This window comes from Rana temporaria, chromosome 1, assembly GCF_905171775.1.
Source record: "Rana temporaria chromosome 1, aRanTem1.1, whole genome shotgun sequence".
NCBI classification, from domain to species: Eukaryota; Metazoa; Chordata; class Amphibia; order Anura; family Ranidae; genus Rana; species Rana temporaria.
Window position 1 is genome coordinate 362,624,621 of NC_053489.1, and position 144,179 is coordinate 362,768,799.

General features: G+C 43.7%; 2 protein-coding genes across 2 annotated transcripts in view; one reads left to right on the forward strand and one right to left on the reverse strand.

Moving 5' to 3' along the window:
• The first annotated feature begins 8,200 nt into the window (after positions 1-8,200).
• Positions 8,201-120,775, forward strand: HCN2 (hyperpolarization activated cyclic nucleotide gated potassium and sodium channel 2). The gene is made up of 8 exons (XM_040322072.1): positions 8,201-8,907; positions 35,498-35,921; positions 70,710-70,871; positions 80,035-80,253; positions 81,242-81,388; positions 97,899-98,139; positions 114,476-114,640; positions 117,680-120,775. The coding sequence occupies exons 1-8, from the start codon at positions 8,459-8,461 to the stop codon at positions 118,576-118,578; spliced, it is 2,706 nt and encodes a 901-aa protein (XP_040178006.1). The 5' UTR covers positions 8,201-8,458; the 3' UTR covers positions 118,579-120,775.
• A 1,190-nt stretch (positions 120,776-121,965) lies between these two features.
• Positions 121,966-144,179, reverse strand: part of POLRMT (RNA polymerase mitochondrial) — a 271,113-nt gene continuing 248,899 nt past the window's right edge. Inside the window, exons 20-21 of the mRNA XM_040322078.1 lie at positions 123,366-123,430; positions 121,966-123,273 (exon numbers count right to left, since the gene is read on the reverse strand). Coding sequence (XP_040178012.1) covers positions 123,224-123,273; positions 123,366-123,430 — 115 coding nt within the window. The 3' untranslated portion in view covers positions 121,966-123,223. The remainder of the gene's footprint in view (positions 123,274-123,365; positions 123,431-144,179) is intronic.

The window sequence follows — 144,179 nt, forward strand, 5'->3', positions numbered from 1 at the left end:
GGGCCCAAACCATATTAAAGACGGCCCTGCCCATTTATGACACATTTCTCTGATATAATGCAAAAAAAAATAAAAAATATCTACTGTACATTGAGCTTTGGTATTTGTTCTAAATTGACATGTCATGTAGATAAAGTCGGCAACCAGATGAGGATGAATAAAATGTCTCTGTATTTCATCCAAGGAGTACACGTGTTCCAAACAGAGCCAACTCTAACTAACTTGGTTAGTGCTGATTCTGTTTGGAACATATGTACTCCTTGGACAAAATAAAGAGACATTTTATTAACCTTTATCTGGTCGCTGACTTAATCTACACGGAAGGACTCTTGTGTGGAGACCGCAAGTCAGGCACGGTGAGTGGAAACAGAGAGCTCTCACCGGCCCTGATTGCATGATTGAGTTGCAGTGCCATTACCTTGCATGTGTGCTAAAATTACATTCCTGATTGTTTGCCAGTATACCCAACTTTGCATGTGCCACTTCTTTATCCACTTGCCGACCGCCACACGCACTTATACGTCGACAGAATGGGCATCCTGGGCAAAAAGTGGCCCGGTCTTTGACCAGCAAAATGGTCCGGGCTTAAGTGGTTAAAACGGCTTACTCTGAGCACTGCCTGTTCCAGTGGCAGCTGGTGCTCAAAATTTTTGGGGGGGCGCAAATGAAAAAAAATAAAAAATAAATTGCAGCCTTACTGTGCCCATCAAATGCAGCCACTGTGCCATCAATTGTCACCACTGTGCCATGCCATCAAATGCAGCCACTGTTCCATGCCATCAAATGCAGCCACTGTGCCATCAATTTTCACCACTGTGCCATGCCATCAAACGCAGCCACTGTGCCATCAATTGTCACCACTGTGCCATGCCATCAAAAGCAGCCACTGTGCCATCAATTATCACCACTGTGCCATGCCATCAAATGCAGTCACTATGCCATCAATTCGCACCACTGTGCCATGCCATCAAACGCAGTCACTGTGCCATGCCATCAAATGCAGTCACTGTGCCATGCCATCAAACGCAGTCACTGTGCCATGCCATCAAACACAGCCACTGTGCCATCAATTGTCACCACTGTGCCATGTCATCAAACACAGCCACTGTGCCCCTCAATTGTCGCCACTGTGCCAATTGTCGCCACTGTGCCAATTGTCACCACTGTGCCCTTTAATTGTCAACACTGTGCCCATTGTTGCCACTGTGCATGTCACTGTGCCCTTTAATTGTTGCCACTGTGCCCATTGTCACCACTGTGCCCATTGTCACCACTGTGCCCATTGATGCCACTGTGCCCTTTGTCACCACTGTGCCCATTGATGCCACTGTGCCCTTTGTCGCCTCTGTGCCCATTGTCGCCGCTGTGCCCTGTAAAATGCACTTACCTTACTCCTTCCACGTCCCTCGATGTCTTCTCCCGCTGGCTCTGATAGGCACTTCCGCACAGCCAACCAGCTGCCATTATTCAGGTGTCTGGCGCTCAATTTCCGGCCATCTCTGAATAGACCAGCGGCAGCTTGTAACAATAACATACATTCATGCAATGCATGAATGTATGTTATTAGACTCAGTGGCGGGCGAGAGCCAGAGGGGGCGGCGCTCCAGCACCCTCTATGGACGAACTGCCACTGGCTTGTTCAGAGAATTGCAGTAGTACCTTAGTACTAGATACTCATTGAACTCTGCAGCAAGGGGGAAGTCTACACCTACTACTGCTGACAGAGGGTCTACTTTACACAAACTTATGACAGTTTATCCATACTACAAGCAGTGACTAAAGTGAGTGTCAACAAGAGAATATATTACTCAGAACAATAAAAAAAAACATTTCGTTTAGTTCTTACCCTCTGCATCCCTCTCCATACACTACCTAGGAATACCCACACAAGATCATTTTAACCTACTGTATAAGAGACGTGTTAGGAAATAATGAAGACCTTTGGGCCTTCTGCAGACACGGTCTGGCTGACTGATCTGGTGGAGTAAAGAAACAGCCCGAAACAAAAGCCAGCCATATGCGGTTCGAATCGCGGCTGATTCAACAGGAACCAACTGAGATTCGAACCATTAACGGGCAGGCTGAATGTACCAAGTTGATCGATCCAGCCGGACAGTGGGGAGCGATTACTATACCCATGGCAGTATAATATTGACCCCCATGAAGGCAGGGCTATTCACTTCTATCTTTCTCCTATCGGACTACTTCAAATCCTGGTGTACCCTACTTTGAAGCTTGTTCGTGTCTCCTTTACCGTTATGACCCTTGTATGATGTCTTCCTTGTTTATACATATTGAGGACCATCTATTTGGAAACCTCATTTTGAACAATAATTCTGGGAGGTTTCTTTAATACATCCATTGCTATCTGCGCCCCCATATCTACTCTTTTGACTTGCTTGGTTTCCTATTGTGCTTGTGTCTGCATGGCAATACTGCCTTACTGGCACTCCCACACCATGACTATTATTATTATACCTGATTTATATAGCGCCAACAGTTTACGCAGCGCTTTTCAATGTATAGGGGGGACAGCACAATTACAGTTCAATTCAGAAGGTACAGGAGGGCCCCGCTCGTAGAGATTCCATTCTAAAGGGAGGGGGTGGTGGTACAAAAGGTAACTACCAATGACTACAATTTTATATAATTATCTCATGAAGAAGTGCATCTGATGCACAAAACTAGTTGAGCAAGCATAGATCGAACCACCACTGAGCAGCTATTTCACACCTTGAGCTGACCATGCTGATCTCCATAGTGTGTTAGGATACATCCATTCAGGTTGTTTACTGTGTTATTGTACTGTACAGTACGATGCTAGTGGGGTATCAAGCATTCTCAAGGAGGTTATGAACTCTTGTTTATAGCTTAGCTCTTTGTGTATCCAGTATCCATTACCCTTATTGGCTAGTGGGATTTTTAATCCAGCATTTACGATGTATGTGTTTATTATTATTTATTACTGATTTCCCTGTAAACACTGTTTGTGTTAATGGAGAAATTGTGCAAATTTCTTTCCTGCAACCCATGGTTGCAGGAAAGAAATTTGCACCGTGTATGGCCAGCCTAAGTAGCAGACACCTGCTTAAATTCTTACCTGTAGCTCCACTCCTTGCTGCAGAAGCTTTGCAAAAAAGTCTTGGCCATGTCCACTTCCCACTGGAATTACTCTTTCAGTAAGGGCTTATTCACACTAGAAACTGCATGTGAATTGCATAGGAATGCTGTGTGGCTCCTGTGTGATTCACATTCAGTCCTGTGCAGTGCGGTTTCAGCCCCTTTCATTTAGAATGGGCAGAAACCTCACCTAAAGTAGTGCACTCCATTTAAAAAGCAATGAAATTAACTTGGTTCAAACTCAGGCAAAATCCAAGTAATTGCTTACACTTTAGAGTGGCAATATTGTCAGCAGTTGCTATTTTCTGCCTTTCTTGGATTAGTCAGCCATTGTAACACAGCTGGTGCCAGAGCTGAATGCCCAATTCACTGCCCAGGATTTATTATTTTATATAAATGTCAAAAGGAAAAATGAAGAACCACTTCATGAAAATTAATAACTTTGTTTGGGGTAAATAATTTTAAAATGAACAAACTGGAAAAATAAATCTTTATTTTCTGCTTTGCATATCTGCTGTGTTTGAAGTGTGAACACTCAGCTGTGCATTGTGCATAATAAAGGTATTTAAAGCATATCTAACCCCCCCAAAAAAAAAAAAAATAATAATAATATATTTCAGCTTTCCAGTGTCTATATGAGTCATTTGCAGTTTTTTCAGGCTTATTACTTTACTTTCACCTGGTAATCCCGAAAATAACATGATTCCTGTTTTGGGTGGCTATGCTTAGTCCACTGTATCTATAGAGGGAGTCATGGTTGTCACACAGGCTGGACTTCAAATGTCTGCCTTTGTTTATCTCATTATATGGGGGGATGGGTTTAAAAATTCACAGAAGAAAGATAACATTGTTTTGCTTTCATGTCAGCTCACAGGGACAGTGATGGACATTGCATTTAGCAAGACCAACATGTATTTTCTGTACTTAACCACTTAACCCCCGGACCATATTGCTGGTCAAAGACCAGGCCACTTTTTGTGATTTGGCACTGCGTCGCTTTAACTGACAATTGCGCGGTCGTGCCTCCGAAACAAAATTGTCGTCCTTTTTTTCCCACAAATAGAGCTTTCTTTTGGTGGTATTTGATCACCTCTGCGGTTTTCAGTTTTTGTGCTATAAACAAAAATAGAGTGACAATTTTTAAAAAAAATAATATTTTTTACTTTTTGCTATAATAAATATCCCCCAAAAATATATAAAAAAACATTTTTTTTCCCTCAGTTTAGGCCAATACGTATTCTTCTACATATTTAAAAAATCGCAATAAGCGTTTATTGATTGGTTTGCGCAAAAGTTATAGCGTTTACAAAATAGGGGATAGTTTTATGGCATTTTTATTAATATTTTTTTTTTACTAGTAATGGCGGCGATCAGCGATTTTTATCGGTACTGCGACATTAAGCCGGACACTTTTGACACATTTTTGGGACCATTGGCATTTTTATAGCGATCAGTGCTATAAAAATGCATTGATTACTATAAAAATGCCACTGGCAGGGAAGGGGTTAACACTAGGGGGCGAGGAAGAGGTTAAGTATGTTCCCTGGGTGTGTTCTAACTGAAGGGGGGGTGGGACTGACTTGGGGAAATGACTGATCGCTGTTCATACATTGTATGAACAGACAATCAGGCATTTCTCCCCCTGACAAGACCGGGAGCTGTGTGTTTACACACACAGCTCCCGGTTCTCACTCTGTAACGAGCGTTCGTGGGTGCCCGGTGGTGATCGCGCCCGCCGGGCACGCGCGTCGGCGTCTGGGGTGGGCGTGCGCGCCTCGGGCGGCGCGCGCACACGCCCCTATTGGCTGCTCGGCGAGATGACGTATAGCTACGTGATCTCGCCCAGCAGAGCCGACCTGCCGTGCATAACTGCGGCGGCTGGTCGGCAAGCAGTTAAAGAGGAACTTCCATAATTTTTTCATCTTTCCTTCTATCAAATCTTCTGCCCTTGCTGTTTTAACTTTGGATAGTAAAACATTTTTTATTGCCAGTAAATACCTTATAGAGCCCACTTCCTGTTTCTTGTCTGGTAAAAAGCCTAGGCCTATGACATCATGCACAGCTCTCTCTCTCTCACTCTCATGAGAGTTTGCCAAGAAGGGAGGGGTGGTAAGTCATGAGAGGGCCCATGAGTGCTGCAGAGCTGGAGGTGTGCCTCTGTGTAAATCCAGGAAGTGATCAGGCAGCAGCTTCAGCTGCCCACAGTTAAAATTGTTGCAGCCAGGCTCAGTGGAGGGAGATTTCCGCAGCATATTTGGCAAGTACAGAATCGCAGTACAGTGGTACCTTGGATCATGAGCATATATCGTTGTGAGAAGAATGCTTGTACCTAGAACCCCCCCCATGGTCCTTGATCCTGGGGGAATATGACGATAGCGCTCCAGGATGGGTGGAGAATTCCCCCATATGAATGAGGTGGTCAATGGCCTCTGTGCAACTGTAGTTCTTAGAGCTAGTGGCAAAGACCAGTAGGTGCATCTCCAGTAGATGAACTACCCGTTGTTGGGGTAGAGGATAGTAACGCTATGCCGCCGCAACTTTGAGAGGCAAATGCTGTATTCACAAAGCATTTGCCTCTAAAGTTACGGCCGCGTAGCGTAATTCTCCCGGCGTAAGGGTGCGCAATTCAAATCTATGTGATTGGGGCATGTTTTATGTTAATACGTCGTGACCCAGAACTAAATGACGTTTTTTTTGAACGGCGCATGCGCCGTCCATGGGGGTATCCCAGTGCGCATGCTCGAAATTAAACCGGAACAAGCCAATGCTTACGACGGTGACGTCATTCTACGCAAATCCCTATTCGCGAACGTCTTACGCAAACGATGTAACATTTTCAAAATTTGACGCGGGAACGACGGCCATACTTAACATAGGATACACCTCATATAGCAGGGGTAACTATACGCCGGAAAAAGGCGAATGCAAATGACGTAAAAAAAATGCGCCGGCCTGACGTACGTTCGTGGATCGCCGTATCTAGCTAATTTGCATACTCGACGCGGAATTCGACGGAAACGCCACCTAGCGGCCAGCGTAAATAAGACGTACGCCTGTCGAATCGAGCCCAGATTCCGTCGTATCTTGTTTTGTGGATACAAAACAGAGATACGACGCGGGAACTTTGAAATTACGCGGCGTTTGAGGATCTGGCCCTGTATCTTCTCCCAGGTAACACCTACCACCAGGATGGGTGGGTTGTTGGCCGCCTTAAGGCGAGCTCTGCTCAGTTTAGCAGGAGATCAGTGAACAGATCCTCTGCTGAATCCAAGCAGAATGGGATGAATGTCAATTTTGTGACATCTGTGCCTGTTCAGTTTTTTTTCTGCAGTCAGCCCGCCTGTATTGAATCTACAGGCTGCTGAAAGTAGACTGTCCATTCACGTCAGGCTACCTCCAATCCTTCACATTTAGGTCTGGAAAAACAGAAAAGGATGCAGTCCCCTTTCGTTTTTTCTCTGGCCCTGTACGGATTGGAGGTGGGTGGGTGTACACTTACATTAGTTTGCCTATGGAACTGCATGGAGCTTAAAAAACTTGTAGGCAGAGCTAATCAGAAAACCTGTGTGAAAGGGTCCTTACAGGCTGGATTTCCAGGTGAAAATAAAGAAAAAAAAAAAAAAACGAATAAAACTACAGTGGGGGGGAAAAGTATTTGACCCCCTACTGATTTTGTACGTTTGCCCTCTGACAAAGAAACGATCAGTCTATAATTTTAATGGTAGCTTTATTTTAACAGTGAGAGACAAAATAACTGAAAAATCCAGAAAAACACATTTATAAAAAGTTATAAATTGATTTGCATTTTAATGAGTGAAATAAGTATTTGACCCCTTTGCAAAACATGACTTAGTACTTGGTGGCAAAACCCTTGTTGGCAATCAGAGGTCAGACGGTTCTTGTAGTTGGCCACATCTCAGGAGGGATTTTGTCCCACTCCTCTTTGCAGATCCTCTCCAAGTCATTAGTAGTTTGGAGGCTGATGTTTGGTAACTCGAACCTTCAGCTCCCTCCACATATTTTCTATGGGATTAAGATCTGGAGACTGGCTAGGCCACTCCAGGATCTTTATGTGCTTCTTCTTGAGCCACTTCTTAGATGCTTTGCCCGTGTGTTTTGGGTCATTGTCCTGCTGGAAGCCCCCTCCATGACCCATTTTCAATGCCTTGTTTTTTTTCAATTTACATTTTATTTTTTTCAAATTACATTTTTTTTATTTTTTATTATTATTGCATTTTAGTGTAAATATGAACTCTAAGGACTTTTTGACCCCAGATGTCATATTTAAGAGGACCTGTCATGCTTTTTTCTATTACAAGAGATGTTTACATTCCATGCAATAGGAATAAAAGTGACCCCAATTTTTTTTCAAAATAACAAGTACAATAAATAAGAAAAAAAAATTTAAAGCACGCCGTCTTGCCGAGCTTGCGTGCAGATGCGAACGCATACGTGAGTAGCGCCTTTTTATTCTATTTATTATTTATTACTGCTATACCTACTTTTGAAATCGAACATTCTCATGATTGGAAAATAAATGGATGTATCTATTGGTGTATGTGCAGCCACCATAAAAGAGATTGTGATGTGTGGGACCAGCCATAATGGTGAGAAATGGGATAAAGTTGCCTAACTTTGGTGTAGACAGTAGATGTGACAGAATGGAACCTATGAGAGAAGCTGTTAGTATGTGTCACACCCCCGCACTCCCTAAGAAGTAACATTACTAATGCACCCACGGGATTAGTCTCAACGTAAAATCTAGGCCAGGCAAATCACTGCTGCTGATCGCCCCCCTCTCGGTCCTCCGTAAACAGCGAACACTGTCACCGCTAGCTCTCCAGACCGCCCCTTCAAGGCCCCGCCCTTACTTCTTCAAGGCCCCGCCCTCACTTCCACCACGCCCAAAACCTCTGGCATCGCCTGTGTAATTCGTGTTATCGAGCCCTTTCTCTTCCCCGCCCCTTGTAGTCCTTTCCATCAGCGTTCCGCCCATTTCTCTGTCCTCCAACTCCGGACTGCTTGACTCCCTTACGTCGCTCTTCATTTGCTCGCAGCGTTGTTACTCCGGATTTTTCTCCTATCAGCATATCTGTGTAATATGACAGTCGTGCTAGGTTCTTCCCGAATGGCTTCTTTGTGCTTTGCCCCACCCTAATGTCAGTGCAGTCAGAGGGAGCATCTTGGCAATGCGCTCCTCTCGCCTCCCTCAATTGGACGCGTACATCCACCGCCCACCTTGTTGACCATTGGTCCGCTGTGTCTCTAGCACCCCGCCCCCTGGAGTGGCCCCGCCCCGCGGTCGCTCCCTCTCATCACTCCGCAGGTCCCCGCTGCCATGGACGGGCGGGGAGGCGGCAGCGGTGGCTCTATCGCTGCGGGGATGAGAGGAGTGGAAGCAGCAGCCGCGACGCCTGAGGAGCAGCAACAGTCCCGGGCGGCGGGGAGGAGGGGTACCCGCAGCCCATGCAGCTCAGCGGGAACTCCGGGTACCGGCAAAGGCAGCCCGAACGGGGAATGCAGGCGGGAGCTATGTGAGGCGCCGCCCCGGGAGCACAAGGTGTCCTTCTCCACCGAACTTCCGCGGGGGAAAGAAACGGAAGATGGCGAGGCCGGAGAAGAAGAGCCCCGCTCAGGCTTCATGCAGCGCCAGCTGTCTGCCATGCTTCAGCCCGGGGTCAACAAGTTCTCCCTCCGGATGTTCGGCAGCCAGAAAGCGGTGGAGAGGGAGCAGGAGAGGGTGAAATCCGCGGGGGCCTGGATCATACACCCGTACAGTGACTTCAGGTAAGGTGCGGGGGTCACATGACTTGTTACTTGGAGCTCCCCTCTGCTTGTTGCATTGGGATCTCTGTGTGTAGTAAGGAGGAGGAGGAGGGATAGGTGCAGTGCGTATGAGACATAGAGGTCACCTCGATCGTCATACATCATGACAGCTCCTCTTCTACAGGTGACCACTACCGCCATCATCCTCTGTCTGGAATCTCACACCATCCCCCCCTGAGCATGGATGTGCTGGCCATGCCTTCTGCTTCTAGGTTGCCTTTTAAGGGACACTAGAAGGTCATTGGGCTGGGCATCTGTGTGGTGGTCGCCACGGTACGCTTTGAGGCCACGTTCATGCCAGCACGTCCCAAGAAAAACGCATGCCACGCTTGCAGTGCCACTTATTGTTATTGGCACGGGAAACGTGCAAAGCTCACCCTCCGCAAAGGAGCTTCTTTTGGGATGTAGGTCAACCCATTCAAGTGAATCGCTGACTTATACTGGTGTGCGAAAAAAAACAAAAAACATTGGTTCAAATGAGGCCTAAGAGGTCGTTCGCGCTTGCAGCAAGGGGGGAGTGGTAAAATGAGTTGAAACGCAAGATTCCCCACGCACGCGTTCAAGAAAATGGCTGTTGTGTGGGAATGCTTTGTGCGTTTTGAGTCTTGTTGTAAATTGGAAATAGAATACACACGACTGTTCCGTAATGCTGGGTGCTGTAATGACCATAGGTTGGAAACCATGGAATACACATGGCTGTTCCGTAATGCTGGGTGCTGTAATGACCATAGGCTGGAAACCATGGAATACACATGGCTGTTCCGTAATGCTGGGTGCTGTAACGACCATAGGTTGGAAACCATGGAATACACATGGCTGTTCCGTAATGCTGGGTGCTGTAACGACCATAGGTTGGAAACCATGGAATACACATGGCTGTTCCGTAATGCTGGGTGCTGTAACGACCATAGGTTGGAAACCATGGAATACACATGGCTGTTCCGTAATGCTGGGTGCTGTAACGACCATAGGTTGGAAACCATGGAATACACATGGCTGTTCCGTAATGCTGGGTGCTGTAACGACCATAGGTTGGAAACCATGGAATACACATGGCTGTTCCGTAATGCTGGGTGCTGTAACGACCATAGGTTGGAAACCATGGAATACACATGGCTGTTCCGTAATGCTGGGTGCTGTAATGACCATAGGTTGGAAACCATGGAATACACATGGCTGTTCCGTAATGCTGGGTGCTGTAATGACCATAGGTTGGAAACCATGGAATACACATGGCTGTTCCGTAATGCTGGGTGCTGTAATGACCATAGGTTGGAAACCATGGAATACACATGGCTGTTCCGTAATGCTGGGTGCTGTAATGACCATAGGTTGGAAACCATGGAATACACACATCTGTTCCGTAATGCAGGGTGCTGTAATGACCATAGGCTGGAAACCATGGAATACACATGACTGTTCCGTAATGACCATAGGTTGGAAACCATGAAATACACATGGCTGTTCCGTAATGCTGGGTGCTGTAATGACCATAGGTTGGAAACCATGGAATACACACGACTGTTACGTAATGACCATAGGTTGGAAACCATGGAATACACATGGCCTCAAAAAGATCCAAAGCTTTAGTGTGGTCACATAGGAAACATAGGGCAACGTTTCGGAGCTACGCAGGGCCCCTTCATCAGGCTAAATCACTTGCCTGACTCCAAAACGTTGCCCTATGTTTACCGCGTGTTCACAAAAGTAAAGCTTTGGATCTTTTCGAGGAATCCTTGGTGTACGGATGACATTTATTGACAGTAGAATGAGTTGAGGTGCAGTTTTAGGGCTGGGTTCCTGCATCCAATTTGCATGTCGGAAGACGGTGACTGGCTCTCAATAGAGCTGGTTCACACACCATTCAGCCAAAAATTTGAGCCTGATTCGTCCCTGAGAACAGGGACACAGTGGACCCCTGCTGTGAGCCATGTCCGAAGTCAGTGTGAACCCGGCCTTAGGCTGCATTCACACTATAACGCGGCGTATTTTGCCGCGATTTGTAAACTTTTTTTTTTTTTTAACGAAACATTTAACATTGATGTCTATGCCGAAAGCCGCCTGAAAAAAAGGGTCCGGGACTTGTTTTCAGGCGGCAGGCATACGGCGGTTCGGCGTGAGATGTGAACCATCTCATAGACATCAATGTAAATTCGCCCCTCCAGCGGCACGAGCGTCGCGCTTCAGGCGTATATACGCCTAGGTGTGAATGGGCTCTCAGCCTAGTTCAGTGGCTGGAGTAGGTTTTATACATGCAGAAAGTATACCATTTGTTGCTTTCGCTGTCAAACGTGACCCATTCACGAGAACATGGATGCGTTGCAAATGCCCACAGCTGGCGCAGTATTTACAGGGTTAAAACAGCCAGTGTGGAGGGGTCTAATCACCTCCTTACCATCTGTCAAATGCATGCAATACAGGGTTTGCAATAGATGTATCACCTGATTCACAGGCACGTGTAAATTATCCCCCCCCCCAAGAAGCATCACCCCTGAGAATGGTGCTTGACATTACATACATGTGCCTGCCTATTAACTTCATTGTCACTGCTGTCCTTGTGCGGTTACACCATCAGCGGACAGACACTGCTTGAGCCATGCAGGATACACCTTGACATCTTCCAGCAAAGTCATTCACAGCAGCATCCCAATGAGATGCAAGCGTCATAAGTGAAAGCAGATCCCTGAGTTTGGCATACGCTTTTAGCCGTATGAGTCACAACAAAAGAGCACATTTGGAGGTGTGTGCCTTTTACTAGGTCCTCTACTGCAGACAAGGCCTCCTCCAGCATGGAATGGGTTAGCCCTTCTCTCCTCCCCTCTCCTGCTGCTCTTCAAGGTTGCAATGTTCTTGATGTTTGTGTAGGCTTCAGCCACGGATCACCTGCTTTTCTGACTATTCAGGATCCATGTATTCTTATTAAATGTGTACGCCTCGGCTTTGCAGTGCACAAAAGGGACATTACAGGGGAGATTAGCAGAATCTTTAATTCAGAAATCCTTCTCAAGGTATGTTTGCAGATAATCAGCCAGACGCATCATGCTCTGTAAGTGGATGGGCTAATTCTCTGTAATCCTTATTAAAACCATCCAGTACCTTGCGCTGTTTCACCAGATGAAGTTCAAAAGTGTATGTGCAGTAAACGGTTTAGCATCCTGACAGCGATAGGAGCAGCTTTACACTTCTGTGTCCTCTGCTAGTTTTTATACAGTTGGCAGCTTGTATTTTTAAGCTGGACATGCAGAGATCCTTTTGCATAGATCATACAGATATCCTTCTGATAAAACATCAACAATCCTGTGAGTAGGAAGCAAATCCATATATATATTTTTGTATGAATTTAAGGTCTGCAAAAAACAAACAAAAAAAACGGAACACATATTTAAAGACCTAAATGCTTTCATGTTTTTTGGCTTAGATCTAGGATAGTCCATTAAAGCTGTCCTTATTTTAATTTTGTTATGGTTTTTAAAAATCAATATTGGGCCTATGCCAATTTTCACTGTTGGGAGTCCTTGGTAGTTTGAAGATAGAAGTCCATGTGCTACAGGTTAGTCTTTCAGTTCCAATAGTGCCAACATAAACAAATACACAGGTAAGGAGCTGTCTGTGGTGCTGACAGAAGTGATACTCAATATGTAAACAGCTGATAGTGCTGTGTGTTGTCTTCAATATTGAGCTATCCATGGTGCTGAAGTGACAGCTTAATTGAGACAACACTCAATGAATTCTTAAGCCTGCCTAGAGCAACACTGTTCTTTGTCACCATTTATAAGGATACCCTTCCTTATAAATACAACCCAGACCAGTATTTTTTCTTTAAAAGATTTCCTGTGCACAGTACATTATTGCTTAACATTTAGGGTCTTCTCACACCAGATTCACTGACACATGTCGATCAACGCATACCAGTACATAAACATTGTAAAGGGCGCAGTCCACACCAAAGTGTGGCGCTGATGTTTTCTGCCCTGCACTGAAAAATGCAAATGTAAGCGGGTATAAGTGCACCACAACACACACAAACAGGCAGTTAAAGTTTAAAAAATAAAGTATTGCAGTGCATTTTGAAATGCTGTGCAGCATGCAAATGTCATTGCATTCTATGTGCACTCAACACACATTGTAGTGTAAATGGACCCTAAAAGGGCATGAAGAACTCCAGCATCCCAATAAGTAAGTTTGTGTTTTTTTTTTTTTTTTGGTTTGTTTAAATATTTTGTGTGTTACTAGTTGTAGCCACAGATAAATGCTTGATGTTCACTTTAGCTTTGGGAACATGTTCCATGTTCCAACCAGGTTGTAACATCGGATCTTCTCCCTGAACTCGCTGTTACATTTTTAGTGACACTCGTTGACACATTTTTCGTGACACTTGTTGACACAAATATAGAATTTTGTGAATAGGAAAACTACAACTACCCTCAGCCTTTGCAGCTGATGTTTTGTAGTTTTCAATTAACTACCAGAGCACTGGGTAGTAATGGCTCCCGGCAGTGTTAAAGTATCTCCCGATTTTTCTATGCAGAAAATTCTCTCTGCTTTGCTGAAGCCGACAGCCTTCAAAAGAAATGAGAAAAAAAAAAACGGGCACTCGGGCAGTTTGTCAAAGTATCACAACATTCTTTAACAGTGGAACTAAGTATAAACATTGTAACGATTTGTCCTTTAGTTCAAAGGAATATACTTTGGTGTAGTAAATGAGGAAAGTTTAACCACTTATACACATGGAAGGAAAAACTTCTGTAGAATAGTTACTTTATTGTCAAGGTGCCAAAGGATGTTACAAGAGTATTTTACATGAATAACTTGTGCTAACGAGAACACTAAGGCCCCTTTCACATGGGGCAGTGGAGGTTCAGTGACGGTATATACCGTCGTATTTACCATGATATTCAGCCGCTAGTGGTGTGGTTTTAACCCCCGCTAACGGCCGAAAGGGTTAATACCGCCCGCAATGCGCCTCTCTAGAGGCGCATTGCGGGCGGTATTACCGCGGTTTCCCATTGATTTCAATGGGAAAGAGCGGTATAAACACCCTGCTTCTATGCCGCTCCAAAGATGCGGCTAGCAGGACTTTTGGAGCGGTCCTGCTAGCGCACCGCTTCAGTGTAAAAGCCTTCGGGCTTTCACATTGAAGCCTGCAGGGCACTTTTTTTCAGTCGGTATAGCAGCGCTATTTTTAGCAGCTCAGTAGTGATGTCTTTAAATGTCCTTAAAAGAGCATAAAAGTGCCTTAGATCACACACTGCAGATATATGTTGGTAGAGGAGTGCCAAGGCACATACTAGGAAGTTCACGGCTATTTTTTTGCAAGATGAATTCCAGACAAAATATACATGTTTCGGGGTACTACTTAGGCACCATTGACATTTCTAAATGTTTCTTATGACATAGCAGATCTTCAGTTTTTAGGTTTAGGTCCACTCTAGGCAAACATTTGTACTCTCACAAAGATCAAAAACTTGGGCAAACGTAGGAAATATAAATATCAAAATATAAAGATCAAAAAATTGGGCAAACGTATTTGAATTCAAATGTAACTATATTTACCGTATTTGCCGGCGTATAAGACGACCCCCTATTTTTCCAGCTAAAATGTTGGTTTTGGGATATACTCACCGTATAAGACGACCCCCTTCCTACTAGTCTGTCTGGAAGCTGATGGGTAGTCAGAACAACCGTTGACAGAAACAGGCTTTTTTCAGCTTTTCTCAAATCTCACTGTGCCCATTACATTACATGCCTCACTGTGCCCATTACATTACATGCCTCACTGTGCCATTACATTACATGCCTCACTGTGCCATTACACATGCCTCACTGTGCCATTACACATGCCTCACTGTGCCATTACACATGCCTCACTGTGCCATTACACATGCCTCACTGTGCCATTACACATGCCTCACTGTGCCATTACACATGCCTCACTGTGCCATTACACATGCCTCACTGTGCCATTACACATGCCTCACTGTGCCATTACACATGCCTCACTGTGCCATTACACATGCCTCACTGTGCCATTACACATGCCTCACTGTGCCATTACACATGCCTCACTGTGCCATTACACATGCCTAACTGTGCCATTACACATGCCTCACTGTGCCATTACACATGCCTCACTGTGCCATTACACATGCCTCACTGTGCCATTACACATGCCTCACTGTCACGATCTCCCTACCTTCTCCTGTTTGTACCGTTTGTCAGGCTGCGGGCATCCATTATTCAAAAGCCGCGCCTCCTCCTCCATGCTTTTCCGTGATAGGCGGAACACAACTTTTCCCAGCAGAGCCTCTGTTCAGTGTTCCGCCTATCACGGATGTCCTCTTGTCCGAGACCGAGGATGAGAAGGCATCCGTGATAGGCGGAACACTGAAACAGAGGCTCTGCTGGGAAAATGAGTGTTCCGCCTATCACCAAACGGCATGGAGGAGCGCGGCTTTTGAATAATTGGATGCCCGCAGCCTGAACACACAGGTACCCGGCGTATAAGTTGACTCCCAAGTTTTAAGGCATTTTTTTACATGCCAAAAGTCGTCTAATACGCCAGAAAATACGGTACCAACAGAGAAATAGGGCTACCAAAAAAGTATAATTAACCAGTAAAAATTATTGTGTTCGGTATTTTTTTTATTGATTTTTTTTGCCTTCACTGAATACAGCTTTGACAGTCTACTGAAGGCAGTTGTTGATCTTAGACAAACCAATAAAACGTTTATATAATTATAGCTTTATTGCTAAAATATTGGAAGAATGTGGCACAGTGTGCAAAGTAACATTTGACATTTTAATGTTTTTCAGATAACATTGGTAGAATAATTGTGGAAGTGATCCCAGATTTGTTTGTTTTTAAAGTGGTTGTAAACCCTTTACAACCACTTTTACCTGTAGGTAAGCCTAGATTATGGTTTACCGGTAGGTGCTTGAAATATCTCCTAAACATCCACGGTTTAGGAGATATTTACTAAAATCACGGGCGCCGATGTCTACTTTAGCAACGGCAATCGTGCCATTCCTAAAGGAGGCTGTGCTGTGACTGGCAGCTCCTGCGCGGGAGTGATGTCATCGCAGCTCCTGCCAAACACAGCGCCAGAGCCGCAATACCCGGAAGTAACCCCTGGGAAAGATGTTAGCCGCCCGAGTGGTGTACGAGGACGGCTGCGGGGGCTTCGATTGGAGGTGAGTATTACATGATGAGCTTTTTTTTTTTTATGCCTTTACTACCTGTTTAATGGGCCTAAAATGAATATATAGCTCATTCATGTAGGGACTAAAGTACAATGCCTATGGAAAGCATGAGTTGGGAGGATGCACTGATAGATGTAATAGAGCAGAGCACTGAATGCATTCATCTGAGTCCCAGGGACCACTCAATGTTATGAGCTCGACAAGCACTTTGTTATATATCGTCTATGCTGTTTGAACCCAAAGGCATATTGGTTTAATAATGAATGGTCCTGTTTTTTGCTTTTTGTAAGGAATTGGTATATTTTGGTCTATGATAGTGCGTGAAGGATATTTTCCATCTATGTGTGTGGGTTTGTTCATCCAATTAACAGTTTGTTTGCTTACGTCGTGGTATGTGATTCTTTCTATTTTTGTCCTGTGTGTGTGTGTGTGTGTGTGTGTGTGTGTGTGTGTGTGTAATGGTTTATAGCTGTATCCAGCCATCTGCTTTTGCGATCATGATTATTCTGTGTCATTATATCTGTCAGAGTTTTCTTTGTTGGGAGCGTCATCGTCTGCCTGTCTTGTCTGTCTAAAATCTCTGCTAGTTATGCCTGTCGGTTATAGGCTCAGCTGTATTGACTTGGTTCTTTGTGTTTTTTTCATTTTCACAACAATTTATGTTACAATATATGATGTGCTGGCTTTTTTCTCAAAGGACAGAGTGTGTGTGTGTGTGTGTGTGTGTGTGTGTGTTTTTTTGTTAACTATACATTGAATGACTTAGTACAGGCCATGTGTTGAACAAATAAAAAATAGTGACACTGCATATATAAGAGCTGCAGTTGTTGTCTTCGATTTCAAAGGTGCAAGCTCCAGGGCTAATTTTGGTTTCACTACTGAAGGAGTCATTGCCATTGAGAAAGAAGAATACAAACTTTTCAGACTTTAATGATTGCATTGTGATTCCAGTTCCAGGTTGATCAGGAAAACATTTGGAGATCATGCCCCATAAAGCTGAATGTAAACGGTAACTCCACTTTACTCCACTTTATGCTGAGGTCATCTTGAGTAAAGGCATATTATTCATATAGAATTTACTTCTTCGAATCAATCTGCCCCCTCGGGTATGCAGGCAGGATGGCATGCTTTGCAGACAAAAGCCCTCTGCTCCTACTCCAGATAAAAGGAAAGAAAAAGCCCAAGAGGACATAACATTATTTTGGTCTAGGGCAGAAACAAAGAAAAAACTGAAGAAATGTAAAAAACAAGGAAAGAAAAGTTAAACAAGTAAATCTAATTTGCCATCCTATCCATTTGCTAATTCTAGCAGTATAAGGCTTGAAAAAAAGGTTAAAGACTAGGTTTGGTGAAATAAAAATAATAAAAAATCCAAACAAGGGACATTACCGTATTTTCCGGCGTATAAGACGACTTTCTAACCCCTTAAAATCTTCTTAAAAGTCGGGGGTCGTCTTATAAGCCGGTAACCTAACATCCTTACCTTATCCTAAGACATGCAGAATCGCGGCTGTACGTTTTTTTCAAAAGCCGCGCCTCCTACGTCTTCTGTTCCGTGATAGGCGGAACACTCAGCTTCCCAGGAGGCACTGTGTCCAGTGTTCGCCTCTCACGGAGGCCCTCTCGTCCTGTGTTTAGTGTCCGCCTATCACGGAGGCCCTCTCGTCCTCGGACGAGAGGGCCTCCGTGATAGGCGAACACTGGACACCGTGCCTCCTGGGAAGCTGAGTGTTCCGCCTATCACGGAACAGAAGACGTAGGAGGCGCGGCTTTTGAAAAAACGTACAGCCGCGATTCTGCATGTCTTAGGATAAGGTAAGGGCACAGCGAGTCTGGCATGTAATGGGGCACAGTCTGGCATGTAATGGTGGCACCGTGAGGCGAGGCATGACTAGTAGGAAGGGGTTAGTCTTATACGGCGAGTATATCCCAAAACCAACATTTTGGCTGGAAAATTAGGGGGTCGTCTTATACGCCCAGTCGTCTTATACGCCGGCAAATACGGTACTTGCATTTAAAGTGATACTAAATACACAGGGCCAGATTCTCGTAGATCGGCGTATCTTTGCGCGGGCGTAACGTATCCGATTTACATTACGCCTCCGCAACTTAGACGGGCAAGTGCTGTATTCTCAAAGCACTTGCTCTGTAAGTTGCGGCGGCGTAGCGTAAATAGGCTGGCGTAAGCCCGCCTAATTCAAATTTGGAACAGGGGGGCGTGTTTTATGTAAATAACTTGTGTCCCGACGTGATTGACGTCTTTCACGAATGGCGCATGCGCCGTCCGTGGAATATCCCAGTGTGCATTGCTCCAAAGTACGCTGCAAGGACGTATTGGTTTCGACGTGAAACGTAAATGACGTCCAGCCCCATTCACGGACGACTTACGCAAACAACGTAAAATATTCAAAATTCGACGCGGGAATGACGTCCATACTTAACATTGGTACGCCACCATATAGCAGGGGTAACTTTACGCCGGGAAAAGCCTAACGTAAACGGCGTATCTGTACTGCGTCGGCTGGGCGTACATTCGTGAATTCGCGTATCTAGCTGATTTACATATTTCTAGGCATAGATACGACGGCGTATCTGGAGATACGCCGTCGTATCTCTTTTGATAATCTGGCCCACACCGTTTAATTTACATTCTCCCTTGTATTTCTGTATATGAATAATGGCTCTAATTATTTTCATAAAAAATAAATTCTAAGTACCTTTTTCCAAATCGATATACAGCTGTCGTCACATGACCCAGATCTTTCCCAGCCTGTCTGTAGGGAAACATAAGCAGGAGGAGCTTTTAGTCCTCTGCTGCTGGTCACATGTTAATAAAAAAAAAAAAAACAGCCTTTGGAATACATAGAAAAAATAATTAATCTACATGTAATATCCCACTCTCATTGTCTTTAGCTGGTTAGTGGGCAAGGGGAGGGAGGGAGGGAGCTGTTTTTTACCACTGTGTATATGCCCACATGTGTGACTCTATATAGTCACATGGGCTGCTCAGATGGGATAGAGAAGAATTGGCTAGTATAAAAACTGAGCATGTGCGGAGTTGCCACCACAGCTGCAAAATCCCTACCCGAATTGGGTACATGAACAGAAGGTGGAGATAGAACAGCAGGATCTTTTGCAGAAAACAAATTCCATAGAGCCTGAGTGAGCATGAACCGCATGCAATGCAGCATTTGATAGTGTTTTAATGTTGTGGATTTACTAATATTTTAATGCAGTATCCCATGTTCAGCTGTGGGCTGTTCTAGTGGGAATCTTCAGTTTTCTGCTCCTCTCCCATATCCTGCAATGTTCTGGTGATGCCGGGGGTTAATAGCAGCATTGGGCCTGTGACCGGCACTTATTAGGAGTGCCACCAATGCCTGCCCTTTTCGCCTCCCTCCTTCATTCATAGAAGCTGTATTATAGTTTCCAAAAATGAAAAATGCTCTATGACTGGAGGAAGCTATAGTACTGCTTCTATGAATAGAGGTGGGGGGCAGAATGAGTGGTCTTAGTGGGCACTCTTGATGAGTGCATGTCACAGATACAAGGCTGGTATTTACCTCCGCAGCACCGGGAGATTGTGGGTGCATGGTATGGGAGGGGGGGCAAAGGACTGAACATTTTCACTATGACAGCCAGTACAGCGGACAATTCGCATTAAGGACTGGTTCACACCACAATTTCTGCATTTAGAATGTGTTAGAGAGGTAAGCAACTAAATGGCAAACGAGTTTCAATGTGGGAAAGTGTAAATTCAGGAGCTAAAAACACAAATACAAGTTATTCACTAGGGAATGAACCTCTGGGTATATCGAGAATGGAAAAGGACCTGGGGCAATGTCAAGCTGCAGCAAACACGGCCACTGAACTGTTGGCATGAATTAAAAAGGGTATTTAGTAAAACTATAACTCTACCACTCATAACTGTAGTTCAGCCACATCCTGGGGTATGCTATCCAGTTCTGGTCACCAATCCTCAGGAACTGGAGAGAGTCCAGAGAAGGGCAAAAAATAAGGGGTCTGGAGAATCTCAATTTTGAGGAACGTCTGCAATCTTTTAGGCTGGGCTCACACCATCACCACATCTGTCTCGCAGTAGGGGTCCGGTGCATCCTAGTTCACAGTTTCAGGTCTGATTTTAGGCTGAATTCAGACCTGAAACGAACCAAAAGACTCAGTGTTTTTGTGCAAAACGCACCTGATCCGCTGCGGAGATATGTGAACCGGCTCCATAGAGAACCGGTCAAAATCTCCTGCTATTGCGAATTGGATGTGGAGAATTCGCAGTGGTGTGAACCCAGCCTCAAATGTATTTTCACTGGAGAAAGAGACGCAGAGGTGACATGATTGCAATATACAAATATCTTAATGGTGATGCTAGCATAGGGAAAAACAATTCGGTATCAGGTCATTTAACAAGACACAAGGCCATTCCATGAAGTTGGACAAAAGTTTTAACCTTATTTTTACCCCCTTTTTATTTCTACTGTTAGGATGTGTTCGTGGAAATTGTGAATAATTAAAAAAAAAAAATGTTTTTTAGATGAGCATCTTATTAATCACAATATACAGGTATATGGGAAATGGTAAAACATAATTTTCTGCACACATCCACACACATTGCACTGGATGGATGCAGAGATGCATTTTGCCACATTCCAGATAAGTTCCATACAGAAAAAATGCAGCATGTTCCACTTGTGTTGACTGCACTGGAATGCACTGCACTGGTGTAAACTAGAGCCATTGAAAAGCATGGAAAACGCTGAATGTGTTTTTTTTCCGATGCAGATGGAAAACGCACTGGACTGTATATGGTATGAAGCAGCTGTAAGGCTACCTTCGCATTTGCCATTTTTTGTGTCAGACAGAAACATTGAAATTCTGCCCACAATCTCAAATCGCACTGCAATTGAAAAGCACATGTTTGTCTTCTATTTATTTTCAATGGCACCTAAAACGCAGTGCAGTTTTTTTACCGCTGAATCTTTCTTTGGGTGTGAAGCTTTGTGGTTTGACTGGATTGCCGCACAATTTATGCGGTAATGGTGGCAAAACCGCACCGTGGTTAGGTGCCACTGAAAATGATTTGCACCGAACATGTGTGTTGTGGTTTGCACTGCGATTTGAGATTGCAGGCAGAATCGCTGCCAAATTTGAATGGAGTCTAAATGTAAGGAATGCTCCTTGTGCTGTTTAAAAATAAGACAAAAAAAACTGCAGGAGGTATTATTTTATTTGTTACTGTGGGCACACAATTTTCTTCACTTGCACTCTGCTGTAAAATAAAGATCAGTACATTTGAATTTAGAACAATGAGCAGTGCGTGGTGTCTGAATGCTGTACCATGCATGCACCAGTTGTCATGTCCCAATGCAGAATAATGAATGAGTTTGAGTATGAATACAAAGCAGTAAGGTCATGTGTTCTGTGTGAATGCAAAGCAGATTATCATTGTATTGGTCATGCTTGACACCTTGCTACAGCTATAAGATGGTAGGGCAATGGGTCAAGTATAATACGTGAGTACAGGATTAGAGAGTTTTTACATAGCTCCTAAATAGAATTAGGCTTGAGGAACTTAACAGGGTTTTTTCGGCTTACTAGAACCATGGTTCTGAGTACAAAGCTGTGCAACAAGTTTAAGCAGGAATGCAAGCTGGAAGTGTATAATGTGTATATTGGGGTGGGCTACGGTGACATATGCCATTGTACAAAATAATATCAGCAATATGTTATGACTGTGCTTTTCTTTGAAATCCGGCATCTTTCCTTACATTCCTTCTGAATCTCATGGGGAGATGTTTCCAATGAACGCGGATATCTAATTAATAAGAGGCTAATCCAAGCAAATGATTGTAAAATCCAGTTAGAGGAAAATAATGTCCATGAAAATTTACATCCTCCTCCTGCAATGTGTACTTCATTTTCCTTTGTGTATAAATATTCAACACTCTACGGGTAAAGGATGCTTAAAGGGCTCAGTTTGTAGGCCTTCATGCTTGTGAATTTAGGACTAATATTAAATTCCTATAGAAGTATCTAAGGCACTGATTTGTAATAATTGGTAGACCTCCATTTGACATACAACTCGTGTGCTAAAATGCTTTGCATGCTCCCTGACTTTACACACTGTGGCTGTCAGGTTTGCTGTGACTTGTAGAAACCAGGTGACTGAAACATGGCTTCCACATTTCTAAACTGGAAAAGGAGGGCAGCTTATAGCGTGTAGGCAAAAGACACCACCCCAGTTACAATAGCCATGAAGAATAAATATGCAAAATATTATTGGATAAACCCACAGAAGTCGTGATGCTGATAACAGAGAAACAAAACAGCAGAAACACACGGGACTGAGGGCTTTGGAGAGAGAGAAGTAAACACTACAGATATACAATGGGGTTTATTTATAAAAGGAAAATCCACTTTGCACTACAAGCGCAGTCGCTGTAGATCTGCGGGGGACATGCAAGGAAAATAAAAAACAGCATTTTAGCTTACACATGATTTAGATGATAAAATCAGCAGAGCTTCCCCTCATTTCAGATCTACCCCTCAGATTTACAGCGACTGCACTTCCAAGTGCCAAAAGTGGATTTGCCTTTAGTAAATAACCCTCAGTATCCCATAAAAGTGAGTATACCCCTCACATTTTTGTATATATTTTCATGTGACCACACTGAAGAAATTACACTTTGCTATAATATAAAGTAGTGAGTGTAAAGCTTGTAGAACAGTGTAAATTTGCTGTCCCCTCCAAAGTAACTCAACACACAGAGCTGCACAATTCTGGCTAAAATAAGAACCACTATTTTTTTTTTTGCTTAGAAGATAGATCACGATTCTCGTGGCATAACATCATCTTTCACATTAAAACTAAAAAATTGGGCTAACTTTACTGTTTTTTTTTATTTTTATTATTTATTCATTTGAAGTGTGTGGGTTTCCCCCCCCCCCCCCCCCAAAAATGCATTTGAAAGACCGCTGGGCAAATACAGTGTGACATAAAATATTGCAGCAATTGCCATTTTATTCCCTAGGGCAGGGGTGTGGGCCAAATCAGAATTATGATTGCCCTCAAAAGGGCCGGATGTATCTGTATGATTTAGATGTCCAGCGCATCCCCCTCCCCTTTACATTAGATGTCAAGAGCCACCCCACCATCAGAAGTTGAGTCCCCCCACTCTCCCTTACATCACAATGCACCCCCCTTTCCTTATGCTGCTGCTGGGAAGAAGCTGGATGCATTGCTTGAAAGCAGAAACTGAGGGTCTGGAGGAGGACCAGAGGAGGGCTGGAGCTCTTCTGCAACTGCAGGAGAGGTGCGAGGGCCACATGAAATGGCCTGGAGGGCCGGATTTGGCCTGCAGGCTTTGTGTTTGACACCTGTGCCCTAGCGTCTTTGCTAAATATATATATATTATACATTGGGGGTTCCAAGTAATTTTCTAGCAAAAAAAATATTGGTTTTAACTTTAAAGGGGTTGCAAAAGTTTGTTTTTTTATTTTCTAAATGGGTTCCTTTAAGCTAGTGCATTGTTGGTTCACTTACCTTTTCTCAGAGAAACAGGAAGTGAGAAATTTAGACAAAGGGAAAAAAAAAACATTTAGAAGGGAAATTTGAAGGAAAAGGTAAGTGAACCAACAGTGCACTAGCTTAAACGAACCTATTTAGAAAATAAAAAAACAAACCTTTACAACCTCTTTAAGAATCAAGTGTCAGAAAAAGATTTGGACTTTGAAGTGGAGTTCCACCCTGTTTTTTATTTATTTTTTTTCACCCAAAAAAATAGAAAATGTTTACTTTTTTTTTTTATACTCCTCAGAAAGGGCAGGTGCTATGCGGAAGTAGCTCTTCTGCCTCTTCCTCCACCGTGGTGGATCTTCTGCCTCGTCCTCCGTCGCGCTGCTTTCTGGGAATTGTGTGTATCCCAGGAGGCAGCCGCCCATTCACAAAGCGCCCCAGGAAACGGGCAGTGAAGCCGTAAGGCCTCTTTAACATGGGCGGCTGTTCTGCCGCAGTTAAAAGCATGTTTATGTTCTCCTGAAATTCAAGACTCCAGGCACAGCGATCAGCTGCATTTTGTACTGTGCGATTAGTTGTGTTTAGCCGTGGCACGATATTGCAGACTTGGATCCCTGCGAATACCAAGCACTGTGTATGGTATGAATCTTGAGGGGGAACTCCACGCCAAATTTCAAATAAACTGGCATAGGTTCCCCCTCCAAGAGCATATCAGGCCCTTGGGTTTGCTATGGATTTTAAGGGGAACCCCCGTATGCCGAAAAAACGGCGTGGGGTCCCCCCCAAAATCCATACCAGACCCTTATCCGAGCACGCAGGCCCCCCCACCCCAAGGCACCCTGTCGCCATGTTGACGAGGACAGGGCCTCTTCCCGACAACCCTGGCCGTTGGTTGCCGGGTTCTGCGGGCGGGGAGCTTATCGGAATTCGTGTTAGGGGGCCTTCAGATGAGGGGAAGAGGCCCTGTCCTCATCAACATGGGGACAGGGTGCTTTGGGGTGGGGGTGCCGCAGGGCGCCCCAAACCACCAACCCCCCATGTTGAGGGAATGTGGCCTGGTACCGTTAAGGAGGGGGGCGCTCGCTCGTCCCCACCCCCTTTCATGACCGGCCGGGCTGCGTGCTCGGATAAGGGTCTGGTATGGATTTTGGGGGGGACACCACGCCGTTTTTTTCGGCGTACGGGGGTTCCTCTTAAAATCCATAGCAGAGCCAAGGGCCTGGTATGCTCCTGGAGGGGGAATCCATGCCATTTTTTTATTTGAAATTTGGTGTGAAGTTCCCCCTCAAGATTCGTACCAAACGCAGCTGACAAAGTGCACTGCAATTACCTGCGGTTATGTGCCGATAGCTGCGCCAGATCACACCTGTACGCATTCAATTCTATTTTTTTCTATTCGCACAAAACCGCAGTGTGTGAATGGTGTCATAGGAAAGCATTGTGTGCTTCTAACTGCGGTAAAATCCGCAGCTAAAAGCACCAGTCTATCCATCCGTGTGAAAGGGGCCTAAGGATTCACTGCCTGTTTCCCTTAGTGAGGATGGAGGCGCCAGGACCGAGCGATCGCCGTCGGGGGGCCGACATCGCATGTGACTGGGACAGGTAAAAGTCAGCAGCAAATAATAAAAAAATCGCAGGTGGAATCCTGCTTTAAGTGGTTAAACTTTGTGCATTTACACACAGAAGTTTGCTCTGAGAAGGAAGTTAGTTACAATGAAAGAAGGGATTTGGGGGGTACAGGATTATTGCGGTGCCAACAAATAGAAACCAAACATATCGATTATTTATAAAAATAAGAAAAAAAATGTAATCGCAAAAGATAAAATTGATTCAAATATCAACAGAGCAAAACAGATCGTGGGAGCAATACATAGAGATACAGGTCACAGATCAAGTGTAGACTAGTTTCGCCAATCATTGGCTTCGTCAGGGGATTTAAGACTAGACCGTCTCAGTGAATGACTCTAAAGAAATGGAACAAAAGTTTAACAGTTTCATCAATTCCATAGAATACAGTATATTTTTTAAGCAATGATTCAAAACATATATAGTTTGGCTAGGACATGTGGCGTGGTCCCACAAAATTTGGTCCAAAAGGTTTACCCCTCCCCCCATGAAACCCCCATACAAAGCCACCACACATTGTGCGGGTAGGCAAAGATATCCCTCTGGGGTAGACTAGATGGAAAACCTACCCTTTTCTCCCCATGCAGCCCGGTAGGATGTCCCCTCAGTGGGTACGGATCCAATGACCCAAAGCAGCGGCTGAAGGTGGACAGTAAAACGGATCACAATGAGGATAGGCCCACATACCATATAATGTAGAAAGATTCAATGAATACAATATTAATATTAATCCTAATATAAAAAATATAGCACAACATAGCGAATGGGTGAGAACCTACCTCAGGGAGTTGGTAATTAAAAGAACGGAGAAAAATTGCAGGGACACTGAACTAACAACGGTCAGTTGTTGTGTCTAAAAGAAAAAAGGAAATATATTGAGATCACTAATGGAGTGAAATACACAGGGTAATAGCAGGACCTGTCTAAGGCCCCGTACACACGGTCGGACAAAACCGATGAGAATGGTCCGATAGACCTTTTTCATCGGTTCACTGCTGAAATGGTCTGATGTGTGTGTGCACACCATCAGTTCAAAATCCGATCGGGTCAGAACGCGGTGACGTAAAACACACGACGTGCTGAAAAAAACGAAGTTCAATGCTTCCAAGCATGCGTCGACTTGATTCTGAGCATGCGCGGGTTTTGAACCGATGCTTTTCTGTACTAACCATCGGTTTGGTCCGATGGGGCATTTTGGACCGAAGGAAAACAGACCGATAGCCTATACACACGGTCGGTTTGGTCCGATGAAAATGAACTTCGGTTCATTCTCATCGGACCAAACCGACCTTGTGTACGGGGCCATAGATGTTCAAGACAGAACTTACAAGTCAAATCCGGATGACCTGGTTGCAGGGCAGAGTCAAAATTGAAGTTATGCAGTAGGTAACAGCAATAGCACCAAAGCAGCCCAGTATGCAAAAATTAAAGAATATTCCTTGGGAAGAAAAAAAGAGGAAGGGAAAATAAGTAAGTCCAATGCTTTTAGTGAGATGTTAGAGATAGAGGTGTTCCAAAAGCGGGACGCTTTTACCCCCGCTAACATTTGAAAAGGTGTTAAAAGGGCCCGCAAAGTGCCGCTATAGCGGCGGTGCTGCCCATTGATTTCAATGGGCAGGGGAGCTTTATGAGTGGTGAGTTCACTGCTCCTAATGCGCTCCAAAGAATCTGCTGGCAAGACTTTTTCTCTATCCCTGACCTGCTGGCAGGGTTAAGTTCTAAAAAAAAAAAAATATCCCCAGCTTTGAATACCTCACGGAACACTGTTCAATCCATCATCTGAAAATGGAAAGAGTATGGCACAACTGCAAACCTACCAAGACATGGCCGTCCACTTAAACTGACAGGCCAGGCAAGAAGAGCATTAATCAGAGAAGCAACCAAGAGACGGTAACTCTGGAAGAGCTGTGAGATCCACAGCTCAGGTGAGAGCTCAGGTGAGAGAATGTGTCCACAGGACAACTACAGTATTAATCTGGCCTTTATGGAAGAGTGGCAAGAAGAAAGCCATTATTAAAAGAAAACCATAAGAACTCCTGTTTGCAATTTGCGAGAAGCCATTTGGGGGACACAGCAAACTTGGAAGATGGTGCTCAGGTCAGATGAGACCAAAATTTTACTTTGTGGCATAAAAGCAAAACGATATGTGTGGCAGAAAACTAACCCTGCAAATCACCCGGAATACACCATCCTCACCGAGAAAAGTGGTGACAGCATCATGTTGTGGGGATGCTTTTCTTCAGTAGGGACAGGGAAGCTGGTCAGAGTTGATGGGAAGATGGATGGAGCCAAATACAGGGCAATCTTAGAAGAAAACCTGTTAGGCCCCGTACACACGAGAGGATCGATCCGCTGAAATTTATCCGCGGACCTGTTTCAGCGGATAGATCCCCTGGTGTGTACGATCCAGCGGATATTTTTCCGCTGATTTTTTTCCCCCGGGGATGGATTTCCAGCGGATCAAGATTTCTTAGCATGCTAAGAAATCTATCCGCTGGAATCCAGTCCAGCGGATTGACCTGGTCTGTACAGACTCAGCGGATCAATCCGTCCGATTGCATCCCTCGCATGCGTCGTAATGATTTGACGCATGCGTGGAATTCCTTATATGACAGCGTCGCGCACGTCGCCGCGTCATTATCGCGGCGACGACACGTCACCGCGGAGGGAATTCCGCTGGGATTTTGATCTCATGGTTAGTACAACCATGAGATCAAAATCCGCCAGAGGACCGTTTCCGCGGATCGATCCTCTCGTGTGTACTAGGCCTTAGAGTCTGCAAAAGACTTGAGACTGGGGTGGAGGTTCACCTTCCAGCAGGACAACGACCCTAAACATACAGCTAAATCTACAATGGAATGGTTTAGATCAAAGCATATTCATGTGTTAGAATGGCCCAGTCAAAGCCCAGACCTAAATCCAATTGCGAATCTGTGGCAAGTCTTGAAAATTGCTGTTCGCAGATGCTCTCCATCCAATCTGACAGAGCTTGAGCTATTTTGCAAAGAAGAATGGGTAAAAATGTCACTCTAGATGTGCTAAGGCTAAGCTGGTAGAGACATCCCCAAAAAGACCTGCAGCTGTAATTGCAGGGAGAGGTGGTTCTTCTGCAGAAGAGCTTGAAAAGTACATCCAGAAAACACCATGTTAGAGTTTTTGCTTGGGAGAGACCTTGATGATGCAGGATAGCCAGCTTGTGCCTTGTCGATATGTCTCCTTTTACCACAGTTCAAGATCTGCCTTAAACATTTGTAGCAAGGTTGTATCTTGCCCAATTTTATTCCCTCTACACAACAGTTTTTTACCAATAATGACATTGAGTCAACCTACACATTGGCCCAGATTCAAGAAGCACTTGGGCGCAAGGGCTTACTTGCTCCGGTGTAACGAGTGCTCCTGATTCAGGAACCTCGTTACACCGACTGCAGCCTAGGATGTGACAGACATAAGCCTCCTTATGCCTTCACATCCCAGGCTGCATTCTTGCGTTGGCCGCTAGGGGGCGCGGCCATTGTGATCGGCGTATAGTATGCAAATTGCATACTACCACCGATTCACAAAAGTTGCGCTGGCCCTGCGCACGCAAGGTATGGAGTTTCCGTACGGCCACTTTAGCATAAGGCTGCTCCTGCTAATAGCAGGCGCAGCCAATGCTAAAGTATAGCTGCGCTTCCCGCTCGCGACGTTCAAATTTTACGTCGTTTACGTAAGTGAACCGTGAATGGCGCTGGACGCCATTCACGTTCACTTAGAAGCAAATGACGTCCTTGCGACGTCATTTGCCGCAATGCACGTCGGGAAAGTTTCCCGACGGAGCATGCGCTGTTCGCTCGGCGCGGGAGCGCGCCTAATTTAAATGATTCCCGCCCCCGGCGGGATCATTTACATTAGGCGCCCTTACGCAGGGCTATTTTGCATATCGCCCGCGCAATTTACGGAGCAACTGCTCCGTGAATCGCGGGCAAAGCGCAATATTTGCGTGGGCGCAGAGAAAAATGTTTGCTCTTTGCCCACGCAAATATTGCGCGATTCTACCTGAATCTGGGCCATTGTATTTTTTTTATTTTTTCACTAAAGCTAGAGAGGGCAAAATTAGTCACGATTCTGCAGAGAAACCAATCAGCTTCTAACCTCAGCTTGTTTGAGCTTTAGCAATAAAACCTGGAAGCTGACTTTCTAGTCCTCTCTAGTTTTAGTAAATAAACCCCATTATGTCATTGATGCCTATGTTTGCATAATGAAGCACTAGGCTATATACCTACAAAAATAGTTTTGATGGTAGTTTCTCTTAAAGCAGAGCACCACCCACAAAAAAAAAAACAAATACTGCAGCTGCTGACTTTTTTAATATTGGGACACTTACCTGTCCAGGGAGCCCGCAATGTCAGCACGGCAACCAGTCTTTGGATTGGCTGTCGGGTGCAGCCATTGCCTGTAAGGGAACCCTGGAATTGAAGCACGCTGCACTTTCTAATTGGCGGAGGAAGGAGGAGGGGCCGAACTTTCGAGAGACATTGCTGCGTCACTTTCTCTCGAAAGTGGGGAAGGGGACCTGTCAAAAACAGGTCCCCCCAAAAAAAGGTGCCAAATGTGGCAGCGGAGGGGAGGAGGAGACGAACAAGCAGAAGTTCCACTTTTGGGTGGAACTCCGCTTTAAAGGACATTCAAAAAAGGGCTTTGCAGCATACTCTTTTTCAATGACAAACTAATGATAGAGAATGTGTAAAATGGACATCATTTTTATTTTTTTTTTCATCCACCAGACTTCGCCTTTTTTTTTTTTTTAGTTAGTTAGTTAGTTAGACTGGTACCTGTATAAAGAGCAATGCCGCGTACACGCGGTCGTTTTTTGTGATGGGGAAAAAAACAACATTTTTAAAAACGTAATTTAAAATGATCGTGTGTGGGCAAAACGTTGTTTTATGTCTTCTGAAAAACGACAAAAAAAAATTCGAACATGCTTCAATTTTTTATGTCGTTTTTCAAAATGTCGTTTTTTGTGTCAGAAAAAATGATCGTGTGTGGGCTAAAACGACGTTTAAAACAACGTTTTTAAACCCGCGCATGCTCAGAAGCAAGTTATGACGCGAGCTTTAATGGAACAGAGTGCCGTCGTACGTGTTGTACGTAACCGCGCTTTGCTATAGCATTTGGAAAAAACGATGGTGTGTGTGGGCAACGTCGTTTTTTTAAAATGAAGTTTGAAAAACGTTGTTTTGTTTCATGAGAAAAAAACAACGTTTTTTTACAAGACAAAAAACGACCGTGTGTACGCGGCATAAAACTGGAGCAGAATTTTAACCGTTCCAGTACAAATGTTTGACTTGTTTGTTCTATGTCTGAACAGCAAATTATTGTATTTCAAATCTGGAAGCCTCAGTGGGAATTAAAGCCCAAATTACTTGCCTGTAGGGGAGCCTGACAGGTGGGAGGGGCAAGGTCAAATTTTAAAAGAAAAGGTCAACATTTATAAGTCCTGCATTAATTGCTGGAAAGCTATGCTTCTGCATTTAAGAAAAAAATCCTATTGTTTTGAGTTTCTAGTTTTGAGACAGGTGTACAAAAGGCTAAAACATTTTTTTGAAGATTTAATTATTCCTGAAAGAATCTGAAGCCCTCCATGTATAGCTTCCTTGAGGCATGAATAGATAGACTGCAGTGTAGCTCTCCATGGTTTGTCAGTCCACCTCAGGAGGCAGCAGGCACACGTTTAAGTAGACAAGGCACATGTGTACCCATTGACAGATGTAAAAAAGAAATCGGATGTCGGCCTACCCATCCAAATTGTCAATATAACTACACACCTCAGACTTTAAGCAGCAACACTGCATGCTGTCTCCATTTTACTTGCTCGAAATCTGTAACACTGGGTCTTATTTACACTCTTATTAACCAGTCAATGGAAATTGAGTTCTATAAGTAGTTTAAACAAATTGGCCTCCAAAATGTAGCTTAATATAGGCAGTTCCATTGTCAGTAGATGTAGGCGTTTTGAGTTTCCTAGTTGAAAACGATGGGAGTTTTGTGTATGCACAACTTATGTTATGCGATAAGTCTTATTGTATGAATGGGATCATTGTCTCACACTCAGTGGTATGCACCATTCACTAGGTGTGAATGACTGCGCAAATAACTATGGTTGCCGGTTTCTGGAAATCCCTTCCATTTGCCAGAACTAAATACTTCCTTTTGTATATAAATATGGGAAATATTCATGGATAAGTATGTTTTTGTATGTGGAATTCATAGCCGATTTACCTGGAACAGTTGCTGTAATTGGTACTATATGCCTTTCCTTTTAATGTGTAATGAATGCATGCTATTTGCTGTTAAGTGCTTATGTAGGAGTTTCAATATTATAACAAAATAAAAATACATGTAGCTTAAAATTCATACATAATTAGTACAAAAACAATATTTTATGCAGTGATTGCGTTAAACCCCTATCTATCAAATACTGTATATATACCCTTTAAATTCTGGAAAAAAGATTCCTCAAACTCACAAAATTTACTTTTAAATATAAATATTAAAGTGGTAGTAAACTCTTTACTACCACTTTTACCTACAGGTAAGCCTATAATAAGGCTTACCTGTAGGTATAAAGAATATCTCCTAAACCTGTACGGTTTAGGACATCCTCCCCTCGCAATGCGCCGCTGATTGCAGCGGCGCATGCGCAGCGGGGAGCCTCGGCTAAAGGGCCGGCAGCCGCCGGACCTTGCCGGATTGAAGTCTCCCGCGCGCATGGCAATCACAGCGCTGGAGCGGCGATACCCGGAAGACACGCCGACGCAAGATGACATCTCGCTCGGCATGGACCAGGTAAGTTCTCTACACCTCGTTCCGAGGTAAGTATTTCATAATGAGCTAGTATGCGGTGCATACTAGCTCATTATGGCTTTTGCCTTTTCAGGTGGAAAAATAAAAAATCATGGCGGGTATACAACCGCATTAAGTACAAACAAAAGAAATTAGTAGGGCATCCATTATGTAAAATTAAAGATATACCTGCAATAGTGTAAATTCCTTAATACTATTATTTACTGAAATGTCATTACACTCACATGTTAAAAGAATCAATTGGTGCCTTCAGAAAAAACAATCCCGGATGGTGTCTAGCATGCGGTCATAGCTCTGTCATACATGACGCCCCAGTGTTAGGCCACGCAGTAGGCTTACTACCGGGGCACTTGGAAGGGGGTAAGAATCGGGAGCACTAGCGGCAACCCAAGAAGAGGATCGGGCTGCCCTGTGCAAAACCTTTTGCACCAAACAGGTAAGTATGACATGTTTATTAAAAAAAAAAAAAAATGTGTGTGTATATATATAATATATTTTTTTTACTATTGCTTACATTTTTTTTCTTTTTGTACATTCGTTTGTGGTGGTTACACATTGTGAACTGCTTTTATGTTTTCATAGAAAACGTTGCATGAATGTAAAGATAAGTTCATTGTTGTTTTTTAAATTTTACCATACTACCTTTTCTAAAGCAAGGTGCCTAAATTCTCATTTAAGCTTCATGTCATATGGTTCAGAACTTTCACAGGGTTGACAAAATGTACTTCTGCTCACATGACAGTGTTTAGGCCTGAGCACTGCATCATGGGAGCAAGTAACTTGCTCCCCATATCTCGGAGTAGCAGTTTTTTGGCAGTGGCCCCAAAATAGCAATGCAATGGTAGGTAAGATAAGGCAGCGTGATCTTCTCTTTAAAAAAAAACATTGCTGAGAGAAATATTGAAGCAACCTTTACAGGCCCACCTCTTAAAATGCTATTTGCCTAGCTGTCATGCCAGTGAACACTTTGAGTGACGGACCTGGAAAAAATATGCATGCTAAGAATTCTGACTTTCTGGGCTCAAAGATCCAGATTGCAAAGATGCTATAGAGTGGTAGCTTCCATTTTTAAAGCGTATGTAAACCCTAACAATTTATTTTATTTGCCACATTTTTTTGTTTTCTAATTATAACATTAAAAGTGCTTTGTTATATCTGTTCAATAACTGCAAAAACATACCTGTCAGAAATTCAAAGTGGTCCTGTGCACATTTCCCATCTAATTAGCCCTCCTAGGCCTTCTCTGGGACTACAGCAGGGCCGATCCTAGGCAGGGTGCATTGCCCCCAGGCGCCTGCAGAGGTGGGGGCGCCGAACATCTAACAGACTAGCAGAAGCCCTCTCTGTGTCCATCAGAGAGGCCCCACTTCAGGTCCCAATAAAGTACTCTGCTTCTCTTCCTGTATTTTGTTTATTGTTAACAGATCATGTAAGGATCCCAGGTTAATGAAGACTTTGTGGGGGAGCATCTCTGTGGTTGAGTCATTGCCATAGAAACATTTGTAAAGGGGAGGAGTTGGTAAAATGACGACGCCCATGTGGGGGGGCCAGAAATATTTCTGCACCCAGGTGCCTGTGACCCTAGGATCGGCCCTGGACTACAGAACAATTTGTCCATGTGTTGTAGAGATAAGAAGGGGAGGAGGGATTCAGTCATGTAGCAAAAATTGACTTGTAGGGTTTTTTAAGGAATAAAACATGTGGAAATTTGTGGGTTTGTGCATATATTTTTATTTTGCCCTGATGTACAATTTAAGGCCTTATGTACACGAATGTATTAAAATTCTCCTATCGATGATGGATCTTTCTGCCAGGAGATGGCAGAAAAATCAAGCAAAATAATTGGCTTGTTTTGGTGCCTAATTGCGAGCGTTTATGCGTGCCTTTTACAGGTGTATAAGTTGAGCATATACCCATTCTACTGGCCAGAATATTAATCTGTTATGGCCACTGGAATACATTTAGACCCACACTGAAGCGTTTTTACAGCATTTTAACATTGAAAATAACTCTCGATGCATCACAATGGACCCTTTCACACTGAGTCCTGAAAGCAGCATCTTTGGAGCAGCTTTTGGGTGCTGAAAAAAACGCTCCAAAAACACCCCTTTCCATTTAAATGAATTGAAAGCGCTGTAAAAACACCTTATTTTTTCACACTGAGGCACTGCAAAAACACCCTAAAACGTTAGGGTCTTAGCGGTGCTTTACCAGCACATTGGGATTGCAGATGAGGCTTCGCTCGAATAACGCTCGAAAAACACCCCAGTGTGAAAGGGGCCTTACTTGTACTGTATATGCATGTCAATTTATGCTCATAAGCTGATCTCCAAATGCAGCTTTGTTCCTTTTTTCATGCCTCTAAATCAGTTTCCAAACCTTTTTAAATAAAGGTCCGATTTACAGTCCTTCAGACTTAACCAAACTAGGGCCAGTAGGGGTAGAAAATGTCCAAGCGTCCAGGTGGAGTAAACAATGCCAGTGGAAGCAATAGTGCCCCATCGTTGGTGCCAGTGGAATGAATTCCGCCCCATCGATGTCTATGGGAGGAATTGCGCCCTTTTTTTGTTAGTGGAAGGAATAGTGCCTCACTGTTGGTGTCAGTGGTAGGAATAGTGTCCCATCGCTGGTATAAGTGGCAGGAATTGTGCCACATCGTTGTTTTCAGTGGCAGGAATTGTGCCACATCGTTGTTTTCAGTGGCAGGAATTGTGCCACATCGTTGTTATCAGTGGAAGGAATTGTGCCACATCGTTGGTATCCGTGGAAGGAATTGTGCCACATCGTTGGTATCAGTGGAAAGAATTTCAGCCAAATTGTACCAGTGGAAGAAATCATGCCACATTATTGGTGTCAGTGGATGGACTAGTGTCCCAAGGGCCAGATAAAGGCAAGCAAAAGGCTGCATCCTGCCCCAGGGCCACAGTTTGGAGACCGCTGCTCTAAATGCTGCAATTAAAAAATACTGATCTAAACGATTAACATGTACAGCCACATAGGCTAACATAGAACTGCATATAAAGGCTTATTTACAGTTGCTTAGCAGCGTTTTGTATGCCCATGTGCATGAGGCTTAATGTAGTACAGATTTCCTTTTAAGCAGCTGTAGATGCTCAGGGAGAAGGTGGTGTCTAAGGAATGGGTGGTAGGAAAAAAGTCTGCTACTATTTTCACTATGCATGCTGCTTGTTCTGTATTAAAAAGTTGTATGTAACCCTATCTAATTTCTGATTCTACCAATATTGCCATTCTGTGTTTGACGTGATTGATCTCGCAAGTTGATGAATGTAAACCAGAAATAAAGGGGCCTTTTTTCATTTGCTCATTGATTCAATTTTTTTTTTTGTTCCATAGGTTTTACTGGGACTTCACAATGCTGCTCTTTATGGTTGGGAACCTAATTATCATTCCTGTGGGAATCACTTTCTTCAAGGATGAAACTACCACACCATGGATCGTATTTAATGTGGTGTCGGACACCTTCTTTCTCATGGATTTGGTTCTGAACTTCCGAACTGGTATTATTATTGAGGACAACACCGAGATTATCTTGGATCCACAAAAAATCAAGCGCAAATATCTGCGCACATGGTTCGTGGTGGACTTTGTGTCCTCCATCCCTGTGGATTATATATTTCTTATTGTAGAAAAGGGCATTGACTCTGAAGTGTACAAGACAGCCCGTGCTTTAAGAATTGTGAGGTTCACCAAGATCCTCAGCCTTCTGAGGTTACTTCGACTTTCCAGACTTATTCGGTACATTCATCAATGGGAAGAGGTTAGTATGGTTCACCAGATATCGCTAAGATCTATTATGAGAAAGGTAAATTGGAGAAGCCAATAGCCACTGTAGGGTTATTTTTTTAAAGTATTTTTAACCTCACTAACAATTTTTTTTATATATTGCAGCAACCAGCCCTTGGTGAATTTAAACATGCTTGGGACAAACATTGGTCTATTTACTCATCAAAATATAAAAAGGGGCATATTTAATAGATACATGGTCCTTTTTCTGCTGTCATTCTTTTATGTTTATATTGTGGTGGCTGAATTAGTTTTTTTTTTCACACTTCTTCCTTTGTTTATTTGGTGAACTTGCCTGTAACACTCTTCCTGTCCTAGAGTAACCATACTCATGCACAGTACTGTATCTATTGAGGAGAACACCTTAGGAATAGAAGTCAGGATACTGTACCCTTCTTCTCATCTTCATAACAGGGGAGAGGTGAACTGTAGTCAACAGTGGGAAATAGGAACCGTGCTGACTGAACTCGGTATAGGGGCAAAAGATTTGTGTCATAGGAGATATGAGAGATGCAGGTAGGAGAAAACTCCTTCAATGGTAAATTTAAAAGAAGTTTGGGTTTCAGTAAAAAAAAGACAGAGAACTGAGCGATCAAACACCACTGATCACTCAACTGTTAGTCTTTAGGCTGCAGAGAGCTGGTGACTAAGGATGAGCTCCGGCGTGTTCACAAAGCCCACATGCAGAGTCCGCCAGGAAGTCGGTGCGCTAATCACAGACAGTGAGACATTGTCCGGATGCGTGGCTGCAGAGATCGGGAAATGTCTCACTGTCGGTGAATGGCGCAGTGCCGGCTTCCTGGCGGGCTCTGCGTGGGGGCTTTGCGAACACACCGGAGGTCATTCTTACTGCAAATGTTTATCAAACCAATATATTCTCAAAAAATACACTAAAAGCATTATTAGCAGATAAAAACAGCTAATTTTACAAAATTCCTGCTAAATCCCTACCGAATATAAAAGCTTAACCTGTATGGAGTTAGTAACAAATTTTTTTTTTTTTTTTTACATTGCGCCTTTTTACAAAATGGTGAAAATGGAACGTACCCAAAAAGTTTTCACTTGCAGCTTTCAGAATTTGTAAAAGACCCCACCCAATGGCTGCACAGGCATAGCTGCGGTTTCCAATCTGACATCTGTGTGGGTGCATGACCCCAAACCAGACAGTGTGAGCTCAGGGACAAGCATGCAAACCTACATGGATGTAAAATTGGGAGCAATTGCTCTGCTCATGCAGGTGCTACATCCAAAATGATATTAATGGGACTGCCTGCACAGAACACCTGTGCGTCCCTGTAAAAGTACACTGTGTATGCCCTGTGTTAACAAGGCCTTAGGCCCCTTTCACACAAGCACACCCAATCGGCCCACTCATTGTTCTCTATGGAGAGGCTTTTGTAAATGAACATGTGTCTGTTTACACCCACCTGCATCTGATCCAGTCCAGTCGGCTAAAAACAGATGGATGGATGGATGGAGAGAGAGAGAGAGAGAGAGAGAGAGAGACTCGATATATAAAAAGAGAGTGAATGTGTGTATATCTATCTCATTAAATTTAAATCCTATCTTTTTATCAAATTTTATTTTAATAAAATGCCTATAATTTTTATTTTTTTAATTGTTGATTTTTATCTGAAGATCTTGCATATGACCTTCCTTCTAACGACATTCCGACAAGGCTCTTAGACTGCTTTGCAAATGGCTGATACCCCCCAGTGTTGTCGGAACCCAGAAGCTAAGCCTCTTAATTACCTATGTAAAGGGCCTGTGCATGTCTGTTTTTTTTTTTCTTCCCCTATGCGAGACGTTACTTGTCTCTAGTAGTGGTTGCATAGAATGCATGAAGTTAAAACATCTTCAGCCTTTACAACTACTTTTAATGTGGTTGTAAACCCTGTTACACCACTTGTACCTACAGCCTATCATCTTTCTTACTATTTTGCCCTCTTCCTCTTGTCTGCTGGTGACTTCCAACAGCAAGGAGAACTGACAGCTGCAGACTAAAGGAGCAGAGCTGTGGTAGTCATCAGGACCAAAAGAAGAGCCGAAGAGTGTGCAATGATTCTGCCTCCAGCTAGCTGATCAGAGGTGGCACAATTTTGCTGCCCTGGTGGGTTGTCATTATTTAAAATAGGGATATGCAATTAGCGGACCTCCAGATGTTGCAGAACTACAAATCCCATGAGGCATAGCAAGACTGACAGCCACATGCATAACACTCAGAGGCAGAAGCATGATGGGACTTGTAGTTTTGCAACAGCTGGAGGTCCGCTAATTGCATATCCCTGCAAGGAATGAGGCAGTCTGCAGGATATACTGCCTGCTGTTTATGCCATTCAAACTCTTCTCATGTACATACTGTCCACTCTGATACCCTCTGGCATGGTTCTAGAACAAGCAATACTTTTATAAGTCTAAAAAAAGCAATGGATGAAATATTAAATGGTTATCAACAAGCCTGTAGATATCACAATTTAATGTGAAATGTTTGTGGCTTTAAAAAACAGAAGCCTGCAGTAACCAAATGAATTAATGTACATACTAACTACTTTACATTAGACAGTGTAACTAATGAATTATTGAAAGGCAGACTGTTCTGTGTAGAACTATTAATAGCAACTTCAGTTGAATCGACCCTTATATGACCTGCTGCAAGGTACAAAATAGTCTGATCCTGAATTGCCACTACCTTTCTGGTTAAAGTCACCTAACCTTAATCCAATTCTTCACTAAAATAAGTTCATTGACTAAGACCCCATTCACACCTTCGCGTTTTGTCGCATGTAGCGCGACGCGAACAAACGCCAGAGGGACGAAAAGCAATGAAAGTCAATGGGGATGGTTCACATCTGCACGCTGATGCGCCTGACGCGCATCGCCTGTAGTCAAAAGAAGTTCCGGACCCTTTTTTGTCGCGCAATACGCGCGATATGTGCGTATTTGAGCGTTTTTGGTTTTCCATTGAAATCAATGTAAAACGCCAGATACGCGCGTATTGCGCGACAACAAGCGTTTGCTACAGGCGTTTCGTCAATAGAACTTGTCGCCCATGCAGAAGATTAAAAAAATCTACCAACATAGCAACAAGTGATGAAAAGATGATAGTTTTTCCTATTGGCTAAAAAAAAAAACGTCTAAGTACAAAAACGTCGGACAACGCTGTATGCAAACGCGCATATTAGCATGAATACGCGCGAAAAACCCGCTGGAAAACGCCGCTATTGCCTACGCCTAGGTGTGAATGCAGCCTAAACCTTGAGGATTTTAATTTGAGCTCAATAAATCTGAGCACTGAACCCATACAGTACTACGGTTATCGTTTATACAGCTGTTGAAGTCTTTTCACCAAATTGTTTTTTTTTTAAATACAAGTGCAACACGTAAGTAATGAAGACTGATTATAACAATTATAATCGAAAACCAAAGTGTATTTAATATGCTTATGACAAAAATAACGCAACAAAAACGTGACTTTAAACAGTGCATAAAAAGTCTCAAATAGTTGTCCATGTATAATATTCAGTCCAAATATATCTTCCGGGAATACTAGAGAAGACATACATGTGCACAATACGTGTTGGGGCAAGCTGTGTGCTTCCACTTTTGGGACTGGCTGGCATTTTAGTAAGTACATTTCCCCATATGGTAGATTTACTCTCTGCTTTACCTGTAAACTTTTGTGCATGGTTTTAATGAATGGATGGAATCTGATTTAATGAATAAATGACTACACTATATACATTTTCCAGTGGCTCCAGTGTAGTGAGCGTTACTGCTAGGCTTGATCTATTGGTGGTGCTGGCAGCCACCTGTGCAAGTGGAGGATCACAATAAGGATGGATTCCCATACTGTGATACCCTGTCTGTGCTAAAAACACTGTCTGCTGCCTTTCTGATACAGCTTAAAGGATAAGTCCAGCCTAAGCTTTTCCTCTGGGTCACAGGAGTGCCATTCGTTTGGCACTCCTGTGACCCGTTTTCAGTGGAGAGTGGTCTGAAGTCCGCTCTCCGCTGACGTCATTGCCATCAGTCGGGGCAGCGCGTCATCATGACTTCCAAGTCTGGATCCGCCAGCTGCCCTTATTGATGGCAGCCTCTCCCCACCCCTCCACTGCTCGGCGCTCCAATAAGCGTGGAGAAGCAGAGAGTAAAGAGGCTGACTGACAGTCAGCGACTTTCCTCTCGGGGATCTGTGAGAACTGAGCCATCGGCAATGTTCGGTGGCTTGGTTCTCAGTGCAGACACAGATCCCCATCTGTGTCTGCACTGAGAACTAAGCCACCGAACATTGCCGATGGCTCAGTTCTCACAGATCCCCGAGAGGAAAGTCGCTGACTGTCAGATGGAGCTTCGGTCTGATTCTCCATCCACCGGGGTAAGTACAACTCTAAAAAAAAAAAAAAAAAATGTAACCCATACTTCTCTTTTAATAGCTAGCTGGTGAGTGTGCAAAGGTAGTGGTTTGGAGCAACACGTGGTGATTATATTTGGACTGTTGGATGAAAACTACACATGGACTACTGTTGGAGTTATTATTTACCACTCAGAAGAATCACGTTTGCGGGATGTTTTATACACTTTTTAAAGTCACATTTTTGTTGGTTATTTTTGTCCTAAGTTTATAATTTACACTTTGGTTTTTGATTATAAGTTTATTATATTCATTCCTAAATCACTTAGGTGCTGCACTTTGGTTTTCACATTTTATTTTGGGGTTTGTACACTTATGTCACTTGCTAGCTGCATAAACATTCTCCTTTTCCCTAGCGCTGACTATTAGTTATGAGTATTCACAAAACAATGTCAGATCTCGTAACATGCCAGCAAGCTGATCACCTGCTGATTTTGTTTTGCTCCAGCATGTTCTAACATGTTCGAAAAACCACAGCTCATACACCATTATAATGGGCTCCTAACTTTTCTAAACCAGTTTAGATTTTAATTAATGTGGCTTTGTGTTCTGTTTTCCTTCATGGGAAACCATACAGTCGGATGACATTTCCTTGACTGCGTTCTGTCGTCCTCCCATTACAAGGATATTTCCCATTACAGGCCTTAGATCAAACAATCATGCTGTTCCCAAAGCTGTGAGTTACACCATGGCCACAGCTGGCATTTCACTTTCCCTGGAGCCTTGCCATACAGTACTGCTTGTGCACTGATTTTTTATTTATTTTTGTCCATGGTGTATAAGAGAGAACCCTTCTTGCAAGCCTGAAACAGACTGGTCATCTGCTCTGAGGTCTGTAATGGGGACTATATTCTTGTGAAGGGAGCACAATAAAGGACAGTCAAGGCAAAGTTATCTGAATGTGTATCATAGATACACATGGATAGTGAATTATTTAGCCTTGTTGCTTGAACCTTGAGGACCCCTGTGTGTTTTATTGAGGTAAAAATACCTCTGACACACCTGCAGAGATAATCTTAGAACATGATTATTGTTTATTGATATTGCTTAGAGACTCTGTAACTTGAGAGTTTGTATACAATATTGTATTGATGTTTAGAGACCCATTTGTTACACGGTTTGAGAGAAGGCCTTTTACTAAAATGTGTTTTTATAAAATTAAGACTGACCTGCCTTGTGTGTGTGTGTGTGTGTGTGTGTGTTTTTTTTTATGTATGTGAGACAGTCTAGCATTGTTTTACAAAAAGCTTTGCACAAGGTGTTCAGTGATAAAATGTTCCGTAACTGTCATATCATGGATGACCCCCTGCCCGATTTTGAAATTTGAGCAGAGGTTGGTTAACCCAAGCAGAAAGTTGTGCAGGCAGTGGGCAAGAAGATGTTTTATTGGAATGTGGTAATTAAAACGGCAGCTCATGAAGAAGCTACCTCTTCAGAAATCATACCTTGAGTGTTAAAGTCTAGACACAAAAATGTGTGGGAATGGTGTGGTGTGTATAATCCTGATTTGCTAATACCACAGTAGTTGGTATTTAATGAGGAGTAAGAAGACAAGATAGCTCAAGCAGATACTGTAATGAACCTACCGGAAGACCGTTTGTGTAGTCTGACCTGTATAAGTCACACATAATGCCCCATATATCACCCAGAACTGAAATAACAAAAAATATTTTGTAGCAAATGGATAAAAGATCCTGGGGGGGAAAAAAAAATATTATTTTATATGTTGCATTTTTTAGTTTGGATGGTGAATGATTACTTGTTATGGCTGTGAACTGTGACTGTATGCTGTGTTCATTGTCATTAGCAGTCTAATAACTGAATTTATGTATTATATTTTTTTATTTGATGGCAATTACTTTAGTAATTATAAACATAAGAAGATTATTTCTAATTTATATATACATATAGGGCAGGGTTGTCCATAACCCATTGACCTTCCTGGGCCACATTGGAAGAAGAAGAATTGTTTTGGGCTGGCTTCACATCCACATCCATTCTTACACTTGCACACAGTGAGGGATTTTGTAAAATTAGAGTCAGGTGATTAACCAATTATACCAAGCAGAGGTTAATGATCAACTTCATATATAGTTACATAGTAGGTGAGTCCAAGTCCAATCTATGTGTGTGATTATATATCAGTATTACATTGTATATCCCTGTATGTTGTGGTCGTTCAGGTGCTTATCTAATAGTTTTTTTAAACTATCAATGACCCCCTGCTGAGACCACCACCTGTGGAAGGGAATTCCACATCCTTGCCGCTCTACAGTAAAGAGACCACTACGTAGTATAAGGTTAAACCTCTTTTCTTCTAATTTTAATGAGTGGCCACGTGTCTTGTTAAACTCTCTTCCGCAAAAAAGTTTTATCCCTATTGTGGGCTAACCAGTATGGTATTTGTAAATTGAAATTGTATTCCCTCAAGTGTCTCTTCTCCAGAGAGAATAGGTTCAGTGCTCGCAGCCTTTCCTCATAACCAATACCCTCCAGACCCTTTATTAGCTTTGTTGCCCTTCTTTGCACTCTTTCCATTTCCAGTACATCCTTCCTGAGGACTGGTGCCTAGAACTGGACAGCATACTTTAGGTGCGGCCAGACCAGAGTCTTGTAGAGCGGAAGAATTATCGTTTTATCTCTGGAGTTAATCCCCTTTTTTAATGCATGCCAATATTCAGTTTGCTTTGTTAGCAGCAGCTTGGCATTGCATGCCATTGCTGAGCCTATCATCTACTAGGACCCCCAAGTCCTTTTCCATCCTAGATTCCCCAGGAGGTTCTCCCCCTAGTGTATAGATTGCATTCGTATTTCTTTCTCGTACATCACGGGACACAGAGCAGCATATTCATTACTATGTGGGTTATATGGAGTACCTTCAGGTGATGGACACTGGCAATCTCAAACAGGAAATGCCCCTCCCTATATAACCCCCTCCCATAGGAGGAGTACCTCAGTTTTTACGCCAGTGTCTTAGGTGTTGGTCATGGTTTAGCTTGCCTCCGCATCCTTGGGATTAGGTGAGCTAACCGGTTCTGTCCAAAGGCCTCAGCGCTAAAGTGGTCAGTAACCGGACCCCAAACCCTTGGGGTATAGCCCATAATGCTTCTCTTTTTAGAGAGCTGGACCCTGGGCCCAGAACTTAGAAACCTTTGGGGGCCTAATGTTTCTGTTGCCAGAGTGCTATATGGGCCCAGGACAGTGGATCCTTCATAGGAACCCAGGGCCTGAAGGTCTAGACAGCCCCACGGAGATGGGGGAAGATTGGGCCTCTTGCTTGGCAAAGTCCTGCGGCATGGAGCAGGTAAGTGAGGGGAAACTTGCGGAACTTGGTTCTTAGCAGGTTTTTCTGGGGGGTCACAGGGGACATGCCTAAAGTTATGCTCTGCATCTGGCAAAGTAAGTCACATATCTTAATGATAGGATGGCTTTATGTGTTATTTCCCCATAAGAGGTGACCTCCCTAGTAGTATTGAAGCATTGAGTGGCTGTGTGTGTGTGTTAAGAGAGCTGTGCTTACCTGCAAGCCTCCAGGCGATGCTGCATGGGTTTCTTCCTCCTAGCCTGGATGACAGGCAAACGCTGGCCTCCTCGTGGGCTCCCTTAGCCCCACCCCCCCCCCCGTCGGCGGGCGCGCGCGCGTCCCCGTTTTATGAGCGCAAATTCGCGCCGTTAGCTGAGGGGGGAAGGGCGGGTCAGTTGGTTTAAGGAAGGGGCGGCCCTTCCTTTCGTTCCATCAGCTCAGTTTATGCTGGAACTGAGGAGGAAGAGACCAGAGCGGCAGCACGGGGCGCCGAGGACACACAGTGGCCAAAAAAGATATTACAGTCTTCATAAGACTGTCTAGCCTAGAAATAGGCTGTTCTTTTCTATCTCAGCAGTTTTTTGGCAATACTACTAAGGGGGACAGAATGTTTTTTTCTTTCTTGGGTTTAAAAAAAAAAAAAAAAAAAAAGAGAAAATCCATCAAAGGGAGAGAAGGCATTTTTTCCCCCAAACGGGTTTTTGGACAATAATTGTTATAGTTCCAAACACCGACAAGTTAGCGGGCGTACCTCGGTATTGTACCATGGCATCCGGGTCAGAGGGTACAAGAGGTGGGGATTCCCCCAGAGAATCTGAGGTCTCGGAAAAAATTATGCCGCTGCTTTCCCGAGAGGGAGCCTTGGGGCCATCGGGATCTGGGGCTGGAGCTGGCTCGGGTCAGTCCAACCCTAGGATGGTCACGGACGAGGTATTGTCCACCTCATTAAAGGAGATGGAAAAAAGAATGGAAAAGATGATAACCATGGCTCTGCGGGGCAAGAAACGGAATAGATCTCCGTCGCCCGAGCATGGACCCTCTGAGGAGGAGGTCCTTTCCGCAGGAGAATTGGAAAACCTCTTGGACAAGGACCAAGCAGGTTCGGGGATCGAGGATTCGGATAGAGAGGAGTCTGGGGCAGTCTCCCAAAAGGAGAGCTGTTGGGTTCAAGCCTTAACGGACTTGGTCCATAGTGCTTTCAACTTGCCAACACCAGATCTCCAGGTATCGACTGTTTCAGCTTTGGGCTCACTAAGGGCGCCTCAAAACAACGCAGTTTTTCCGATCCATCCTCTGCTAGAGGAAGTTTTGTTCCAAGATTGGATCAAACCAGACAGAGTCTTTTTACCACCTAAAAGATTCTCTGCCTTGTATCCTATGGAAGATAAATGTTCCAAGAGATGGGCAACCCCTTCGGTGGACGCAGCCATCTCATGTGTTAACAAGTCTTTAACATGCCCTGTAGAAAACATACAGGTGTTCAAGGATCCGGTTGATAAACGCTTGGAAGCACTACTTAAAAACTCCTTCACTACTGCAGGGGCAGTAGTGCAGCCAGCTGTGGCTGCGATTGGGGTTGCACAAGCATTATCGGATCAAGCTAAGCAGATGCTTAAACTTATTCCTGCCCAGCAGGCAGAAGAATTTTCGGATGTCCCTAGGGCCATACGCTTTACGGTAGATGCGATTAAGGATTCTATCCAGCAAGCGTCACGTTTATCGTTATCCCTTATCCATATGAGAAGACTCTTATGGTTAAAGAGCTGGGAGGCAGAGCCCCCATGCAAGAAGCTCCTGGTAGGGTTTCCCTTCCATGGAGGACGACTCTTCGGAGAAGACCTGGATAAATACATTCAGACTATTTCAAGCGGCAAAAGTACTCTTTTGCCAACCAAGAAGAAGTTTCAGGGGCCTGCGTTTAAACGACAGCACTCCCCTGGGCAGGGGCCCTCTAATGCCAAACAGTATCGACGGCCTCCTGCAAGATCAAACTTTAACTTCAATAGCAGATCGCAGGGCCAGGCTGCTAGAGGCAAGAGGCAGTGGTTTCGCAAACCAGCAAAGCCAGCCCCCAAGCCGACCTTATGAAGGGGCGCCCCCACCCACGAAGGTGGGGGGAAGGCTGCGTCTCTTTTCAGAGATTTGGGAAGCCAGCATTCCCGACAAGTGGGTACGGTCTTCCGTGGCCACGGGCTACAAATTAGACTTCCTAAGGTTTCCTCCTCCTCATTTCCAGGAGTCAAGGATTCCAAACGATCCGGAGAAGGGAGCCGCATTAATGACGGCATTAAATCACCTACTCTCCCAGGAAGTAATAATAGAGGTCCCAGTCCTAGAGCAAGGGCTGGGTTTCTACTCCAACCTATTCATCGTCCCAAAGTCCAATGGAGATGTCAGGCCAATTTTGGACCTAAAGATGGTAAATGCATACCTAAAGGTCCGCTCATTTCGGATGGAATCCGTGCGGGCAGCAGCTGCCACACTCCAAAAGGACGACTTCATGGCTTCCATAGACATAAAGGATGCCTACCTTCATGTCCCAATTTATCAGCCACATCAAAGATATCTACGCTTTATGGTGGCTTCGCGTCATTTCCAGTTCGTGGCGCTTCCCTTCGGGTTGGCTACGGCCCCCCGGGTGTTCACGAAGGTCCTAGCCCCAATCCTAGCCAAGCTAAGGATCCAAGGGGTCACGATCCTAGCGTACTTGGACGACCTCCTAGTCATAGATCACTCGTCTCCTGGCTTGGAACGAGCAGTGGCCCTCACGGTCCAATACCTCGAGAGGTTCGGCTGGGTCCTAAATCAAGACAAGTCAGCATTCCAGCCCACAAGGCAGTTGGAATATCTCGGCATGAGGTTAGACACAGAACAACAAAGAGTGTTTCTACCTCTGATGAAGGTCAAAGCCATCAAGGAATTAATCCTACTGGTTCTAAGCAAAAGGGAACCAACTATTCGCCTATGTATGCGGTTACTAGGCAAGATGGTGGCCACATTCGAGGCGGTACCGTACGCCCAGAGCCACACTCGCATCCTGCAGGCAGCCATCCTGTCAGCATGGAGCAGGAGGCCACAGGCCTTGGATATCCCTTTGCCGCTCTCATCAAGAGTCCGACAAAGTCTGTGTTGGTGGTTAGACCCTCAGAATCTAGTGAAGGGGAAGTCTTTCAGCCCAGTGGCTTGGAAGATAGTAACCACAGACGCCAGCCTGACGGGCTGGGGAGCAATTTTGGATGGTTGCACTCGCCAAGGTACTTGGGCAAAGCCAGAGAGGCAGTTGCCCATCAACATCTTGGAGCTCAGTGCTGCTCGACTAGCCCTCAGGGCTTGGACGTCCAAATTGCAGGGGTTCCCGGTGAGAATTCAATCAGACAATGCCACGGCCGTGGCATACATAAATCACCAAGGGGGAACCAAGAGTCAAGCCGCTCAGAGAGAGGTGAGCTTGATTCTCCTATGGGCAGAGGCTCATGTGCCCTGCATATCGGCAATATTCATTCCAGGAGTGGACAATCTTCAGGCGGACTTCTTAAGTCGCCAGACTCTGTTGCCGGGGGAATGGTCTCTACATCCACAAATCTTTCAAGCACTCTGCCAAAGATGGGGAGTGCCGGACGTGGATGTCATGGCATCGAGACTCAACAAGAAGCTAGACAGGTTCATATCCCGCTCAAGGGATCCGATGGCCTGCGGAACCGATGCGCTGGTTTACCCTTGGCATCAGTTCAAACTTCTTTATGCTTTTCCCCCGATCCAGTTACTACCCCGCCTGCTGCGCAGGATCAGGGTGGAGCACATACCAGTCATCCTGGTAGCTCCAGCATGGCCCAGAAGGGCATGGTATTCACTAATCCTAAAGATGGTAGTGGGAGACCTGGACTCTTCCTCTACGGCCAGACCTGCTATCGCAAGGTCCGATCCTCCACCCTGCCTTACGGCATCTAAATTTGACGGCCTGGAAGCTGAATCCCTGATTCTCAGGGGTAGAGGTCTGTCTCAGAAAGTAATCTCTACCCTAATCAGAGCCAGGAAACCGGTCTCTAGGGTGATTTATTACAGGGTCTGGAAGGCCTATGTAGTCTGGTGTGAGTCCAAGCGATGGCTTTCTCGCAAATTTACCATCGATAGAGTATTAAGTTTTCTCCAGCTAGGAGTGGATAAAGGACTGGCATTAAGCACAATCAAAGGACAGATTTCGGCTTTGTCAGTGTGGTTTCAGCGGCCGCTGGCCACCCACTCGCTAGTTAAGACCTTCATTCAAGGGGTCTTACGTATTAATCCTCCAGTTAAATCCCCGCTTTGTCCGTGGGATTTAAATCTTGTTCTGTCAAGTTTACAGAAACAACCTTTTGAGCCGTTGGCTGAAATTCCTTTGGTTCTACTGACAAGGAAGTTAGTATTTTTGGTCGCCATGGTTTCCGCCAGAAGAGTGTCGGAACTGGCCTCCTTATCCTGTAAGGAACCATATCTTATTTTGCATAAGGACAAGGTCGTTCTCCGCCCTCATCCTTCCTTCCTACCAAAGGTTATATCCAGTTTTCATCTAAACCAGGATTTGGTATTACCATCCTTCTTTCCTAAACCTACTTCCAGAAAGGAAGGGTTGCTGCATACCTTGGATATTGTCAGGGCCATGAAGGCCTATCTTAAAGCTACAGAGAAGATCCGGAAAACAGATGTGTTGTTCATTTTACCGGATGGGCCCAAGAAGGGGCAGGCAGCTGCAAAGTCCACCATCTCAAGATGGATTAAGCAGTTAATCACTCAGGCTTACGGCTTGAAAGGGTTGCCTCCTCCGTTATCATTAAAGGCTCATTCTACTAGGGCCATGGGCGCTTCCTGGGCAGCACACCACCAGATCTCTATGGCTCAAGTTTGCAAGGCGGCAACCTGGTCTTCTGTCCACACGTTTACAAAATTTTACCAGTTGGATGTAAGAAGGAATACTGATACAGCCTTTGGGCAGGCAGTACTGCAGGCTGCAGTTTGAGACCCTCGGATTCCGGGGGCTCCCTTTTGAGTTAAATTTAATATTTAAAATTATTTTTCTCAACTAAGTTGGATTTATTATGATTTGAGTATATCTCTAAATTAAATCCTTTTGTCTTGGAGATGTTCTCCCTCCCCTCATTGTAAGCATTGCTTTGGGACATCCCACATAGTAATGAATATGCTGCTCTGTGTCCCGTGATGTACGAGAAAAGAAAAAGGGATTTTTAATACAGCTTACCTGTAAAATCCTTTTCTTGGAGTACATCACGGGACACAGAGCTCCCACCCCTCTTTTGGGGACCATTTTGGGAGGCATACTGCTTGCTACAAAACTGAGGTACTCCTCCTATGGGAGGGGGTTATATAGGGAGGGGCATTTCCTGTTTGAAATTGCCAGTGTCCATCACCTGAAGGTACTCCATATAACCCACATAGTAATGAATATGCTGCTCTGTGTCCCGTGATGTACTCCAAGAAAAGGATTTTTACAGGTAAGCTGTATTAAAAATCCCTTTTTTTGCCACCCAAAAACATTATTTCAAATTTTTCTACATTGAACCTCATTTTCCTTCTAGTTGCCCACCCCATTAATGTGTTCAGATCTTTTTGCAAGGTTTCCACATTCTGCGGATAAGTTATTGCCCTGCTTAGCTTAGTATCATCTGCAAATAGAGGTTGCACTGCTTTCCCCATCCTCCAGGTTGTTTATGAACAAATTAAACAGGATTGGTCCCAGCACAGAACCCTGGGGGACCCCACTACTCACCCCTGACCATTCCATGTATACCTCATTTATCGCCACCCTCTGAACTCACCCTTGTAGCCAGTTTTCAATCCATGTACTCACCCTATGGTCCATGCCAATGGAGCTTATTTTGTACAGTAAACGTTTATGGGGAACTGTCAAATGCTTTTGCAAAATCCAGACACACCATGTCTACGGGCCTTCCTTTATCTAGATGGCAACTCACCTCCTCATAGAAGGTTAATAGATTGGTTTGGCAAGAACGATTCTTCATGAATCCATGCTGATAACTGCTAATGATACTGTTTTCATTACTAAAATCTTGTGTATAGTCCTTTATCATGCCCTCCAAGAGCTTGCTTACCATTGATTATTAGGCCAACTGGTCTGTAATTCCTAGGGATGTATTTTGGGCCCTTTTTTAAATATTGGTGCTACATTGGCTTTTCTCCAATCAGATGGTACCATTCCAGTCAGTAGGTTGTCAGTAGAAATTAGGAACAATGGTCTAGCAATTACTTGACTGAGTTCCCTAAGTACCCTTGGGTGCAAGCCATCTGGTCCCGGGGATTTATTAATGTTAAGTTTGCAAAGTCTAATTTTAATGCTGTACTCTGTTAACCATGGAGGTGCTTCCTGTGATGTGTCACGAGGATAAATACTGCAGTTGTGGTTACTGAGTACCCCCGATTCCCTTGTAAAGACTGAGGAGAAGAATAAATTCAATACCTTCGCCATCTCCCCATCCTTTGTAACCAGATTCCCTTCATCATTCTTTATGGGGCCAATATGGTTTGTCCCTCCCTCATGCTATGAAAGTCTGCATCCGTTTCCTCTCGGAGCTCCTTTTGGGAGTGATCTGTGTGGATAGCTGCAGGACACACGCCCCTTTCTCTTATGCATAAGTGTCCTAATTAGTCTGTCAGTCACAGGAGAGGAGGTGGTGGCGACACAACATTTTTGTGTGTCAGGTTTCCTCACTGTAGGAAATCAGAGAGGATTGTAGAGGACTGGCTACTCTTTTCCTGACCATACTGGGGGCAGATGGCTTTCTATTGCTTTGCTGTATGAGGTAAGACTGGTTATTTTTAATTTTGATGTTTTATGTTTACATCCAATTTAATGTGCATGCACATTCTGACCCATTGATTCCTAATGATGGTCCATACTTCACTCAACACTGACACACATACAGCTTGTATAACTCTGCACTCTGTAGAATACATACACCTGACCCCTGCACTCTGTACAGTGCATATTCCTGACCTCTGCACATTACATACAGTACTCCTAAAACTCTTTACAGTGCATAATCCTGACCCCTGCACTCTGCACATTACATACAGTACTCCTAAAACTCTGTACCGTGCATACTCCTGACCCCTGCACTCTGCACATTTACATACCCAACATTTGGAGTGGCGTCCTATGTGCACCAGTATTATACCGACGCTCATAAAAAGTGGGTGTGGTCAGTAGTGTATTTAAGGATGAATTTTTTAAAACATCTTCTACTTATGTCAGGGGCCACACTTGAGGCCTCTTATATCAAGTAAGTTGACCACCTCTACATAACAGATTAGAAGGCTGGCAAGTCACTATTTTGAGGGGGTTCAAATACCAGTTACTGCGAGCAAAGCAAAAGAAAGTGAAAGTATTTTGTTCTGGGACATAAAGTAAGTTTCATACATACAGTTGTATTCAAAATTATTCAACCCCCTCTGAAATTGATTGTTTTGGCCAGTTTGACATTGATTTTGATCATTCAGTCATCCTGCTTACAATTAAATCAAAGAGGCACGTGTAGGTCAGAAAAATATAACATAACATTTATAATGAAATAACCACAAATGTCTTTTCTGAGCTCACATCATTATCAGTTTTATTCAACCCCCAAGTGACATTCAATCTTAGTACTTAGTACAACATCCTTTTACAGTTATAACCGCTTTTAAACGTGAAGCATAGCTTGACACAAGTGTCTTGCAGCGATCTACGGGTATCTTTGCCCATTCGTCATGGGCAAAAGCCTCCAGTTCAGTCACATTCTTAGGCTTGCGCACTGCAACTGCTTTCTTTAAGTCCCACCAGAGGTTCTCAATCAGATTTAAGTCTGGTGACTGCGATGGCCACTCCAAAATGTTCCAGCCTTTAATCTGCAACCATGCTCTAGTGGACTTGGAGGTATGTTTGGGATCATTGTCCTGTTGAAAGGTCCAACGTCTCCCAAGCCTCAGGTTTGTGACGGACTGCATCACATTGTCATCCACTATCTTCTGTTACTGAAGAGAATTCATGGTACCTTGCACACGCTGAAGCTTCCCTGTACCTGCAGAAGCAAAACAGCCCCAAAGCATGATTGACCCCCCGCCATGCTTCACAGTAGGCAAGGTGTTCTTTTCATCATAGGCCTTGTTCTTCCTCCTCCAAACATAGCGTTGATCCATGGGCCCAAACAGTTCTAATTTTGTTTCGTCAGTCCACAGAACACAATCCCAAAACTTCTGTGGTTTGTCCACATGACTTTTGGCATACTGCAGTCAACTCTTCTTATTCTTTGGAGACAGCAAGGGGGTGTTCTGGCATGGAGGCCTTCATTACGCAGTGTGCGCCGTATTGTCTGAGCAGAAACTTCAGTACCCACATCTGACAAATCTTTTCTCAGTTCCTCAGCAGTCACACGGGGACTTTTCTCCACTCTACGCTTCAGGTAGCGCACAGCAGTCGAAGTCAGCATCTTCTTTCTGACACGACCAGGTAGCGTTTCAACAGTGCCCTTTGCCTTGAATTTGCGAATGATGCTTCCTATGGTGTCTCTTGGTATGTTTAACATCTTTGCAATCTTCTTATAGCCATTGCCCTTCCTGTGAAGAGTAATCACCTCTTCTCTTGTCTTCCTGGACCATTTTCTTGACTTCCCCATGTTTGTAACCACACCAGTAAATGTCTAGAAGGAGCCGAGTATCAAAGTCATTTTAAAGCTGCCTAATTGGTGCTTATTAGGCTTTATTGCTGCTCCCTGACATCCACAGGTGTTTTCAATACCTGATTGAAAACACTTCAATGAACCTCTGTTCTTCAGAGTGGTAGTCTTTAAGGGGTTGAATAATTGTGTAAATGAAGAATTCACAAAAGAAACATTGACTACTGTATTACAAAACCAATTGATGTCTTTTTAGTTGCATATGGTTCTTTAAGAAGTCCTTGTAGGATTTCATTCTGAATACAATTACAAATGTACACTAAATTCCCTAAAACCCTTTACAGCATTGGGGGTTGAATAATTTTGAACACAACTGTAGCTCCTGTATGATAGTATAAGCAGGTAGCCAGTCCAGTTACTAAGTGATACACAAGCCTCATTAAAGTAGGACCAAAGCTAGTGTGGTCAGCAACAGTGGCAATGCTGTCAATTCAGAAAGCATTGGACAGGAATAGGTGTGGACAGGTGCTAATTGACAAGCTAAAGGATTATAAACACTGATAAAATAATGCTGATAGCCATGCCCCCTGCAACATGTTTTCATCCCACTGTGTGCAAGCAGGAACAGCCTACATGACAGTGGTAACTCTGCTCTGAATTCAGGAGCGGTGCAGCATTGTGGCCGCACCATCATAGAAAGTTGTATCGGGGAGACTTTACTGGATTTTTACAGGCAGGATCAAAAGGTGTATGTGGAAATATGCAGGAGGACTAAGGGAAAACAGTGCTTGAGACTATACCATAGTTTTTTTTTAACAAGAAAACTATAACATACTTTTACTTGCTAAACTGGAATAAAAATGCAGATCAGTAGTTCTAGCTTCCATACTTGCTGTAATTCAGAGACACTTTTTCAAATAGCAGTAGGTCGACAGGTGTCATTGAAAGTGTTCTCCCACATTGACATGTGATTTTACAAAGCTATGTAATGCCAATATAACATGTATATATTCATTACTACAGTTTTACAGGTGGAATAATCCCACTGGGGAATGTTCTGTTTTCTCTGTCTACAGTGATCTTTAGTTATTCGGGTGGCGATGGATTATTGTTTCTATAGAAGCATTTTATTAGCTAATCTGTAACTACTGCAAACGTGTGCAAAACCCTGCACTCTCTGTAAAACTGTGAAATAGTGGTTAGCTAGTTAATAGCTAATCAATAAGTGATTTTTACAAACTTTTTTATTGTCCTTCGTTTCTACTATTCCATATCAAATTTAGATGCTGTAGGGAAAAATGGCATTACTTCTAAGCATTATGAACTCAATCTTTGTGTATACAAATTATAATAATTTCACGTCCTTGTACTTCAATTCATGTAGTGTACTGTATGTATGGTCAGATAAAAAGAGCTGTCAGTTGCAGAGGGTTGCTATGGTTACAGGCAGATATGCCCATCATGTTGAAGGAAACCGACAAGCATAGGCAAGTTGTAGAGAGAACCAAGACAGAGAAAAGCTCATTTCAGTGCTGCCAATGACACCTCATGTTTTTGAACTGCTGCTTTGATCTAGAAGAAAAATAATGAAAATGATGCATATGGCCCGACAGAAAAGTCCTTTTAATTAGAAAAAGGAATATCACACACTGGATGTATGCACAACAATTTTTTTTTTTTAAAAACAACCTCACCCACTCCACTCATTCCTGCTTACTCCTGTCACTCTAGCACACAATTGATGTCCTCAGTACAGATGGCACTGGTTGGTGGCACTGGTTTGGAACTGACAGATGGCACTGGCACTGGCAGGTGGCACTGGTTTGGAACTGACAGATGGCACTGGCAGGTGGTACTGGTTGGCATTGGCAGATGGCACTGGTTTGGAACTGACAGATGGCACTAGTTTGGGACAGATGGCACTGGCAGGTGGCACTCATTGGCAGTGGCACTGGTTGGCACTGGCGGGTGGCACTGGTTGCACTGGCTGGCAGTGGTTGGCACTGGCGGGTGATTCTGGTTGGCGGTGGCACTGACAGATGGCACTGGCTGGTGGTTGCACTGGCAGGTTTCACACTAACCCGAGTGTAACTGTGTGAAACTAACAGAGAGAAAGGAGCTGTCGACTCAATGCCGGGGGTGGGTGGGACCTAGCAGCTAAATTACACCAGCCAATGATTGGGCTGCTTTAGAAAGGGGGTGGGGCCACATACACGCAGTGGCCCGCCCAGATACCATCCCATTGGCTGGTCTAATATAGCTGCTGGGACCCGCCCAGCCTGGCCGGGTCCTGCCCACCCCTGACATCGAGCTGACACCTCTCTGTTACTTGTCAGTGGAGAAGGGAGGAAGAACGGTGGTCAGTATAAAATATCGGCCTAATTTTTATAATAATCGGCCGATGCCGATTTATCAAAATTGGCCAAATATCGGCCGATATATCTGTCTACCTCTAATCGAGTTCAGGCTCAGGTAAGTATTTTGGGGGGGGGGAAGAATGTCCCACGATGTGCATGCTGCTGGATTCTGTATACATCCTCACCACAAGGCTGCCCTGTCTGCTTATTGCTCCGGAACTTTTGCCACTATGTGGGTTAACAGCTTTGGGTCTCTGGGTAGGATGTTTATTAACATGCAGTTCCTCTTAAGTTTTTTTATTTTTTTCTACGTTGCTGAATGCTGAGAACATTACGCTGTTGTCTGAATGGGCCCATAGCCTTCTGTAGGGGTGCATATTGGATGCACACAAAATACATTGCTGTAAGCAGCATTTTATTACACCTCTGTGATTGAGCCCCGACACATTTCACAGATCCATCATTTGTAATCATAGGTTTTCTGTGGGATGGGAAAGTTGCTTACAGAATTAACTGAGCAGGCAGATGTTTCCAGGGTTACCTTGAGTAGCATGTAAATGTAGCAAAGCAATTTATTGTCTTCTGGGATACATGATATCTTTTTTTTTATTTATTTTTTATTATTTTATTTTATATGCAAAACACACAAGTTTAGACATGGTACGCTTATGTGTAGTATTTGTTTGGCTGCCTGACCTGTTTTATAGCTCTGTGAAACTAGGCATAAGTCAAGATTATGATGGAGAGCAGTTTGTTTCTAAATGCAGTTGTAGGATTATCTTTGAATTAGGATAAACATGCATAATGTTCTGCTTTTAGTAGAGATATACAAGCCTCCCTGTTCTTTTACCATCTGGGGGCTACTTAATTCAGGATTCCACTATGAAAAAAAAGAAAGGATTTGCTTCTTCTCAATAAAGATGGCGAGAAGGCAGAAGAGGCTTTGTTTATTGCTACATTGTCTTTACAATTTTATAGAGCATAAAGTCAGAACATGGTGGCATTCTATAAAGCACATAATAATTTGTATGTATGTGTGTGTGTGTGTGTGTGTATGTGTGTATATATATATATATATATATATGTGCAGTGCCGATCATATAATGTATAGCACATTTAATGAAGCAAAGTAAACTACAGAATATATAGCGCAGCAGAGTATAATAATTAAAATAAAGCATAGGTATATAGTGAAACAAACAAAGAAGAATGATGTAATCTAGAGCCAAAACAAATAATCGATTACAATTTTCATACTCGATTAATCGGCCAGTAACATAATGGGGTTAAAAAAATTAGCCCTTTATAGTACGAAAAAAGCAAATCGCTACTGTAAACATTACTTTCACTGTCCCACAGTAAAACATGAACCCCTTACAGTAGCGATTATTTGCTCTTTTTGTACTAATTTTAGTTTGTTTAACCCAAGTTTTGTTTAACGCAAAATCAAATTTTTTGGGGTTTTTAAGGTTAACGCAGGCCTCGACAAAATCCGGGCGCCAGGTCGCAATTGCGACAAGAAATTGTGACCTGGCGCCTGGGGAAGCTTAGGGCTGCAGAAGGCCGCAAAGCCGCGGCCTCAATTGCCGGCGCAGGGCGCGATCGTGGCAGACCCGGCCGGTAATTGAGGCCGCGGCTTTGCGACCTTCACAGAAGGAAGCTGAGGCCTGCAGAAGGAATCTAGGAGTGGCCATCTTGTGGTGGCGTTGGCATTACAGGTTACATTACATTACAAGTAGCAAAAAACCGCAGTTCTAATGGGTTTTTCACTGCCATCTCCTTCCCTCCAATTAGAACCCCGAAACATTTATATATATTTTTTATTCGAACACCCTAGAGAATAAAATGGCGGTCGTTGCAATACTTTGTCACACCGTATTTGCGCAGCGGTCTTACAAGCGCACTTTTTTTGGGGAAAAAATACACTTTTTTTTAATTAAAAAAATAAGACAACAGTAAAGTTAGCCCAATTTTTTTTTATACTGTGAAAGATAATGTTACGCTGAGCAAATTGATACCCAACATATCACACTTCAAAATTGCGTCCGCTTGTGGAATGGCGAAACATATACCCTTTTTAAAATCTCCATAGGCAACGTTTAAAATATTCTACAGGTTGCATGTTTTGAGTTACAGAGGAGGTCTAGGGCTAGAATTATTGCTCTCACTCTACCAATCGCGGCGATACCTCACATGTGTGGTTTAAACACCGTTTACGTATGCGTTCGATTCTGTGCGCGAGTTTGGCGGGAGGGGGTGCGTTTTTTGGCTCCTAACTTTTTTAGCTGGCTCATAGATTCCAAGCAAATTTGTCAAACCCTATATTTACGTATTAATCAGAACAATGATCGGCCAACTAATCGATTATGAAAGGGGGGTTAAGGGGGTTAAAATAAAGTAAAGGGCTTGTTTTAGTGCACGTTGACAGCAGTGGGGTTAAACACCAAACATTAAAGTGGTTGTAAACCCCTTTAACCTACAGCCAAGCCTATATTAAGGCTTACCTGTAGGTGCAAAAAATATCTCCCAAACCTAAAAGGTTTAGGAAATATTTGCAGAAAAGACAGGCGCGGGTAGAAATCGGGCGCAGGCGCACTGAGCGTGCCGCTTCTAACGGCGATCATGCAAACATAAGGAGAACATACATACTTTTTGGAGATAGTGTCACTGGTGGAATTTTCAGACCTAGACAAATCGATGGAGTGATCCCTGCTGAGCCAAACGGAGCCTGTACATGGACACGTCCGTGTGAAAGGGCCCTTTTTTAGATCAGGGGTGTCCAAGATGGTTATGAATCGCACCTTATTCATGTCATCAATTTTCGGCAGCACCTATATTTATGAGCAACTATTTTCATAGATGAAACACACAAAGGACAAAAATTCAAACCAAAATTTCTAATGTCCACCTTGAGAATTCATTGAGAATTGCTACTACATCAAACCCAGATTATGATGTACTAGCTTATCAAAAACCATGTCAAATATTAAACTAGTTTTATGATGCCCTCTTACTTTTATAATAAAAAGTATTACAAAAAATAAAGTTTTATTACTCGGATGCATTATCTATATCTTTGATGGTTTACTTGTGATCTGGTCGACTTTCTGCTCATCAGCTATCCTTATTGCACACCGGTGCGACTTGTCATGTAATTTAACAGATCAAAGTTCGCATGACAAGTCGCACACTATTTCTGGAGATGGGAACCGTTCATATCGATGCGACTTCGACTTGCACCGATTTTGAAAAAGTTCCTGCACTATTTTGGGCGATTTGATGTGCCACTTGCATTGAGATCTGTGCATGAAGTTGCACAAATGTCTGCAAGCCGCACATGAAATTGCCCTGTCCAGCGGCTTTGAAATTGCGCAGATGTAGTGCAATTTCAAAGCCGTATTCGGTGTTAACAGGGGCTTAGTGTATTTTTCTGTTGCCCAAATACTCTTCTTCCAATGTGACCCGGGAAAGTCAATAGGTTGGACACGCAATGTTTACCCATATACACTCTACTGTAGAAATCGATACGGCTATGTTTCTTCTGAGCCGGTGCTTAAAGTGGATGTAAACCCACTCTCATCTTTTTTAAAGTAATAGCATAGTGCTCATCTATAAGGATATACATGCCTCCTGCATGTATTCTTACCTTTCAAATATCTCCCCCTTCTTTATTTGGAGCCCCGTAAAATTGTGGATTCAGTGGGCGGGCCTGATGTACGGCGCCTGGTGGGCGGAGTCATGACATCTCCAGACTCTCCGCCCACCTCTACACTCGCGCCTGGCCGGAGTGAAAAGTGCGCGCACAAGAGAAGAAGAGCGCGCTCATGGCTGCTGTCAATTCATGTGTCACTGTCCAGTGACAGTCGGGCATGATGGTGTGGCGAGGACAGCTCTGAGCACGGATCCCCCTGAAAGCCAGGGGAGGGAGAGAAGCAGAAGTGGCTGAGCTAAAGCCATGCAGAGAAATCGGTGCTCACGGCTGTCCCTCCGCTGTACCGATCACCTCCGTGTTCTCCTCCACCAACCAACTTCCCTCACCTTCTTCTATGTCCCCCCTTCTCTCCTCCTTATCCGCCCGCTGTGTCTTCCTCCTACATGCCCCGCCCCCTCGTCCCCCGCAGTCGGCTCCCCTCCTCTGCTCTCCCGCGGGCTGGGGGGGTTAATCTGTCAGGATGGAGAGCGGAGGAAAGGACCGTTATATATGTCATTTAATGGTCCTTTCCTTTTCTGAATGGGACATAGAGAGAGCGTTTGTTACCGAACGCTCCCTCTGTCTTGCGATAACTGAGCAGAGTAACCTGTGTGTTACTCTGCTTCAGTTTATATATGGAGGGGAGACGCTGTCCTCTCTCCATTAATTTTCAGTGTGAGAAAGGGAGTGGGGAATCTGTCACCTCATTCCCGTTCTCTGTCTCAAAGGGGAGATGTCAGAGGTCTGTTTTGACCCCTGACATCTCACCAAAGCCCCCCAACAGAGCTCATAAATAAAACTGCAATGAATATTAAAAAAAATAATTGTAGAAAAAAGATAAAAATAAATAAATACTGACATTGACACAATATGACTGTAAAAAATAAATAAAAATGACGCCGACCACTGACACCAACCATTGCCCCATCCCCCCACCCCCTTTCCCAAAAGCACTGTGAAAAAATGTAAAAATAAAACCCCACCCTCCCTTCAACAGTACAAAAATAAATTGTAAAAAAAATAAAATTGTAAAAATGTATAAAAATAAAAAAAATCCACTGGTCTCAAAAAACCTTTTGAAAAAATAAATAAAAAAAATGTAATTGTAAATTGTAATTGTAAAATAAAAAAAATATCTGACACAATCCTGACACCATCCTGCACGTACTACCCACCACTGTACACTCTGCATTCCTGTGATTCGCACCGCATTGCTGTTCAGATCAAATGCGATGTCTGTGTGATGCGATTTCAGCCATACAAACTGTATGGCTGAAATTGCATCACATTCGGACCAAACACGCACAGGCACCCTTTTTTTGGTCCACACCAGAATCACACATAGGTGTTCACACCCATGTGATCCTATTCATGTCCTAGCTGTCAGTTCGCAGTGCGATATATGAGCTGAAATGGGTGTGTCATTACCATTGTATGACACTCCCCAGCAGTTTTGCATATGGCAGTGTGAACTGCTCTGCGAGTTGGGAACCCGCAGTGGATTCGCAGGGTTCCCGAATCGCACCAGTGTGAACCAAGCCTCAAAGCATATAGCCTACTGCCATATGTGAACTGCTTAGGACATGAATCGGATCGCATGGGTGTGAACACCTATGCGATTCTGTTGTGGACCAAAAAAAGGGTCCTGTGCGTGTTTGGTCCAAATGAGATGCGATTTCAGCCATACAGTTTGTATGGCTAAAATTGCATCGCATGTGAGATGAAGAGCAGTGCGGTGCGAATCACTTGCAATCTCGCACAGCGTACTAATGTGAACCAGCCCTAAGTTCATTCAGCCTTACTGGGTGTAAGTATAAAAAGTGAGAAATCCACCCCTCCCCCACATAACGCATTCTGGTAAATGACTAAATGTTTTGAATTTTTTTGAGGTTTACATCCACTTTAAAGTTAAACTCTGGGCTACCTTTCGGATGCAGTAAATAAAGTTATCTTCTAAAATAGTTTTGAAATACTGTATACTTCATGTTGAAAAATTAGTGGATGCTTGTCCATCTCACCTATGTGAGCTTGTATGGCATCCTATTTAACAAATTGGCATATATTTGCCGCTCTACTGGGAAGTCTTTCCACCAGATGTCTATGGGAATTTTTGCCTATTCAGCCAAAAGAACATTGCGAAGTCGGGTACCGGTGTTAGTTGAGAGGACCTGACCTACAATCCATATTCCAAGTGAAGTAGAATTTTTTTTATTTATTTTAGATGGCGTAAGGGAGGGTTATAACCCCTGCAAGCTTTATTTTTGCCATCTGTGTGCTATTGGGCAGATGTTCCTTCCCTTCCTGCCCCACAGCCAAAACAGGAAGTGAGAGAAAATCCCTTTAAACTGAGGGAGTTCCGGTTTGTCACCAGAACTAGTGACCCAGTTGGATAATATCCCCACCATTCCTTGCATATTTCTGTTCTGGAGACAACCCAAAATGTTGTATTGTCCTTTTACTTTCACTTTCGATGATGATGGTAAATGGGACTAATAGAGAGGATAGATCTCCCCAACGGGGCACAGACAGCAATACATACTTGACAAGTGTTCAAATCCCTCACCACACAATCCAAATCTAAAAAAAAAAAAAAAAGTTTGCCTTTAATACAGCAATACAGTATCCCTCTCGTCCACTCACACAGTTTTACATTCTTTGAAAAGAATGCAAGTGTGAGTGTAGGAGAGGGGACAGAAGAGGAGGGTGTATTGGAAAGTCTGGACAGGATCTTTACACACAGGCAGCGACTGAATTTCAGCGCTGTGCAGAGCACTGGCATCAGTGAAGGGGGAGAGGGGGGTGGGGGCATTTCTACAGGAACCATTAGTTTGCAGAATGTTGGGAACACTTCTTTACAGATCAGGTATATCCAGCCCCAATTTTCCGCTTTAAGTGTTTTCACTCTTTGAATGACAATTGCGCGGTCATACAACACTGTTACCCACATTACATTTTTATAATTTTTTCCCACAAATAGAGCTTTCTTTTGGTGGTATTTGATCACCTCCTGCGGTTTTTATTTTTTTGTTAACATTTTTTAAAAAGACTGATAAAAAAAAAAAAGAATGCAATATTTTGTTATATTTTCCTCCTTCATTGATGTACGCTGATGAGGCTGCTCTGATGGGCACCGATAAGGCTGCTCTGGTGGGCACCAAGGTGGCACTGATGGGTGGCAGTGATGGGCAGGGCCGCTGATAGAAATCATGGGGCCCTGTAGAGCCTACCTGACGGGGCCCCCTTCAGCCCCGCCCCTGGCCCCTCCCCAGATCCCACCTTGAAACAAAGTGCAGGTTTGTCTACAAGTAATATTTATTTTTCATGGCATGGCACTGTCTCTGCAGCACATTACGGCATGGGTGTCTTTGCAGGCAGCACATGCTTTATGGGCCATAACGCATGTGCTACCTGCAGACAGTGCCGCCAATGCCATATTGTGCTGCAGACAGTGCCACCCATGTCATGCCACCAATGCCTTATTGTGCTGCAGACAGTGCCACCCATGCCGCCAATGGCATAATGTACTGCAGACAGTGCCTGCCATGCCGCCAATGCCATATTGTGCTGCAGACAGTGTCACCCATGCCGCCAATGGCATAATGGGTGACACACACCTGTGTTAGCCGAGTCCCAGGAGTCACTTTCTCCCTGCTGCTGCCTGGACTTGAGCGTCTACAAGCTATGCAGAGGGAGGGGAATTACTCCATGGCGCCAGGGCACGGGAAGGCAATACGCGCTGGCCGGGACGTGAGCCAGCATGAGGAGCGGGCATGAAAGAGGCATTCTTTCGCGCCCGAAATAGAAGAAATTGTCCTTCCCCCCCTGCCGCCACATAGATGAACACTGCAGTCTGGCTGGAGGATTTTTTTTTCTCTACATTAGTTATCTGTTCAGGTTGCTGGGCCCCCCTCCTGGCCAAGCCCGGTACAACAGGTCCAGTTATACTGGCCTTATCAATGGCCCTGGTGATGGGTACTGATGGGTGGCAATGATGGGCACTGATCAGCACTGTTAGGTGACACTGATAGGCAACACTGCTAGATGGCACCACTGGTGGGCATTGATAGGTGGCACTCGTGGGCATTAATAGGTGGCACTGTTTTGCACTGGTGGGCGGCACTGATCAGGCGGATGTGCCTCTTCCACTCCAGGACCGATGTCCCTTGCACAAAAGCCGGTGATCTGCTTTTTTTTTCTTTTTCTCATGCTGTCGGCAGATTACCAAGCTTTTGTTTACATCACGTGATCAGCTGTCATTGGCTGACAGCTGATAACGTGGTAAGGTGCCAGGACCGGCCCCTTACTCGGATCTGTGATCCCCCGAGTCTTAGTGACTCGGTGATCACAAGCGCACGCCATGTCTATTGACGGCCTCCCGGCAAAGTAGATCTGCGCTGTAGCCGTCGTTCGTCATTGATTTTAATCCTGCTTTTTCATTATCGCCGCGACATGAACAGTTTCATTGCTGGCAATGGGCGACTTGTCATACAATTTGGAACTGTCAAATCCCATGAAAAGTCGCACCGGTGTGGATGGGGGCTTTATGTATATTTTGTAGTTGGCTGACTATTTAATTTCTAAAATCCTATCTTTGACTACATATTATTCATAATACCAGGTGTGATCTCTGTTGAAAAACTTAACAGCTTACAGTGTATTTATCTTTTGTTTCAATGGATATTCTGATTTTCCTATTTCAATTCTTTTTTTGTTCTGTATGTGTCTTAAAGTTCTGAGCCCCATAACCTGTAAGAAGCTGTAAAGATGACATTGTATCACTAATACAATATTGCATGTATTTGTAGAGATTGACCATCTCGTACCTTGCTGTATACTTTATTATTTATTAACAAACAGCGCCACCTAGAGATACAGCCGCTATCACACAATGTAAACAGTGGAAAGGTCTTACAGCATTCATAACATTTGCCATGTAAATCAAGTAGAAAAAAAACACAAGTATTATTCATCCATAATCCATAATCATTTTAGAGAACACTTTTTTAGCCCTGGTTCACACTGGGTACGATTTGGAACGATTTGAGATGCGATTTGACATGTCAAATCGCATCTCAAATCGGCGGCAATTGTCGGCAATGGCACTGTCCTAATCAGTGCGACGCCGCATCTGCGATTTCAAAAAGTAGTTCCTGTACTACTTTTTGCGATTTCGGGCCGCGATTTACATTAAATCGCGGCAAAATCGCAGCTGCGAAATCGCGGTAAAATCGCGCATTTTACCGCGATTTTGAATTCGCAGCAGTGTGAACCTAGGCTTAGTGTCCATTTGTTTCTACTTTCAACATGCCTCTTGGCTGCTGTGTGTGGCTACTTGCACAGCATGTTGTAACGAAGCAAGGAAGAGACCAATAATAGTGCTAAACTGCAATGACCCAATAGAAGTTCTCCTTATTCTCTGTGTAAGTTGGGCTGTCGGTCATAATGATGATATTGGATCTGGGGGGAGACAACACTTTTCAGTCTGTCAGGTGCTGGCCTGCATATTGGTTGCTCGTGGCAAAAAAAAAAAAAAAATGCAGTATAAAGAGAGCTATAATTGGTTTTGAGTCAGGTTTGTCTTATGTTTTTTTTTTTTTTTGTCCCCCTCCCCCAACTATAAAGAAAGCACCCACCCACTGCGCCGCTCGCGCATGCGCAGTGGGTGCCCGGTGAAGCCGAAAGCTGTCTCGGCCGTGTGCCCACACTTAGAATGAAGACGCTGGCCGGAGAGGAGCGGAGCTCCGGTTGGCGCGTCGCTGGAACGTGGAGCAGGTGAGTGTATGTTTATTAAAAGCCAGCAGCTACACTTTTTGTAGCTGTTGACTTTTAATAAACATTAAAAATGACTGGAACACCCCTTTAAACTATGTCTTTGATTTGTAAATAAAGATTTAATGCATGACAAAGGATTCCCAGAGTACCGTGTGTTCACTAAAGAGACCGCTTTGACTTTATCTGCAATTTACAGCACACACTAATTTTTTGGTAAAAAAAAAAAAATTTATTCAGGTTGATATATATGGGTTTAATTATCCTGAGGCTCCAAGCATGACAAAGTTAAAATGTGTTGTGGTTTTATGATGGCTGTTAAGGTTGGCTTGAACTGTGTATTGGGTTAGTAGGGTTGAGAGGTCTGCTGTCCTCTCAAAGGACTGAAGAGGCTGTTCTGTAATGCAGCTAAAAGTCTGAGGCCTGGTACACACGACCGTTTTCCTCGAGAGAATCCATCAAGAAACTTGGTGGCAGAGCTTTTTTGCAGAGGAAAATGGTTGTGTGTATGTTTTTCATCGAGAATACTGTTGTGGAACTCGATGAGAAAAAAAGAGAACAAGTTCTCTTTTTTTTTCTCGTCGGGAGTCTCAATTTTCTCGTCGGGCTGGTTTACGATGAGAAACACATTCGTGTGTATGCTTAGAAACCCGCGCATGCTCAGAATGGGAGTGCACCTTCGGTAAAAGTAGCGTTTGTAATGGAGATGGCACATTCGTCAGACTGAAAAGTGCAAATCGTCTCTCACCAAGCTTTTACTTAACACGCAGTAACATGAGATTAGCAAAAGCAGCCCCAAGGGTTGTGCCAGTGGAATTGAACTTCCCCTGCTGTCGTATGTGTTGTACGTCACCGCATTTGAGAACGACGAGATTTGGTCCGTGTGTACGCAAAGCAAGCTTGTCAAGTTTCTGGACAAGCCTAACAAGGAACTCATCGAGGAAAACGATGTTTCATTTACGACGAGTTCCTCGGTCGTGTGTACGAGGCCTTATTGTATCAGACACCTTCTGGGAAAGATGTAAAGGGGATCACTGCTGCTAGGTCGAATAGTGTTACTAAAGATTGAATTCTGAGCAACATGGTAGTACAGCCCTTTTACACAGTCTTGTGCGGTGCCCAGTACACATTATCATCGCAGTGTCTGCAGAGCTTTAACCACTTCAGATTTTACATCATTCATTACTAGGCCATTTTTTGCTTTTCGGCACTGCGCTAATTGAACTGGTGATTGCGCGGTCATGCAACGCCTATACCCAAACATAATTTATATCATTTTTGTCACACAAATAGAGCTTTCTTTTGGTGGTATTTGAGTTTTTTTTTTGCTATATATAAGAAAACATTTTTTTTTTACTTTCTGCTATAAAATATATCCAATAATAATAAAAAAAAAATTCTTCATAAATTTGGCCCAAAATTCTGCTACTTTTTTGATCAAAACATTTTTTTTCCCCATAAGTGTGTATTAATTGGTTTGCATGAAAGTTATAGGGCCTAAAAACTATGGTGTATGTATGTATGTATGTGTATATATATATATATATATATATATATATATACAGGGAGTGCAGAATTATTAGGCAAATGAGTATTTTGACCACATCATCCTCTTTATGCATGTTGTCTTACTCCAAGCTGTATAGGCTCGAAAGCCTACTACCAATTAAGCATATTAGGTGATGTGCATCTCTGTAATGAGAAGGTGTGTGGTCTAATGACATCAACACCCTATATCAGGTGTGCATAATTATTAGTCAACTTCCTTTCCTTTGGCAAAATGGGTCAAAAGAAGGACTTGACAGGCTCAGAAAAGTCAAAAATAGTGAGATATCTTGCAGAGGGATGTAGCACTCTTAAAATTGCAAAGCTTCTGAAGCGTGATCATCGAACAATCAAGCGTTTCATTCAAAATAGTCAACAGGGTCGCAAGAAGCGTGTGGAAAAACCAAGGCGCAAAATAACTGCCCATGAACTGAGAAAAGTCAAGCGTGCAGCTGCCAAGATGCCACTTGCCACCAGTTTGGCCATATTTCAGAGCTGCAACATCACTGGAGTGCCCAAAAGCACAAGGTGTGCAATACTCAGAGACATGGCCAAGGTAACAAAGGCTGAAAGACGACCACCACTGAACAAGACACACAAGCTGAAACGTCAAGACTGGGCCAAGAAATATCTCAAGACTGATTTTTCTAAGGTTTTATGGACTGATGAAATGAGAGTGAGTCTTGATGGGCCAGATGGATGGGCCCGTGGCTGGATTGGTAAAGGGCAGAGAGCTCCAGTCCGACTCAGACGCCAGCAAGGTGGAGGTGGAGTACTGGTTTGGGCTGGTATCATCAAAGATGAGCTTGTGGGGCCTTTTCGGGTTGAGGATGGAGTCAAGCTCAACTCCCAGTCCTACTGCCAGTTTCTGGAAGACACCTTCTTCAAGCAGTGGTACAGGAAGAAGTCTGCATCCTTCAAGAAAAACATGATTTTCATGCATGACAATGCTCCATCACACGCGTCCAAGTACTCCACAGCGTGGCTGGCAAGAAAGGGTATAAAAGAAGAAAAACTAATGACATGGCCTCCTTGTTCACCTGATCTGAACCCCATTGAGAACCTGTGGTCCATCATCAAATGTGAGATTTACAAGGAGGGAAAACAGTACACCTCTCTGAACAGTGTCTGGGAGGCTGTGGTTGCTGCTGCATGCAATGTTGATGGTGAACAGATCAAAACACTGACAGAATCCATGGATGGCAGGCTTTTGAGTGTCCTTGCAAAGAAAGGTGGCTATATTGGTCACTGATTTGTTTTTGTTTTGTTTTTGAATGTCAGAAATGTATATTTGTGAATGTTGAGATGTTATATTGGTTTCACTGGTAAAAATAAATAATTGAAATGGGTATATATTTTTTTTTTGTTAAGTTGCCTATTAATTATGCACAGTAATAGTCACCTGCACACACAGATATCCCCCTAAAATAGCTAAAACTAAAAACAAACTAAAAACTACTTCCAAAAATATTCAGCTTTGATATTAATGAGTTTTTTGGGTTCATTGAGAACATGGTTGTTGTTCAATAATAAAATTAATCCTCAAAAATACAACTTACCTAATAATTCTGCACTCCCTGTATATATATATATATATATATATATATATATATACTGGAATTTTTATTCTTTCCTTTCCTGCATAGGATGCCTAAGGCCTCATGGTAAACGGACGTTTAGGAGCAGTTGGGTAATTTTTTCAATTGCTCCTGAACTCTCCTCTATTATCTTACAGGGTCCTTTATAGTCGTTTCTAGGCAGTTGAGTTTAGAGGCTTTTTCTTGAACACCAAAAAATGCATTCAGAAGCTGTGTTTAGAGGCAGTTGAAGCGCCAAACGCTGCAACTCGCGTTTAGTTTACAGACGTTTTTCATAAAAAAAATAAATAATATATATATATATATATATATATATATATATATATATATATATATATATATATATATATATATATATATATATATATATATATATAATTCAAATGCTTCTAGACACAAACGTGGCATGTATACGCAGATAAACGGACATTTTTAGACACTGGTTCCTAGCTATCAAGTTAAATCGTTCAGGAGAGGTTGAACAACGTCCCGTGTACATGAAGCCTTAGGCCCCTTTCACATCCTATTTTTTCTTCAGTCTGCGGATCGGATGAACACGGACACACGGTCCGTGTTCATCCTAACCCCCCCCCCATAGGGGAGAGCGGAGAAAAGACAGGGCGGTCCCTGCACAGTGTGCGGGGACCGCCCTGTCAGCCGACGATCCCCGCTGAGCTTACGGACACACGGGGCGAATCATTACTGATCCGCCCCGTGTGAAAGGGCCCTTAAGGTGAAAAAAACATGAGGGTTTACAACCCCTTTTTAAAAGTGTAAGTTCACCTTTTCACAAAACACCCTAAACCTTAAATTACCTTTTTAATTTGATATATTTTAAAGATGTAACCTGTGTATGGGTAGATTGCATTTTCAAATGGATATTACTGTTGCTGAGATGTAAGCATTTTTTTTCCTTTCTACAGTACTTTACAATGATGATCCAAAATTGCAACATGAAGCTTAAGTCCTAAAGATAGTTGAAACCTTTCCAAGGAAATTGTATACAATAACGTTTAGTACTTGGCTTTGTCTGGAAAGTAATGTCTAAAATTGGTTACACGCCTTGTAGTTTTCCAGCAAACATGCTTCTCCATAATACCACTCTCACAGACTTCCCAGAACGTTTCACGCATTTGTATATAAAGAGGCGTTACAAACAGACACCAGGTGTTACATTTTATGCTTTTTCCCGAAAGCCTAAGGCCCCTTTCACACTGGGGCTGTGGGGGCGTCGGTACTATAAATAGCGGCGCTTTACCTTCATATTTTCGGGGGTATTCGGCTGCTAACGGGGCGCTTTTAACTCCCACTACCGGCCCAGAAAGGGTTAAAACCACCTGCAAACCCCCCATGCAGAGCTGCTTTGTCGCGGTATGGCCGCGCTGCCCATTGATTTCAATGGGCAGGAGCAATGGAGGAGCGGTAAACACACCGCTCCAAAGATGCTGTTAGCAGGACTTTTTTACCGTCCTGCTAGCGCAACGCTAGAGAGACAGCAGCGGCTGTTTTAGGGTGCTTTGCAGGCACTATTTTTAGCTTTATAGCGCCTGCAAAGCGCCCCAGTGTTAAAGGGGTCTTGGGTCCAGTTCACACCATAGAAATGCAGTCATGTGGGTTTTGAGGTGTTTCGGTGCATTTTTTCACTTTTTTTTTTATCTTGGATAAGGGCATGTGTGGTTCAGTGCATTTTTGTATGCATTTTTACAGCGTTCCAGTACAGTCCAGTGCAGGAAAAATGCAATACGTCCTACTTTTATGTCTGGAACACAATGGAACTGCAAGCACTGGTGTTTAACTATGCCATTGAAAACCATATAACCTCCATGCGTTTTTGAAAAAAAAAACGGTCTGGACTGAATGTGGTGTGAACTGGCCCCAAAGGCAGGTCTTGTTTATCTGAAATTATTAATGCATAAGGTGGCTTCTTGGGGGTTTCCATACACAGCTATATAGCAGTGTTTCTCCCCTCTGGCCCATTTGCTGCACAGTAGCTCCAGGCCTTTCCTCCCTTAAAGTGTTTGTTACCCCTGCTGTACCATGTACTTGTACAAGAATGTCTTCTGTTCTGTACTTTGTATTGCTTCCTTTATGTAAAATCCCTGGTGTTCCTGCCAGTCCCTCTGCTTTCCTATTCAAAACTGACCTCACTAATCAGGAAAGCACATTGGGGTAGATTCAGGTATCTCCTCTTAAAGTTACGGCGGCGCAGCGTATTTACGCTATGCCTCGGCAACTTACAGAAGCAAGTGCAGTATTTACAAAGCACTTTCCCCAGTAAGTCGAAGCGGCGTAGCATAAATGGGGCCGGCGTAATAGCAGAATAATAGCAGAAGCAATAATAATAAGCAGCCTTACGCCGGAAAAGCCTTAACGCAAACGACGTAAAAAACGAACGTAAGTTTGTGAATCGGTGTAAGTATACAATTTGCATACTCTACGCTGAAAACTACAGGAGCGCCACCTAGCGGCCACCGTAAGAATGCACCCTAAGATACGACGGCGTAAGAGACTTATGCCAGTCGTATTTTAGGCTACAGTCGGCATATCTAGCTTTCTGAATACATAAAGTAGATACGCCGGCGCAACTTAGCAATTACGCGGCGTATCTATGGATACGCCGGCGTAATTGCTCTCTGAATCTACCCCATTGTTGTCAGTTCTACAGCTATGCTGGGAACTCGTGTGCTCTCCTCCAATGATCAGTCTTGTCCTGGCACGCCCCTGCTGCACAGTTATTCGCTGGAAAGCTCAGTGTGCTGCTGCTTCTCCTTCTCCCCCAGCTCTTATGCAGATGAGAACTGAAGGAATGTGGAAAGGGATTTTTTTTTATATCTATTCAAAAATGTTTTTCCTTTCAGTTTTATTTGAAACTAAATGGGTTGTTTTACAAGGTACAGTGGAACCTCAGATTGCGAGTAACAGGGTTAACGAGCGTTTCGCAATACGAGCACTATATTTAAAAAAAAATCGTAACTCGGTTTGTGAGTGTTGTCTCTCAAAACGAGCACGATTCAGGCCAAAGTGGTGTGCAGTACCGCGTTTGGCCTGAGAAGGGGCCAGAGCCGATCGCAGCTGATTGGCGCCGTTCAGAAACGCAGGGATTGTTTTTTGTAAATGCCACCACGCTCTTGTCCATGTTCTGGGGGTCGGCAAAGAAGGGATGTGATCTACCCATAACCTGCCTATGATCAATGGGTTTTCATCCCATGCTGTATGGGGTTCCTCCTTTTGTCTTCCACCTGATAATTATATCAGCACCAGATCTCAGAGGAACAATTTGGAGTGGAAATGATTTGGATTATGACTAATCCTGCATGTTTGGAAAGTTCATAGTGTTCAGCATTTATAGGCAGTTTCTCACAAGCTTTTTTTTATTGTAATTTGTTTGTAATTTTGTGCTTTATTTTTCGTTTTCTTTCTGCAGATCTTCCATATGACCTATGACCTGGCCAGTGCAGTGATGAGAATTATCAACTTGATTGCTATGATGCTATTGCTGTGTCACTGGGATGGATGCCTTCAGTTCCTGGTTCCAATGCTTCAAGACTTCCCAACTAATTGTTGGGTTTCAATCAACAAGATGGTGGTACGTAGTCATCACAGTTTTGAACCAGTTTTTTTATGTTGTTTGTCTGCTCTTGGCTGCACCCAGCAGTGTTAATGTTTTTATCATATATTGATGTAGGCACTGCTTCCCCCAGAGTGCAAATGCATACTATGTAGTCCTGCTTCAAAATGTCGCTGTGCCGATTGGCTGTCACTTGAGCCTGTTTTGGACAACCTGAGGCTGTAGTCTAGCCGTGCATAGAAAGTTCACATTTCGATACCCCTACCTTCCCATCCCCTAAAATAGCACTGTCAATCTGTGATTGAATCTTGGTATGATGATAAACGTGAGCTTTAAGGCTCCATTCACACTTGTGCGACTTGTAATGCGACTTTGCACATATTATCTAATATAACCATTCATATATGTGCAACTTAAAGTCAAAATGACTTCAAAGTAGTTCATGCACTGCTTTGGTCTGACTTTCATGCAACTTGAAGGCCATAGACTTCAATAGTAACTCTTAAAAGTTGCATGAAAGTCATACCTGAATGTGCAACAGTTGTCCATTATCATTGATCAAAGCCAAAGTCGTATGCAAGTTGCACTCCAAAGTCATGCAACTTTGGAGTCCTACAAGTGTGAATGGAGCCTAACTGTGGATATAATGAAAAGGTTATTAGCCGTCAAGCTAAATACCCTTCTGAAGGAGGCTGCCATCTATTAACTCAGGCCCCGTACACACGGCCGAGGAACTCGACATGCCAAACACATCGAGTTCCTCGGCCAGTTCAGCCCTGAAGCCGCCGGGGAGCTCGGCGGGCCGAGAGCTCCCATAGAACAACGAGGAAATAGAGAACATGTTCTCTATTTCCTCGCCGAGGTCCTCGTCGGCTTCCTCGGCCGAAAGTGTACACACGGCCGGGTTTCTCGGCAGAATTCAGCCAGAAACTCGGTCAGAAGCTGAATTCTGCCGAGGAAACTGGTCGTGTGTACGGGGCCTCAGAGTACATGCTAGCTTCAGGGCATTGAAACTTCTTTTCATTTCCACGGTAACCGAATCGATCGCCGTGGAACTAGTGAGTGAATGCCAGTGATCCAATAGTAACTTTTATTAGACTGGTATTTAAAGTGGAGTTTCCATCCCCAAATGTTTTTTTTTCATTATTGTGCTCACAGTTAGCCCTACACGGCTCCTTGTCGGTGCGCAGGCGCCGTATAGAGCCGACTCGCAGTTCGGCTAGTTTCGGAAACTCGTGACGCGCCTTATCCGCCGGGGGGAAGTTTTTGTCAAGCACGTCAATCATCTGGGCGAAGTCCCAGATGACATTGCGCCACTGCATAAGAACGCCTACTCCTGTGGGAGCTAGTACCCGGAAGCCGGGTGGAAAATAGCAATAATATCGTATGTACACCCCCCAAAAAAAACAGCATACTGTACATGTTTGAGGTATACAGAATGTTATGTTATATACTTATTTTTTGGGTGAACCTCCGCTTTAATTTCCTATGTAAAATAAGTTAAAGTTGAAAAAGGACAAGAGGCATGTTTGATAACACACTAAGCACTGATGGAAATTATAAGTTAGATGCAGTTGAACACATTTTTAAATGCAGTGCATATGCAAGAAAAATTTGTTTTTAATGATCCTAGTTTACACCATTTCAGTGCTTTTCATCTGCATTTAAATTAGTGCTGCATTTTCTTCACACCAGAACGCATCGCAAATGTATCTAAATGCAGCTTGTAAAAAAAATGTTACAGATGCAAGTAAACGCTCAAGCAGAGCCACACATAGGGCCAGATTCACAAAGGTTAGCGGATCTTTAGATCCGTGTAACCTATGTGTTTTAAGATCCGCCCTCGCAAGTTTGTGAGGAAAGTGTCAAATTCACAACACACTTACCTCCAAACTTGCGACGGCGGATCCTAACTCCCCCGGCGGAATTCTAATTCCGCGGCTGGGGGAGTGTACTATTTAAATCAGGCGCGCTCCCGCGCCGATTTAAATACGCATGCGCCGTCCGGGGAATTTCCCGGCGTGCATTGCTCCCACTGACGTCAATAGGACGTCAGTGGTTGCGACGTGAGTGGGACTTGCGACGCGCGTGTTCGTGAATCGGCGTACGCAAACGACGTAGGAAATTTCAAATTCGACGCGGGAACGACGGCCATACTTAACAATACTTACCCCTGCTTTTAGCAGGGGTAAGTATACGACGGGTACCGCGCTACGGAAACGACGTAAGAACACAGCGTCGGGTCCGCGTACGTTCGTGAATTTCGCGTATCTCGCTGATTTACATATTATTCAGTGTAAATCAGCGGGAACGCCCCCGGCGCCATTTTTAAATCCAAAAAAAGATCCGACAGTGTAACACAGTGTGACACTGTCGGATCTCAGCCCTATCTATGCGTAACTGGTTCTATGAATCAGGTGCATAGATAGGACCAGTAAAAATCAGAGATACGATGGTGTATCTGTAGATACACCGTCGTATCTCTTTGTGAATCTGGCCCATAGAATGTATAAAAGAGCCCTTGGCTTTGGACAGATTCACTTTAGGCTGGGTTCACACTGGAACACATAGCGGCTCACAGCAGGGGTTGCGGTGCTTCTCCATTCACCGGTTCAGGTCAGATTTCAGCCAGAATTTTTAGCTGAACTCGGACCTGAAACGCACCAGAAGACGCACAGGACTCCTGTGCAGTTCGCACCGGAGATGTGTGAACCAGCTTCATAGAGAAGCCGGTCACAATCTCCTGACATGAAAATTGGATGCAGAGAAAAACTCATCCATCCAGCCTAAAAGTGTCATGGTGATAGATCTCTAATTTGATGGCCCTGTTGGGGTCCATCAGAACCTGAAGGGGGATGTTTGGATTGGTGACATTTATATGTAGTATTTGGGTAGTGTAGAAATAAACGGTAAGAAGCACCTGCAAATGTTAGAATTTTTTTGTTGCTCACAGAAATTTTATGAGAGTCCCGCATATCTGTGGGCAGCTTTACATGTGGGCACATTCGTCTTTTACTGCAGTTTGTGATCCTTATCTTTCTATAAGCAGCAAGAATGTGCAGCAAAATGCAGGTCCTTATTTTTGGCCACACAAACTTTACTTTTTTTTTCCCCCGTTTTAAAAATACAATTCACCATTTTGTATTCTCCTGGTTTACATTTTTTTTACATTGCAGTCAAGTGGGAACCAGGTGAAAAGGTCGCTTTTGATTCAATCTACTTTCAGTACATTATTTTTAGCTTTGTAGAATGACCAGTAAGAGCAACTGAAGAATAAAGGATTAAAGGCAGAATGAAGACTAAGGCCTGGATTCAGATACATTTGCATAACTTACAGCGGCAGGTCCCGTATTCAGAAAAAACGTGCGCTGTAAGTTACGGCGGCGTAGTGTAACTGGACTGGCGTAAGCCCGCCTAATTCAAATGTGGAGGAGGTGGGCGTGTTTTATGTTAATTACTGGTGACCCCACGTAAATTACGCTTTATACGAACGGCGCATGTGCCGTCCGTGGATGTATCCCAGTGCGCATGCTCCAAATTACACCGCAAAGCCTCATTGGTTTCGACGTGAACGTAACTTATGCAAAGCCCTATTCGCAAACGACTTACGCAAACGACGCAAAATTTGACGCTGGCCCGACGTCCATACTTAACATTGGCTACGCCTCATAGAGCAGGGGTAACTTTACGCCGGAAAAAGCCCTACGTAAACGACGTAAAAAAATATGCCGGGCGGACGTATGTTTCTGAATCGGCGTATCTACCTAATTTACATATTCTACGCGTAAATATACGGAAGCGCCACCTAGCGTCCAGCGTAAATATGCAACTAAGATACGACGGCGTAAGACTTACGCCGGTCGGATCTTAGGGAAATCTATGCGTAACTGATTCTAAGAATTGGGCGCATAGATACGACCCCGCACACTCAGAGTTACGACAGCGTATCCGGAGATACGCCGTCGTAACTCGTATCTGAATCCGGCCCTAAAAGTGGTTGTAGACCCTTACAGACCACTTTTACCTACAGGTAAGCCTAGATTAAAGCTTACCTGTAGGTGCTAGAAATATCTCCTAAACCTCCACGGTTTAGGAGATATTTGCAAAAGACATGCACTGATCTCTACGGCGCATGTATGGTAGTGACGTCATCGCGGCTCCGGCCAGTCACGGCGCCGGAGCCGGGATACCCGTTAGTCACTCTGGGAGAGATGGCGGCGATGGAGGACGGCTGCGGGGGCTTCGATCTATGCATACTAGCTCATTATGCCTTTGTCTTGCAGGGTGTATTTTTTTTTTTTTTCACTGAGGCTCTACTTCCTCTAGAATAAGCGTTGTTTAAAAGCAGGAACAAAGACAGAGCAAAGGAAGATGACAATTAGCCCCAGTTCACACAGAAACATGCTGCTCATTCCTGTGCAATTCACATGCGATTCAGTGTGGTCCAATGCAACCCAGTCATTTTGAATGGGCTCAATCGCACTGCATTTGAAAACGCACTGTAACCGGATCACATGGTACCTTTGTACCATGCGATTCGGTGCAGTCAAACTGCCTGTGTTTGAGGTGTCCTTGCCATAAAATTGACACCCGCTGAAGACAGTGCGTTTTTAAATGTCACTTGCACACTAGTTTGAACATAGTCTTATCAAAAATATTCTGCGTTTTGTTTTATTTTTCTGGTTAGAACATATATTTTTGCAATTTGCCTTTGTTACGATTCATTTAACAGTGAAACATTATATGTTTTGTATAGAGCAGAGAAGGGGTTGGGGCCTCTGTTAGGTTTTTATTGCTGTCTGTGCCTCCATTGCCTCCCTCACTACCTTTTAACCCACTAGGACAGGTGAGGTTATATTCTGCCTCAGTAACAGACAGGAATAAAACATTTTAGGCAAAGGAAAGAAGTATTAAAATGTATTTTTTTTCTTTATTACTATCTTTGAACCCATTGGGGAAATCCCCCCCCCCCCCTCCTGTATGCTTGCTGTCCATATGATTATGAAGAGATGCAAACCGCAGTAAAACCCCTTACCCATTCAATCTAAGGCTAAGTTCACACCATCGCCGCATGCGGCTCCCGGCAGGAGCCCGGTGCGTCCTGGTTCACCGTTGAAGGTCCAATTTCAGCCCGGATTTTTGGCTGAACTCGAACCTAAAATGGACCAAAAGACGGCAAGACTCCTGCGCAAATTCTCACCGCTGCCGCAGCGGAGATATGTGAACCGGCTCCATAGAGAGTCGGTCAAAATCTCCTGCTATTGCGAATTGGATGCAAAGAACCCACATCCAGTTTGCAATGGTGTGAACCCAGCCTTAAGATGGAGTTCTTTTTATAGCAGTTTATTTCCATTGTGTTTTACCTACTACTGTTTAAAAATACATACTTCCATTTCATCTGTTTGGACCACCTTTTTTACATTTTTGTATATGGGAAGCAGATCAAAAGTATATTGACTGTATTTAATACATTTTTGTTCAGTTTTCATTTGGTTTCCAAGTTGTCTTTGTTTTGCATAAGGACCAGTGAAAAAAACAACTAGGTTAATAAGGATTGAAAACTGAACGGAGTCACGAGCACCATTTAAAAGAAGTACTAAAGACACACTTACCTCACTCTCACAGGGAAAGTGACACTGTCTCTGGAAAGGTCACCCCCCTTACCCCATATATTTATCTTGCCTGTGTTTCCATGCAGCTCCTTGGTCCTCTGCAGTCATTAACACAACATGGGACCTTTGGGTATGGAGGATGTGACCTGCCTCCATATCCAGTTTTATAAGCCCTAAAGGGATTGTAAAGGCAGAAGGTTTTTTATCTTAATGAATTCTATGCAATAAGATGAAAAGCCTTCTGTGTGCAGCAGTCCCACTAATACTTACCTGATGTCTCTCTCTCTCTCTCTCTCTCTCTCTCTCTCTCTCTCTCTCTCTCTCTCTCTCTCTCTCTCTCCCCCCCCCCCCCCCCCATCCGGGAGTTTCCCTTCTGATTGGCTAAGTCACAGCAGCAATGCCTTTAGCTCATGCTGCTGTCAATCAAAGTATGGCAAGCCAATCAGGGGAGAGAGGGGGCAGGGCCATGTTAGGGGTCCATGTCTGAATAGACACAGGGGGCTGTGACTCACCTCGGGTGCCCCCTTAGCAAGCTGCTTGCTGTGGGGGCACTGAACAGAAAGGAGGGGCCAGGAGCACAGAAGAGGGACCCGAGAAGAGGAGGATCTGGGCTGCTCTGTGCAAATCTACTGCAACAGGGCTGATGAGTATAATATCTTTGTTATTTTTTATAAGGGGGGGGGACTAGACTTTACAATCACTTTGTTACATGACCAGGGAATATGATATTACCGCTTCCCTGGGTCGCTGATCTTGATGTCGGCTGCAGAGGAACAAAGAGAAGTAAGAGAGCGCAGGTAAGGCAAGTATATGGGGATCAAGGGATGCTTTTTTTTTTTAGAGATGGACACAGTGGTGGAGATTTACAAAAGCTGGTGCAGCTATGCATATTAACCAATCAGCTTCCAGATTTTATTGTTAAAGCTTAATTGAACAAGCTGAAATTAGAAGCTGATTGGTTACTATGCACAGCTGCACCAGATTCTGTGTGTGTGTCAGTCTTGGTACATTTCCCCCATGTCTCTTTAACCACTTGACCACCGCCCCATGTCAAAAAGACGTCCTGATTTTAAAGTTGAATATCTCGATAACGGCAGCAGCTGCTGCCACAACCGAGATATTCATCTTTTCAGGGGGCGGTGGTGTACACGATAACGGCGAATTCGCCGCGAGATCGCCGTTATCGGTGGCGGGAGAGGGGCCTCCCGCCGCTCTCCCGCGCCCTCCGCCGCTTACCGGAGCCGTCGGTAGCGGCGGAGGGGATCGGATGTGTCCGGCAGCTGAGCGGGGACGGGACTGAAGGAGAAATCTCCTTCACCCGTCCTCATAGCTCTGCTGGGCGGAAGTGACGTCAAAACGTCAGTCCCGCCCAGCCTCTTAAAGAAACATTTTTTTTTTTGTCATTTGAAAAAATGACTTTTTTATTTTTTTTTTATTTTTTGCATTTAAGTCTAATTATGAGATCTGAGGTCTTTTTGACCCCAGATCTCATATTTAAGAGGACCTGTCATGCTTTTTTCTATTACAAGGGATGTTTACATTCCTTGTAATAGGAATAAAAGTGATCAATTTTTAAATTTTTTTTATTTCAGTGTAAAAAATTATAAAACTAAATAAAAATAAATAAGAAAACCCAAAAAAATTTTTTTAAAGCGCCCCATCCCGACGAGCTCGCGCGCAGAAGCAAACACATACGCGAGTAGTGCCCGCATATGAAAACGGTATTCAAACCACACAAGTGAGGTATTGCCGCGATCGTTAGAGTGAGAGCAATAATTCTAGCCCTAGACCTACTCTGCAACTCAAAAAATGCAACCTGTAGAATTTTTTAAACGTCGCCTATCGAGATTTTTAAGGGTAAAAGTTTGACGCCATGCCACGAGCGGGCGCAATTTTTAAGCGTGACATGTTGGGTATCATTTTACTCGGCGTAACATTATCTTTCACAATATATAAAAAAATTGGGCAAAATGTATTGTTGTCTTATTTTTTAATTTAAAAAAGTGATTTTTATCCAAAAAAAGTGCGCTTGTAAGACCGCTGCGCAAATACGGTGTGACAAAAAGTATTGCAATGACTGCCATTTTATTTCCTAGGATGTCTGCTAAAAAAAAATATATAATGTTTGGGGGTTCTGATTAATTTTCTAGCAAAAAAATTGTGATTTTCACATGAAGGAGAGAAGTGCCAGAATTAACCCGGTGGGCAAGTGGTTAAAGATGGGTTAAAGCAGTGTTTCTCAATTCCAGTCCTCAGGCCCCCCCCAACAGGTCAGGTTTTCAGGATTTCCCTCAGATGAAATGGCTGTGGTGATTACTAAGGCAGTGAAACTGATCAAATCACCTGTGCAAAATAATGGAAATCCTAAAAACCTGACCTGTTGGGGGGGCCTGAGGACTGGAATTGAGAAACACTGGGTTAAAGAAAGATGAAACCTTGATCATTCCTGCTTGGTAATATTGGTAGGAACACATTTTTTTGTGCATGTACTCTCACATGAGAACTTCTTATTCTTCTAGTTCTCATGTTTGCAGTTTACTAAACTGATGTCATGTGCGTTTCATAAATGCTCCCTGATTAGCTGGGTTCTGCTGGATATGTTAACAAAGCTGTACACCTTGGTGATATTTTAAATGGTGGTGTGTAATGAAGGGGTTAAGACCTTGAAGCTGCCGTTGTGACTAAGCTTGGCACAGAAGTCCGGTGCCAGTCAGCCAGCCACCTGGCACATGAGAACCCACGGAGGGGTAGAATAGAGGGATCAGTGACTTGTGTGTCAGCTGAAATCGCATCACAGGAATAATAATAGATTTTTCTCTCCTCTTCTCTACCTCTCTTCGCTTCACCTCCTTGTTGCTCCTCCTAATGTCTCTACGTGATTCTGGAATTCGGTTTTACTCCATGCCCATGCTAACCCTTTGTTTTCACTGTGCCTTTTGTAGTCATTTCTTGATCTACAAGTCCAGTCATTTCTCAGTGTTTCCTCCATCAGTGTTGTGTTGCATGTTATTTCTATCTACATGGTTGGAAGCATTGTCTTATCAAGTCCATCTGATTCCCCTGTTGCAGAGTCTGTTTGCATCATTCTCCCTGCTTTCTCTTGCTCTTTCTCTTCTTTCAGCCCCAATGATGTCTCTCCGTTCTGCTACTTGGGGTAATGTGTGCCCGCGGCAGTTTCTGTAGCTTGTTCTCTTGCTTTGTATGTGTATAGAGGGCTATATGGGGGACACAGCTGAGAGAAACGCAAGTCGGCGATGCATGTATATGGGACACAGTGTTTGCACATGTGTGTGGGTGCACTTTGATGCCCGCTCCTATATGGTTGCAGCATGCCTCTTTACTTGAATACATAAGGCCCATGTTCTTTACACTACATACATATACACATCTGTGGCATGCTTCATCCATGCCACATGTCAGCACGGGCACGAAGAACTTGAAATATGCACTTTTCCTCCGGCAATTGGGTGAACTCTTGTACAAATGCCCGTTTTTCTAGTTGGATGGGTGACGCTGATGTGATAAGAAATTAACATTTCCTTTTTTTTTTTTTTTATGCCTCCTCACAGAATGACTCATGGAGTGAGCTGTACTCCTTCGCCCTGTTCAAGGCCATGAGCCACATGCTGTGCATTGGTTACGGGCGCCAGGCCCCAGAAAGCATGACTGATATTTGGCTTACAATGCTGAGCATGATAGTGGGTGCTACATGCTACGCCATGTTCATTGGACATGCCACCGCTCTCATCCAGTCACTGGATTCATCCCGTAGACAGTACCAAGAAAAGGTGAGTTTGCTTTTATTAATGACCTTGTTTCCATTATGCATCTATTATGAGTGACTTTGGGGGGTGTTGTATTGCATTACAAGTATACATTTTGCATTTAGGTGTTCAATCCATCTTTTATGTGAAGCAAGTACATTTTTTCATGTTTTATTTCCCTTGACACATTATTGGCTGCTGTGCCTACCACTGATTTCTCTGAAATAAGAAACAGCTGACTGCCTCTTATTTTTCTTGCAAGCGTCACATCATATCATTGCCTGTGGCAGATCTGACAGGAAATCGAAATCATCCAAGCTTTTCATACCAACCGAGTGAGGGGGGGAGTGCTTTATAATCTGATATAGCAAAGAGGATTGATAAAAATACACTACTAGGATAACTCTACTAGCATTGATTATTTATCTACTGCTGTTGTTGGGCCCCTTTCACACATGCGGAACGTATGTCCGCTTTTTCATCCATCCGTTTACGGATGAAAAAGGGACATACATTGATCCCTGTGAGATTGCGGGTGAACATCGGATGAACATCCACTGACACCCGATCTCCACCGGCTCCGCAATCCTCCGATTCTGCAGACGGAGGAAAACCCTATTTTTCCATCCGTCATCGGGTCGGGTGAACGCGGACAGACGGTCCGTGTTCATCCGATCCCCCTCTTTAGAGGAGAGCAGAGATCTGACAGGGCGGTCCCTGCACAGTGTGTGGGGACCACCCTGTCATCTGCCGGCTCAGCGGAGATCAACAGAGCGATCCCCGCTGAGCAAGCGGAGGTTCATGGGGCAGATCATCACGGATCCGTCCCGTGTGAAAAGGTCCTTACTGATCCAATCCCAAACTTATTTAAGTTTGCCCGGAACACAAAAGCAACTTTAATACTACAAGTGGTTTAAATATAGCATCTTATTTTAATTACAACTTCATAATACAATCTTTTTTTCGCTGCATATGTTTCCTACGTGTATTTGACAATTGTGTTTTTTTGCAGTACAAGCAAGTTGAACAATACATGTCCTTCCACAAGCTGCCTGCTGATTTTCGCCAAAGGATTCATGACTATTACGAGCATCGCTACCAGGGGAAGATGTTTGATGAAGATAGTATCCTGGAAGAGCTAAATGAGCCTTTGCGAGAGGTATAGATCTGGAGTGGGGGAGGGGTATACAATTACAGTTTGGGTATCACTGCCCTTTGTGCATAAATCTGCTAGCATTGGGTATTATCATAATGTTCATGTAGAATGTATGGGAAATTGTATGAGTTAATCATTTTGTTTTAGAAGGCTCATCCATGTATATGGATGCATTTTTTAACCATTTCTGAAAACATACCATTTAGATCTTTATGATTTGTGAAAATCTGATTGCTGCTATTTGTCTTGATGGGCCTGGTTCTTTCATCACTCAAATTTTTAGTTAATATCACATTACTTCCCTTTAGTTGTGGCCTTATTCACACTACGAAACATGTGGTAACTGCCATGTGTTTTCATGTGCTGTACTGCATTTTGAAAGGGTCCAATTTAGTCGTCTGGATGGAGTCTTACAAGTCAACCCATCCAGCATGTTAGATTTTTTTCAAAACCTACTACAACACAGATAATATGTGAGAATGTTCTGTGGTTAAAAGCCTATCTTTGTGCATTACAAATGACCGGTATGAAGGAGTATAGTGCATTTTTACATTCCGATAGATACTTGGGTATAATCGCTTATAAATGAGTTATGTAGATCAAAGTATATTTTTTATTCCAAAGCACAACAATTTTAATAGTGCGTAAAATTACACTCATATTCCTAATCATCCTACCATAAGTCATTGTCGCTTCCTGGAATCAGTAGCCTGTATATTGATACTCCTCGTCGTACAGTACAGGGTGTTGTATTCAGCTATCATCAGATGAGTGGACAGAAGAATCTGGTCTGTAATGTTGCTTTGAGCACTGGATCCTGCGTGAGTGCTAACTTTGGCGCATGGTAAGTTAGCCAGGGGGTGCTCTACAGGGCCATTGGTCATTGCTCTACTTGAGGTGAAACCAGGATGGGGGTCTAGTTACATAATAGGTGAGGTTGAAAAAAAAACACAAGTCCATCAAGTCCAACTTATGTGTGTGATTATATGTCAGTATTACATTGTATTTTTCCCTGTATGTTGTGCTCGTTCAGGTGCTTATCTAAAAGTTTTAAAACTATCGATGCCCCCCGCTGAGAGCACCGCCTGTGGAAGGGAATTCCACATCCTTGCCACTCTTGCAGTAAAGAATCCTCTACATAGTTTAAGGTTAAACCTCTTTTCTTATAATTTTAATGAGTGGCCATGTGTCTTGTTAAACTCCCTTCCGCGAAAAAGATTTATCCCTATTATTTGTAAATTTAAATGATATCCCCTCTCAAGTGTCTCTTCTCAAGAGAGAATATGTTCAGTTTTTGCAACCTTTCCTCATAACGAATATCCTCCAGACCCTTTATTAGCTTTGTTGCCCTTCTTTGTTCTCTCTCCATTTCCAGTACATCCTTCCTGAGGACTGGTGCCCAGTACTGGACAGCATACTCTACGTGCGGCCGGACCAGAGTCTTGTAGAGCGGGAAAATTATCGTTTTATCTCTGGAGTTGATCCTCTCTTTAATGCATGCCAATATTCTGTTTTCTTTGTTGGCAGCAGCTTGGTATTGCATGCCATTGCTGAGCCTATTATCTACTAGGACCCTTTCCATCCTAGATTCCCCCAGAGGTTCCCCAACCCCCCCCCCCAGTGTATATATTGCATTTATATTTTTGCCACCCAGGTGCATTATTTTAAAAATTTCCACATTAAACCTCATTTGCCATATAGTTGCCCACCCCATTCATTTGTTCAGATCTTTTTGCAAGGTTTCTACATTATGCAGAGAAGTTATTGCCCTGCTTAGCTTGATATTGTCCGCAAATACAGAGATGAACAAATTAAATAAGATTGGTCCCAGCACAGAACCCTGGGGGACCCCACTACCCATCCCTGACCATTCTGAGTACTCCCCATTTATCACCTCCTTCTGAACTCGTCCTTGTAGCCATTTTCCCAATGCGTGTACTCGCCCTATGGTCCATGGCAACGGACCTTTTTTTGTACAGTAAACTATTTATGGGGAACTGTGTCAAATGCTTTTGCAAAATCCAGATATACCATGTCTACGGGCCTTCCTTTATCTAGATCAGGGCTCAAAATTTCAAGCCCTGAGCTTCTAGCCAGGCCTCAAGTGTTACTCGCCACCAGTTGCCTCACCTAACCCATACACTGCCCCGCCCCTAATTCCCCCCCTAAAAACGCCCTTGTAGATTATCTCTTGGAATGACACTGTTAAATGTTTTATGCCAAATCAAGTTACACAATTAAATATTACCAACAACAACTTTAACAAAATGGGACAGGGCACTGGGGCAGACCAGAGGGACAGGGCACTGGGGCAGACCAGAGGGACAGGGCACTGGGGCAGACCAGAGGGACAGGGCACTGGGGCAAACCAGAGGGACAGGGCACTGGGGCAAACCAGAGGGACAGGGCACTGGGGCAAACCAGAGGGACATGGCACTGGGGCAAACCAGAGGGACATGGACTTTTTTACTTCTGCAAATATTGCTCTCCCTCTTCTTATGTACAAGACTCCCTCCTGCTCCTCTGCCTTCTCTCTAGAACCAGGTCTTTTCCCCCCATTCTCTTGCTGTCTCCTCTGCAACCCCCATCCATCCTCCTTTTTCTCTCCCTCTCCTATTCTACCCACTCTCATAATCAGGAGCCCCTGTGTGCGGCTCCACACTTGCATGTCCCCACTTCCCCCTTCCATTGTCGGGCAGTGAGGAGAGGAGCTGCAGCACAGCTGGAGGGAGTACAATCCAGCACCGAGATTCACACACCTGCATAGCCATTGACACCACAGCACAGCGCACACTGACACCGCACAGCATACTGCCGCCCTCTTGTCAGGGCAACTCTTGGTGAACGCTGTGCTGCACTGCCTACCTGGGACACCCAGAGTGGTGATAATCGCAGTCCTCCAGCTCACTTGTTCCTTCCTGCTCTCTGCTCTCCAGCTACATTGGTCAGGTTGGGAAGCCAGGCTCAGAGAGGTCATACTATCAGGTCCCATGGCTTAACGAGAGTTGTAAGGAGAGCACCTGTGTACTGCTCTGCATGTGTGCGGCTCATCCGACTACTTTTCCTGGGCGCGCACCTTTCCTCTTCGGCCACCAATCGCAGCATGGCTCTAAGTGTAGGCACAGATTGGACTGTTGGTCATGCAGAACTGTTATCACTCGCCCCCAGCTTAAATCCACTCGCCAAATGCTAGCAGGCGAGTGGAAATTTTGAGGGCTGATCTAGATGGCAGCTTACCTCCTCCTAGAAGGTTAATAGATTGGTTTAGCAAGAGCGATTCTTCGTGGATCCATGCTGATTACTGCTAATGATATCGTTCTCATTACTAAAATCCTGTTTATAGTCCCTTATCCCCTCCAAGCTATTGATTGCTACTATTGATATTAGGCTAACTGGTCTGTAATTCCCAAGGATGTATTTTGGGCCCCTTTTAAATATTGGTGCCACATTGGCTTTTCGCCAATCAGCTGGTACCATTCCAGTCAGTAGACTGTCAGTGAATCTTAAGAACAATGGGCCAGATTCACCAAAGAGATACGACGGCGTATCTCCTGATACGCCGGCGTATCTCCTGATACGCCGTCGTATCTGTTTCTATCTATGCGACTGATTCATAGAATCAGTTACGCATAGATATCCATAAGATCCGACAGGTGTAATTGTTTTACACTGTCGGATCTTAGGATGCAATACCGCGGCCGCCGCTGGGTGGAGTTTGCGTCGTATTCCAGCGTCGGGTATGCAAATTAGCAGTTACGGCGCACCACAACGGATTTTCGCGTTCGCTACGTCGTCCGTAGTAAAGTTTCCCGTCGCAATTTTAGTCGTTATTTGACCTGCCCTAACTTTACACAGCAATCGTATTGCTGTATAAAGTATGGCCGTCGTTCCCGCGTCAAAATTTAAAATTTAACGTTGTTTGAGTAACACGTCCGGGAATACGGAAGTACGCTACGCGTGTCGCCGTTCGAAAAAATGACGTCACGGTGCACAAAGCACGACGGGAATTGCGAAACTGAGCATGCGAAGTACGTCCGGCGCGGGAGCGCGCCTAATTTAAATGGCACACTCCCATTTGAATTGGCCCGCCTTGCGCCGGATGCCGCCGGCGTAGTTTTCATCACAAGTGCTTTGTGAATCGGGCACTTGCGATGAAAACTTGCGGAGGTGTAACGTATCTACGATACGTTATGCCGCCGCACTTCTACCTGAATCTGGCCCAATGGTCTGAGCAATTACTTGACTGAGTTCCCCAAGTACACTCGGATGCAAGCCATCTGGTCTCTGTGATTCATCAATGTTAAGTTTGCCAAGTCTAGTTTGAATTCTGTCCTCAGTTAGCCATGAGGGTGCTTCCTGTGATGTTTCATGAGGAATAAACCCTGCAATTTTGGTTACTGAAGCCCCCAGATTCCCTTATGAAGACTGAGGAGAAGAATAAATTCAATATCTTTGCCATCTCCCCATCCTTCCTTATTCTTTATGGGGCCACTATGGATAGTCCTCCATTTTTTATTGTTTACATACTAAAAGAATATCTTGGGATTTATTTATTTTTGCTCTCCACCGCTATGTGTTTTTTGTGTTCTATCGTAGCCACCCTAATTGCACCCTTACATTTCTTGTTGCATCTTTATAAAATCTGAATGCTGATGATGATCCCTCAAACTTGTATTTTATGAAGGCTGCCTCCTTTGCTTTTTATATGCATTTTTACACTGGAGTTAAGCCATCTAGGACTTTTGTTTCGCTCTTTTGAATTTGTTACCCAATGGGATGCATTGGCTAATGCCCTTATTTAACTAGTTACCGACCGCCCACAGTCGTTATACGTCGGCACTTTAAAGATGGATATCTCGGTAACGTCAGCAGCTGCTGCCACAACCGAGATATTCATCTCTTCAGTGGGCGGTCCTGTCAACGATAACGGCGGTCTCCGCGGCGGATTCGCCGCGAGATCGCCGTTATCGGTGGCGGGAGAGGGGGCCCCCCTCCCACCGCTCTCCCACGCCCTTCGCCGCTTACCGTAGCCGTCGGTAGCGGCGGAGACGATCGGGTGCGCTCGGCTGTTGACTGGGGATGTGAGTGAGGGAAAAATGTCCTTCACCCGTCCCCATAGCTCTGCTGGGCGGAAGTGAGGTCAAAACGTCAGTCCCGCCCAGCGTCTTAAAGAAACATTTTTATTTTTTTTGCATTTAAGCCTAAATATGAGATGTGAGGTCTTTTTGACCCCAGAGCTCATATTTAAGAGGACCTGTCATGCTTTTTTCTATTACAAGGGATGTTTGCATTCCTTGTAATAGGAATAAGTGATATATATTTTTTTTTTTATTTCAGTGTAAAATAATTGTAAAATAAATAAAAATAAATACGAAAACAAATTTTTTTTTAAAGTGCCCCGTCCCGAAGAGCAGCTGCTGCCACAACCGAGGTATCCATCTCTTCTGTGGGCGGGCGTGTAAACGATAACGGCGGTCTCCGCGGCGGATTCGCCGCGAGATCGCCATTATTGGTAGCGGCGGAGATCGGATGCTGCTGGCTAGTGTGTGAGGACTCGAGTGAGGGCAAGATGGCCCCCACCCATCCTCATAGCTTTGCTGGGCGGAAGTGACGTCAAAACGTCAGTCCCGCCCAGCGTCTTAAAGAGACAATTTTTTTGTTGTCATTTTTTTAAATGACAAATTTTCCATTTTTTTTTTTTTTTTTTTTTTTTTTTTTTTGCATTCAAGTCTAAATATGAGATCTGAGGTCTTTTTGACCCCAGATCTCATATTTAAGAGGACCTGTCATGCTTTTTTCTATTCCAAGGGATGTTTACATTCCTTGTAATAGGAATAAAAGTGATACATTTTTTTTTTAGTGTAAAAAAGTATAAAATCAATAAAAATAAATAAGAAAACAAAAAAAAAATTTTTTAAAGCGCCCCGTCCCAACGAGCTCGCGCGCAGAAGCGAACGCCTACGCGAGTAGCGCCCGCATATGAAAACGGTGTTCAAACCACACAAGTGAGGTATCGCCGCGATCGTTAGAGCGAGAGCAATAATTATAGCCCTAGACCTACTTTGTAGCTCAAAAAATGCAACCTATAGAATTTTTTAAACGTCACCTATCGAGATTTTTAAGGGTAAAAGTTTGACGCCATGCCACGAGCGGCTGCAATTTTAAAGCGTGACATGTTGGGTATCATTTTACTCGGCGTAACATTATCTTTCACAATATATAAAAAAATTGGGCCAAATTTATTGTTGTCTTATTTTTTCATTCAAAAAAGTGAATTTTTTCCAAAAAAAGTGTGCTTGTAAGACCGCTGCGCAAATACGGTGTGACAAAAAGTATTGCGATGACCGTCATTTTATTCTCTAGGGTGTTAGAAAAAAAATATATATAATGTTTGGGGGTTTTAAGCAATTTTCTAGCAAAAAAAACTGTTTTAGTCTTGTAAACACCGAATCTGAAAAACAGGCTCGGGGCTTAAGTGGTTAACCTCCCTCAGGTTACATGGCCAATACTCCCAGTATTATTTTCCCCTTCGCTTTATCCCCCTGGAGCTCTACCCAAAAGGATTCCACTTCCTCCCTAGCTCCCTTAGTGATGTAATCTCTCACATTTACTTGTACATTATTCTTGCTATATAGGCATACCCCTGCGATAAAGGGTATACCCTTGAATGGTTGCCAGCCAATCATGAACCAGCTCTCTGAAATTCCCACAAAATCCCAATCCTCCTAGTTCACATACTTCTGCTAGCATGAACTACATCTGCAAGGGTAAGTGCAATGTGGAATCTCTTAACATCTCTGCCAAGAGTGGTAGCAATTCTAAGCTAAAGAGGGAGTATGGAATGCAGTGGCGGCCCGTCCATGTAGGGCACATGGCCACCGCCGCCCCCCTAATTCCATACGCCTGACCCCTAATCTACATACAGGAGGGCGCCAGTCGAATTAATTTTATTGTTTTTTTGTTTTTAAAGCGCATGATTGGAGCCTGAGGCTCTAATTGGCTTAAAAGAAAGGGTGGGCTGAGGGCGCAGAGCACTGCGCCCATCGCCGCTGTCTGTCTCCTGTAGGGGTGGTGTTAGTTTGCCCAAATACTGAGCACCAGCTTCCACTGATGGCATGTGACTTTTTCATCAGGTTGTCACAGTTTAGAACCAGAAGCGCTGGTAAAATTTCAAGTTTGCTGCCATTTTTGCTTCGGGTTGAAGAGCTGTTAGACGCTACTGTGTCTGCAGAGCCTTCCTTTGGTGTGCTTTACTGCACCTTTTGTGGCATCAGATGTTTTACTGTGTTTGCGTGGCCTTGCCTTTGGTCTGTTAGCTGAGCTGACACATGCTGCTTTTCCGTCTTCTGGGTGCGCCATCCACATGGCAACAACAGCTTCCAGTCTCTGAGTTCTTGACAGATTTTGTTTGCTTACCTGGGTTCCGAGTAGCCAACAGTGCCTGGCACAGAAGGCTTTCTCTCTCTCTCCACAGCAGCAGCTGTTGTGAATACCCCTCTGCGGACACCTTTTGCACCACACATGGCAGATTGCAAGGGAAACTCGCTGGTTCAGACTGAGCACATGGTTGTATGGGGTGTGATAATCTAACTTTATAGGGCCCTAGTACTCTCTCTTGGTTTGGATAGTTTCCATCAATTTGACACTCCTGCTTTCCTGTGGGGTTTCTGCTGGCCTCTTTTCATATTTATCTAGAAAGGAATTTTCTGCCACATTGGCTGCATTTCAGGTCTTACTGAGGCCATAGACAGCAGTGGCCACAAGCAAGCACCTTTTTAGTCACATGGGTTTTCATACAGAGATGATCCAAGCAAGTGTGTGTGTGTGTGTGTGTGTGTGTATATGTATATATATATATATATATATATATATATATATATATATATATATATATATATATATATATAATGTGTGTGTATGTGTGTGTATGTGTGTGTGTGTATATATATATATATATATATATATATATATATATATATTTTGTGTGTGTGTATATGTATATATATATATATATTTTTTTTTTATTTATATATAATTATAGTGTCACTCAATTTTTGGGGTAAGATTTAACAGATAAATTCATGGGAGAGCTGACAGCGCAGTACTGTAGAAGGTCACTAGACAGAAAACTCTGCTATAATGTGCTAATATTCTGTGCATACCTGCACATTATGGCTAACATTTCCTGGGGCCCAATTGACAAAACTTTTTGTGGAGGTTTAATTCAACTTTAAGAACACCCTTTTTGATGCTGCACACTCCTGTTTAGAGCAGCCAGACTTTGCTCACCTTTAAGGTGTCCTGCATGGGAATGTAGGCTATACAAAACATAAGTAAATAAACACACCAAACCAGAAACCATTCAAAATGGTGGTGAAATTGGCCGCGGCACCTTTATTGGTATATTATAATATAAACATTTTAGCCCTAATCCACGTGACAATCCCGCCTAAATTCACATGTTTCCCGCTTACATTACCTGTACCTGATATCTACCTTCCTAAAGAGATACTAACCTAAAAAAATGTTTTTATTTTTTTTTATTAGCCACAATCCCATGCTGTGGGCACTATACTAATGCCCCCTTTTTCATGGGGTCCTTACAATGACCCAAACCTGCTATGACCTTTGAAGTTCACTCAGTCTGTGTTCAGCAGATTAAGGGTGCAATCTCAGGCTAATGGAGACTGCCAGTGTAGCTGTCTGCCTGTACCGCCACTAGATTGGTGGGAGTTTCCTGGGATTTCCGACATCAAGCCTCTGTTGCCCAGCTTTTCAGGACCACCACCTGGTTTTTAGTTTATACCTACTCAAAGTTCTACCGGGTGGACATCCAGGCTTCTTGGGATGCAGCTGTCAGGTCTTACAACAGCACTCTAGTGGGTCAATTAACCCTCATTATTGTTGGTCCTGTTGTTCAGTTCGGTTTGCCTTGTTGCTCACTCTTATTTATTGCTTGAGGATGTCCCAGGACACAGGCCACCCTCCCCTCTGTTTTTGTGTTACTCTGCAATGCTTGCTAAAAAAAACTGAGGTCTCCTGAGTAGTGGAAGGGTTAATGGTAGCATGTCCAATAAAGCTTTGCCAGTATACAATCACCCTAAAGTGGTTGTAAACCCCCACCCGGAAGTTGCACCTACAGGTAAGCCTAGATTAAGGCTTACCTGTAGGTGTTTGCAATATCTCCTAAACCTTCACGATTTGCCAAAAGGTGTACACCGTTGTCTACGGTGTATGCGCGCCGTAGACAACGGCGCAGTAAAAACCCCATTCATAAAAACGGCAATGCCGTATTTGACGGCTCTCGCTTCGATTCTATGGTAAGAAATGCATAATGAGCTAGTATGCTAGGCATACTAGCTCATTATGGTATTGTCTTGCAGGTGTTGTTTTTTTTTGTTTTTTTTTTTTTTTTAAGGGTTTACAACTGCTTGAAGGTAGCAGGCTATAACCCAGGATCTATAAATATCCAGCATGTGTAATCTATTGTACTCCAAGATATGGAATTTACAGGCAAGTTGGAATTCCTCTTTTTTGACTTACCAGGGGAGGTCCCTTCCCTCTGTTCTTATGATCTCTCCATTGCTTTCTGCAAAACTTGAGACTAGCTGGTAATAGGAGGGAGATACAAAGTAGAATGCACTTTTTTTTTTTTTTTTTTGTGTCCCGTCACCTAAAAGGAAGCATTCTGTAAGCTATGGTTTAAGACGAAGATCCTTTGCCCTGTACTGTACTCCATTTTACTGGTCAGTCTAAACCCCATTTTTCTCTCCAAGTGGCAGTTGCCCTATATTAAGGTCTGTGTTAGATTTCCCAACACCATTGGGAGATGGAAAAACTGACTGCACATCATGAGTGTGCTCTGACACTTCTCCTTAGCCAAGAGAATAAGGGAACTGTACCTACACACATAGTCTATAGCCAGCAAAATCTGTGCTTTATTCAGAGACAGGTACTTCTCTACAGAAGTAAACCGAGGCAAAAGAATAGTGAAGTTGTGTATAAACATAACGCTTGCTATCCACAAATCAGTTTTTGTGGATCACTCAATCCAGTCAGTTCAATCATTGGCATGTCTGAAATGATCTTTGATGCAAACAAATAGGAAATTCACCTGCATCAATTACATTTGAAAGTTTTTGAGAAAAAGCAGTGGGACTGTAGGGCACACATATTCCCCCAAAAAAACCTTACTCCAGGTATAATCAAATATACTGACCCAGGTTTGGCTAATAATGGTCGCGGCATTTTTTATTGGTTTTAACACATGAAATTAAAACCATATAAACTTTTTATTCAACATCAAACATCATACTTTAATGAAACCAACCAACTGTGTAACTGCTTAGTTTTCAGAACTCAAGCAGCATTACCTCATTATATCATGAAATAACACGCCCCACAAGCCGGGCTTGAGTATCATGCCTGGCCCAACACCGCAGCCTGCTCAATTGCATACTGTAATCCCAGGTTTAAAATATCGTAACCCATATCTGAGAGGTGGACACCATCCTGCCTGTATAACCCAGGAAAACCACCTTCTACATCCACATGTCTGTATGACAGCCCGCTAAGTTTGGGCATGAACTTTTCCATGGCCCTATTTATGCGCTTCCTCATCTTCTCCATAGCCTTCCTCTGACAAGAGGAAAGCCAGGAGAGGTGAGGGATAGTTTCAGAAAATGCTAGGATTGTACCTGGAGAAGTGAGAGCAAAGCGATGTAGATCCCTCTGTATTAGAAAAAGCAAATCCAATGTCCTCACATTTCCCAAATCATTCCCCCCAACGTGTAATACTAAAACATCTGGCCTAGGCCAACATTGACATAACCTACATAAAATGGAAATAAAGTTGGTGCCAGTGCAGGCCCCGCACTCCCTTCCAATATAACTGAAAGGTTTCCGGACGAAGAGACAAGTTGGTAGAATACCTACGCAGGGCCGCTCTTTTATGCGCCCAATAAATAAATGAGTGTCCCAAATCCAAACCGTACGAGACCGATCTGAGGAATTTAAATAAACAGGTTAGGGCGAACATATAATTTAAAGCAATTGGATTTCCACTTCCCCATGTCTTTAATAGCCGACTCACACCCCCCCCCCCCCCATCCAGGCCGCCTCTGATGCTGCGCCTATTCTGAACTTATGAAGCACAAAATCAAACTGATACTTGGTAAGGGGCCCCCCATTCTGATGAACCAAGAATAAACCATGAACCGGGGGCCTGACCCCTAAAAAAAAAAAATGAGTCACCGCTTCCACAGGACAAACAGACTTGTCGTCCCGTGCCGCTAACTGAACCCCAATGCCCTTCCCTAAGGCGTCAGTCTTAGAACGCCTTATCCACAAGTGTACTCCCGTAGGACCCACTGTCACATGCTCAAAATTAATCCCTGAACCACCCAATTTAGACCTGGGAGGCAGCTCCGAGATGCGCAAAACCCCATGAAAGGCGAGAACGAACACCGTTCTAAACAATAACGATTCGAACCCCGAACAATACACGGACGACGTCACCCCACAAAGCTTACCCAAAAGTTCGAGTGAGATCGGTCTCCTATCATCTGGTACAAAATTTACCCTCCTATACCCCTTTAAAGCCTGTTTCACCGAAAAATAAGCCGTGCACGGAGTTTACCCCTGTAAACGGCACAAAAACGAAATTCCCGCCAAAGTTTTTGAAATATGGCTGTAAGAAAAACGCTGCTGCATAAAGGATGCCACAAAGGCCAATAATGACCCCTTGGATGGGCGGCCATCACAAACTCCCAACGCCCCTGCAAAGGACAGCCAACTATTCCAGGAGGCTGCATAACACATCCATGTCTTGGGTGCAACCGAACCCTGTATAGCTTTTGACACTATGTCCAAATCACATCCCACAGAAACTCCGGGCAACGAATCCCTTCCATGTCTACCCCTGGAAGCAGCTGGCGAAAACGGTCCATCTGAAACCGAGAACGCATCGGCAAGTTTATTTTGGACGCCCGGTGTATATTTGGCTTTCAACCAGACATTAAATTGTAAACACAAAAAAACAACTTGCCGAAGCAACTTAACTACCAGCAGCGACTTGGACGAGAGGCAATTGATTGCAAAGAGAACCCCTTTGTTGTCCGTTTCAACCAGGATCCTCCTATTCGCAAAATGAGCACCCCACAGTTCCATGGCCACCAAAATCGCAAACCGCTCCAGTAGAACAATGTTCCTAGTGACTTCCTGAGCCACCCACGATTCTGGCCACAGCACCAGTGCGTCCCCCAGATCCAGGGCTGGACTGGGACAAAAATTTGGCCCTGGACTTCATCCAGACTGGCCCACTTTGACAGGTCTCTCCCACAGCGGCTGGACAACTCCTGCACACCCCCCCCCCCCCCCAGGCCACCCAAGCCCCCTCTCCCCCTTCACTAACCGTTTTACTTTATTAGAGTAGAGCGGCTGGTACTGGTACTCTTATAGGCAGTACCAGTGGGGAAGCTAGACATTTATTTCTCCTGGGGCAAAGAATCAGTTTGGTGCCCCCCCTCATGGGACAAGATTAGGCAGAAGTGAGAAACTCCCGGGCCGTCACTCAAGCCGGCCCACTGAGCCATCGGCCCACCGGGAAACTCCCTGTAGTCCCAATGGCCAGTCCATCCCTACCCAGATCGCAGCAAAGCCTTTTGACCCAGCTGCATCCACGAATAGTTTGAAGTCTGAAGCAAAAATTAACTCATTCTGAAAAAAGGATCTCCCATTGTATACATCCAGGAATCGTGCCCAGACCAACATATCCGCCTTAAGTGAACTGGTCAACCTGATGTGGGCGAATGGCGACTTCACGCTTGCTATCGCTAAATAAAGCCGACGTGAAAAAATACGACCAACTGGCACGATCCTGCATGCAAACGTCAAGACACCCAAAAGGGATTGCATATCCTTAAGCAACACCTTTCTTTTTAACAGAAATGACCTCAATAAGGACTTCAGTTTCACCAATTTTGCCTCAGGCAACCGCAATTCCATCCGACAGGCGTCAATGTGAATGCCTAAGAATTCCAAAAGACGTCGCGGGGAGACACGACTTTTCTTCTGCCAAGGGGGACACCAAACTGACTAGACATACTCTGAAAGGCCTGCAATAGCTCATTACAAAGCAAAGAACCTTGAGGTCCCATGAACAAAAAATGATCCAGGTAGTGTATTATCTTATCACAACTCGACTGAGAACAAATCGCCCAATGCAAAAAAGAGGAAAAGGCTTCAAAATTGGAGCAAGACACGGAACACCCCATGGGGAGACACCTGTCAAAGAAATGGGCCTCATCAAAATAAAACCCCAACAAATGAAATACCTTGGGAGCTATGGGGAACAGCCGAAAAGCCGATTTTAATATCGGCCTTAGCCAGCAACGCACCAGGCCCACACTGCCGAATCTCGACAATCACCTCCTCGAATATCGCATATGAGACCGAGCAGAGCGTATCATTGATCGCATTGTTAAGAGAATCACCTTTAGGGAAAGACAAACGATGGATGATTCGATACGCATTCTGCTCCTTCTTGGGCACCACCCCTAAAGGTGATATACGGAAATTAGCAAAAGGAGGGTGCTCAAAAGGACCAGCAATGCGCCACTCTGTGATTTCTTTCATAAGCTTTTCCCTGACAATGTGTGGAAACTGATCGACTGATTTTAAATTACCCACTACCGTACACCCACCCCGGTGAATGAAGGGAGGGGAAAACCACATTTAAATCCATTAATGAGAAATTGTGCTGTCGCCTGGTCTGGATAGCTGTCCAGCCACGGGCGCATGCTTTCCAGCCTCACTGGCGTGCAGGCTCTTTGGAAAAATATCCCTTGGACTCTGACTAGACCCAGCATTTGCTGGCTTTTTTTAAACACTTGGCTGCAGGGTGAGCTCCCGCACAATAGGAACATTCGTGCCTATATTTACAAGCCACATTCCAGCGGCACTGGCTGTCATTAAAGGCAAAACAGCTGCCCCTCCTGTATGCTGCGCCAGAACGGGTTACCGCAGCCGGCTTAGGAACGACTGACCTCTGTGGGGCAAGCAAATTTAGCTACAGCCCAACATCCTTCATACCCCAGCGCAACGAGGGGTGGCAATTTCTGCCGAAAGGACTCGTCATAGTAGAACCAGCCAAGCCCACCAAAACTATTGTACGACTCCAAATTGTGGTCCACATGCTGAAACAAACCTCCGCTGTGCTCCGGATACTTGTCCGACATGACGCCAGCAAAGATGCAAAACGCTTGCACCAGTTATTGAATGACCTAGGTATAGGCCTACGCCCGTTATCCTCCTGCTTGTCATTTTTGTCTAACTTAACCATGAAATCTTTCTGCGAGGGCAACAGGGATAGGATGTCAATAAAATCCCCCTGACAATTTTTTTAGATGGATTGTAAGAAAATCCTGAGGATTGATCTGAGGATCAGGTGAATGAAGTTCTAAACACCATTATCACAATTCACAGATTTAACCTGGAACATTTTGGACCAATATTCCCTGTGCAGTCTTCCTGTACTAGTTGCTTCTCCTACCCACTGTACGAAATTCAAAATCTTAACCATAACATACAAGTCCATCCACAACATCGCCCCCAGCTACATCACCAACCTCATCAGCGGACATCCTCCTCTCTGTTCCTCCCGAGACCTCTTGCTATCTTGTGATCTCCTCCTATCCCATGCTCACCTCCAGAGCCTCTCCCATCCTCTGGAACTCCCTGCTCCAGTATGTCCAGTCATCCCCAGCAGTTATTTGTACCACCTCCCCTTCCCTTTAGATTGTAAGCTCCATGAGCAGGGCCCTTCTATTCCTTCTGTATTGAACTGTATTGTAAAGCGCAGCGTAAACTGTTGGCGCTATAAAAAACTTGTATAACAATAATACTAGTTGTTAGGCCACATAAGTATAGTGATTTATCTCACTAGGACTTTGCGTTTTAAATGTGTGAAATAAAGCAGTAGGGATAACTCAGTGCATATCCAGTCAAATTGTTTTTTCTTAGTTTTGGATAGAATGGGGAATGACTTGGAATCCCTCTGACTTTTTACTGCTACTGGGCTCAGCGAAAGAGATTTACCCTAATGTCCTTCATGAACCCATGCTGTCTGTTTCTTGAAATATATTTTCCCATTAAGAACTCATCTATTATGTGGTCTTTTAATAAACTCTCCAGTATCTTCCAGACCTAAGAAGTTACTGTATTTATTGGCGTATAACACTCTCTTTTTTACCCTGAAAATAGAGGGTAAACTGTGCCTGCGTGTTATACGCAGGGGGCTGTGGGATTATTTTTTCCTGAAAATTCCCTCTTAAAGTTAGGGTGCGTGTTATACGCCTGTGCGTGTTATACGCCGATAACTACGGTATATGAACAGGTCTATAGTTATTTAAGACTTTGATCCCATTTTTAAATATGGGCACCACATTGGCCCTGCACCAATCCAGTGGTACCATTCCAGTCCTTAAAGCGGAGCTCCACAGGCAAGGTCCTTAAGTGGTTAAGAACGATCAAACAGTGGAACTGCCGCTATGATCGTTCTTACGGTGCACAGAATAGCCGGCTCTAAAAGATACCTGGATGATGCCTGTAGCTGCAGGCATCATTCAGATATCCCCACTGAAAGTAAAGGATGTCATGTGACGTACCTTGGGCAGGAAGTGGTTAATAGCCCATGTGACGGATGAAGCCAAGATTCAGCAGTACAGATTAAATCACGTGCCGGAAAATGTAACACTCCCATTGATTGTGCTCTCAACCAAACTGTCAACCCATCCAATGGCTGATGTCATAGCTGATCACATGTGCAGAATCATGGCAGTTGTAGATTAAACAGAGGCAAAGATGGCAGCTTCCTTGGCTGAAAGCAATAGAGGGGTTACTTACACTTTTAATGGCAGTTTTCTGGTGTTGGGTTCCTTTAGCATACCTGCACCTAATTCCACCAAACATTTCCATCCTTTTCAGTTATATTACTCACAGACAACAACTTTGGGTAGTTATCAGGAAGCTGAGAGCAATATAAGGTACTTTTTTGAATTAAGAATAAAATAAATCAACTTTTGGACTGAATAGCAGCTGTGGATCCATCCACTGTCATGAGCTCTCAATCAACAAGGTGAATCTGATGGGGATCTAGTCTGTCAGTTTCCTATCAGGGTTTGCTGTTCACACTACAAAACGCCTTTGCACCTGTCAGTGTGTAGGATGCAGTGGCTGGGGAGGAAGTGTATTGTGAAAGGCGTGTCCAGTATAAACACTCGAACCTCGGTGCCAGGCTCCCACAGATTCATGTACTTCTGACAGGTACATGTATCAGGCATAGGCACCAACAATTTTGGTGTACTGATATCTACGACGCCCTTTATGAATATTCCCTATTGTGTCAAGCAAATTCAGTATGTCAACGCCAATGGCCTATTCAGTTAAATTATATAAATTTATCTCAAAACCAAGGATGTGTTTTACTATTAACTGTGTTAATGTTTGTACCTAGGAAATTGTGAATTTCAACTGCCGCAAGCTGGTAGCATCAATGCCACTCTTTGCCAATGCTGATCCCTGCTTCGTTACTGCAATGCTGACCAAACTAAAATTTGAGGTGTTCCAGCCTACGGATTATATAGTTCGGGAGGGAACCATCGGCAAGAAGATGTACTTTATCCAGCATGGTGTGGTGAGCGTACTTACCAAGGGCAACAAGGAGGTGAAACTCTCAGATGGCTCTTACTTTGGAGGTTAGTTTACAGTATTTTTTAACCACAGTAGTGCTATGGTGTCCGATATGTTGGTAAGAAAATGCAGTAAAACCCCCATGACGGCACCAGGAAAGGAATTTATTATTTGTGTTTTCCCTAAAACTACTGCCTTTGGCTTGAAAGGTAACTATATGTTAATGACATCATCATAAGTCGGTTTAAGTATTATATTAAGGGGATAAATATCTAATAGTCTTAAGAGATTATGAGAACAGAAGGTATGGAAAATTAAGGTGGTATAGTGGTAAGCAGTATATTCAAACACACATGTGGCCTGTCCAGGCATCCAATAGTAGTACACTGCCAGCTGTCATTTAACTTTTTGTCAAGGATGACAGCTAGCATAAAACTGTACATTTATTACACAATCTTATTTTTCACACCTATGGGCACTTTAATATTCAGTGTTGAATCACATTAGTAGCTCATTCACATAATGCAAATTTTAACTTTTTCATTTTAGGTCTAATGTACCTTAAGGGTTTTCATTATACTACTCTGAAATTCATTCTCTATGCTCAGCAGTGAGCAAACCGCTTACAAATGTAATCTCTTAAATCCTGCTTTACAACTGGAAGTATGTGTGTGTGTGTATATATATGTGTGTGTGTATATATATATATAAACACACAACATAGTCATAGTTCTTCTTTCATCACTGCATTGTAATTTACACAAACCTGGTATGTTAAGATTATAACTCCAACCACAACTTATTGCGATCAGTAGGCTTAAAGAATACTTTAGTCTCTAATCTGTCATTATGCCTATAAACATTGACATCTAAAACAGATTAGGGGGAATTTAAAATCTGAGTAATGTTACATTGACCCATAAAGAGACTTATATTTTACATCTAGGTTTGAAATGTGGTTTTAACCACTTGAGACCCGCTCTATTGACAAAAGACGTCAACAGCGCGGCTCTCAGGTGCCAACTGGACGTCTTTGGACGTCATTTGAAAGCATTACCCGCGCGCGCCACTGGGGGACACGCAGCGGGTAAACACTGTCCCGGTGCATAGCTGAGGACCCGATGCGTGTACCTGGCGGCCGCGATGTCCGCCTGGTACACGCGATCGTCGGTAAGACAGCAGGGACGTGGAGCTCGGTGTGTAAACACAGAGCTCCACGTGCTGTCAGAGGAGAGGAGACCGATCTGTGTCTCTTGTACATAGAGACACAGCATCGGTCACCTCCCCCAGTCACCCCCCTCCCCCCACACAGTTAGAACACACCTAGGATACACATTTAACGCCTTCCTCACCCCCTAGTGTTAACCCCTTCACTGCCAGTCACATTTATACAGTAATTAGTGCATTTTTATAGCACTGATCGCAGTATAAATGTGAATGGCGCAAAATTTGTGTCAAAAGTGTCCGATACGTCCGTCGCAATATCGCAGTCCCAATAAAAATTGCTAAATAGTTTTTTTAAAAAAAAAATTGGGATATTTATTATAGCAACAAGTAAAAAATATATATATATATATTTTTTTTAAATTACCTATTTTTGGTAAAAAAAATCGCAATAAGCGTTTATCGGTTGGTTTGCGCAAAATTTATAGCGTTTACAAAATAGGGGATAGTTTTATTGCATTTTTTTTTTTTTACTACTATTGGCAGCGATCAGCGATTTTTTTTTTTTTTTTTCGTGACTGCGACATTATGGCGGACACTTCGGACAATTTTGACACATTTTTGGAATCATTGTCATTTTCACAGCAAAAATTGCATTTAAATTGCATTGTTTATTGTGAAAATGACAGTTGCAGTTTGTGAGTTAACCACAGGGGGCGCTGTAGGAGTTGGGGTTCACCTAGTGCATGGGTGCTCAACCTGTGGCTCTCCAGCTGTTGCAGAACTTCAAGTCCCATCATGCCTCTGCCTTTGGGAGTCATGCTTGTAACAGTCAGTAGCTTGCAATGCCTCATGGGAATTGTAGTTCTGAAACAGCTGGAGAGCCACAGGTTGAGCACCCATGACCTAGTGTGTGTTTACAACTGTAAGGGGGTGTGGCTGTAGGACTGATGTCATCGATCGAGTCTCCCTATAAAAGGGAGTGATGGGAAGAGAAAAGTATGGAGAAGGAAAGAAACTGCTCATGATCCAAAGCATCCCACCTCATCAGTGAAGCATGGTGGTGGTAGTGTCATGGCATGGGCACTAATTCTCTTTTATTTATTGATGTGACTGCTGACAAAAGCAGCAGGATGAATTCTGAATTGTTTCGGGCAATATTATTATCGGCTCATATTCAGCCAAATGCTTCAGAACTCATTGGACGGCACTTCACAGTGCAGATGGACAATGACCCGAAGCATACTGCGAAAGCAACCAAAGAGTTTTTTAAACCACTTAAGGACCGCCTCCTGCACATATACGTCAGCAGAATGGCATGGCTGGGCACCTGTATGGACAGGTACGTCCTTGTTTATGTACCCAGCCGTGGGTCCGAAGCTCCGGGACCCGCGGACCCGATCACCGCTGGGGTCCCGCGATCGGTCCCCGGAGCTGAACAACGGGGAAAGCCGCGTGTAAACACGGCTTCCCCGTTCTTCACTGTGGCGGCTGCATCGATCGTGTCATCCCTTTTATAGGGAGACACAATCGATGACGTCACTCCTACAGCCACACCCCCCTACAGTTGTAAACACACACTAGGTGAAACATAACTCCTTCAGCGCCCCCTGTGGTTAACTCCCAAACTGCAACTGTCATTTCCACAGTAAACAATGCATTTTTTGCTGTGAAAATGACAATGGTCCCAAAATTGTAGTTAAAAAAAAAAAAATGCAATAAAACTATCCCCTATTTTGTAAACGCTATAAATTTTGCGCAAACCAACCGATAAACGCTTATTGCGATTTTTTTTTTTTTTACCAAAAATATGTAGAAGAATACGTATCGGCCTAAATTGAGGACATTTTTTTTATTTTTTTTATATATTTTTGGGGGATAGTTATTATAGCAAAAAGTTAAAAATATTGAATTTTTTTCAAAATTGTCGCTCTATTTTTGTTTATAGCGCAAAAAATAAAAACCACAGAGGTGATCAAATACCACCAAAAGAAAGCTCTATTTGTGGGAAAAAAAGGACACAAATTTTGTTAGGGAGCCATGTCGCATGGCCGCGCAATTGTCGGCTAAATCGACGCAGTGCCGAATCGCAAAAAGGGGCAAGGTCCTTTAGCTGCATTTTGGTCCGGGTCTTAAGTGGTTAAGGGAAAGAAATTGAATGTTATGCAATGGTCAAGTCAATCACCTGACCTAAATCCGATTTTAGCATGCATTTCACTTGCTGAAAACAAAACTGAAGGGAAAATGCCCCAAGAACAAGCAGGCACTTAAGACAGTTGCAGTAGAGGCCTGGCAAGAGCATCATCAGGGATGAAACCCAGCGTCTGGTGATGTCTCTGCGTTCCTGACTTTAGGCTGTAATTGATTGCAAAGGATTTGCAACCAAGTATTAAAAAGTGAAAGTTTGATTTTACGATTGTTAATCTGTCCCATAAGTAGTGGGATGCACATATACAAACTGTTGTAATTCCTACACCGTTCACCTGATTTGGATGTAAATACCCTAAAATTAAAGCTGTAGTTAAAGCACATCTTGTTTGTTTAATTTCAAATCCATTGTGGTGGTGTATAGAGCCAAAAAGATTACAATTGTGTCGATGTCCCAATATTTATGGACCTGACTGTACCTCACTCAGTTATTCTAAGTAGTATGGGCCCCTACTTCTGCTGGATCTTGCATAGTAACTTTAGAAAATATTACTATAATAGAGATGGAGGGAGGGCATAGTTACATAGTAAATAAACAGGGAAAATACTGCGCTAAGAACAAAAAAGTTTTGAAAAATAAAAAATAGAATTTTTAGAAAAAAGCTGCACACCTAAAAAACATGTGATACTCATGCAAAAAACAAAAAACAAAGGAGGTGGTAGGTAGCACTAAGAAACACACTACTTGAATAAAAGTGTAGATGTGAATATAAGTTAAACACAAAGGGGGTAATCCACAAAGATCCGGCGTAACTTAATTTTTCCCATTTAAGTTACACTGCCTTAAAATTTCTACCTAAGTGCCCGATCCACAAAGCACTTACCTAGAAATTTTTGGCTGTGTAACTTAAATTCCGCCGGCACAAGGCGTTCCTCTTTTCATGGGGGCGATTCCCATTTAAATTAGGCGCACTCCCGCGCCGGCCGTACTGCGCATGCTCGTGACGTCATTTTCCCGACGTGCATAGCGCGAAATTACGTTACGCCGAGCTTTGTGGATTGCGACGGGTCAATAAAGTTGCGTCGGGGAAAAAAAAAAGATACGGCGCAAAAAAAAAAATTCAAAACAAAAAAAAAATCGCGTCGCTGGACAGAAGGGTCTGCTTTTACATGGTGTAAACAGTTTACACTTTGCAAACGCAAAATTAGGGCTGCTTTTACAAACTAAAACTTACGGAGAAAAAACGAAGCTGAAAAGCTTTGTGGATCTCCGTAAGTGCTAATTTGCATACCCGAGGCGGCATTTCGACACGAAATGCCCCCAGCGGCGGATGCGGTACTGCATCCTAAGATCCGGCAGTGTAAGTCCCTTACACATGCCGGATCTTCTGCCTAACTATGGAAAACTGATTCTGTGGATCAGTTCCATAGTTAGAAACAGGGATACGACGGCGTAACAGCAGTTACGCCGGCGTATCCCTTTTGAGGATCTGGCCCTATATGAGTCTGTGCAAACTTAACGTAAATGAATATAGGATTGATACTAGTGGTGCACCGAAATGGAAATTTCAGAACCAAAACAAAACCGAAATAAAAAAAAATGTCAGGCCAAAACCAAAAACGACTTTTTTCTTTTCTTTTTTTTTTTTAAATAATTACTTCTTTTTTTTATGGTGATTTTGTTATATATTTTTTTTTTTTTTTACTATTTTTTTTTTTTGTGTGTATTGTCAGTGTGTTTTTTTTATTATAATTTGCATTTTATTTTTTATTATTATTTACATTTTATTTTTTTAATTATTTATTGCAATTTTTTTTTCTTTTTTTTTTAATCAGCCCTGTTGGGGGGGCTTTGGTGAGATATCAGGGGTCTTAACAGACCTCTGACATATCCCCTCTGAGACAGGAAAAGGGACTAGGGACACATATTCCTCAATCCCTTTCTCTTCAGCTGCGCTGAAAATGAATGGAGAGAAGACAGCATCTTCTCTTCATTCATAAACAAACATTGTAAACACAGTTTACAATGTTTCAGTTGAGTGAATGGACAGTCAGTCATCACTGTCCATTCGGAACAGTAAGGAGCCAGATTTACCGGCTCCTACCCCGCTCTCCATCCTGACAGTTCCAGGGGGTGGAGGAGGAGCACGGAAGGAGAGGAATACACGGAGGGATACACTGAGCACGGAGGGGGACATGGAGGGAAAGAGACTGCAGCAAAACAGGGGGGGGCTGGAGGAGGACACGGGACAGTCAGCGGTGATCGTGCGAGCAGTCATTATCGGCAATTTTTAAGCTGTTTCGGCATGTCCCCAAAACGGCTGTTTTCGGCCGATATGTATCGGCCACCAATATATCGGTGCATCCCTAGTTGATACCCCTCGCCGGGGATAGCAACCAATACCACTCAAAATTAATTAAATGATTAATGTCCAAACATAATCGTGTATAAATGTCCAATTTGTGAAATAAATATATTCCAAGAAGAATCCACCATCGATTTTTGTGAATTAAATGGAGGTGACTGTTCCTCACAATCGCACCAAAAGTGGTAAGTAAGCACCCTTACCAGAAGTGTTGGACCCCCTGTTAGATGAGGTCATACGAGCATCGATATCCACCCTGACGGGTAATACGAAATCCCAGCAGAAGTATGTAGCTCCTCTCCTGACTAACCCTTTCCAGACTCTGGGTTCTGACCGTCTCATCCAGACAGGAACCTTTAGGCAGGTAATTCACTTTACGCCAAACGATCAGCTCCTGTATGCTTTTTTTTTTTTTGCTGTGTCCGCCTTTTCGGAAAAGCTATTTCCCCACAACTCACATTTCCTCAGTTCAGCAGCATGTTTCCTCAGCACATGGCACTGCTAAAATTTGTTTTGGCATGCTTGATGCAAGCGTTTCCATGAGGCGAGTGGGAACATTTCTCCAAGTGGTAAAGACAGCCGCACGAAGGCCATCTACTGTCTGGAACTGTTGTCCATTTTTGTAAACTTTCCTTGCCATCCATCCCCAAAGGTTCTCAATTGGATTTAGATCAGGGGAACACGCAGGATGGGCCAAAAGAGTGATGTTATTGTCCTGGAAGAAGTCCCTTGTCCTGCAGGCATTGTGTACTGTAGCGTTGTCCTGTTGAAAAACCCAGTCGTTGCCACACAGACGAGGGCCCTCAGTCATGAGGAATGCTCTCTGCAACATCTGGGCATAGCCAGCGGCCGTTTGACGCCCCTGCACTTCCTGAAGCTCCACTGAAGGAAAAAGCACCCCAGACCATTATGGCGCCCCCTCCACTGTGGCGTGTAGAAAACATCTCAGGTGGGATCTGCTTGTCATGCCAGTAACGTTGGAAATCATCAGGACCATCAAGGTTAAATTTTTTATCATCGTAGAATAAAACTTTCTTCCACCTTTGTCCAAACAAGCAGTTCTGTGGCGTTCAAGGAGACAAGGTTTTTGAAGACAATTTTTGTAGCCCTTCAGTCTCAGATGCCGCCTGATGGTTATGGGGCTGCAGTCAGCACCAGTAAGGGCCTTAATTTGGGTCGAGGATCGTCCAGTGTCTTGATGAGAGACCCTGCTTATGCAGTTCAGCAACCCGACCACGTTCAAAAAGGGAGAGTTTTTTTGCCTTTGCCATCACGTGTGACTACCTGACAGAAAATTACCATGAATCCACATCTTTGCACAGATTTGGCCTTTTAAAGGCATGTGGTCTTAAACTTTTGATCAGGACTGTATATCTGTATATCTATCTAGATGATGATGATATTCCTAACCTGCTCATTTTGGGGTGTGTAATAGTGGGGAAGATGTGTTCTGACTGTAGGGGCTCCTGTTTGAAGACGTCCTTCTTCCTCCACAATACTCGGCCAGCTACTGCTTCTCTCTCTGATTCTCCACCTCTGAGATGGTGAATCAGCAAGTGAGAATTCTGTCACAGATCGCCAGTGAGGTGCCGAGATCGCACCTTCATAAACTGTCCCGTTTCTGTGACAGTCAGTTACAGATTCTCACTGTGCTGAGATAATCAGTGGAGAACATGTTCTCTGCTGATTACCTCAGCTTCATAAACTGTTCATGAGCTGAGATCAGCGGTGAGACTCAGGATCGCCGCTGATCTCACTTTCATAAAAGGACACCTATATGTCAGTATTACATTGTATATCCCTGTATGTTGTGGTTGTTCAGGTGCTTATCTAATAGTTTTTTCTCTTTCGTTCATGGACGGACACAGCCTTAATCTTGACAAAGTGGGAAATAGCCTTCCTTTAGGAGTGACTAGGCAGAAAGTGTTAAAAAACTTCAAAGCTGGACAGCCCCGCCCCGGGTGCGGTCCTACTGGCTATATCCCCTCAGCCTGCACCAAGCAGTTCAGTTTTTTTCTGCCTAGTTAAGGAGAAGACATGGCTCACTTCAGGCCCATAGGCCTGGAGGCTTTATTTCAAATCTACTTTGGATTTTTTGTTTCATTTTTCAATATTTTTTTTTCCTGTGATCTTCGATCAACTGCCAACTGGGCGACAGGCTGGATCCCAGATCCTTGTAGTCCCCCTTTACTTTGGGGAACCATAAGTCACTAAATCAATGTATAAAGCTGCATAAGAGATTCTGCCTACTTGTGTGTCCTGCTCCATGCTGTCGACGGCCATGTTTGGTGTGTCCATGCTGTATTTCTTTACTTGCACAATGTATAAAGCTGCATAAGAGATTCTGCTTACCTCTGTGTCCGGCTCCATGCTGTTGGCGGCCATGTTTGGTGTGTCCATGCTGTATTTCTTGACTTGCACTGGTGGCCATGTTCTTGTAAGAGCATCTGTATTGGCCTAGCGACGCTCCGCGGCCATTTCTGCTGATGTGTACTGACTGCTGCATTACTCTGCTGCACTGTGGTTTTCTGCCCTGTTGGCCTCTAGTGTCAGATCGGCGGCCATTGTACCATGGATCAGACCATTTTAAAATGGCAGAAGAACAGATACACGCTGCTGACTGAAGCAATCTAAAAGATTGACAAAAATAGCAGCCCCACAAACAGCCTTCGATCCCAGCTTTGGAGAGCACAGATCATCAGAACTGCTTCCTGCGGAGTGTGTCTGTCATCTAAACTATCTACTATGGTACCTGGGTGGTGAGTCCTCTGGGGGGGAACCCCTCGTCTCTGCTGAAGCCATGAGTGGTGGGTTACTTGTTTGGGAGTCCCTGTGTCAGGACAGCATGGCGTCAGAAGCAAGATGCTTTTTTTTCCCCCCTGAGACACCTGAGCTGGCAATTGATTCCCCTGCACCCGATGTATCAGGGGACGCTATGTCGGCAATCCTAGATGCCTTTGTGGCCAAGGTGGAAGCAGCGCGTGGGAGAACGGGGGCTAGAAAGCGCCCCCGCCATCTTCTGGGGACAACTCGGATGCAGAGCCGGGTCCAGCTAGCACTCATGACCCTGGCTCTGAGGTATCGGAGGATGTGGACCAAGATCGCCCAGACAGTGAGGACGACCTTGGACCCAAGTCGACACGCGATAGGGCTCTAGTAAGTGACCTGATCACAGCAGTGCGAGATACTCAAATAATAGAGGGGTCTGCAGCAGACACGCCGGTCCCTTTTGGGTTCTGTAAGGCAACCCGCACTGCTAAAGTGTCTCCTTGTGTCTTATTTAGACAAACTTTTATACAAGGAGTGGGATAAACCACAGAAGGTTTTTTTCAGTCCCTAAAGATCTAGCGGTGCGTTACCCTATTGAAGAGAGTGTCTTGAAAAGATGGACCTCGCCCCCGATAGTGGACCCTCCTGTGTCGAGATTAAACAAGCTACCACCATACCAGTGGAGGGGGCTCCCGCCTTCAAAGACCCTGCGGATAAGAAGGCTGAGGCGATCACCTGCAAACCTGTACACGGTAGTGGGTTCAGCGGTACACCCAACCTGGTGTCTCAGACACTCACTGAATGGGCAAAGATGCTGCTAAATGGGTAACAAGCATGTCAGGCTTCCTCGAACGAGGTAGCCCTAGCTGACCAACTAGTACAAGGCCTAAAATTCATTTGTGAATCAGCCTTGGACACTATCGCTCTGCTGGCCAGAGCTTCAAGTCAGGCGGTTGTGTTACGCCATCTAGTTTGGTTAAAGAGTTGGTCCGCCGACCAATCTTCCAAGAAAGCCCTGATGGACTTGCCCTTTAAGGGCGACAAACTTTTTGGAACTTCCCTGGATGACATAATCAAAGATGCTACAGGAGGTAAGAGCACACTGCTCCCACAGTCCAAAAAGGGGAAGGAGCCACGCCGTAGGCAAGGGCCCCTCTTTACCGCACAAAAGCTTTTTTTTCGTCCGCCCAGTACGGCAGGTAAAAGGCCACAGGCTGAAAAAAGCGTCTGCTCAGGGACAGAGAGGTCCCTGGTTTCGCAAACCCAACAAACCTGCAGACAAAGCTACGTCCGCATGAAGGTTTGCCCCCATCTCTCGGGTGGGGGGACTCTCGGATGGGTTTGCGAAGTAGTGTCTTCAGGGTACAAGATAGAATTTATCTTGCCCACCAAACAGATTTTTTTCCCTCAAACCTCCAGCTACAACTGACTCGTCGGAAAGCCCTATTTGGGGCAGTTCAAGACCTGCTAAAACGCGGGGTGGTTATTCCTGTCCCAGGTTCTGGAACGGTTTCAGGGGTTTTAGTCCAATCTGTTCATAGTACCAAAGAAGGACGTTCGCCCAATTCTGGACCTTAGGGCCCTCAATTGCTTTGTGAAGGTACAAAGATTCCGGATGGAATCGGTTCGCTCTGTCGTCACTGCTGGGGGATTCTGGCATCCTTGGACATCAGGGATGCCTATTTACAGATCCCCATATGCACAAGCATCAGAGATATCTGCGTTTTGCGGTCGGGGAAGACCACTATCAATTTGTGGCTCTCCCCTTTGGCAGAGCATCGGCACCAATGGTGTTCACCAAGGTGCTTGCCCCAATTCTCGTCCCTACTAAGACACCGTGGCATCGCTATCGTGGGCTACTTGGACTACCAGTCTCAGAATTAGAGGTGAGCATGTCTATAACCTGTCAAACCCCCCCGACACTTTGGTTGGGTACTGAACATTCAGAACTCAGTAATGGTACCGACTCAACGCCTAGTATATCTGGGGTTGATTCTGGACTCCTCAGAGGCAAAAGTTTTTTTCCTGTGGAAAAGTTGCAGACCCTTCGGGCTGCGGTGCGGCAGTTGACATCCCAGAAAGGGTCATCACTCCGCTTTTGCATGTGAGTCCTGGGCCTTAGGGTGGCCTCCTTCAAGGCGGGACCATATGCTTAATCTCGCACGCGAGTGCTACAGAAGGAAATTCTGTCAAGATGGGACAAGCGCCCATCATCCCTGGATTATCCAATCCAGGTGAGCCACTTGGTCAGGACCTCCCTTGTTGGTGACTGACCTCACCGGCACTTCTGTCCGGAAAGTCGTTCCTTTCCTTTCACTGGATAGTCATCACGACGGACGCCAGCCTTACCGGTGGGGGGGGGGGGGGAGTCTGGGGGGTTCAGTTGACCCAGGGTCGCTGGTCTCCAGAGGATTCCCACTTGCCGATCAATGTCCTGGAACCTCGGGCGATCAGGCTGTGCATCTCCACATGGTCTCAGAGGCTACAAGGGCATCCAGTCAGGATCCAGTCGGACAACGCCACGGCGGTGGCATATGTCAACCATCAAGGAGGAACAAGAAGCTCGGCTGCAGAGTCAGAAGTCGCTCACATCCTAAGGTGGGCAGAAAGGAGCATACCGGCCTTGTCGGCCATATACATTCCGGGCGTGGAAAACTGGCAGGCGGACTACCTGAGTCGCCAGATGCTGGACCAAGGAGAATGGTCTCTGCACCCGGATGTGTTTCAGCTCCTTTCCCCAAGTTGGGGCACGCCAGACGTAAATCTCCTGGCGTCTCGACTCAATCGGAAGGTATTGAGGTTTTTGGCCAGGTCAGGAGACCCATGGGCAGACACAACAGATGCGTTAGTGGCACTGTGGAGTCAGTACCGGCTAACCTATGCCTTCCCTCCTCTAAAGCTCCTTTCTCATCTGCTTCGCAGAGAGGGGATCCCTATGATCCTAAATGCTCCGGATTGGCCTTGACATCCTTGGTACGCCGACCTAGTGCATCTAGTAGCAGACGTCCTTTGGCGTCTACTGCTAGGAAAAGACCTGCTTTCTTAAGGTCCCATATGCCATCCTGTTTTACAGTCACTGGCTTTAATGGCAGGGCTATTGAGAGCCAGGTGCTTAGAGACCAGGACCTGTCAGACTCTACCATGAGGAGTGCTCGGAAATCGTCCTCCGGAAGATTTACCATCGCACTTGGGAGACCTACATATCCATTTGTTAGGAAATCAGGTGACATCCGCATGCTTTATTGGTTCCCAGAGTCCTGCTGTTCTTGCAGCATGGGGCGGACCAAAAATTTGCCTTAAGTACAATTATGGGGCAGATATCTGCCCTGGCTGTCTTTTTTTTTTTTTAATTTTTTTCAAAGACCCATGGCGGCTCACTCTCTAGTGAGAATGTTTGTACGGGGGGTTCGGCATGCGGCCCCTTTGGTCCGTCCTCCACTACCTCCGTGGGTATTTGAATAGCAGACGTCCCTTGGTGTCTACCGCAAGGTCCCATACGTCATCCTGCTTTACAGTCAATGGCCTTAACGGCATGACCTCTAGGTGCCTCAGAAACTGCTGTTTGAGAACATTAGGGAAGTTCCCTTGTTGACACTTTCTCAGAAAGTGGTCCTTTTGGTGGCTGTTATGTCGGTTAAGACGGGTTCTGATCTGGCAGCCTTTTCACGAAAGGCTCCCTATCTGATCTTCCACAAGGAGAAGGTGGTGCTGCGGCCGCAGCCGCCTTTTCTTCCCAAGGTCATTTCGACCTTCCAGCTCAAGGAAGACATTGTACTGCCATCCTTGTGTTTTCATCGTCGAATCCGAAGGAGAGGACGTGGCATTCCTTGGACGTTGCCCGAGCTCCGAGAATATACTTGTCTGTTACTGCTCCGTTCCAGAGTTCAGACCCACTGGTTGTTTCGGTGGCTGGTCCCAAGAAGGGCCCATTGGTCTCATCGGCCGCCATTTAGAGGTGGATCCAACAGATCCTGATCAGGCTTACGCCATAAAGGGTCGGGCGCCTCCCTATCACGATGCATTCGACCAGGGCAATGGCGCCTCTTGGACTTTCTGACATCAAGCGTCTGTTTGTGAGTGCATCTTCGGATGCTTCTTCGGTCGCAAAGTTTTGCAAGCGGCTGTTTAGAGTTACAACTCCTCAGTTGAGGAGCTCGGTTTTGTTTTGGGGTGAAGTTTAATTTTATGCTGTTCCCACCCCTCATTTTGACACTGATTTGGGACGTCCCACTTTGTCAAGATTAAGGCTGTGTCCGTCCATGAACGAAAGAGAAAATAGGATTTTATACTCACCGTAAAATCCTTTTCTCTGAGTTTATGAACGGACACAGCACCCACCCCTCTTTTTTTTTTTCTTAAGTTTGTACTGCTTGCTATGAACTGAACTGCTTGGTGCAGGCTGAGGGGATATAGCCAGTAGGAACGCACCCGGGGCTGTCCAGCTTTGAAGTTTATCACTTTCTGCCTAGTCACTCCTAAAGGAAGGCCATTTCCCACTTTGTCAAGATTAAGGCTGTGTCTGTCCATGAACTCAGAGAAAAGGATTTTACGGTGAGTATAAAAATAGTATATTTAAACTATCGATGCCCCCTGCTGAGACCACCGCCTGTGGCAGGGAATTCCACAATCCTTGCCACTCTTACAGTAAAGCACACTCTACATAGTTTCCTATTTTCTTCTCATTTTAATGAGTGGTCATGTGTCTTGTTAAACTCCCTTCTGTGAAAACATTTTATCCCTATTGTGGGGTCACAGTACGGTATTTGTAAATTGAAATCATATCCCCTCTCAAGCGTCTTTTCTCCAGACAGAATAAGTTTTAGTGCTCGCAATCTTTCTTCATAATTAATATCCTCCAGACCCTTTATTAGCTTTGCTGTCCTTTTTTGTATTCACTTCATTTCCAGTACATCCTTCCTGAGGACTGGTGCTCAGAAGTGGACAGAGTAGGTGCGGCTGGACCAGAGTATTGTAGAGTGGGGGAATTATCGCTTTATCCCTGGAGTTAAGCATTTGTTAAAAAAATTATATATATATATATATATATATATATATATATATATATATATATATATATATATATATATATATATATATATATATATATATATATATATATATATATATATATATATATATATATATATATATATATATATATATATACATATACTGCTCCTGTTCCTTCAATATGAAAGCTGCAGCTTGGTGCTTTTGCTTTTTGCCTTGCTTCTCTGTATTTCTTACAATACCTGTTTGATTCTGCCAGCTCCTGTCTTCCCACCTGAGAACAGACCATGGCTGCTGAGCCACGATACCGTGGTCTAAATGCGTGTCTGCGTCATCCGCAGGTCTCCTCTCTGCCTGTTTTCAGCTTCATCTTCCCCCTCCTTCTGCCTGTCAACATGTAGTCTGGAGTGAGAAAGGACGATCTCCTACACTCCCAGCACGCCCCTCTCCTCCTCTCGTACACACTGCATTGACGGCCAAATGGAGGAAGACGAGAAATTCTTCTTCTGACGTATCTTACATACGCCAGAAGGAATCTGAGTCCCTCCTACTTGGCTCCCTCAGGTCGCATATGGAGATGAAATAGGACAATTGACAGAGCTAAAAAATGCTAATAAAAGCTTTACACACACACAAAAAAAAAAATGAGGATGATGCTTCAATGCTTAGCGATCCATGTACTGTGTGCCTGATTAATTGGGGGCAATTGGGTTAACAACCACTCTAATCCATTTTTTCAATGCATGCCAATATTCTGTTTGCAATGTTAGCAGCAGCTTGGCATTGCATGCCGTTGCTAAGCCTATCATCTACTAGGACTCCCAGGTCCCTTTCCATCTTGGATTCCCCCAAAGGTCCCTCCCCCCCTAGTGTATAGATTGCATTTATATTATTGCCACCCAAATGCATTTTTACATTTTCCACGTTAAACCTCATTGTAGTTGCCCACCCCATTAATTTGTTCAGATCTTCTTGCAAGGTTTCCACATCCTGTGGAGATGTTATTGCCCTGCTTAGTATAATCTGTAAATGCAGAGATCAAACTGTTTGCCCCATCTACCAGGTAATTTATGAACAAATTAAATAGGATTGGTACCAGCACAGAACCCTGGGGGACCCCACTACCCACCCCGACCATTCCGAGTATTCCCCATTCATCACCACCCTCTGAACTCGCCCTTGTAGCCAGTTTTCAATCCATGTACTCGCCCTATGTTTCATGCCAATGAACCTTATTTTGTACAGTAAACCATTATGGGGAACTGTGTCAAATGCTTTTGCAAAATCCAGATACACGGTATCTACAAGTCTACGGGTTCTTTATGTAGATGGCAACGCACCTCCTCATAGAAGGAATAATAGATTGATTTGGCAATAACGATTCTTAATGAATCCATGCTGATTACTGCTAATGATGCCATTTTCATTACTAAAAGTCCTTTATCATCCCCTGCATACCATTGCTGTTGGGCTAACTGGTCTGTAATTCCCATATGGGCCCTTTTTAAATATTGGTGCTACATTGGCTTTTCTCCAATCTGCTGGTACCAGCCAGTAGGATGCAGCATGTATTTGAATGTCAAGGAAATATATTACACGCAATCCTGGGGTTCAGAAAACCTTTGTTTTAGGTTTTTATAAAAAAAAGACTATTGGATCATCGTAGAAGTGGTTTAGGTAGCAAATTCCTGTAATTTACCTTGCTGTCCTGTTAGTTCAGGACTGCTGCAGTTGAGTTTCAGATGGAGAGTGGTAGAAAAACGGTGAATGCTGCCTTATACTCTTGACTAATCTGTTTCCAGAAAAGATCCAGCAGCTGCATACTATATTTGTATCATAACAGAAAGTAAACTCTTGTTCGGCCAGCTACAAACAAGAGTTTTGATCCTTGATTTTAGCTTTTTGTTGTCAAAACAGTACTCTAACTGCCATTGATTTGGGATCCTTGTAGCACTTCACTTTTTTTGTTTTTTACTGAGATGCACATGAGGAGTTCCAGAAGTGATTGAAACCCACCCCTTTTTTTTCTCTTTGTTTTAGGTTCTCCCGTTCCTTTGCCCCTTTTTATTCCCTAATTTCCTATCTGCAATACCAAATTAAAAGCAAAAAATATTGGAGATGTTCCCTGAAAATGTTATGCTGTCAAGCCGCTCTTTCTCTGGGGGTCCATATTCTGTTGTCTGCTAAATCTTCCATGTTTTGCCAAACACTTCTTTATTTTTATGACGTTCATTCATGTGTTCAAGCATTTATACCTTACATTTCATGTATGTTGTGGTAATCACAACACTTTGTACTAATTGAGATTTAAAGTGCCAAAGGCACACTCTTCTCTCGGATGTTCATGAAACCTATAGAATAATTTGTCCAGTCTCCTGGTTTAAGTAAACTTTAAAATTAAAATGTCCCAGAGCAGAAACACTTTGATTTACCATTTTATCAATGAAGGCATAGTAAGATATACTGTATATACTCGAGTATAAGCCGAGGCACCTAATTTTACCACAAAAAAAAAAAGGGAAAACGTATTGACTTGAGTATAAGCCTAGGGTGTCCATCTGCATGCCTCACTGTGCCATGACTAGACTTGCGTTTAACATGGGAGTATATAGGTGTGCCCAGCTTTGAAAAATTTGTGCTCCCTGGCCATAGGTCCCCAGACAGCAAACTTTGGAGAACTGGGGCTACATGTGTGCCAAGTTTGGGGTCCAGGGGACCTACGGCCGTCCGGTACCGGGTCCCCAAAGTCTGGGAGATTAGGTGCAAAAAGGTGACTCAAGTATAAGCCGAGGGGGGGGGGGGAATTTTCAGCACAAAAAAATGTGCTGAAAAATTTGGCTTATACTCGAGTATATACAGTAATTGATATGTGTTCTGTATGTGGAATGGACGCATTAATTTACCAAGCACCTAAAGTAACTTAAAATTATTTTTTTTTGTACAGAGATCTGCCTGCTGACACGGGGACGACGGACTGCCAGTGTCCGTGCTGATACATACTGTCGTCTCTACTCCCTCTCTGTGGATAATTTCAATGAGGTGTTGGAGGAATACCCAATGATGCGGCGTGCATTTGAGACCGTTGCCATAGACAGACTGGATAGAATAGGTAAGAAGCCTTTTAACAACAGAGTAGTTATTAAAAAGACACTGTCAATACACCATGCCTATTAAGGTCAGCAAAGCCTCACACAATCTACATTGACCGTGTGCAGATTGTGTGAGGCTAATATCAGAAGGTGAGCAGCCATGTCAACAATAAATTGATCAGCAGCTGCAAGCACTGATCCATTCATTCTGATCTCTCCACTTGTAAGAGGAGGGATCAGCACAGTAAACAATACCATGTGATGACCAATCACAGGGATAACATGGTACCCAGCTGCTCGGATTGACTGGGTACAGTGTCTCTGCATACCCAGTGACCGCTCACTACCCAGCAGATGCGCCACCCGACTGCAAGTTATTCAGTGCCGTTTATAAATGGCATTGGGTAAATAAAGGGCCCCTGATCCGCTGTTGAAAAACATACCCTCATACCAAGGGTAGTTAATGTTCACAGCTCCTTATTTCAACAGAGCTTCACAATTACAGTTTAGCTTAAAACATTTTTTTTGGTTTTGCATTTCATATATTTACATCTAAAAGATATTCATCTTCGGCCCATTTCACACAGGCAGATTCTGTTCAACAGGGCATCAGTTACAGATTCCCTGCTGAATGTAGCAGAGCAGGCGAGTCATAGGTCCATGTCCGCTTAGTTTCTGTCTAGTGCACACGGAGCGAGCTCACTCTGCTGTATTGGCACCTGGGGGTAAATTAATTCTGCTGTCCGTTTGCATTAAGGTGAAAAAACATTTTCCTTTAAGTGCAATCTATGCATTAAGGTGAAAAAACAACTGATACTGCCGAGCCCCCGTTATACTTACCTGACCCCTCGAAAGTCCCGCGCGCGGTCCTGCGATCCTCTTCGCCGCTCAGCCTGGCCGCTGATTGGCTAGAGCGGATGGATTGAGAGCAGCGCTGCTGTCAATCACATCCAGTGACGCGGCGGGGCTGAGTGATACAGTGAACGGCTATGGCCGCTCGCTGTATCACGGGAGCGCGCCCGCAATTAGTGACCACCATGCGAGCTCTCACATGACTGTGGTGACTAATTGCTGGGAGGACCTGAGACAGCCGCCGAGGGACCCCAGAAGACATGGATCGGGGCCACTCTGTGCAAAAACGAACAGCACAGTGGAGGCAAGTATAACATGTTTGTTATTTAAAAAAAAATATATATATTTTTTCCTTTTTATTAACGCTTTAATTACCTCTGATCTGCCTAAACGCAAGAGTCTTTCTTTTTTTTTTCTTTTTTCATAGTCAGGGATAGGCTGGTGTGAACGGACACAAGTCTGTTTACACCCACCTGTCAACAGGGATAAATGGACCTTCTGATCAAGTTCACCTGAAAAACTGACAGGCAGACCTGATTGATGAATGTGCAAGGGGTCTTAGTTTTGTAAAACACTAATAAGAGTAGTTATTAGTTGCAGTTATATTTGTATGTGGGAGCGCTATATACAGTATTTGCCGGTGTATAAGGCGACCGGGCGTATAAGACGACCCCCTAATTTTACAGGTTTTTTTAAAGATTTTTTGCCTGTACTCACCGTATAAGACGACCCCCCTTCCGATGCTTCATATTTCTTCCTTCTGGAGCCATATTCGTCTTCCTTCTTGCTGGAGCCAATCATGGCGAGCGATGTGTTCTATTAATGAATACAAAGCCTGCTTGGATTGGCAGAGGCTGTAACATCATCAGCCCACGCCTCTCTGACTCTCAAAGCCAATCCGTGCAGGCTACTATATGAAGCCTGCTCGGATTGGCAGAGGTTGTTACTCCAATCTGAGCAAGCTCTGTATTCATTTGAATACATCGCTCACCGGGATTGGCTAAGCGGCATATACTGTATGTCCCAAAGCTGACCCGGCGTATAAGACGACCCCTGCTTTTTGGCCATTTTTTTTAAGTGTAAAAGGTAGTCTTATACGCCAGCAAATACAGTATTTGCTTATTACATATGCAGGCTCTGCCTTTCTGATCCCACTAAAAGTCTACCACACAGTGTGTCTCATAGAAAACAAGAGTTTGTGTTTTTCACACCATAAGTTAGAGCAAAAAGTTCCTGGCAGCCTGATACCATATGAACGTTTGCCTAAGTTCTAAATCCCATGGGGACCTTAGGCGCAGGAAGGAGGTCCGTTTTTACATGATAATGCTCCATTTTGCTTATGCAGATAAACTAAGCAAATATGGCTGCGCTCAAGAGAATATTTTTTTTTTTTTTTGTGCAAAAATACAATGAATAATATGATTGTAAAGGTTGTTTCTCTCTCCCCCCCCCCCCCCCAAAATTTTTTTTTTTTATACTTACCTGCTCTGTGCAATGGCTAGGCCCAAACCTCCTCTTCTAGGGGCACTCTAGGGTCATTTTCTGTGTGCATCACCATAGCAATCCACTTGTTATTGGGGGGGGGTGCACGTGCAGGTTTGCTTCTCCTTAAAGTATTTGTTTGACAGCAGCTAATGGACAGAGTGTTTAAATTGAGATAGGACTTGGGTAAGTGTAAGGGGCGATTATAAATACTGGGACAGCTTTTGCTTGCCTTAATGTCCTGCCTTTAGAACCACTTTAAGCCTTCTATACTACTTGAAAAAAATTGTTAAAGTATAAGTAAAGGCAAAACTTTTTTACATTTTGGACACAGTGGAGCTGGATAAGCACACCTATGAGCTTTTTATTGCTGTCTGTGTGTCTCTTTATTTTACCATTATCAAAGAAAGTAAAAGACAATCCCAAATTTTGGGTTGTCCTCAGAACAGGGAAATCTTCCAATGGGTACACTAGTTCTGGTGACCCCAAGGAATTTCCAAAATGTGCAGGGATTTCATCACTACATGTTTTGGCTATGGGAAAGGAAGTGAAGTTATATCTCCCCAATGGACACAGATGGCAAAAAAAAAAAACCCACAGATCTCACTAGGATTATAATCTTCCCTTACTCTATCCAAAAAATAAATTTTTTAACTTTATTTTTACTTTTATTGGGACAGGGGGGATTATTATTATTAAGGATATTAACTTGTTCTATCTCACAGGGAAGAAGAATTCTATCCTCATGCACAAGGTTCAGCATGACTTGAACTCAGGCGTCTTCAACAACCAGGAGAATGAAATAATACAAGAGATTGTCAAGTATGATCGGGAAATGGTGCAGCAAGCTGAGCTCCATCAACACCAACTAAGCGGTGGGATGTATGCTACATGCAATCCTCCCTCTCCTCAACCACAAGTCCCATCTGCCATAGCAACTTTGCAGCAAGCTGTGGCCATGAGCTTTTGTCCTCCAATGGCCAGCCCATTAGTGGGTTCACCGCGCATTATGAGGCGACTCCAATACACCCAAGGAGGGCCTGGAGCTTTTTCTATGTCCCCAGCTCTATTCCAGCCATCCCTGCAGCTCTTGCAGCATCACCCAATCCCCCAGCAGGGCCCACGTCGGCCATCGACTGCTGTGCCTAGTCCCCCTAACCAATCACCACGCGTGTCTCAGAACTTTGCCTACCCGACCAGGCATCAGGCAGGCTCACAACTTTCTCTTACCCAATCTGGGGGTTCTGGCTCCCCACAGCGGCTGTCTGTTCACAAGAGCACTCATTCTTTGCACTCTGGCACACTTACGCGTGAGTCTCGTCCCCTTTCCGCCTCACAGCCCTCACTGCCTCAAGGGGCATCACAGCTCCGCAGTCCACCAGCTCCTCCTGCTACAACTGGCAGCTTAACCTCTCCAGTGGCCAAAGGAGGTTTGGGACCACAGGCTGGTCCAAGAGTACCTGCCCCTGCAAGACTTGCCCTCTCCCATCAGTTGTCCTCTTCTGGTACAGTTGGTGGTGTATCGGACTCTGCCGTTGGAACATCGTTAGGAGGAAGGAAAGATTCTGTTGTTAGTGCCCCAGATACTGATCCCATCAGGGGACGGCTGTCTGCAAATTTGTGACTGGGTATACACATGCCCTCACCCAAATAGGTAGGTAATGGATGGTGCACAGTTGCTAATAAGAGAGAAACTATAATGTGCCCTCCTAACCATCCCTGTGCCACTTTAATACATCTTACTTGTTTTACGAATAGTAGCCCTAACTATGTTTGGGAGTGGAGGTAATATGTGGAAGTTACAAAGAACTAGTAGTTGATCAGTAAATGCCACTTCAGAAAGCACTCTGCCACATGACTCCTCCATTGTTAACAAGCGTAGGAAAATGTGGTATTGTTTATTGCTAGAGGTCTACCTAGAGCTCTGCATTAAAATGAATTGCAAATTTTGTGTTGGTCTAAGGCAGCTGGTCTCTTGTCAGCAAGAAAGAGACTATGGGTATTTACTACTAAGTTATTTAAATGATATGTAAACATATCAAAAACTCTTAGCTGGTAGATCTTGACTCTAAAATTACAATATGAAAAAGCTTCAAGATTGTTACTTATGCCCAACATATTAAGCCAATTTCCTTATGCAAACTGCAGGCAGTTTGTCCCAGCTACTGGCTCTTTACCAGGACTTAAACGACCCAGTGACAGTGTCACCTATGGATGTCATGATAAGCGCCTATATTTATATAACCATACATACATTTAGTTTGTAATCATATATTATTTAGTAGGCACATTTTTGTGTGATGTCACCATGTGTGCCCCTTTTCCTTTCAGTGAGCAAATAACCAACTGAATATAGCAATTAGGATTAGGCACTGCAAGGCCCAGTAACAAAATACATACCATTAATTGTATTGACAGGAGTAACACTGCAGGTGGCTGTTGTGAAAATAAATGTATCCTTACAGCAATAATGCAGCCACTTTTAAAAGTTGAATGCCAATGATTAACTGTTCAAAGGGTTAAACGGTACAATAAATATGGCTGCAACCATTGACACTTAACAAAACGTAAGAGTAATCAAACTGCAAGAGCCATTATAGAGAAAGAGCCAAAAAAATGCACTGCTAGCCAGTAATGTAATTGCAGCTGCTACAAATCACTCCTGGTTAAATGGTGGTGCCAAGTAGCCTTCCAGCAGCCATGGATCTGTGCTTGATCTCTCGCACCAAAGGACCTCTGTGTGTTTTATTTATAAACCATGTATTTTTTTATTTTTTTTCAGTATATCACTGCTGTTGTCCATTCCATGGATTGTATTTTAGAAAGCCATATTGTGTATATCACAGCTGTATATTGATATATATATATATATGCCTGTATAATCTGTACACTATACATCTTGTATAGCAGGAGTGGGGTTTTGAGTGTTTATCCAGGGTAGATGCAAATTCTTAAAAGCCACAAGTCAGGAATTTTCACTTACAGCGATGGAGGAATGCTGTGTGGCAAAGCACATTTTGATTCTGGGTTTATTCACCTCTGCCGCTTTAGCTGTGGTGTAGCCTTGGCTAGGTAAATATATTCAATGGCTAGGGACTGAATTGTTTCTACCAACTATCATAACTGGCCTTATTGTTCCAGCTGGCGTATTATGAAACATGGTCATAAAAAGCCCAATCACCCTGCTGTTTCTCTATGCAGCTGCACCACTGGTAAAACTGTGCACTGGGAACAAGCCCATAGAGAGCACTGGAGTGCTTTTTTGATGAAATGCCTAGAAAGGGGCAGTCCCATCTAGACTAATTTCTCCTACAGGGATTAAGCTTTATAGGCAATATGTACCCATGCTGTTCTTGGGGTTGTGGCTTTAATAGTGATGGAATACAGAAATTACCATTGTGGCAGTTTGTGTCAACATTGGGGGAGAAAAAAAAAAAAAAAGTACTACAACATTCCATTTTGTCTCTAAATTATGCATTATTTTCAAACGCATGTAATTCTTATGGGAAAAAAAAAAAGCAGTTATATGCTAAGGTTTTAAATGGGACTGTCCCTTCAGGATAATACATATGATAGTTTTTAACCAATCCCGTGATATGGGGGGGGGGGGGTACCCCAGACCTAAGAAGACAAAGTTTATATTCTTCAGAATAGACATTGCCCCCCCTCTGCTCCGTCTGTGGCTGGCAGTGTCACCGTTGAATGTATTTTGGAGACAAGGGGGGCCTGAAAGTGCAGGGTCTTGTGTCTCTGCAGAAGCTGCACTTTACTAAGCAAATGATTCCAGCTTCTTGTGTGTGCAATAAACAGATACTTCTGAATTGTGTGTTGTTTTGACTGGTTAACCATGTGATCATCTTTAGAGGGGCATTTATGGGATATCTTTAGTGCTTTTGTAGTGTATAGATCTCGCACTTCTGAGCAGCCATTCTGCATTGCTATTGAGGGCTGGCCAGATGAAGGTTACTCAGAGGACATGTTTGAGAAAAAATGTATTCTGCAGAAATAGATCCATAGATTACTAAACTGCATAGTGAGGAAGAATAGACACTCTACAGTGTCTTATGACACATTTACTACCACAAATGAGTTATTTAATCGGGAAAAAAATCAAAAATGTAAACACTCATGATATCCTTTTTATATGGTGAAATTCAAAGCACTTAATTTGCCACTTGTGCACAGTATAACGCTTAGATGTAAGCATCTGGCACAGGCTTCCCTCATGCCACCATCAATGGTGACCACAATGCACCCTATGAGAGGAGCCACTTTTCAAAACTGGCAATGGGATGGTATATAAATCATGCCAATGTGCTGAATCTTGGCATGGCATCTTACAAATACCCTGCAGTGCACAAATTCATTGGGTGACACATTGCTGCTGCTTGGGCAACAAGAATTGCCTATGCAGGCTGAAACTGGCATAAACACAAGGTAAAAAGCATAAAGGCAAGGCCAATAAAAGAAAACAAGATGGAGACGACAACAGTGTCAGGGTAAGCAATTGTTTAATTCCATATTCATTTTGAGTAAAAAGAGGATTTCACTCCACTGTAAAATTAACTATTAAACCTTACTTTTTTCCCCCACCAAAGTATTTAGAATTCTGTTAAGCCACCTTTTGTGATTTACAAACCCCTGGCACACTGCTCCAGCTTGAGGGTGACCCCATACAGTTAGAAAAAAACTTAGACTAATGAGATAGTACCGATTCAAGTCATTCCTCTACTGTACTCTCATGTGAGCAGCAGTCTTAATTTTGGCAGCAAATTTCATTTTAGTCTTAGGACTAAAATGGCATTTTAGTTTTAGTCCCAATTTAGTGTTCTGAAATTGTTTTAGTTGACTAAATCTCCAGTATATTTTAGGCAACCAAAATATCCAGTACATTTTAGTCAACTAAAACTAATTTTAGAAATCTAATGGGTGTAATTAAATTGCAATGCATAAGCTAACATTTCTCTACAATGTCCAAGCTCATGATATACTGCTGGAGTGAAAAATCGAATATGGTATTGAGGTATGAACATGCACTACAGACCAGTGTTCATTTTGAAGTCAAATATCAATTTAGTTTTATTCTTTTGGCTAAAATGCCATTTGTTGTATTTTAGTCAACTAAATTAACACTGTTTATGAGAGGCAGAGAAAGACCTTATTGGCTAAGAATCATTCAGGTATTTTTACTATTCTGGAGTATATTTAAAATCCTGGAGTTTAGCTTTTAAAAAACACTTTTTTTTTTGTCAGGAATCCTTTAATTACCACAGGCTGCTCTTAGTTGTGTAATCCAAAACTCCTTAAAATGTGAGTGCAGTAAATTCATCCAATTTGTGCCTTTAAAGCCATTGGTGAATGGAAATCTACATTTCTGATTGTAAACACAGCAGTAGGGCACAACAATATACCCCCCCCCCCCCCATTATTTAGGCTTCCTGCCTTGCACTGATTTAGGCTCGGTTCACACTGGTGTGAAGGGGGGAAACCCTGCTAATCCACTGTGGATTCCCGCATCACACTGCCCTATGCGAACCGCTGCAGGTGTCATACAAAGTTAATGACACCCCCCAGATCTGATCGCAGTGCGAACAGGAATCGGATTGCATGCGTGTAAACACCCATGTGATCTGATACTGGTGCGAACAAAAAAAAAAAAAAACGGTCCTGCATGAGTTTGGTCTGAATGCAAAAAAATGTTGCCAGTTTGTATGGCTGAAATTTGCATTGCACAGACATCGCATGTGATCTGCATAGCGAATCACATGCAATGTCTGGCATTGCTGCAGTGTGAACTGACCCTGAGGCCTCATTTACTTGGACATAACACAGCTGTAAACATTTAACTGATCATTAAGGCAAGTAACAAAATGATCAGTAAATAGATTTTTTTTTTTTTGTTCTTTTTCTTAATATGTATGTGCACATTTACGCACCCATGTGAATGTCTCCATTGAAAACAATGGAGCTGCGTTTAGATCTGTAAATAAAAAATGGTTGTAACTGCAGTTTTGTACAGCTGTGTAAATGAGGCCTGAAGTGTTATTGTTTAAAAAAAAAAAAAAAAAGTTTCATTTATACACTGGCACCTCTACAAAAATGCAAGAGGTTCCTTCTCAAAGGGAAATCTATTAAATACCTATGCAGCTTCCACAGGAAGGATAGACATAAATTCATTGCTATGAAATAACAAGTAACATCCAATCAGAACTGGTGGAGAATGAACTGCAGTGCATTATACGGCAAGACCTGTATATCCAGCAGTGAGGTTAACTGAAGAAATATGTAGAGTCTTTTACATTCTGCAGCTCAAATGTACCTACAATGGGAGAAAAGGGGATAATGAATACAAAACAATACCATTTTTAGTCAACACAGGACACAGAGAATAAAGTGCTGCTTATGCCTTACCTGTCAGTGGTAAAGAGCTGAAGTGAGCCTTCATCTTCAGATTGTCTGGGGACATGCACTGTGAACTGAATGGCACAACACAGTCAGAAAGCTGTTGCTAGGGTAACCATGTAAATGCAGTTTGAATGCTGATCCTATTTTTTTATTATTATTGTAATGTGAGGGGGCAAATATGATGTTTAAAGTGGAGTTCCACCCATAAATATAACATTACATCAGTAGTTTTAAAAAAAATGTCATTAGTCCTTTACGAATTTTTCTTTTTTTTTATGCCTTCAAAGTGTTGTTGCTAGGCAGAATAGTTAATCTTCCCACTTCCTGCACCTAGGTGCTTAATGCTTCCTAACCTACACCGCACAGACTCTTGGGAATGTAGTGGGTGTAACTTTCCAGGAGTCTGTACACTCCCCAGTCTCAAAGAATCATGTGACTTGGACAGCACAGGTGCTGAAACCTGATCTGACACTGCTTGTGCACTTGTGCAGCACTGAGCATGTGCGAGATCTTCAAGGCTGAAATCCAGGAAGTCATACAGTCTGGCTTCATGATGCCCACACTTAAGATGTCCCCAGTCAATTTCTATTTTATAAAGTGTCTAAAATGCTGTAACAACCTAACAAAACGGACCTTAGTTTACAGTCCAACTTTACTAGAATACATTAAGCTTGTGTATTACAGGGGTATTTATATTTAAAAAGTGAAATTGTGGCCGGAACTCCGCTTTAAAGAAGATAAAAGTGACCCCGTCACCAGACACATCCTCTTGTAGTAGTAATTTATGTGTGCATTGACATTTTTGTCATTCTGTTCTTCAAAACAACAGCTTATAACCATTTTAGAAGTATCTGACATTTTCTGAGTGCTGGGTCCCTTACTATGCTGTCCCCACTCACCTTCTTCTGACAGTACTATCTGTTCACATACAACTGAACTGGCAAACAAAAAGAACACGTTACTGCCTATTCAGCTGGAGCGATCATGGCTATGTACAGTGAGGGAAAAGAGTATTTGATCCCCTGCTGATTTTGTACGTTTGCCCACGGACACAGAAATGATCAGTCTATACTTTTAATGGTAGGTTTATTTTAACAGTGAGAGACAGAACAAAATCATCCAGGAAAAAAAAGCATTACAAAGTTATAAATTGATTTTCATTTTAATGAGTGAAAAAATAGGATTTTTTTTTTAATACAGCTTACCTGTAAAAATCCTTTTCTTGGGAATACATCACAGAACCTTAATTACTTAATGGGTTATGTAGTCACCACAGGTGATTGGACACTGGCAAACCCAATTACAATTGAGTTCCTCCCCTATATAACCCCTCCCAAATGGAGAGTACCTCAGTTTTGTAGCAAAACAATAAGTGTTCCACGTTTAACTCCGAAGAGGGGTGGGAGCTCTGTGTCCCGTGATGTATTCCCAAGAAAAGGGTTTTACAGGTAAGCTGTATTTAAAAATCCAATTTTCTTGATTATACATCACGGGACACAGAGCCTTAATTACTTAATGGGATGTCCCATAGCAATTCTAAAATTGAGGGGAGGGAGACACAGATCAGAATAAGACCGCCATCGGGTGAGAGGATCTATACTGCTGCCTGCAGCACACTACCCCCGAAGGCGGCACCCTCGTCTCGTACCCTCTCACATCTACCTGGTAGAATTTAGTAAATGTATGGACGGAAGACCAAATAGCAGCCTTACAGATCTGAGCCATGGAGGCCTGGTGATGCACGGTTCATGAAGCACCAACTGCTTTAGTCGAGTGCGCTTTCACCTGAAAACGAGGGATCTTCTTTCCTAAACCATAGGCCTGAATAATGACTTGTTGAATCCAACTTCGAATAATGGATTTTGATGCTGCCGTAGTTTGCAGATAAAGCTTTACCACTCTTATAACATCTAGAGAGTGTAGACTCTCTTCCACCGCAGCCTGCGGATCTGGAAGAAAAGACGGTAGGACTATATATTGATTCAGATGGAATCCTAAGGTAAGAAAGTTGAGTGAAGACACAGCACCACCCTGTTATCATGAATAATCATATACGGTGCTTTACACAAAAGAATCGCCACTTCCAATACCCTCCTTGCTAAGGATATGGCTACAAGAAAAAACAGTTTCTTTGTCAAAAGACTTGGAGAAACCTGGTGTAAAGGTTCAAAAGGTAGTTTCTGTATAACCAAATACCAAATTCCATGGGCACACGGGAGACTTAATCGGCGGATTTAGACGCAGTGCTTCCTGAACAAAGGCCCCGACTAGGGAATGTTTTTGGAAGAACACCGACAAGGCCGAGATCTGACCCTTGATAGTGCTCAAAGCCAACTTCATATTCAAGCCCAACTGAAGAAAAGGCAAGAATCCTATTAATGGCATACTTCCTAGGATGCCACTTTCTGGGTTCACACCAGAAACAAATATGCCTTCCAGATTCTGTAGTAGATGAGCCTGGAGGCCGGCTTCCTAGCATTAACCACAGTGGATAGGACTGGCCCTGAGAGCCCACGGTTCCTCAGAATGTGGGTCTCAAAAGCCAAACCGTCAAATTTAGACTTTATAAGGCAGGATGGAATATTGGACCCTGCGACAGTAGGTCTGAGCGTAGTAGGAGAACCCAATGTCTTCCTACTGCCATCCTTACGATTCCTGCGTTCCAGGGTCTCATGGGCCAACCCGGGATGACCAAAATCACAGACTTTCCTTCCCTCTTGACTCTGAAGGAATCGTGGGAGAAGCGGAACTGGAGGGAACAAATAAATCAGAGAATGATCCCATGAGATTGTCAAGGCATCTGACCCTTGGACACAGGGATCTCTTGTTCTTGACACAAAGCTGTCCAGCTTTGCTTTGAACCTGGAACCCAACAGGTCCACATCTGGGGTACCCCATTTCCGACATATGATTTGAAACATGTCGGTGTGTAGAGACCATTCTCCTGGACTCAGTTGCTGGCGGCTTAAAAAATCCACCTGGCAATTTTCTACCCCTGGAATGAAGACCGCAGATAGGCGAGGAATATGCCTTTCTGCCCAGGCCAGGATGTGATTCACCTCTTTTTGGGCATCTAGACTTCTGTGCCTCCTTGGTGATTGATATAGGCTACGGCTGTAGCATTGTCAGACTGAATCCGAACAGGCCAACCCTGCAGTCTCTGTAAGACCAAACTTTGAGGGCCAGATGAATTGCCTGAATCTCCAGAATGTTGATGCGTAGGAGCCTTTCGTCTCCGGACCACTTCCCCTGGGCAGATGCTTCTTCTAGAACTGACCCCCCCCTCCCCAGCCAAGAAGGCTGACGTCTGTGGCTACCACTTTCCAGGTAACCGGAGTGAAGGATTTTCCTTCTGACAGATTTTGGGGGAGCAACCACCAATTGAGGCTCTGGCAAACCTTTGGAGATAAGATCATAGGAAGATCCAGGGCCTGAACATCTTTGTTCCAAGCTGACAGAATTCTGCCCTGTAACGGCCTTAAGTGAAACCGGGCATAAGGGACAGCCTCGATTGAGGCTACCATCTTTCCCAATAATCTCATGTAGGGCTGCAACTAACGATTATTTTCATAATCGATTAGTTGGCCGATTATTGTTTCGACTAATCGGATAATAGCCTTAAAAAAAAAAGAAAAAAAAAGAATTTGCATTTTTAATTTTTTTTGGGCCAATTTGTTGTTGGGCAGATTACAAAACACAAATTGCCACAAAAACACATTACATGCTTTTCTGCGGCTTCTCAATTGAAGTATATTGAAACAAAATAGCACTGTTTTGCGTTAAAAACTCCTTGCCCTTTCCAAATACGCAGCAGCTGAAAAAAAAATCATGGATGTGAACGTGTCCCATAAGAAAACATGTAAATGAACTGTAGTGTGTTTCTGCAAAAAGCAACAAAAAACAGAGGTGTGAACCCAGGCCTGAGATGTTTAGTAACGTAATGGGGTTAAAAAAAACAAAAATAAGTACAAAAAGAGAAAATAATCGCTACTGTAAGGGGTTAATTTGCTTTACTGTGGGACAGTGAAAGTGATATTTACAGTAGCAATTTACTTTTTTGTACTACAAAGGGCTAATTTTTTTTTTTTTAACCCCATTTTCTTACTGCCCGATTAACCACTTCCAGACCTTAGGTGTTTTTCAGATTTGGTGTTTGCAAGACAAACAGTTTTTTCTGCTAGAAAATTACTTAAAACCCCCAAACATTATATATATTTTTTCTAACACCCTAGAGAATAAAATAGTGGTCATTGCAATACTTTTTGTCACACCGTATTTGCGCAGCGGTCTTACAAGCGCACTTTTTTTGGAAAAAATTCACTTTTTTTAATTAAAAAATAAGACAACAATAAATTTGGCCCAATTTTTTTATATATTGTGAAAGATAATGTTACGCCGAGTAAAATGATACCCAACATGTCACGCTTAAAAATTGCGCCCGCTCGTGGCATGGCGTCAAACTTTTACCCTTAAAAATCTCGATAGGCGATGTTTAAAAAATTCTAGAGGTTGCATTTTTTGAGCTACAGAGTAGGTCTAGGGCTAGAATTATTGCTCTCGCTCTAACGATCGCGGCGATACCTCACTTGTGTGATTTGAACACCGTTTTCATATGCGGGCGCTACTCGCGTATGCATTCGCTTCTGCGCGCGAGCTCGTCGAAACGGGGCGCTTTAAAAAATTTTTTTTTTTGTTTTCTTATTTATTTTTATTTATTTTATTACTTTTTACACTGAAAAAAAAAAATTGATCACTTGTAATAGAAAAAAGCAAGACAGGTCCTCTTAAATATGAGATCTGGGGTCAAAAAGACCTCAGATCTCATATTTGGGCTTAAATGCAAAAGAAAAAAAAAATTTGGAAATGTCATTTTTTCAAATGACAAAAAAAAAAAATTGTCTCTTTAAGACGCTGGGCGGGACTGACGTTTTGACATCACTTCCGCCCAGCAGAGCTATGGGGACGGGCGAAGGAGATTTTTCCTTCAGTCTCGTCCCCGCTCAGCTGCCGAACGTTCCCGATCGCCTCCGCCGCTACCGACGGCTCCGGTAAGGGGCGGAGGGCGTGGGAGAGCGGCGGGAGGGGGGGCACTCTCCCGCCACAGATAACGGCGATCTCGCGGTGAATGCGCCGCGGAGACCGCCGTTATCGTTTACCAGACCGCGCACACTAAAGATTGATACCTCGGTTGTGGCAGCAGCTGCTGCCGTTACCGAGATATCAATCTTTAAAAAATGGACGTACATAGTCGTGCGCAGGTCTGGAAGTGGTTAATCGATTATGAAAATTGAAATCGACTAATTTCATAATCGATTAGTTGTCGATTAATCGATCAGTTGTTTCGGCCCTAATCTCATGCATAGATGGATGGAAGGCCTTTTTGCCTTTATCACTCGAACCAAGTCTCCTATGGCTTTTGCCTTTGGCTTGGAAAGTAATACCTTACTTTGGGACGTGTCTATAATCATGCCCAAATACTCCAGCCTTTTTTGAGGCTGCAAGGAGGATTTTTCCAGATTGAGAACCCAGCCTAGGTACTCTAAATATTCCACTGTCCTTTGCAAAAGCGTGCGGCGGACTGATCTATGATGAACAGATCGTCCAGATAGGTTGTTACTGCTATGCCTCATGCCCTTAGCCTTGCTAGGGCCGGGGCCAGTATTTTTGTGAACACTCGAGGTGCTGTAGCCAGCACGAAAGGAAGGGCCACAAACTGAAAGTGGCGCTGATACACCGCAAACCTTAGAAATCTTTGGTGAGCGGGGAATATTGGCACATGTAGATATGCATCTCTGATGTCTATTGATGCCAGGAATTCTCCTCCCTGGAAGGCGGAGACAACTGAACGGACAGACTCCATGCGAAAGGAGCGAATGTTCAGAAACGTATTCAGGGTTTTCAGATCTAGGATAGGTCTGACATCCCCGTTTGGTTTTGGAACCGTGAAAAGGTTTGAATAGAATCCTGATCCCTGAGGCCAATGCCATGATTACCCCTTGGGACAACAGGTGTTCCAAGGCCAACAGTAAAGGCCTTCTTGTTTCTGGATCTTTGGCAACTCTTGACCTGTTTCAGAAGAAACTGACATACACCAATGGCTGCAACTGCAGGTTGTACTACAGCCCCAGCCATTGAAGAGGAGGTTTTTAACAGGGACTCCAGCTTTTTATCAGTTGGATCCTTGAAACCCTGCACATTGTCTATAGGACAGGTCAAGAAATAGCTGCATCTATAGCAGGTACCCCCCATTTCTTAGTGAAACCTTCCTCCATAGGATAAAGGAGGGAAAACTGCTTAGGAGGAGAAAACAGTTTATCTGGGTGAACCCAGTCGTCATACATCAGTTTATCCAGCAAGAGATGAATTGGAAAGGAGCATGCAGCCTGTGGGGATTTCCGAGATCCCAAAGAGGAAACAGAGGACACAGAAGCTTCAACAGGAGGAAATTTGTAAGTGGCATGCACCATATCTGTATAATATTGCACCTGCATTTTTAGCGACTGAGAGGTAGCAGGAGTCCTCAAACTGCACACGATCCTCATTTCCAGAGAGGGATTTTTCACCCTCAGAAGGCTCATCTGATGAGAGAGCCAAAACAGATGAAGGGGATCTACCCTGTTTTCTGCTATCTTTCAAGGAGGTTGCGATAATAGTAGCAATCCTTCCTTCTAAGCAATCCAAAGAAACTTTTAAAGCGTCCTCAGTGACGTATACAGGAGCTGCCATAAGAGAAGCTGCAAAACCAGACAGGGGCACATGATCATCCTGTGAGGCTGCTACCAGACTGACAGAGGGGGATAGTAAACTGCAGGCAAGCTCAGAATTTTCTGGTGCCTCTCTTACTAGCCCTTGTTCCTCTTCTCGGGGACATAGTCCTTACTGAAATGCAAAAGTACTATTCACAAAATAATTGCAATCACTGTTGTGCTATAGCATTACAATACACATATCAGCTCATTGCACAACCTGATGCAAAGTAGGAGTTAGGTTTGCCCGGTTCAATCCACAGGGATGCTTACAGCCCACAGCTCTGTGTCCATACCGTTTTACAGAAGGCTTCTGGCGTGCGGGGCTTTTAATCCAGCCTCTTGGCGCCTGCACACAGGTGTTCCGCGTTTGTGCACGGGCACTAGCAACCACGGCCCTCCCCTAGCCATGTCTCACTACGACAGCTAAAAGCGCACTCCCGGTGTGCGCACGCCGGGAGAACGAGGAAAGAGGGAGAGATTACTGGGGGCATCATTGGGGACCCCTGTATGGGTTTTTGTGGCAGAGCCTGCAGCGGAAGGAGGTGAGTGGTTTAATTTGACCGACTTCACTGAGCTTGTTCCTGGATGGCTATGTAAGAATACACCAAGTATGCACTTACTCCCTCCAGTGGCGAAAACCAGGAAAGACATCCTACTCACAGAAGATAAATATAACATTTAAATGATCCTCTTCTTACCTTATCCACGTCGCAGGAAAAGCTACTAAAAGTAGTTCCAGCTTTCACCCATCACGGCGGGCAAGTTGTGCCAACCTTCAGGTTTATCAAGGGTTCCATTAGAGAAACGTCATACCTGAACCTGTAGAAGACTTTGCCAGAAACTTTTTGTGCCACAGTTGTATTAGTACACCAAAGTCTGGATCCCAGACCTCCGCAGAGAGACATTACAGGCAAACCTTGTTTCTTCATTACACGAAGCCCGGGTACCACCCCATCTTAGGCTTTTAATATTGGTCTGAGGTATGGATCTGGTTATAGCTCCTAGGCCTCCGCAGACAGACCATCAAAAGAGCACTTTCTTCTTAGCACATGTTGAACGTGACTGAGTGATCCCTGGATGGCTGTTAAAACTTTGCTAGTCTTACAAATATTGCTATATGTTTCACAGACACAGAAGTTTATGAACTTTCTTCCATTGTTTCAATATAACACACACACACACCGCCCTATGTTGGCTTTGCTGATAATTCAAATGTTCTAAGAAAACAATGGATGGCCTTCCATCTACCTCGGTTCATTCCCCAATCCAACAAAGGGGTGACTTCTTGTAAGTGATGTGAAGGTGGGGACTCGTCCATGGAGGGCAGGTGAGCAGCGTGTGGACAATCCAGGACCATTGAGGCTTGGTGTGCTTTTAAAGAAACAGTGATTCATCTGGCCACAGGACATGGCTTCCTCATTGAAAAGTGTAAATTATCCCCTGAAGAAGACCAAAAAAGGTCGAAACGCGTAGGGATTATGTGAAGCTCATGAAGAACATGAGTTATGTGTAGTTATCAAATATTTTTAATGAGTATGTTGTCAATGTTGGGGCCAGAACAGTTTTTTACGACTTCTATGTAATTATGGAAAATATTTTTGATATAATTTAACCAATAAATAAATACCAATTTTTATGCAACATCTCTTGCTTTTCAATACTTATCTCGCTGCTAAAAAAAACCCTGAGGGATCTTCCATTAAATACTACAAATTGGGGTGTGCAGTATCCACGTATATGTGTTATCTATTCTATATGTTGAACGTGACCAACCACCTTAAACACTGGCAAAAAAAAACAACTGAGGTACTCTCCATTTGGGAGGAGTTATATAGGGGAGGAACTCAATTTTAATTGGGTTTGCAGTGTCCAATCACCTGTGGTGACTACATAACCCATTAAGGCTCTGTGTCCCGTGATGTATGATCAAAAAAAGTATTTTATACCCCATCAGTCAGCAAGTTTTCTGGCTCCTGGGTGTCTTCTATACAGGTAATGAGCTGAGATTAGGAGCACTCTTAAAAGGGAGTGCTCCTAATCTCAGCTTGTTACCTGTATAAAATACACCTGTCCACAGAAGCAAATCAATCAGATTCCAATCTCTCCACCATGTCCAAGACCAGGATGTCAGGGACAAGATTGTATACCTACACAAGGCTGGAATGGGCTACAAGACCATCACCAAGCAATTTCGTGAAAGGTAGACAACAGTTGGTGTGATTATTTGCAAATGGAAGAAACACAAAATAACTGTCAATCTCCCTCGTTCTGTGGCTCCATGCAAGATCTCACCTTGTGGAGTTTCAATGACCACGACAGCGGTGAAGAATCAGCCCAGAACTACACGGGAAAATCTTGTCAATGATCTCAAGACAGCTGGGACCATAGTCACCAAGAAAACAATTGGTAAAACACTACGCCAGGGATATGCAATTAGCGGACCTCCAGCTGTTGCAGAACTACAAGTCCCATCATGCCTCTGGGTGTCATGCTTGCCTCATGGGACTTGTAGTTCTGCAACAGCTGTAGGTCCGCTAACGTAGTTATACGTAATTTCTCATTCCAGCCATTAGGGGCCCCTGGTGCCGACACGCGTGCCTGGTGGGCGCGATCACCGCTGGGCACCCGCGATCGCTCGTTACAGAGCGAGAACCGAGAGCTGTGTGTGTAAACACACAGCTCCCGGTCCTGTCAGGGGGAGAAATTACTGTTTGTCTGTTCATACAACGTATGAACAGCGATCTGTAATTTCCCCTAATCAGTCCCACTCCCCCTTCAGTTAGAACATAATTAACCCCTTCCTCGCCCCCTAGTGTTAACCCCTTCCCTACCAGTGGCATTTTTACAGTAATCAATGCATTTTTATAGCACTGATCGCTATAAAAATGCCAATGGTCCCAAAAATGTGTCAAAAGTGTCCGCCATAAGGTCGCAGTACCAATAAAATTTGCTGATCGCCATTACTAGTAAAAAAAAAAAAAAATATTAATAAACATGCCATAAAACTATCCCCTATTTTGTAGACGCTATAACTTTTGCGCAAACCAAACGCTTATTGCGATTTTTTTAACGAAAAATAGGTAGAAGAATACGTATCGGCCTAAACTGAGGAAAATAAATGTTTTTATATATATTTTTGGGGCATATTTATTACAGCAAAAAGTAAAGAATATTCATTTTTTTCCAAAATTGGCACTCTATTTTTGTTTATAGCGCAAAAAATTTAAACCACAGATGTGATCAAATACCACCAAAAGAAAGCTCTATTTGTGGGGAAAAAAGGACGCCAATTTTGTTTGGGAGCCACATCGCACGACCGCGCAATTTTCAGTTAAAGCAACGCAGTGCCGAATCTCAAAAAGTGGCCCGGTCATTGACCAGCAAAATGGCCGGGGGCTGAAGTGGTTAACATCCAATCACTGAAGAAAGAGAACACAATAAGTAAACAGTTAATCTAACTATTTTTAAAATAGATTTTTTTTCCACTGCCCCACCAACCAATCTACTCTTATAAAGAAAGGATTAGACTTCTAAAGAGAACATAAACAAAATAGGATTTTGCCATCATACTTGCCTGTAAAACCCCTTTCTTTGAATACATCATGGGACACAGAGTCAGGCTACCATTCATTACCTTCTGGGACGTCCCAGAGCAATAGCATTGAGACACCCTGCCAAACAATAGCCATCAAAACGTATACGGCAGCCTGCAGTACATTGCGTCCGAAAGCTGAATTCTCGGCTTCTCCAACATCCACTCGATAAAATCCTATGAACGTATGCACTGAAGATCAGGCAGCAGCCCCACAAATCTGAGCCACAGATACCTGATAGTGAAAAGACCAGGATGTTCCCACACCCCTGGTATAATGAGCTCTCCCCCCTAAAGGGAGGAGCTTTACGTTTTAGACTGTAGGCCTGAATGACCAATTGACAGACCCAATTAGCAATGGAAGCTGCCTGCCCCTTCTTGGGTCATTTTGGTAAAACAAAAAAGGAGTCCGATCCTCGGATCTCTGCAGGTCTAGACAAATTAACCTTGACTGCCCGAACAACGTCCAAAGAATGCAGCAGTCTTTCTTCCACTGAACGAGTCAGAGAGAAAAAAGAAGGCAAAATAATGTCCCGATTTAAATGAAAGGCAGACACCACTTTTGGCAAAAAGGATGGAACAGGTCTTAACACAACCCTGTCATGGTGAAGGATCAAGTACGGTTCCCTGCATGAAACAGACAGCACCAAGTTCAAGTGATGAAGAGGCAAGTATAACCTTGGACAGAGGCGTGGCAGTGGACGTGATATACTTGGATTTTGCAAAAGGGTTCAATACAGTTTCACACACACACACACACGGCTCATGTGTAAGGTAAAGTCTACAGGATTGGATATATCAGTTTGTAAATGGATAGAAAACTGGCTGAAAGACAGAATTCAGAGAGTCGTGGTTAATGATTCATACTCTGAATGGTCCAAGGTTATCAGTGGCGTACCCCAAAGTTCATTGTTGGGACCCTTACTTTTTAATATCTTTATAAATGATATTGGGTCTGGGATCAAAAGTAACATTTCTGTCTTTGCAGATGACACCAAGCTATGCAGTGGAATAACGTCCTTGCAGGATGTCTCCAATTTACAAGCCGACCTCAATGCTCTGTCTAATTGGGCGACTAAGTGGCAGATGAGGTTTAATGTAGATAAATGTAAAGTTATGCACTTGGGGGCTAAGAATATGCATGCATCATACATACTAGGGGGAGCACAACTGGAGGGATCCGTAGTGGAGAAGGATCTGGGGGTTTTGGTAGATCATAAGCTCAATAATGGCATGCAATGCCAAGCTGCGGTTTCCAAAGCGATTAAAGGCCTTCATGTAATAAGAGGTATGGACTCCAGAGAGAGAGATCTCATTTTGCCCCTGTACAAATCATTAGTAAGACCTCATCTGGAATATGCAGTTCAGTTTTGGGCCCCAGTTCTCAAGAAGGATATTGGGGAACTGGAGAAAATGCAGAGAAGGGCAACCAAACTGGTAAGAGGCATGGAGGAGCTCCACTATGAGGAAAGATTAGAGGAACTGAATGTATTCACCCTTGGGATAAGGAGATTAAGGGGAGGTATAATCAACATGTACAAATATATAAGGGGTCCATATAGTGAACTTGGTGTTGAGTTATTCACTTTACAGTCAACACGGAGGACAAGGGGGCCTCTTTACGTCTAGAGGAAAAGAGATTTCACCTCCAAATACGGAAAGGTTTCTTCAGAGTAAGAGCTGTGAAAATGTGGAATAGACCCCCTGCAGAGGTGGTTCTGGCCAGCTCAGTAAAGTGCTTTAAGAAAGGCCTGGATACTTTCCTAAATGTACATAATATAACTGTGTACTAACATTTATAGGTAAAGTTGATCTGGGGAACATCCGATTGCCTCATGGGGGATCAGGAATGAATTTTTTCCCCTGCTGTAGCAAATTGGATCATGCTTTGCTGTGTTTTTTTGCCTTCCTCTGGATCAACTGTGGGTATAGAATTGGGTATATGTGATTATATGATATTATTTTATTTCTTATGGTTGAACTTGATGGACTTGTGTCTTTTTTCAACCTGACTAACTATGTACCCAAGTCCCAAGGACACATAGGTGACCTAATGGGGGGGCAAGAGAGTTGCCCCCTGCATAAAGGTTCAGACCAGTGAATGGGAGGCTATAGGCCTTTGGAAGAATACGGATCGGGCCAAAACTTGACCTCAGATTGTACTCAAAGCCAATTTGATTTCCACAGCAGACTCTAGAAAAGAGAGAATTCTCCCAATCGCGTATTTCCGGGAAAACCATTTTTTTGGCTTCACACCAAGCAATATAAGTCTTCCAGACCTTATGATAGATCTTCCTAGTGACAGCCTTTCTAGCATTCACTGGGGTATCCACCACTGGTCCCAAGACACCACGGTCCTTTAACACCCTGGCTTCATTAGCCATGCCATCAAATTTAGAGACTGTAAATTAGGGTGGAATATAGGACCTTGAGACAGTAGATCGGGGCACTGTAGAAGCGTCCATGGCCCGTCTATTGTCAGTCTCACAATCTCCGGGAACCAGGGCCATCTGGACCAGGCTGGTACCACCAGAATGACTGGAACTCCCTCTATCCAAATCCTGTGCAACAAATGTGAAAGTAGAGGGATCGGAGGGAAAGCATAAACCAGGGAAGTACTGGCTCCACTGAACTACCAGAGTATCTGCTCCGATTGCCAGAGGATCTCTAGTTCGGGACACAAACTGCTGTAGCTTGTTGTTAAACATGGATGCCAGTAGGTTGACCTCTGGCCATCCCCAACGTTGGCAAATTTCCTGGAACACCCCTGTGTGTAGGGACCATTCCCCCAGGCAGATTTGCTGATGGCTGAGATAATCTGCCTTCCAGTTCTCTACTCCCATGACATAGACTGCCCAGGCTAGTATGTGGTTCACCTCCTTCAGACCTGAACGACTACTGGTACCGTCTTGGTGGTATATAGGCCACTGCAGTGGCATTGTCGGCCTGAACCATGATAGGGTAGTCCTGAAGCTCCATCGCCCAGGACCGTAGGGCCAGTCGTAATGCCCGTAATTCCAGGACGTTGATGGGCAGGATCTGTTCTGTCCTTGACCATTTCCCCTGAGCTGTGAGCCCGTCTAGGGTTGGTCCCCAGCCTGAGAGACTGGCATCTGTAGTCAGTACTCTCCAAGTTACTGGGAGGAAGGATTTTCCCTTTCGCAGGTTCTGATCCTACAACCACCAGTTTAGGCTTAAGCGTGCCCGAGGAGCTAAGCACATTGAATAAGGGCTTGTCCTCTTCTGTTCCAAGCCAACAAGATGTCTTCTTATTGGAATGGAACTGGGCATAGGGCACCGCCTTTAAGAAGCATACCATCCTCCCTAGAAGACTCATACAGAGCCGAATGGAGTGTTGTCTGGTGCCCCTTATCCGACTCACCTGATCCTTCAGGGCACAGGTCCTTACAGGTGGCAAGAATACTCTTGCTTGGACAGTATCTAGGATCAGACCTAAATAAATACTTTAAGCTGGTTTCAAGGCTGACTTTTCGGTATTCATGATCCAACCTAAGCTTTTCAAATACCGTAAATAAAAAAATTAAGTTCTGCCAAGGATAGGATATGATCTACCTCTCATGCTACGTTGAGGATTCTGGTTTCTCCCCACTGTCATGGCGTTGTCTCACAATCTTGATTGGATGACCTACCAGCTGGATGGTTCAACGATGCAAAAATAGCCCAGGATCAAGGATGTTGGGAGGAGTCCTGGGCATCGGTGGATCCTCATCACCCTGCTAACATCCTTGATCCTGGGCTATTTTTGCACAGGCTGGCATCCATTTTGAGGAACTTACAGAAGAAAAGATTTCTCTTATTTCAGCTTCCCAAGCTGCCTAGGAGAACCTGGTCTTCGGTGCCAAATGATGGTTTTTCATGGGACTTGACTGACTTGTTCCAACAACAGAATGTTGTGCTGTGAAGGTATATAGCTAGATTCAGTAAGAGTTAGGCCGGCGTATCAGTAGATACGCCGACCTAACTCGGAATCTGCGCCGACCTAAGTTTAAGTGTATTCTCAAACTGAGATACACTTAAAGCTATCTAAGATACGACGGCTTGCGCCGTCGTATCTTAGGGTGCAATATTTAGGCTGGCCACTAGGTGGCGCTTCCATTGCGTTCGGCGTAGAATATGTAAATCACTAGATGCGCCTATTCACGAACGTACGCTTGCCCGTCGCAGTAAAGATACGCCGTTTACGTAAGGCATTTTAAGGCGTAAAGTTATTCCATCAAAAAGCTAGACTAGTAATGTTAAGTATGGCCGTCCCGCGTCGAAATTTTAAAATTTTACGTAGTTTGCTTAAGTCGTCCGTGAATAGGGCTGGACGTAATTTACGTCCACGTCGAAACAATACGTCCTTGCGGCGTACTTTGCCGCAATGCACACTGGGATATGTGCACGCGCCGTTCTTAAAAAACGTCAATCAAGTCGGGTCAGAGTTAATCAACATAAAATACGCCCCCCACATCCTCATTTGAATTCTGCGCGCTTACGCCGGCCTATTCACGCTACGCCGCCGTAACTTAGCAGGCAGGTACTTTGTGAATACAGTACTTGCCTAGCTAACTTACGGCGCGTAGTGTAAATACGCTACGCCGCCGCAAAGATGCGGCGGTCTATTTGAATCCACCTAATAGAGTGAAATAAATAGGAAAAACATGCAACAAGTGCATCGGGGGTCGCCCCTCAGGACTTTTTAGGCAGAGAAGTAAAGAAAAAGGAATATATATATATATATATATATATATATATATATATATATATATATATATATATATATATATATATATATATAGCACACAAGTGCCAACTTTGTAATTGGAGAAAAATTGTAGCTATATTAATTGTATATAAACACAAAATTCACTTTAAAATAGGTCATCGTGAGCTTTGGGTTGATAGAGAGATTATATTATATATATATATATATATATATATATATATACATACACATATACATATACATATATTTATATATACACACACACACACACACACACACACACACAGTGGATACGAAAAGTATTCAGACCCCCTTTAAATTTTTCACTCCATTATATTGCAGCCATTTGCTAAAATCATTTAAGTTCATTTTTTTCCTCATTCATGGACAGCACCCCATATTGACAGAAAAACACAGAATTGTTGACATTTTTGCAGATTTATTAAAGAAAAACTGAAATATCACATGGTCCTAAGTATTCAGACTCTTTGCTCAGTATTTAGTAGAAGCACCCTTTTGATCCAATACAGCCATGAGTCTTTTTGGGAAAGACGCAACAAGTTTTTCACACCTGGATTTGGGGATCCTCTGCCATTCCTCCTTGCAGATTCTCATCAGTTCTGTCAGGTTGGATGGTAAACGTTGGTGGACAGACATTTTTAGGTCTCTCCAGAGATGCTCAATTGGGTTTAAGTCAGGGCTCTGGCTGGGCCATTCAAGAACAGTCACTGAGTTGTTGTGAAGCCACTCCTTTAGCTGTCTGCTTAGGGTCATTGTCTTGTTGGAAGGTAAACCTTTGGCCCAGTCTGAGGTCCTGAGCACTCTGGAGAAGGTTTTCGTCCAGGATATCCCTGTACTTGGCCGCATTCATCTTTCTCTTAATTGCAACCAGTGGCCCTGTCCCTGCAGCTGAAAAACACCCCCACAGCATGATGCTGCCACCACCATGCTTCACTGTTGGGACTGTATTGAACAGGTGATGAGCAGTGCCTTGTTTTCTCCACACACACTGCTTAGAATTAACACCAAAAAGTTCTATCTTGGTCTCAGACCAGAGACTCTTATTTCTCACCATCTTAGAGTCCTTCAGGTGTTTTTTTTTTAGCAAACTCCATGCAGGCTTTCATGTGTCTTGCACGGAGGAGAGGATTCCGTCGGGCCACTCTGCCATAAAGCCCCGACTGGTGGGGGGCTGAAGTGATGGTTGACTTTCTACAACTTTCTCCCATTTCCCGACTGCATCTCTGGAGCTCAGCCACAGTTCTTTGGGTTCTTCTTTACCTCTCTCACCATGGCTCTTCTCCCCCGATAGCTCAGTTTGGCCGTGCAGCCAGCTCTAGGAAGGGTTCTGGTAGTCCAAAATGTCTTCCATTTAAGATTATGGAGGCCACTGTGCTCTTAGGAACCTTAAGTGTAGCAGAAATTTTTTGTAACCTTGGCCAGATCTGGGCTTTGCCACAATTCTGTCTCTGAGCTCTCCAGGAAGTTCCTTTGACCTCATGAATCTCATTTGCTCTGACATGCACTGTGAGCTGTAAGGTCTTATAGACAGGTGTGGGGCTTTCCTAATCAAGTCCAATCAGTATAATCAAACACAGCTGGACTCAAATGAAGGTGTAGAACAATTTCATGGATGATCAGAAGAAATGGACAGCACCTGAGTTAAATATATTTTAGTGTCACAGCAAAGGGTCTGAATACTTAGGACCATGTGATATTTCAGTTTTTCTTTTTTAATAAATCTGCAAAAATGTCAACAATTCTGTGTTTTTCTGTCAATATGGGGTGCTGTGTGTACATTAATGAGGACAAAAATGAACTTAAATGATTTTAGCAAATTGCTGCAATATAACAAAGAGTGAAAAATGTAAGGGGGTCTGAATACTTTCCGTACCCACTAATTATATATATATATATATATATATATATATATATATATATATATATACACGCACACCTATACATACATATATATACATACACACAAACACATATATACACACACACATACAGTCCCTGACAAAAGTCTTGTCGCTTGTGTACAAATTGACCTGAAGTGCAGCTAACATCTATTTCTAATCAAGATTTTGTTACAAGAAATGGGTAATTTTAATCCCAACAGCTTTTGTAATAATGTTTCAGTGCAAAACGAAAATGACAAAAAGTATTCTAATATTCACAGCTTGGTAAAGCCCATTGAGTAAATTTTTGCCAAGACATAAGTGTTGTCGCCTTGTTATATGAGCTTCACCTGTGACTAATAATGGATCAATTAGGTCTCAGGCGTGTATAAAAAGACCACCAGTACACTAGACCTTCTCAACTGCAACTAGACCTCTGCAAACATGCCTAAGATTCACCCGGAGACTAAAGTGTTGATTATCAAGAGGCTGAAGACCAGATCCACTGCTGATGTGGCAGACACCTTCAATGTGTCTCAGCGTCAAGCTCAGGGGATAAAAAAAAGATTTGAAGAGACTGGAGATGTTTTGGACAAGGCCAGGTCAGGCCGACCCCGCAAGACAACTGCTCCAGAGGACCGTTTGTTGGCTCGAAAATCCAAGGCCAGACCATTTTCCACTGCAGCAGAGCTCCACGAGACTTGGTCACCTGAAGTCCCTGTGTCAACCAGAACAGTTTGTCGGATTCTGTCTCGAAATGGCCTCCATGGTCGAATCAGTGCCCATAAGCCAGCACTAAACAAAAGACAATTGAAAAACCGTGCGGCATTTGCCAAGGGCCACAGCCTGCTAAAAGAATGGACTCTGGAAAAGTGTCAGAAGGTGGATTTTTCAGATGAATCTTCTGTTGAATTACACCACAGTCGCTGCAAATATTGCAGGAGACCTACTGGCACCCGCATGGAGCCAAGATTTACCCAGAAAACAGTGAAGTTTGTTGGAGGCAAAATCATGGTCTGGGGTTACATCCAGTATGGGGGTGTGCGAGGGATCTGCAGGGTGGAAGGCAACATCAATAGTCTAAAATACCAAGAAATCTTAGATACCTCTTATATTCCCAACCATAAAAAAGGCCACATTTTGCAGCAGGATGGTGCTCCATCGCATACTTCAATCTCCACATCAAAGTTTCTTAAGGCGAAGAAGATCAAGATGCTCCAGGATTGGCCAGCCCAGTCACCAGACATGAACATCATTGAGCATATGTGGTGTAGGATGAAAGAGGAAGCATGGAAGACGAAACCAAAGAATATTGATGAACTCTGGGAGGCATGCAAGACTGTTTTCTTTGCTATTCCTGATGACTTCATCAATAAATTGTATGAATCCTTGCCAAACCGCATGGATGCTGTCCTTCAAGCTCATGGATGTCATACAAGATATTACATTTGGATCTCACGGCACCACTACTTAATTTGCTGACATATTTTTGGATTTTCAGTAAAGTTGTTCAATTTCTGGATAGGCGACAAAACTTTTGTCTTGCCAAAATTTGACCTGTCTTGATTAAATGATAAAAAAAAATTCAGTGAAACTAATTTATTTCAGTGCATTAAACATCATTTGGGAGGGCTTTAGCTTTTCATATGAGCTATTTCTAACACCAATTGATTATTTAAAAGTCAGGTTAATAGCAGAAGTTTCTACAAAATAGAGAAGCGACAAGACTTTTGTCAGGGACTGTACATACACACACACACCTTTTATACGATTGGTTCATTGATGTACTTTTCATATTTTAAAGTGAATTTTGTGTTCATATACAACTAATAATATATCTACTATTTTTCTACAATTAATAAAAAGTTGACACTTGTGTGCCTTTTTTATACACATACTCCATTTTCTTTACTTCTCTGCCTAAAAAGTCCTAAGGGGCGACCCCCAATGCACTTGTTGCATGTTTTTCCTATTCATTCATTTAAGGATGTTGGCAGTAAAAGGAGACCCATGTGAGAAATAAGCCAGGAAACCTCCACCAGAGGTGGAGCTTCATTTCCATGGACGTTTTTACAGCCACTTTTCTGAGCGTTTTTTGCAGCTTAAAAACGGCTCTCCATTTTAGTCTATGGCCTCATGCCTACCATGATGTTTTTGAGCTGTAGATGGCTGAGCCGTTTTTAGGCTGCAAAAAAAAAAAAAACAGGACCAGTGCGTTCTGAAGCTTCAGCGTTAGAGCTGTAAAAACGCCAGACATTCAAAAACGCTACCGCTGGCTGTAAAAACGTCCATGGAAATGAAGCCTAAAGCTGCAGCATTTTCTCCATGCATTCTGTAATCAAAGGATGAACTGCAGCAGTGGTAAGATCCCTTAAGGGTCTCTGACCAGTCAGCCATGGTTTGGCACAATAACGTCACAGCCAAGATCCTCCACAAATATAGTAGTTGCTTTCCTAAGGTGGGACACTGCTGCATCCACAGTGGAAGTAGACTACTTTTGTACTATATCCTCCCCAAGCAGGTATAAGGCTTATAAGCTCTTTGGGGGGCTTAAACAGCTTGCCATGGTGTTTCCAATCTCTGTAGAGAAAGAATTGGAACAGTGAGTGCAATGGGAAATCTTTGCAGCCTTAGGGGCTCTAAAAGACCCAAGACTGGAAACGGCACTGGTAGAAGCAAGTGCACATCCGAACGATGAGAACCAAAACAGCCTTTTTTAATCTGGAAGTAATTGCAATGGACTACAACACACCTCAGGGAGGCTTACCAGTCAAAGACTGGCGTCTCAGTAGCTGGTGGCTCAGAATCTGCCAACAAGTAAATAAGCTACAAAATCTGCATAAGGTGATGCAGAAGTGTGCTTGTGGCCTCTGCAGTCATAGTCCGCAAATAATTGGGTGGGATCATAACCCAACAGATCTGAAGAGGACTTCAATGATAGAATAGAATCAAGGAGCAGAGGGCAACAGGATTTCAGAATGCAGATGTTAGCACCATTAGTAGGAGTGATGCAAGCAACCCCAGAGCCATTAGTAGAGTGTGAGCAGTGGGCACTTGCATGTGGCACCAGACATGTGGCAGAAAGACAACATACAGCGCAGGATAAGATGTAAGCCTCAGGTACTCACAAAACCCAGATAGCTGGTTGCTTAAGAGGGTCAGATATTTGAAATGAGCAAAATGACTGTAGGTGGGAAGAGATCAAAGTTCCATGTGAAAACAGCAGCAGGGAGGTGCTAACTTGATGAAAGCAAGAAACTGTGGAGCTCACGTGATACTCCACCCAGCGGATAATGCCAGCACAACATTACCCTCTTGCGCAAGTCCTCAGAAACAGGCCAAGCAAGGCAACGCCAGCGGCTCTAGACCTGAAAAGTGCTCTGTGGCTACATTTACAAGAATGGAGACTGGAAAGTGCCATGCACAGAAGCCAGTGCGGAGGGTCACTTTCAAGCTATCCCCGCAATGTTCAGTCTGGTGGTGTCCAGAGGTGGCACATCAAAAGCCAGGCTGAGGATGGCTGCACTGGACAGTTGCAATGAAAGACAAGCCCCAGAAGCAATGTAGACAAAGTCTTCAATGGTGAGAATAAGAATAGTGAAAAAAAAAGGTGTTAGCAAACCTAGGTTAGTCTTCCACATTGCACAGCTAAAGAGAAGGCATCCATTCTGGTAGTGGAAGAGGTTATCTTGGGCTAATCAACAGTTGTTTGTTTAGTTTGCCAGTGTCAGATCCTTTGATGGTCCAAAAGTGAAGGAATTTCCGTCTCCCTCAATGGACAAGAAATTATATTTTTGTTCTTGATTATACATGCACTTAAATAATTGCTGGCAATTTTTATCTTGGGGT

What these genes read in the sequence shown, in the direction of transcription:
- HCN2 (XM_040322072.1), top strand. Translation starts at nt 8,459, where the DNA reads ATGGACGGGCGGGGAGGCGGCAGCGGTGGCTCTATCGCTGCGGGGATG. An exon ending in CACCCGTACAGTGACTTCAG is followed by an intron (nt 8,908 to 35,497) that starts GTAAGGTGCGGG and finishes TTTGTTCCATAG; the next exon opens with GTTTTACTGGGACTTCACAA. An exon ending in TAAATGAGCCTTTGCGAGAG is followed by an intron (nt 81,389 to 97,898) that starts GTATAGATCTGG and finishes GTTTGTACCTAG; the next exon opens with GAAATTGTGAATTTCAACTG.